Raw genomic sequence first — 112426 nt, 5'->3', positions numbered from 1 at the left:
TAAGCTTTTAATTCTGATCCAAATTTGTCTGCGAGAGGTTGTCTGTCTTCGTTGTCGGTATTGGCGTTTTTGTCGTTGTAGTAAACTTTTACAATTTCATCTTCTCCAGAACCCCTGGACCAATTTCAACCAAACTTGGCAAAGAGTATCCTTGTGTGATGGACATTTAGATTTGTTCAAATGAAGGGCCACGCCCTCTTCCAAGGGGAGATTATTAAGAAATTTTGAGAATTGGATGGATCATTTAAAAAAAAATTCTTCTCAAGAACCACATGAGCCAGAAAACATGAAACTTATGTGAAAGCTTTCTTTAAGTTTGTTCAGATCTTGGAGCGCGGGGATAGAGTGGGTCCACAATGGGCAATCAAATTTTTACTTAGGAATATGCAGGAAAAATCTTTAAAAATCCTTTCAAGAACAGCAAAGCCGTTATTGGTCATACTCACATGGAAGCATCCTCAGGTAGTATGTAGATTCAAGTTTGTTCAAATCATGACCCCCAGGGATAGGGCGGAGCCACTATGGGCAATCAAAGTTTTTCACAGGAATACAAAGAAAGAATCTTTAAAAATCTTCTTCTCAAGAACAGTAAAACCATGATTACTCATATTTAAATGGAAGCATCCTCAGGTACATGTAGTGTAGATTCAAATTTTTTCAACTCATGACACATAGGGGTAGGATGGGGCTACCATGGGCAATCAATTTTTACAAATGATTATAATAGACAAAGCTTCTCTAGAACAGCAAATCCATGATTACTCATATTAATATTAGAAGCATCCTCAGGTAATGTAGATTCAAGTTTGTTCAAATTATGACCCCGGGGTACGGTGGGACCACAACAGAGGATCAAAGTTATACATCAGAATATAAAGGAAATGGCTTTAAAAATCTTCTTCTCAAGAACAGTAAAGCCATGATTAGTCATATTTATGTAGAAGCATCCTCAAGAAATGTAGATTCAAGTTAGTTCAAATCATGTACTCCGGAGATAGGACGGGGCCACGATAGAAGATGAAACATTTACATAGAAATATATTTGTGAAAATCTTCTAAAGACATAATTAGTCAAAGAAATATGGAAGCATCCCCAGTAAGTGCAAATTTAAGTGTGTTCAAATCACCCCCTCCCCCTCCCCTTTGGGTGGTAGGTTGAGGCCAGTTTCATATTTAAATTTCAATTTTCTAGCCAAAGTGCTTAGGTGAGCGATGTGGTTCATGGGTCACTTGTTATGAAACGGGATTCATTTTCATATATAAAAGGTTTTCTTAAAAGGTGCATAGGTGATCGTTTGAGTAAGTCTTGAATAAAAAAAAGTTGGTTATCAAAGTTCAAGGAGCAATAATGATGATGTCACTTTTAAGGTGTGGTACAATTTGTATTGTCTAATTCAATTATGTTATTAAAACTGCATTGTAATTGAAAGCGGCTCCAACCTAATGTTTTCTGAAAAGCCGACGAGTGACAAGATACTAAGGAATTAAAGCATGTAGGGCATAGCAAGGATCTTAAATGGTTTTTATGCCAATTCAATTTCGTAAAATTATCGCACAAAAAGATTGGAAGCCACTCGTTTTACACAGTTGTGTTACTGGTGTGTTACTATGTCTTTTATAAATATAGGTAATATCAAAGTGGAATTCAAACTCCCGATTCGTGTTCAGTGCCCAATTATGAATAGGTTTATTGTTTGCCAAATTCACCCATGTTCTTTGCCACCGAAATAAAATTGGCAATTCTTCAATATATTGAAGAATTATTTTTTCCATTTCACAGGCATGTAAGCAATATAACGAAAACAATGAAATTCTTTTATTTATTTATTTATTTATTTTTTTATAAATGGATGGTTGACTTGCTATTCGTGAATCAATTAGATTAATAAGATGACAAGATGACTGAAGTATTAAAAAAAAAAATGAAAATTAAGATTTTTATTGTTCGTATTTTTTCTCTCTCAAAAGACTGAATTTATAAAAATGAATGATCACATTGAACAGGCCCATATAGGGAGCAATATAGGGTCAAAGCTTGATGGAAAGTTTGACAAACAAGAAATAAAAGAATAAATCAATTAATAAATATATATTTATTTTTTAAAAAGTAATAAAAAAGTTCACCAGACGATATCTTTGAAGGACACAATCGTATATTACCATTTTTCTTTATTGTACAGTACATAGTTACAAAATTACTGAAAAAGCACCACTGTAAATTAACTTTGTTTTCTAATGTAAGTATATATACTGGCAAAAATTTGGGGCACAGCCCCCCCCCCCCCCCGCCTCCCCAATCTCCCGGGTCCTATGGGCCTAATTGAATTATTCTTTAACGTTTTTGGAATTTCTTAGAAGAGTTGGAGGGTATTCCTGGATTATTTTCCAGATTTTTAAGTTTTTAACTTTCAATAGCCATCATTGAAAGAAGTAGCCACACTCCACACCCATATGTATAGGGCTATGATAATGGAAATCAGCACGGTCCCCAACACTATGGAAGTAATGGTTAGACCTCTTGCCCAGGCGTTGCTGGTTCTCCCTCCCTCTAGGTCACCAGCTAAAAACTGGCTTCTGGCCTGTTGTATGAAAAAATAAGAAATAAAGACTTTTTTCAATTTTTTCACAGTGGTTTGATTGTGGTTTAAAAGTTATGCAAAAGCAAGGCTCAAAATGATAGTGATCGAAAATGCTATACACATGCATAATCTCTTTAAGTTCTTTTTAATATCTTGGGGCCCGTTTTACAAAAGAACTTACAACTAAGACCAAAATTTAATTCTGCTTTTAACTTTTTAATTTACATTATATTAAAATGGTTTTAATCTTTTAACAAGGAATGTAGTAAGATATTTTTACGCTAGCAATTTTAAAGAGAATCATCAATTTTGCAAAATTTTACAATCAACTTAAGTTTTTGGTCTTTGACGTAAGTTCTTTGTAAAACGGGCCCTTGGATTTCAGAAGTTTCAGCAAGGGCTTTTTAACAAAGTTAAAATGCATTCTACAAGTTTCGTAGAAAACAAAGTACATGTATCATACAGACTTACATTAACAGCAGCTATAATGGCGCAGATCCCGGTAGGTAGGAAGCAGAAAAGTGTAGCAAGAATGGCGGGAACTGTCCAGTCCCTTTCCGTGTTAACAGGAATGACAACTGTTGGTTGTATTCCAGCTGTCTGTAATTTATACGAATTATATGATTTAACAGAAAGGCCACAGTAAATTAATTCTTTGTTTTGCGTCACCGGGAGGGTAGGTTTTTAGAAAAATCTGGTAAAAACAACAACAACAACACAAGTTCGTCAAATTTTCAACAATTTTCTCGTTTGTTTGTTTGTTTGTTTGTTTTTTTTTTTTTTTTTTTAATTGGAATCCATACAATTTTAAGGCTTCAGTGGCCCTTTTCACAAAAATTCTTACAATAAAGATAAAAATTTGACACCTCTGTAATTTTTTGAGTAAGAAAGATATTATTTTTTTCTAAAATATTATTTAATCTATAGTCTAATGCAATAGAAATATTAGATTTTTGGTGACCTACTACAGCTGAGATACTTGTTATAGACTGGGAAAATTTTTGTCTTAGTCGTAAGATTTTTTGTGAAAAGGGTCGCAGTTGTCTTAGTCTTTATGAGAAAAATAACAATTATTAAAAAAAAATTTCAAGTGAGAAAGCAAAATTCAAAAGAAATTCAAGCGTGTTGAATCCCATTTATATTATTGTTTGACACAATGTAAGTACTTGAAAATAAAAGAATATAACTTATAACAGCTTTCGTATCCATTTATCTTGCTTGTTACTTAATATGTCTTTTTTAATTTTTTATTTTAATTTTTTTTTTTTGGGGGGGGGGGGTCGTATCGGAGGGTCATTTTTAAAGAATTAAGGGAAGTAAAACAAAGATACTAAATACAATGGTCTGAATCCTAAAGTCACTTTCTCTCTCTTTTTAGGGCTTTAGAGCCATTTGTGGGTGCCCTTTAGTAATCTACATGTACTTGTCTTTCCGTTTACTTTTTTTTTTCATATCCCCTGCCAGCAGTTTATGGGGGTATGCATACCTGAATATATTCAGGAATCTATTCACCTTGTTTGTCTGTCAAGTTATTCAGTAAAATGAAAGAGCTCGCTCACAGTACCTCTACTTTTTAACAACTTTTTTCTTTGTCCTAAATATTAATGGGCGACCAAGGCGAGCAAAATGCTTATTGTTCGACAATTAAGAAAGTGAACAATTAAAGAATTCCTCACAGAAAAGTGTTATTTGTCGTAATTTCCTTCCTTTCAATTATAAGAACTTAACTTTAAATAATGAATTCAAAAAATGAACATGACTTTTATACACTTGAAACTATAGGCATTTTGCATGCATTGTTTGCCCATTTCCTTTAAATTATTTTTTTTTTTCAACAGGTGGTCAGACATGTTTTGATTTCAAGGTTGATTGTGTTTGTCATACATGGCTGGGGTTTTGGAGTAAAATCTTAACTTTAAGAATAAAACCGCAAAGAGAAATTCCCAGTACAATTTTGTAGAAAAGGATGATATATACCTTGTGTGCTACAGAAGATCCTGAGACTAATATGTTACATTCAGATTGAATAACTGAGCCTAATGTGTAACATTCAGATTGAATAACTGAGCCTAATGTGTTACATTCAGATTGAATAACTGAGCCTAATGTGTTACATTCAGATTGAATAACTGAGCCTAATGTGTTACATTTAGATTGAATAACACTTCTGTCTGCAAGTGCTTTTTTTAAATATATAGTTCAGGACAGTAGACTCTGCATTCCTTTAAGGCTGTCAAGGCTGACATTTATCAAAATTCATTTTGGTTGAAATACTTTTAAATTTCACATCTTTCTTCCTTTATTTTATTTTTTTGATAATCAAATGATCACATTTTTTATTCCTTTAACCCCACTCTTTATCCCTCTGCGGGGCCCTTGCGGACTGGTCAGTTTTTCTAATTCCTCTGGCATAGTCATTGCTTCCCCAAGGCCAATTAGATGTAAATTGTTGCCAAGTGATAGATTCCTGTGTCCACAAAACTTGACAAATATCTGCCTCTTGCGAAGAAAAAGAGTGGAGAGAATGCAAGCAATATTGGATCATCGGGGCGGATCTAGATTTTTTTCAAAAGGGGGGGGGGTGTTGCAGAGGGAATGAGAGTTGTTATAATGTACGTTTACACAGTTAAACGACAACTTAATATGAATGCTATCAATAAATAAGAACATTGTTATCATTAAGAAACTGATTAGATAATGTAAATCTCAACTTTTATTTCAGATCTGAATTAGTTTATGGTGTTTACTTAAAACTGGAAAAGCATTGATTCACGAAAAAGTATTTGGTAAAACACTTTTTCCGGAACAATAAAACACAGTTCAAATATTTTGGACTCTCTTCTCTCTCTCTTATTTTATTTTTTAGCGAATCCAAAGCGGGGTTGCAACCCCCGTAACCCCCTTTAGATCCGCCACTGGATCATGTGGATTCCTCATAATACTATGAATATTAATATAATACCGGTATTTATCCATATCTGTTACATTTTATAAGTAAACATACCACTACGGTGACATTCGATGAACTATGATGCATTGGTTGAGAATATTGGGGTGCGTACTGCTGACCATACTGAGATGGGGGGACCTGGCCATACTGAGACGGGGGGACCTGGCCGTACTGAGGTGGATACTGCTGCTGTTTAACTGAAAAGAAAAAAATTATCTGTTCTATCTTGCAGGTTGACGTTAGCAAGAACATGATCTATAAACAACTGTTTTAATTGAAAATTGTGCTTTAGTGTCCAAAATGATGCAATTTTTTGACATTGTATTTTAGTGTTCTTCAAAACCTTTTGATTTAAAGGTTATAATCTCCGGCTTAAAAGGCATTAGGCATAGAATAGAGAGAGAGAGAGAGAGAGATAAATCCAAGACAAACCACAGTGGTCGGTGATAAATATGAAAAATATTCAAACATATAAAAATACAGAGAACTATTAAGGCAAGTATTTTGTGTGCTTTATATTCATGTTATCATATTCTCGTGACGCACCTGGTCCTGATGTCGTACACTGATGCAATATTACGTACGTGTACACTGTATTTTAAGACCTACATATTTGGTTATCTGCAGATGACATCATCATGTGATGGGTAAACAAGATACTTTGAATAATGAATGCATGTTTTCAGATGGAGTAGTTCTTTAAGGTTCCGCTATAGGTATTTTTTTGGTTTATAGAGACCCTGTTAACAGTGGCCAAATTTTGGTAATGTTCCTATATGTTGTGGCCTGAGAGTTACATCCCAGCAAACTATTCAGTGTTATGAAGTTGACAAAAAATATTTGATTTAACAGTTTTCTATGTTATAGATATTTTAAGTACAAAATAACAAATTAATATGTACATGTACTTTGCAATAACGAATTTCTTTCGAAAAAAATCTATCTTTATTATCCACGAATATATATTCAGAGGCTAAATGATATTCATATTCTCTCATACCTGTATATGTTTATGAACTGCATGCAAACTATCAATCAAACTTCTTGTAATTCGGCTGTTTTGATAAAACAGACAATAATCTCTATATCCCTGAGTTAGTCAAGATAGTGCCTTTTATATGAAGTTTGAATGTTACACACAAAAATACCTTTAGTGGAACCTTAATCAAACATTTACACAGTTCATAGATTAAGGCTCTCCACCCCCTTCGTGCTGTTTTTTTTTTTTTACTGATAAATCCGAGACTATCATTTCAACCTGAAAAGCTTGATAGTTCACTTACTAGTTTCAACCACTTTCGGTTTATTGGATTTATCAGATTTATCACATTTCTAAAATATACTAATATACATTTTGTTTATACTCAAATTTTAATTGACAAAGGGTGAAAGATTACAAAAATACATAAATAATTCAATCAATTGTAGAATTATTTCGTAGAAAAGTGGATTTGGTTAAAAGTTCACACTTTTCGAACGAAGTTAATCGATTAATTTAAGCATCTTTGATCTGTGTTATTTTCAATTTTAATATACATTGTACAGTTTTCATATATTAAAGTAAAATGCATGGACATTATATGGAATGGAACTCCTCTTCTATTTTGTTATGTGCACATAGCAAACAGATTCCCTGGAATCTTAAAAGCATTCCTGTGACGACCCATTACTATACTCAACCTATGACTAGAAACTCTAAACTTATTTGTTTCTTTAGGCCTATTTGAAATTAGTTCATTTTGTCGATTATGACTACAAATTATATGTATATACAACGTTTTGAAAGAGCCATCCTTTCGAAGACAGTGCTTTCAGAAAAAAATGTTTTACATTTTTGCACATAAAACATATGATCCTTTTTTATGATCGTGTTATTATTAATTTCATTTAAAAGAAAGAGACAGTCTTCCTAAGCCACAATACATTAAATTAAATGCTGACTTTTATCTCAGATCTTATCTTTTCAACAAAAATTAATATGAACCTTTTCTATGTTTCCAGCTTTAAATCATCCCCAAATTTCTTAAGCATGTAATGTGAAGATAACCAACAGCGATCATGCTCAAAAGTCCAATTCAACAGTAAAAATTGTGAGCGGAACAAGCACGGTCCTCTGAAAACAAATGAACTGAGATCTGGTGTTATGAAGGTGTGAGCATCACCTGTCGACCGGTCACATCCGGCATGTGCTTAATTCTTGTCGTGATCGTGTAATCGGAAAAAACCCTAGACAATTCAGTGTGAAAATAAGGGCCTAACAATTTTTTTAAAAAGTGTGAGTCACTGTTCGGCCTAACGATGGATTGTATTTGCAAACAAGGTCATTGTATCGACCATAGAATTTACGAAATGTTGGCTTTAAACGAGATTGTTGATATCCTTGTACTATCAACTTATTTCTCAGTAACCTGTCTCCGTTTAGAAATTGATCGAATGTAGAACATACTCTTGTGTATCAGCTCAACTGGGAAACATAAACCCCATATACAGGTGATAATGGTGTTTTTTGTCAATTCTTCCTCTGAATGAGTTTTTTCCGTTTGATTTTCAACTGATTAAACTTAAACATATAGCAGAACGATCGTTTCTCAGCAAAATGACGATCAACTTTTTTCATATACACAACATATTTACAATATGGGAAGATAATATCAAAACATATGCTAAATGCTTAAACATAGTTCGAATTGTGTCCCTGAAAATCAGAGGTGAACTACATAAATAAGGGGAGTTGACGATAGAAAAGTTGAAACCATCACGTTTAATAATCAAAAAGTTAAGTTGTTAGTCTGCCATCAATATCTTTTTTCTAGTAAAACCGAAAATAAATGATATGACACAAATATGAAACAGATGTGTCATATAAAAGTACACTAGTTACATAGGTAACTGTATTTCTACTTTAAAGGAATGAGATTTTTTTTTTAGACTAGAACATATTAAAATTAAACTTTTCTATGCTGACTTTATAACAGTATCCAGTTGTGCGTTTGGGGGATTGAATGCCCCGTATGCAATTTACATTAAATAAATCCAGCTGACTTCCTCTTTCATTTAAAATACAGTGACACAAGGGCATGGAAACAGAAAACACCAGTTTCATCACAGATTAATAAAGAAGAAGATTTTACAAACATGAAAAATATCAAGCTACAAAAATACAGAAGAAAACAATATACGTACAAGCTGAATTGTCCATATCGTGTTTGTAATAACTGGAGATAACACGTCACGTGAAGACTTTGATATGAAAATATTTGTATTGGCTAAGGTTTTATCTTTCCAACCATATTTTATCGATGTATCATTTAGAAAAAAAAAAAATGTTGCAAAATATGGGTATATGATTAAATTAAGATAACCTAAATACCTTAAATGAGCCATAATTTGGAATAAATATTTAAAACCAGTTGAAAGTTAGTCATGAAAAAAATTTGTCGATGTTGATTTTTTTCCTCTTCATAATTAGGATGAAGATATTCCAGTTTAATGCTTGCCTGCTTGGTAACGACTGTATGGTCCAAGTAGGATCATGCAGTGTTAACCGACCCAAAATGATTAATAAGTCAATCTTCAAAAGGAAAGAGCAGATAGTATTTGTATATGTAATTTGTTTTTTTTTTAAATAATGTCAACAATATTGGGTCACACAGCAATCCCTTCATAATGGATCCAACCAAATATGATGTCAATCTTTTGATTTTGCTTAAATGAAATGTTAAGTTTTTTTTCCCTGATTTTTATTACTGTAACTCCGGACCGAAAGTGATTTTTTTTCTCAGTATACTGAACTTTGTAATGAAGGATCAGTGCATGGAAGCTCATACTTAGTACAAAGATTGTTTATGTCTTGACGGTGTGTCATGACTTTGATGCAAGGTCATTCTGGTAATTTCAAGGTCACTATCAGAAACTGTCCCTGTTTTAATATGTAGAAACATGAAGTTCATACTTCATACACAGATTGCTTATGACCTGAAGGTAGTTGTGTCTGGACCTTGAATCAGGGTCATTTGATCAAGTTCAAGGTCATTTTTAGAAAAAATGTCGAATTCCTGTCCAGACAATATCTTGTAATCGAGAACATTAGAGGTTTATACCTTTAAAAACTTTACTAAATTTGTTAGCATTGTTGGTTAGTGGAGTAAAACTATTTTCTATCTATGGAGAATTTTTTCAGGAAAAATCAATTATTCACAAAATCTGCCAGCCCCTCCCCTCAGAATCAAATGGTTGTCCCCATAGAGTCTGGAGCTAAGAAGAGACAACTCACTCTGTTTAGCAGATATCGGCATTATAGAATTGATAGGAAGCGACCCCTTTAACATGTGGTGATGTAAAAGTTTTTCGGCCATATTGGGAAAGCCGAAGACGTAACAGCTACCAAACAGTACCACGCTCATTGATTCTGCCAATCTCTTAAAATTATTGCATTTTTCAAATCAATATTGAAATTGCAGCGAACGACAAATTGTTTTAAGCACATTCCTTATGCGCTAGCTCTCCTATCTTTAAATTTTGAAAGGTTGAAAGCTGTTCCGTTCGAATGGCGGACGTCGCCTTTTGGAGTTTTCAGACACAAAATTTTCATTCGGTTGAAGTTCACACATTTGTCTTGGTGGATCAAATTTTAAGAAATGCTTATTTCCAGACAGCTCATATATATATTGCCCACACTCCCCCCAAAAAGGGCATTTAATAGCGAATATTATATAAAAAAGGAATTTGTATGTGGATACACTAAGATAATTTATTACATTTTGCGTTATTTACATTCTGCGTCCAGATCCCAAAATGTTATAACGCAATGTGTAAAAACTATTGCATCGGGATCAACGAAAAACATAACGTCACAATACATTATCTTGGGGATCGAATTTTAGGAAATGTTCATTGATTGAAAGCGCATTTATTTCCCAAACTCAGTTAAAGAAAAAAGCAATCCCTATGTGGACTTAAATAGCTTTTATTACATTATACGGTAGATCATGATATAGGTATACTATTTTCTGCTTCCTTTACTTTTTACAGTATGTAAATTTAATAAAACAAAATGTAATAATACCAGTCTATTACATTTTGCGTCGTTATTTTGTGTTGATGAAGAAGCAGAATTTTATAACGCAAAATAATATAAATCGTGTGTATTGTCACATAGTAATGACTGTGATTTGTTATTTTGACGGGAAGTATAATTTACGCAATATTTATGATGAATCTAGGTCTATGACCAAAAGTGATTATACCATTTTGCGCTGATACGTTCTACGTTTATCACGACGCAAAATGTAATAATTCCAGATTTTTTTTCACTTTGCATTATCACATTTTGCGTTGTTTGGATGCCAGAGGTCTCCGTTTCAACTGCAAGCGGAGGTACAAACCTAGCTAGGAAAACATCTAAAAGTCATCCTTAATCCGAATCTCTCAAACATATCATACAGGTCTCATGCAGCATCCGGATTACTCATTAATCTGAACACCCACAGATTCATCATATACAAAATGGTTAAACTAAGGTAAGACTGAAGTGTACTGCATATAATTCGCAAAGAATTGACTTTGATTCCTTCCTCGTTACTTCTTACATGCATCCTCATCCTGCACGCAATTTGTTGTTGCATGATTTAAATAATGAAAAAAAAAAGGCTTAATTTATAAGTTAAATATTTGTTTTATTGGCAAAGTTAAAGCGTTCAAATGAATAATTAATCAAAAAACAGTGTAGTTAAATCCTCTATGTGAATAATAAAATAGATGTTAAAATATTTTATTGCACTAATAATCAAAGAAATGAATGCCATGCACCGGTAGTTACCTCTGATTGTTTTAATAACCAAAACTTCCAAGACAAAATAAATATCATCAAACACAGGATTTAATAATAAATAAACTAGTTTATAGCAATGCCATAAAATTTTTTGATAAATTGCATTGGTGCTCATTCATTTCTGGCCTTGACACCATAAACTGAGAACAAACTTATGTCAAAATTTTGATTTTGAATATCTTGAGTTTTATTTAACATATGTGCTTTAAAATTGGCAGTTTTGTAAAGTATTCTAATTTAAACATATGATGAAAATTTTGTTTCGTTATGAAAATTATTTCAAAAGTTATATTGATTCGAAATTTTGACTTAAGTCTGTTCTCAGTTTATGGTCTTGGGGCCTGATCATAGTATCAGCTTATACTTCCCTATGAACCACAAATTAAATTTTCTAATTCTTCAACACGTTCATGCGTAGTTCTCACCTCATAACAACATTTCACATCATACATTTACACAGAGGTGTTTTTTACAGAGATTCTTCCATGAAGTAATATACCTACTATGTGAGGCTCACATACTACTAAATAAAACAAATTACCATTATCTTTAAGCACAGGAAATAACAGAGGCAAATAATTCATAAATTCTAAAAAAAAAATAAAAAAATAAAAAGAAAGAAAAAAACTAACAATGGATAAGAAGATGTCTCATGCCAGTAGATATGCGAGATTTTCTAACTACGGAATGACAAAGGGTAAAGTCTTAAATAAATAATAACAAAAAATAAAGCTAGTAATCATTTAACTGAGATGCTATTTAGAGCTCTGTAATATAAACTCTGAATGTAAAACATCTTTTTAAAAAAATATAAGCAAGTTATTATGGCAAATTCTTTCAACAGTTACATTTAATACATGTATATACCCGCAGAAACTATCAGTCACACTGCTCCTACATATGATATAGGATTCTAGTGTAGTCTACAACAGCATATATATCTATTTTGATCATATCCTGCAAAAGTAACTAGAATACTGCCCACATGTACATTTTATCCCAATAACTACTTATCATGTGGAGAACTACATATGGTTAATACATATTTAAAGTAGCAATGTAAGCAATACATTTACACATACTAGCTAGTTTGAAGCAGATTTCAAACAACTGAGTACCTGTATTTGGTTATCCACTACCCTATCTTATTGATACATTGTTTAGTTAGACACATATTAATAAGTTTATTGTAAGAGATTACTGGGCATGGTGTAGTGGATCTTTCCGAATAGCCGCAGAACTGTAGCTCTCTGGGACAGAAAATTCAAACAGACAACCATATGGTTTCATATGATCTGATATGTCTGTCCAATTTTCTATCCCAGAGCTACAGTTCTGCAGCTATGTTTCGAGAACAGTGTCATGTGATGCAGTATTGTATACAGACAGTCTGAGGAAGGGAGGGTCATTCTACCATTCATTAAAAACAAAACATGAGTAGTGCAAATACTGCACAGTTCGACAGGAGACAATTATTTTCTAGAAGTTTACAGTCAATAAAAGGTTAACAATGTAAAAACATTTTTGGATAATGTGTGTATGGTGCATTTGATGCATGAGTATAAATAAAATGCTTTAACAATATATACTCTCCATTGTTCTAATACAATTTTTGTTGTATTTGAAAAAAAAAAAGTGGTAGGGAAAATATAAATTTATATTTTTCATACTACACAGATGTCCATTTAATAAAGTTGAGTAAAAATAGACTTATGTCTCAGGTACATAGCAGCTGAAATATAATCAGCAGAATTTAAGTTACTACAAATGCAGTGATACATTTTAGACAGATGTTTCTACCTACATCAGATCAGTCTTGCTTATGTTAAACATATCACAGTTACTCATCAACAGATAACAAAAACACAGACCCAATGACAAACAAGCTAAAAGCAGCAGATATAAGTAATGGCTTAAACAACGTTTATGGTCTGTACAAAAAAATAAATAAAGGTTCAACAAGCATGTGTACCAATACGGTAACTTTCATTAATTACTTGCAAAATTTATTTAAGCAGACGAGCTGAGGTTTTGTTATATGCAACTGAGGTAGACATTATTTTGTTCATACTGGAGTAACCGACTTCTACTGTTTAAATAATAATAAACTGTGGTATAAATATATTTAAGTAACCAGCAGATGCACAGGTAGGGATTTACAATAAAAAGGCTTCAGATCATAAAGAAAAAAAGAATGCCTTAGAAAAATCAAAATGCTGCAAAAATATCTTCATGCTAAAAAAAAAAGTTCAAAATACTAAAAGCAATGTCATGTGTCGTGACCTATGACCTCTGACTTCTACTTGGAACCTGATGATTCTGTCTCCGTATTTTCAGGACTATCATCCTCTGTTAACTGTGTGAACTGATGAGGTGTTGGTGCAAACAAATTAGGGACAATGCTGTGTGTCCGTTCCAGGCGCTTTCTCCGTTCCTCTTGAGAATTCTCTCTGATATCACGAGTGCGTAAAGCCAAACCGCTGGTTTCCATCTGCAATATGTCTTCATGGTCCACTGTTGACTCATGGGCCATCTTTCAAAAGAATTTCATTATAATGTAGGCAATTTCAATAAAATTCAACAATTTAGCTAGTACATTTAAAAGTTAACAAGAATGGAATGAAGTATACCGTAAGCTACTTTCAGTCATGGTCCTTAGCCAAGGGGTTTTGGTCTAATCTGCTTTCCATTTCTGCTTTGTGGGGCACAGAGCAGACCAAAAACTCTTTGATGTTTGAAGCCTATGTTTCATTATCTTCACCTTTTTCATTGAAACTTGAAAACATAGGTAATCAGATATTACAGAGCTCACCTCAACGAATGTTGTCTTTAAGTAAGGCAAAGTCCCACACTAAACTAATAATCTAGAAGTGTGCATCCCTAGATGTAACATTTATGCAATTTTGGTCCGATAGGGCTTGCAGTTACTTGGGAATAGACTTATCTGAAAACTTAAAACTAGTCACTCATCCAGAAAATGCAAGTCAAATCCAGCATCCGAAGCAAGTTTTGAGATTGTTCGTCCCTTGATGCATCATCCATGCAAGTTTGGTTCAGATAGGCCTTATAGTTACTTGGAAATGAGATCTGCTCCAAAAACTTTAACCTGGTTACTCATCCAGAAAATGTAGGTCAGATCCAGCATCTGAAGCAAGTCCAGTAGTGTGAATCCTTAGATGTATCATCCATGCAAGTTTGGTAAATATAGGGTTTATAGTTACTTGGAAATGACATCTGCTCGAGAAACTATAACCTGGTCACTATCCGGAAAATGTAAGTCAAATCCAGCATCCGAAGCAAGTCCAGAAGTGTGCATCCTTAGATGTATCATCCATGCAAGTTTAGTCAATATAGGGCTTATAGTTACTTGGAAATGACATCTGCTCCAAAAACTTTAACCTGGTTACTCATCCGGAAAATATAGGTCAGATCCAGCATCTGAAGCAAGTCCAGTAGTGTACATCCTTAGATGTATCATCCATGCAAGTTTGGTCAATATAGGGTTTAAAGATACTTGGAAATGACATCTGTTCCAGAAACTTTAACCTGGTGACTCATCCATAAAATATAGGTCAGATTCAGCATCCGAAGCAAGTCCAGTAGTGTGCATCCTTAGATGTATCATCCATGCAAGTTTAGTCAATATAGGGCTTATAGTTACTTGGAAATGAGATCTACTCCAAAAACTTTAACCTAGTCACTCATCCGGAAAATGTAAGTCAGATCCAGCATCCGAAGCAAGTCCAGTAGTGTGCATCCTTAGATGTATCATCCATGCAAGTTTGGTCAATATAGGGCTTATAGTTACTTGGAAATGAGACCTGCTCCAAAAACTTTAACCTGCTCCAAAAACATTAACCTGGTCATTCTTTAGCTGAAATTGCAGCATCTGAAACCTTGACTGGTACAATAAAACACACTAGAAGCATCCTCCATGCATCTCTGACTAATATAGGCCATAGAAGTACTTGAAAAGAAAACTGCTCCAAAAACCTTAACCTGGGACGCGGACATCGAGGGTATTACATAAGCTCCCCCAACTTCGTTGAGGTGAGCTAAAAACTGAAAAAACTTAAGTCATAGACTATATACAAGAAAAGTATTTTAAAATGAAAATGAATCTTATTTCAATGTAATATACAAATTTCATACCAGCATATTTGGAGCCCTAAAGACATAGCAGAAAGGATAATGGAGGAGATTGTCCACAGAGGCCGCATATAGGTCAGCAAATCTCATCAGCTGGCTGGCAAAGAATGTGTGTCTGGAGCCTTTCAACAAAAGAAAAGACAGAACAAATGTAGTTGAAGAAATCATCAAAAAAATTATAGACAATGTACATGACAATAACTTCATCCTTTTTCTAAAACTTACAAAGTTTGGTCAAATCTAAAGAAGGATGGCATACAAAAAGCAGTTTCTGTTGAGAAACATAAGCCTACAAGTGATTTTTTTCAAAAATGTCCTCACCACTTCTGAAGACACTTCCCAGGATTCCATATGCCATGTCCATCTGGTGTGTTGTCTCCTGTTAGGAATGAATCAAACAGAAATCCATCAATAGAAAAAAATATGGATGAACATTCATTTAAGATTTGCCATTTATTTTAGGTTCATTTTGGGTCACTATTTCAAGCATTGTACATGTATATGTTTGTATCTTCAGTTCAGAACATAATTGGATTGTCATGTCACTTTACATGAGTTACAAGATTACAAAATTTCTTTGTAAAATTGTATGGCTGTTGCTTTAAAGTGTTTTAATAGAGATTCCTGACCACCAGTTACCTAGAAATATGAATTCTGCCTTTATAAATTTGAGTAAAAGGATTAATCAGATTGTATGTTCTAAAGCTGTAAAGGGAAATTTCTAAAGCTGTTAACCAACCCTTATTAATCTGTTGATGTTGCTAATGTCTGGTTTGGTTTCACTTTCACTGTCAAGATGTCTGAAAGAAAAAAATCTCTCTTAAAAACCATTCCACTCTTTATTACAAAATTTCCTTCCAATGGTACAAAACATTAAGTACGAGGTTCCATGTACATGTATCTCATCATATTTTGAACGTGGATTTTTTTTTTACATGAAGTAGTGAATCTTCCTATAATATCAATAAAATTAAGGAAATTATATATTGACCTTGTATCCAACTTTCTGCCAAAAAAGGATGAGATAAACTAAATACATGTATACTGACCCTTTCTCTTATCACTTTGCTCTTTTACAGCAAAATGGTGAGTAGATAGTCAAATTATTTTTAACATAATAATTAATTAATTTTTTTTTTTGGGGGGGGGGGGGAACTACTCCCTTACCTGTACATTTCACCAATTTGCATGTCCAAGTCCTCTAGTTGCTCAAATAGGGACTTTTTCTTGGTCCAAACAAGAAGTTCCTGGGCCAGCTCTGGCACTACAAGGAATGTCCGCCAACCTCTTACTTTTTTGGACTTCAAAATGTCACCAAAAATATGGTCGCCAACATACAACACTTCCTGGTCATAAATCTTCATCAGCTCATGAAAGACGCTAATGGAACCTAAAATAACATTTCTCTTTCGAATCTTATTGGATTAACAGGGAAATTTCACACACCTCATTTTATGAACTAGATCGAGATACATATATGTGCAAAGAACATGAATGCCCCACCTTAAAGTATATTTGTATCGGAAGATAAATGAGAAATGCAGTTTGTTTCCTCTGTCTGAGCTGATAATAAACCACGATGAATGAAAGAATATATATTTTTTATTTAAGAAATAAAGTTCTTTTTTTGTGTGGATGTTGCAAGATGACCTCCAAGATCGAGAAATGTACTTTTGAAACAACATTTCGAGGCCAAGGAGGTTATCCTGTATCATTCACAAGAACTTTATTTCTATTCTACTAATAACTTGAAAATATGGCTGATAGTTTCCTCTATAAGAAACGAATTAGGTCACCATGTTGTGATTATAGGCTGTTCAATTTAACACCAGAGGGTTTGCTTTCTTGTGTATCGATCAATTGCATTGGAATGCAAATAATTTGAGCTTTCACTGGATAAAAAATATTTTCTGACCATTTATGAATTTGTAACATATATTTATAAAATTTTATGGTTAAAAAATAGCAAAATCAGATTTCGATTTTATTGCTTTATCAGGAAATTCACAGAGTGTAAATGTGGGAAGGCCCGTGAAACATCCCCCTTAGCTATAGACATTTATCAACTGTTTTAGGCAATACACGATGTTTAGATTGCTGAAGATGACAAAATGATATGGTCTAAATAAGTTTTTTATTTCAGTTTTATATTTATCTCATCTGTACAAGTTTGATATATGTTTCAAATCTGATAATCTTTTGATGACGTTCATGATTTAAATTATTGGAGAATAATGTTGGCAGATTTTCTTTGATCTTGGCAATAACTGTAGAAGAATTTTTCATAAACAGGAAACTGATATATTTTATACAATTGTTACTTTTTATAGTAGTATGGATGGTTTACCCTTTATCTAAAATTAATTTAACTTCTAGTTGTTCCAGTTACCTCCTGAGTAAATCTGTCCTGACTGTATAGGTCCTGTGTGAGCTCCTAGCTTTAAGGCACCAGTCTCCTACAAAAAAAAAAAGCCTGTTAATTAATCTGATTCTGCTGTATCTTACAGGCATGAAGAAACTAAAAGTAATATTTTCTTTTTCTCACAACATAAAAATACTTTACAAACCTTATCAACTTGACGTAGAATTGTTCCCTCCTCAAAAAATAAAGGTTTTTTGGCATCCACAACAATGTAGTCAAAATATGTTGTCCAGTCTCTCTAGAAAACAGGTAAACTTTCAATACATGACTTTTTCATACAATTTTTATGCAGAGGTTGAAATTTTCCTGGAAATTCCACTAGCCCATGGGCAACCAATCAGTAAAAATTTACTAGCCCAAACCTCAAACTAACTAGCCCAAATTTTTTTTCATGCAAAATGAAAACATAACAAGTTAAAGTTTCAAACGCTTTGGTGAAAGAAACAAATTAAAATAATTCTCGGTCAAAAGAAACCAGTCTATAAAGAAAAGAGACAGTGAACTGACGAGAATTTTTTCTGTTCTGCTAGTCCAACTGACTATCGTTACATTTGAATTAGCTAGCCCGAGTCTTAAAATGACTAGCCCTGGGCATTGGGCTACCGTATATTTCAACCCCTGTTATGACATGAACATATCATATATATTCTAAAATTTTGTGCTGTTTAATTTTGTGTACATATACACAATTCCATTTTCCCCTCTCTTTAATAGAGAGGCACACACACACACACTTCAAATCTTACGAGAAAATGTAAATACCTTGTCATCATTCAACATGTATGACATCACTTTCTACAAGAAAAAAAAACCCATATGAAAATCAAATCAAAGTAAAACATTCATTACACTGTAAATCACAGTGAAGAAGAATAGATATTAAAACGATTTCTCAATGAAATATACAACTACATGTATTGATGTCTACAGTTTTTGTGTATTCTTTGACTTTCCAAGTTGTCACTTTTGATGATTAATTACCGGTAAACCTTTAAGTAGATGACACATTAACTTACATTTGTGTACTGATAACCACTATTTGTTGCTAGAAAGACTTTGGATCCATGTGCTCTCATTCTAACACAGAAAAACAAAAACATTTACATCAGATTAGAACTCTGTTTTTACATATATGCACCTTTGGTATGAAAAAAAAAAGTTTGAAAAAATAAAATATGGCCTATAGAAGAGACATACCTATGAGAATTCATTACATATCTGGTACTTATACCATATATGAGAACTCTAGTATATATACATGAGAACTGGTCACATTAGCTGATAGTCAAAGCATACCTGTCCAAAAGCACTGGAAGCCTTTCATCTTTTATAACATACTTCTCTAAATTCTTCACAGTTTCACCTTTTAATGGCCCCTGCATGTACATTGTATATACCGGTAATTAATATTGCTGGAATACACCAACATAAAAATATACTGACATAAATGAATATCAAGTTCTTTTGTTAAAACCATGTTTTAAGAATCATTTAAAAAATGTGCAATTTAAATTCTGAAACAGAGTGAGTTATCTTTCTTTTCCTTGTCCATACGTACATTTTTATCATGAACAATGCCAACGGCAGACATTACGTCTTGGTAAATTGAGTGCCATGTCATTGTTATATCCCCTGTCCTGACTCCGTTGTCCATACTACAAAAAAAATTGTCAAATTGACAACTAATGATCTTTTCCTTTCTATTTTTGTAAATAAATTAAGTACTACATGTACCTTTGTCGAGAATAAGATATTTTGTGAAATACATACTTGCATGAAATTCAAATCAAATATTATTTTCACTTTTCCATACATTGACAAGGCTTAGAGACAACCTGATGGTATTATAAAAAGCAACTTGTTTTCTTTTCTCTCTGTTTCATATAGTTCTGCATCATTTTTACTGCATGGCAAATAACGGCATAGCAAACAAGCTATTAGTAATAGCTCAGAAAATTGTATTCATATTTTTCATTTTATTACTGCATGTTCACTTCACACTACATTGCAGGAACAAATTTTAATCCACAGCATTTTGTCTCTCAAAGATTAATGACATACAGGTATTTTTTCAAATTCAAATTTCAAATTTGATGCACTTTAAAAAAAGTAATTGAGTTGTTGAAACATTCTTATCTGCAAGACTCTTCAAAATTTCAAATTATTTGGTTTTAACTTCATTTTTGACATTTAAATCCTCCTAGCATCTCTGTTTATGTAAACCACGAACAATTAATCAAACTGACATCATGGAGGAAAGGTGACTTTCAGAGCAAATGACTGCACACACACTTGACCTCCAGTCTCTAATGTAGCAAAATGTTCAGTATGATGCAATTCATGAGGAATGAATTTATATACAATTTATATAAGCATAAGGTAGGCTAGCATTAGGAGATTACTAATTAACCTGAAAATTCAAACACCTGCACTCACTGTTATATAAACAAATTAATTTCACATTTTCTCTCATTTTTTTTTTTTTTGGTTTTAATTACCCACTGACCTTGAATTTTCATTGAAAACCCTGAAAATCAAGAATTATTTTTTACAGTTGTGCATTAATTGATACAAATTTCTTCCTGAGCATCAATCTCTAACAAGTATTAAGCATTATTAAATCAAATCAGATGAAAGATATCAAAGAATTTGCTGCAAATAAGAAAATGACCTTGATTACTAAATAGTATTTTGTTTCAAATGCAGTGTCTGATAATTTTTTTATTAACTTTGGTACATGTATTGTGAAAGAACATGCAATAGAAATATTATAATGCTGCATGCATTTAGAAGTGCTATAGCAGTCCCTTTTTTTCTTAAATCTAAGGTGAATATATCAGTGCATGGTAATAAACTTCTCTGAAATACAGTGTGTGACTTTTAATTGTTCAATTTGTGTAAATGGATGCATAAAATTTCTCAGTGTATCCCCACTTGCCTGCTTCTTAACTCATAAGTTCATGGTCATTTTTCAAGGTCATCACCCTGTTGTGAATGCTAAAGGTTACTAGATTCATAAGAGTTATAATATATATCACTCAAAACTTTGTCACTGCATCAAAACTTGTCCTGAATCTAAAGGTCAAAGGTCCCTTGAGGTCATTATTCAGGTCCATCCCAGCTAGTACCTAAGTTCTGTCCTGCCTGACAAGTTTCATTTGTATCTGTTCTATCACAGAAATCTTAGGCAATCTACTTCAAAAACATCAGATTTTAATGGAAAATGACAATCATTACACACAGATCCAAAAACATCACACGCTGAAAATGTCACAAATTCCTGGCATTTACTCTATCAATGGAGCACAAAAGCAGGACCATAAGATTTCTGCCACCTTTACATAAAACCCTCCCAATCTATCCATCAACTTGGCTTCTAAGGTGTGATTCCCAAAACTTAGCGTCATCAATGATAGCCCTTTTATCAGCAATAAGTAGCACTATCATTCCTATATCTCGAGACTGCTATCATAAAAGGTGAGCTGCTCTACAGGTTATAATGAATGCCAAGTTTCAGTGTTTCTATCAATCATTACCAACAAGGCTATCTTCATTTATTGTGAACTCTGCTGGAGTTATCTTATTGAAAGCTTAGATATGTCATCTGAGTTAAGCATCATGTACAGAAAGAATTCTCAGAGACCTGCAAGTTCGGATTCTTTAAAACAGAGGAAATTCTGGGTGGTTTAGAGAAAACTGCACATGGGGGTTTTCTAATGTAATTTGCAAAGTGAGATTGTTATTTTAAATCTAGCTTATTTTTGGAAAGCATTTATAACTTTAATTTGTTCATTATCATTCCACTAAGATTTTTTTTTTTTCAAATGAACCATTAGAACATTTATTACATTATTACATAATATAATGCATAACTGTGGGAATTACATAAACTGAAACCTGAATAATTAATGTGTAAATTAAAGCTAAATACTATCTTGAGAGACAAGAATTTGCCAATCTCTGTTTTTCTAACGCATTTAATCATTGTCAGCAACAATAATCTACGCTAATCTGCTGAGAAACAGGAATTCATGTCAATTTAATTAGCCAAGAACCATAAAACTTCTGAATTCAAAGTTAAACAATTTTAATTAAAATTTCCAATCCAATATAAGCTTTCAAACAAATTCTGTTCAACTTAATTTAAGTTAATCTAACTCACAGACCAAAACAAACCGGTGATCTAGAATTTCAATCTCAGAGTTTTTTTTTATCTGCTATTTTGGCAAAATAAACAACCAAAAACATAACCCAAATCCAATTACTAACTCTGAATAAATAAGTTACTTAGAAAGGCTAGAAAAGCAACAATCAAAGACAAACTGTGCATGATCTGTTTTAATCAGTTCTGCTTGACTGCTTCACGAGACACAGGGTGATGATTTTTTAATCATAAAGCCACCTCTTATAACCTGAACATAATCCTCCATGCACAAGGCACAGATTGCAGGAAAGCTTAAGAATCTAATATAAAACTCATCATTTGATGGGCAAACAAAATCCTTGCTGCTGTCAAGTCAAGGAGGGCAACGACTCGAGGGAGCTCCATGTACCAAAAAATAAATTGCTAAATTGACCACAGTCTTCCTGAGGGTTTCTATCCCTCTCTCTTGCACACATTATAAATTTATAATCTCTGGATTCTACATCATTGGAATGGAGGCAGAAGGTCTGAAACTGAGCTTCTAGCAAATGTGTTTTGGAGAAGATTGTAATAATTGCTATGTAGTCTAAGTAGAAAGCAGACACCCCCACTAATCAAACAATAGCCCCCTTTTAAAAGATTTAATGAACTTTTGATATTTTTGAACCTGATCAACTCCATTGAGTTATAATGGATGTTATTAAACTGAATTCAAATGTTGGCCAAAAAAATTTTAATTAAAAACTTTACAATGATGGTTGTTGGTATTTAAACCTTTTTGAGATTCTGTTTCCTGCCATTATGGATGAAAAAAATGATCAAATGTAATAAAAAAAAGAGTCTCTGGGTGCATGAAATTGGTGTGCAATTGCAGTCTTAATAGCAAAGTGTCAAGCCTTCATGTTATTGTTTGCTTATATGAATACCAAAACATGAATGAACAAAGAATATTCCACAAAAAAATTGAGTCTTACTCAAAATTCTGGATACAAAATAACAGAATTTAATTGTTTGAGTTACGTGTATTTGTTCCATCTTTTATTTCTTTTTCATAAAGGTAGCTGTTTTTAAACAGTTTATGTCTTTTCAATCTCAAGAATCTTATTTTCCTTTTGACTCATGATTTTGAGTACAGTAAAACCTGCTTATACAGAACTTTGTTAAAAAGAATCCTCACTTATATGGAATGATTATAATTTTCCCCATCACTTTTCTGTATAATATACTGAAAAGAAAATTGTTTATCAAGTACATGATAATAAAAAATTCTTGGTTAGACAAATGTTAATTATTCACTGCATCTAATTTTATTGCATGCATAAAGTCTTTGTTTATAAAAATGTACATTAAGAAAATGTGATTCATTATAATTACACTCCATATTTCCTACATTTTATAACTTATAATTGAACTTTATGTTAAACTCATTTTCAAATATCTAAGGTGTGTCAAAAAAAAACATAAAAGGGGCACTTTTAAAAAGTTATATCACTACATCATGGTCACAAATTAGGAAGTGCAGCAAACTTTGGTTGGAGGAAAAATCAGACCCTGGCAGTGGCGCTACCACTTCCTCATTTTACCCTTACCCCAAACACTGTAGGCTCAAACCATTAGCTGTGCTTCAATAACACCAAAGGAATTAAATGATAAACATCTGATTTAAGTTTATAGCCTTAAAAATTGAATTTACTCAATCAAGAGGATTTGTAACTTGAGGGTTTGGGGTCACAACTGTGTTAGACATGCTGTTCTCCATGCAATTAACCTGCCGTGTTCTTCATCCACGCTATTAAAGACAATTTTTCTTACCATGAAACGTTGTAAAAAATATGTATCTACAGATTTCATTTAAGTTCATTAAAACCACTGAATTTCAAAGAAAATTACAAAATGCCTTAACAATTTGTTGAATGAATTGTAGTTAAATATTAAAAGTCTATACATTTATTTTTAAGCTAACTTGTATTAGTCTACACTGATTGTAATAAAATGTAATAAAAATGAAAAAGGTAAATGCAAATATTCAGGGTTCGACACTAACTTTTTAAGGCTTTAGTCCGGCTGGACTAGTGCTTCTTTACTTTTACTGGTCCACACGTGATTTTATGAGTCCGTCAAAAAAAAATTGTTTTTAGACATTAATTTAACGTGACAATTAATATACGTTTTATACTTTTTTTTGAAAGAGACAAAGCATTTACGTGAAATTTATTATTCCACAGATTCATTCAAATCTCGCAATCAGCAAGTACGATCGTATTACCGATCTCGTTCTTTACATTACATTCAAAACGTCCAACATCTTTCTTTAAAGTGTCATACTAAATCATGATCATGAAAACCTTTTACTTCATATCGATCAATCGAAAAATAAAGCTCTGAATTGACTCGGAATTGCGTAACTACCCACCAAAAGCTAGAAATCTAAAAATAAATGCGGGATTTTCTAGTAAAAGTTGTCGAGAATCGGACATCAGTAATTTATTCATATAGTTTTCCAGAAATTTTTATTGGTCCGCTTGGACTAATTAGTCACAGGTTTTATTAGTCCGAATGAAAATGTATCAGTCTGAGACTAACGGACTAATGTTAGTGTCGAACCCTGATATTATAAATGCTATAGTGAACTCACAATGATTACATTAAATGTAATAAATATTACATTAAATAAAAAAACCCTGAAATATAATAACCTTACTTCTGAATGCCAAGTGACAGTCACATCATTAAAATATATCTATAATAATAATCCAATGCATGTATTAACAAGATTGTCTGTTTCCACTTTGTCAGTTTTTGTTACGAGTGCTTACATCGTGTAATAAAGTAATATGTAATCAGACTGTCTATCTTTTGTAATGAGCTTTCTTTTTAAACAAATGCTGTCCCTGTGTAGTCAGTCTGATTAGAATGTCTAAATCACTTGCTAAGAGTATCCACCTTGTGTAATCATGTCAGCATATATGTAATAAGTGAAAACCATATGTAATCAATGTACCTTATGTATATTTTGAGAGTTTCATCATCATGTATATTTTGAGAGTTTCATCATCAGGGTATATTGTGAACAGCTTTTGCAAATGATAATTACAATCAGAATGACTACCTTAAATTGTAATATCAGAGAAATCAGTGTGTGCATGTCTACCATTGTCACACTACTTGTTACTGTAATAATGTAATAATAAGCAAGATGCCTTAGTATAGCATTTTACCTGATACTGAATAGATGTAGTAGGAAAGTTTACCTGGTGTAATCAGAATGATTCGTGAAGAAATCTACCAGACAGGCTAGGATATAGATGACTGCAAATAAAAAATCAAATATCAATTAACGTCATATACAGATGCTATGTTTTAATTAGTAAGCAATCATGTAGATTATAACTTATAAGCATATTTTACGTAATAAGCATAATTTACATGCATAATCTTTATACATCAAATTTAAAAGAAAAAGAAAAAGATGTGTTTGTGAAACACCAATGCCCCAGTATGGCTACTCATCGCCAAGGTTAAAATCTTTCAAAAGTAGATTAAACTCCAAGGTCAAGGTCATGAGATCAAAAATGTTGGTATCCAAAGAAAGGTCTTGTCATAAGAAATACACAGGTGAAATATGAATGCCTTAGCTGACATTTAGAAATTGTTGTAGAAAAGTAAGTGAACAAAGTTGTTGCAGAAAAATAGACAAAATAAATAAACAGACAAACATATTATGTGAAATATGACAGCCCTAACACCAACCACTCAGAAGTTATGGCCAAGGTTAGTTTTTTAAAAAGTAGTCTAACTCCCAGGTAAAGGTCAAGAAGTAAAAAAAAAAATGTTGGTAGGCAAATAAAGGTCTTGTCACAAAGAATACATATGTGAAATGTGAGAGCATTACCGGCAACCTTCAAAAGTTATGGCCAAAGTTAAAGTTTTTCAAAAGTAGCTTAAACACCAAGGTCAAGGACATGAGGTCAAAAATGTTGGTACCCAAAGAAAGGTCTTCTCATAAGAAATACACAGGTGAAATATTAGTGCTAACTGTTTAGAAGTTATGGCCAAAGTTGTTGCTGACAAATAGACATTCAAACAGCTAAACAGACAAACATAAAGCCAGACAGACCAAAAACTATATGCACCTGAATCTTCAATTATAGGGGCATAAAAACATGATGTAGATCTAAATCATACAGCTTGGTTATCTTAAATGTCTATGTTGGAACTTAAATATACAGTATCTTTTATTGACTCACAGAAAAATGAATACACCTGATAACACTAAAAAGTGAAAACTTTAAAAAAAATGCCTCAATTAAGCATTGACTCAGGTGAGCCAAAACATAACCAGGAAGACTCATGACTTTGATTTCCTAGAATGGAAAGGGGTCAGGAAAAAAAAATATCTGAAAACAGATGCCATCTGGAAAGAAAAATGTAAGAGACCTGCCAATATGCCAGTGATTCAATGTGAATGTATGGTGTGGGGGAAAAATCTGTTAAATATAATTTCCTGTATGATCACTTAGTGTTGGATGTATATCTTTTCATCATACACTGATGATGTTATGGATATCCGGTGGCCAGGGTAGATGTTCTACTCTTGTTTATATCAAGGTGGTTTTTCATTAACAATCCTGCTTCCTGTCTGGGAGAAAACTTTTTGGAAATTTTTCAAGGAAAAGTGAAAAATTGAACCCATCCCTTACATAATTATAAATATTCTTGATAAATTTGGCACAAATGTGGATCTGATTTTTTTTTCTTTATTTTGTTTTACTAAAGATATTATTTCTGAAATTTTCACATTTTATTATTGTATGCAGAGTACTGATAAAAAAATCTTTTTTTTCCGAAAATTGTTTCTGCTTAAAGATGTTACATATCCATAGCTGAAATTTCAACAAATGACTGCATGCAGAAGCAAAAACAATATGAAATGTTTGGTGTTCATTACATAGTGAATAGTCCATTAGATTTGGTTTCTCAAAAACTCTTCTGCATAATTTTTATTGTAGACTAATGCCTAATGGACACTATTACAGCACACACAAAAATTCATGCCTAATGGACAATATTACAGCACACACAAAAATTCCCTTTTCTTCACACAATTTCAAAAACCCAAAACACCATTTTAAAAGGTTTTAATGAACTGATGACAGACACTGACATGAAACATTAAAAGACTGTTCCTAAATTCATGGTATTTTCTCCCTTGACGCTGCACCAAGCTCCTCTCCAAAACAAATCCTGGCTCTGGCCTTAGTAAGCCATTGCCAAGTCTCAGATTTTCATCAATAAAATTTTTTTCTATATGTTTGAGTTGAACAATGACTAGGCATCACTTTTAGCAAACAAAAACAATGCAGTGTACTGGTGCAACTTTTCATTTCTCCTCTGCAAAATGAAGATACATGAAGATGCAATTGCAAGAAACAGTTTTTTTTTGGGTGTAATTGGCTTGTTAAGAAAGTTAAGTAATGCAGGTGTTGTTTGGTGCACTCACACCTCAAAGCGAGTACCTGTCATGCAAAACTGTGATTCTTTTTTTAGTGGTACTCCAAATCCTGGTGTACTCCAAAAGTACATAGATTTCTCTACATTACTTCCACCCTTTCCTTCTTTATACCTTTAATTCCTATAAAACTCTTTCTTATTGAGTATTTGTCAGTGTAATAAGAAATCTTCTTTGCACTGTAGTGCAAAAAAGAAAAAAAAAACATTTTAGAAGACAAGTTCTGCCAATGTTGACTGAAGCTGATTTCAGAGGAAGTAACAAATTGGGATGATTACTCAATAGAGATGACAGATTTATTGGTACACTCCAGACAGATGTCTTTACTCTCCACACAATCTGGGATTGGAAGGGAGGTTTTATTAATTCAGGAATCCAAATATCTGTGAACAATCACTGGTAGTTTTGTTTCAGAAATCAGATACATGTATGATGTATATTTTTTCATCAAAGATAAAAAGAATCTACAAGATAAGATATTTCAAAGTGATATTCCAATGACAGGGAAATTATAACTTTGATTTGTTTTGCATAATGTTTAATCCCAAAAATAAATTTATTTTGAAAAATTAGGCTTCTTTCAATTTTAACAGTCTGTATATATATACACTAGAGATTTAATGTGACTTTAAGAAATACGTCATTTTTAAATTACCTATAAATTACTGCACAAAATAATGACAAACAGTCAAAATGAAAAATGGTCTAAAAATATTTGGAAAACTTTGGTTATTACCACAAGAAAACACGGAAAGGTAAAATTTGTGATAAATGAAGAAAATATTAAATGTAAGCATATAAATATATTTTTTTGAAATATTTTCTGGTGTAATTAAACCTTATAATAAAAATACATTAAACTGTAATAGCCAAAGAAATTTATACTTCTGACAATAATTTCATTAAATTAAAGAAAAAAAATTGAAGTGTAACATATTTTTCAGCAAGTTTCACCAATTAACACGCATTCTCTGTAAGCACCAAAAAAAAATGGAAACGACATGTCTCGGATTTTGATGAAATTTGCAGCACAGATGTGTCTTGGTACAAAACTAGCAAATATGGTGTCGGAAGTTCCACACGTGCACTTGGTTGCCATGGAGACGGATCCATTGAATTTGGCCATTTTTGGCCCTTTTTGACCAAATGAAAACATGAAAATTAAGGAAATGTAAACGGATATTTATCGGTATCAACTACACACAAACTAAAATCATTGGATCACATGATAACTTGAACTTTTAAGGTACACAAGGCATATAATCATTTATTCTAGAAATATTCCCAATCTAATAAAAAGGTCATGCAAATTGACATGGTTTCTGAAAATTTGAAAAATGGGGAATTTAGCATTTTTTGAGATCTTTAAGGCTAAATATGAAAAATTGTCAGCAAAAAATTTCCAAATCTTATGTGTGTTTTTATACTTGAGAATTAGTAGTGTCATCTCATGAAAAAATATCGGTGGGCATTTACTCCTATTTTTAGTAACATGTATCTATAAATAAATATATTTTAGAAAAATGTAAAAAATCAAATTTTGGCAAAGTTTTAGATGTCAATGCTGGATAATTAGGAAGTATATTGTAAATATTAAGATGTTAATGACAGTAGCTAGACACCACTAGCTGGAGTGGACAATGGTTGAGGGGGATTCCCATTTCTATTTATAGTATCAAGCACCTAAATATAGATATGTCTCTGAATATTAAGAAAAATGACAGTTTTATGTTAATTGGAAGCTTCATAGAAAAAGTCTTAACAAATATTAAGCTTTTTACAATATGCCTTCAAAAAAACATGTGTTTGTACAATAATTGATACAATATTAAGGATCGACTCTTGTTTCTTTTTATAGCAACAATGGTCTAAAAATAGATTCCTCGAATTATCTAGAAAATGTAGATTCTTGCACTTTTTTAGGCAATGGTGGATGGAAAGAATGCAGACTAACTGTTATAAACCTCGTGTGATTGACAAGTACTAGAAACCATTTACAGAAATATACACTATCTGAAGGGGGTTCCCTTTTCTATTTATAGCACAAACACCCATAAATAGAAACATAGAAACATTTGAGGAAAAGTGACAATTTTCCACCAGTTGTAAGCTTCATTGAAAAAAATATTTTCAAATTATACTGCTGTCTACAATATGTCATGAATAAAAACTTGGGCAATTAATAATTGACACAATATTGAAGATGGATTCTATTTTCTTTTTATAGCAACCGTAGTCTAAAAATAGATGCAGTGAGTTATTTAGAAAATAGAGATTCTTGCACTATTTTAGACATTATGGATTGAAATTTTGAATACTCCCTAATATATACATTATGTGACTGACAAGTACTAGAAACCAATGACTGAAATGCAAAATGTTTCAAGGGGATTCCCATTTCTATTTTTAGCACAAAAAAAATAAAAAACCTAGATACTTCTTAGTATGTAAAATGAGGTTAAATAAAAATTTTCCACATACTGGAAGCTTCATTAAATTTTTTACAAACATATTGCTATCTACAATATTTCAACAACAGGAACAGTTGTTTAGACAGCACTTTACATATTAATGAACGTAGGCTCACAATTTTTTTTAGCAACAGTTTCTAAAAATAGATGCTGTATTATGTAAATTCGCACTATTTGAGATATCATGGATGGAAAATTTCCAGACTAACTGAATAGTGAAAACGAAATGAAATATGGAGATAATGAACAGCATTCAAGCTCAAAGTCCATTTAGACAATACAGATTGAGAGCTGAGCAAACATGGACCTCCAAAATCATCAGAAGTGGGATCAGGAGCCATGGAGGAGTGAGCATCTCCTGCTGATCGAAAAAAAAACAAAAAGGAAATATCCGTAGACAATTCAGTGTGTAAATAATGGCCTAACAATTAGTATGAAAAACGTCAGTCAGCATTTGACTTAATGATAGGTTGTATTTGCTGACAAGGTCATTGTATCGACCATAAAACTTGCGAAATGATGACTTCAAATGAGACTGTTGATATGTTTGTTTCATCAATTTGTTTGTCAATAGCTTGCCTCGTTTTAGAAATTGTTCATACGTAGAGCATGTTCTTGCATATCGAAGCAAATGGGAGACATAAACCCCATATGCAGGTGATAAGGGTATATTGCTACATAAGTAAGGGAAGTTGATGATTGAAAAATTGAAGTCATCACGTTTATCATAAAGCTTTGTTGTTATGTCACCATTAAAGTCTTTTTCTAGTAAATTATCCATAATGTGACTGACAAGTACATGTGCTAGTTACCATTAAGTGACAAGCACAAAAAACAATGAGGACTTCCAGTTCTATTTATAACTGAAATACACAAAATCAGTGAGGATTTCCATTTCTATTTATAGCAACAAAGTTATACAAGAGACCAGAGGGTTTCAACAGTCATCTGAGAATAACCCTGTAACGGATCAATGAAATGACAATTAAACAAGAGAATCGAGGGCCTAGGATCGCTCTTCTGAATCTTATATATTTAGATTAAGCCTTGAAATCCCAAACGTAGCTCTGTGACCTACTTTTTTGATAAACTCTGTAATTGCAATGATTGTAAGCCTCCTATAATTTAAAATATTCAGATATTGCCTGAAAAATCCTATTTTTTGTTCACACATTTCGAGGACCCAAGATGCTTTATCTGACAACGTTTGATGACTCTAAGCCTCTTAGTATCAGAAATATTTAGATATAGCTGTGAAATTCCAAAATTAAGTCACTTTAACATACCTTTAGGTTAACATAGCCCGTGATCCCAAGATGCATCAAATGAGAACGTTTGATGATTATTAGCCTCTTACTCTCTCAAATATTTAGATATTCCCTTAAAAATCCAAATGACCTAGTTTGGTTTGATACATCCAGAGGACCCAAGATGCATCACGTGACGAAGTTTAATGAATCTAAGCCAATTACTATCTGAAATATTTAAATATCATCATGAAATTCAAAAGGTAGATCACGGTGATCTACCTTTTAGTTGATACATTCCGAGGGCTCAAGATACATCAACTGACAATGTTTGATGATTCTAGGTTTCACAGTGTCCAAAATATGCCTCCAAAATGATTTGAAATTAAATACTGGCAAAATTCAAATGCATCAACTTACAAGGTTTTATGAGTCTAAACCTCTCAGTAGCTAAAATAATGACAATAATTTTTGTGAAAAAAAAGGTCATCGTGTCCTACTTTTGAGTCAACTTGACATGAGGTCCTATGATGCATCAATTGAAAAAAAATCTTAATTCCAGTCATTATATAGGGCAATATAATAATGCCCCAGGATGATGCCTTGAACAATTTTTAATCTACATCATATTTGCATCCATGTAAGCATATAATTAAAGCTTGGTGATAAACTGCCCAGTGGTTCTTAAGAAGAGGATTTGTTTTAGCAACCATTACTTTTACCTAAGCTGATTACCTGATGTCTGTCATCCGTCCATTTGTCCGTCCGTCTGTAAACTTTTCACATTTTCAACTTCTTCTCAAGAACCACTGGGTGAATTTTAAACACCTTAGTACAAAGCATTCTTGTGTGAAGGGGAGTTTAGATTGTTAAGATTAAAGGCCAAGCCCCATTACAAGGGTAGAAAATCAAGAAGAAACAAAAATAGTTTGGAGTCATTAAAACATACAAAGTATTCTCAAGAACCAGTAGGCCAGAAAAGCTGAAACTTAAGTGGAAGCTTCCGGAGGTACTGTATATTCTGAATTGTTCAAATCCTGACCCCAGGGTGTAGGATGGGCCCACAATAGGGAATCAAAGTTTTACATTGAAATATATATGAAAATTTTTAAAACTCGTAAGAACCACTGGGCCAGAAAAGCTGAAACTTATGTGAAAGCTTCTATAGGTAGTGTAGATTCTAAATTGTTCAAATCATGTCATGACCCCCAAGGGTAAGGTGGGCCACAATAAGTATGACAAGGGGGAAATCTGGTGAGGAACAGGAGGGACAAAGTAATTAAGCTGAGCGTTGTGGCCCATGGGCCTCTTGTTTCCCTAATTATCTCCCCTTGTTTAAGGGGCACATCCCTATGTTTGGTATTAATGAGAACTCTTAAGCCAAGGACACTCTGTGACAAATTTGACAAAAATTGGCCAAAAGTTATTAAGATATGGTCCATATTCCAAAAGATTGACGCAGACCACAGACACAGCCTCAGAATAAACTCTTTGAGTCTTTGGCTAAAAGAATTAAAAACTATAGACAAATTAAACTTGTAGATTAATATATTGCTTAAAGACAAGAATTAGGGCAATCAGGAATCAGAAAAATAATTAGTTTTGTAATCAGCAACAACACAGAAAGTAGATGCATGTGGTCCATATTGTCTAAAAGAAAATTCCAATCATGATAATTGATGTCTTCTGCAATATTTAATTAAAATACATAATAATGCACAGGTTCATGATGTCACAATTGGTAATTAGGAGTTCATCTATAAACTAGAAGTCTCTGATGAGACTGTAGCTCTATCGGTTTGTACTTATAAAAGAGGAAGAGGAAAGAAGCATCTTGATCGACTTGAAACATTGGAACAGCATTAGGTAGAATAATGATCCTTGGTCTAGTCTCTTTTTGTGGCAAGATTAATAGCAATCAGACTAAATTTGCAGGAGGAGTAGCCTTTAAAGAAAATTACAGAATTTTTTATTTTTAGTAAGCATATCAACATCATTCATCAATTTCAAAAAAGGATGAACAATTTGTATTTATGTGTAGTCTACTTGCATGTTATATGAAAATGAGACCAAAACTGTAGCATTATGAAAGTATTTCACAGACATTTTTATTTTTAGTAAATATGGCATCACTGTTCATCAAAATCAAAAACCAATTTATAGAATTATATATCTTAGTGTATTTTTTGTATGCCAGGTTATATTGAAATCAAACTAAACAGTAGGAGAAGTAGCGTTTTGAAAGTGTTTTAAAGAAATTTTTTATTTTTAGTACCCATGGCAACACCGTTCATTGAAATCAAAAACTGATAAATAAAATTAGGCATCTTAAAGTAGTCTACCTGTTTGCTAAGTTATATTGAAATCAGTCCAAAACTGTAAGTGGAGTAGCATTTAGAAACATTGTTCACAAATAGACGGACAGAGAGATGGACAGACGATGGACACCTTACTATCGCATAAGGTTTTCTGATCTCTGACCAGTTGAGCTAAAAACTATATGATCTTTCTGCATGTGAATTTAAACGGTTGGCAAAGCATTTATTTAGTTTCTGACCACAATTTCATATTTGAAAAAAAAAATATAAGAATAATTGTATTTAAGCTGACTACCTTCTTCTTCACTCTTTACAATATCTGAAATAGTGCAATTTCTCTATAATTCACAGCATCTCTTTTCAGACAATTATATATATAAAAGAATTGAGTATCTACCTTTAATAATATACAACTTGTTGTCTAACCACGTTCTTGATGTTAACAAATTGTAGAGGGCAGTTTATTTAAAAATACGTTTTCTATGAGTTTCTGATTGGTGGAAAATTATCTTTACTGTCTGAAATAGTGCAAGAATCTACATCTTTGTGATAATTCAGGGTTTCTATTTTTATAAAATTGTTTCCATAAAAACAAATGAAAGTAAAGGTCCTCTTGATGACATATTGTAGACAATTGTATTATTTTGTAAATATCTTTTTAGAAGAAGGTAATTATTGGTGGAACTTTGTTATTTTTCTCATATGCTAAGACAGAAACTTTTTTACGTGTTTGTTGCTATAAATAGAAAAAGAAACCTCATTCAAATAGTGTGCATTTCAGTAAATGGTCACTATTGCTTGTCATTCACATAATGGTTATAACAGTAACTGTTAGGATGCAAAGTTTTCATTCGTTATGTGTGAGATAATGTTAGAATTTACATATTCTGGATAACTCTAAGCATTTTGATATTTTTTGACAATTTTACTATTATAAAAAATGAGAGTTCACCCCTTAAATAGTGTCAAATATTAATTGATTAACTGTTCTTGTTAATGACATATTGTAGAGAGCAGTTTATTTTGTAATTTTTTTCTGTATAGCTTATTTACAAAAGAATTGTTATTTATTTTCATATATTGAGACATGTAAATTTTAAGGTGTTTGATTCTATAAATAGAAATGGGAACCCCCTTCAAATACGGGGCCTTACAGTAAATGGTTACTAGAACTTGTCAGTTCCTGTTGTTAAAATATTGAAGATAGCAAATTATTTGTGAATTTTTTTATGAAGCTTTCAGTATGTGGAAAATTTTTATTTAACCTCATTTTACATACTAAGACATATCTAAGTTTTTTTTTTATTTTTGTGCTAAAAATAGAAATGGGAATCCCCTTGAAACATTTTGCATTTCAGTCATTGGTTTTTAGTACTTGTCAGTCACATAATGTTTATAACAGAGAGTATTCAAATTTTCAATCCATAATGTCTAAAATAGTGCAAGAATCTCTATTTTCTAAATAACTCACTACGTCTATTTTTAGACAGCGGTTTCTATAAAAAGAAAAAAGAGTCCATCTTCAATATTGTGTCAATTATTAATTGCCCAAATGTTTTTGTTCATGACATACTGTAGACAGAAGTATATTTTGTACATATTTTTTTTCAATGAAGCTTACAAACTGGCGGAAAATTGTCATTTTTCTTCATATGCTGAGATGTTTCTATTTATGGGTGTTTGTGCTATAAATAGAAAAGGGAACCCCCTTCAGATAGTGTATATTTCTGTAAATGGTTTCTAGTACTTGTCAATCACACGAGGTTTATAACAGTTAGTCTGCATTCTTTCCATCCACCATTGCCTAAAAAAGTGTAAGAATCTACATTTTCTAGATAATTCGAGGAATCTATTTTTAGACCATTGTTGCTATAAAAAGAAACAAGAGTCGATCCTCAATATAATATCAATTATTGTACAAACACATGTTCTTTTTGAAGGCATATTGTAAAAAGCTTAATATTTGTTAAGACTTTTTCTATGAAGCTTCCAATTAACATAAAACTGTCATTTTTCTTAATATTCAGAGACATATCTATATTTAGGTGCTTGATACTATAAATAGAAATGGGAATCCCCCTCAACCATTGTCCACTCCAGCTAGTGGTGTCTAGCTACTGTCATTAACATCTTAATATTTACAATATACTTCCTAATTATCCAGCATTGACATCTAAAACTTTGCCAAAATTTGATTTTTTACATTTTTCTAAAATATATCTATTTATAGATACATGTTACTGAAAATAGGAGTAAATGCCCACCGATATTTTTTCATGAGATGACACTACTAATTCTCAAGTATAAAAACACACATAAGATTTGGAAATTTTTTGCTGACAATTTTTCATATTTAGCCTTAAAGATCTCAAAAAATGCTAAATTCCCCATTTTTCAAATTTTCAGAAAACATGTCAATTTGCATGACCTTTTTATTAGATTGGGAATATTTCTAGAATAAATGATCATATGCCTTGTGTACCTTAAAAATTCAAGTTATCATGTGATCCAATGATTTTAGTTTGAGTGTAGTAGATACCGATAAATATCCGTTTACATTTCCTTAATTTTCATGTTTTCATTTGGTCAAAAAGGGCCAAAAATGGCCAAATTCAATGGATCCGTCTCCATGGCAACCAAGTGCACGTGTGGAACTTCCGACACCATATTTGCTAGTTTTGTACCAAGACACATCTGTGGTGCAAATTTCATCAAAATCCGAGACAAGTCGTTTCCAAGCCCTATAGTAAATTTTTTGGTGCTTACAGAGAATGCGTGTTAATACACATAGTTTCAATTCACACTATACAAAAAGTGTACTTATAGTTGTGTCCTTTTGCAGGGTAATTTATGTCCTTTTGCTGGGTAATTTAAAGAAACAGCATTTCTCTTCTTTATCGTATGAAATTGTGATAATTTCCCTGTGTTTCAAAAAAATTTCTTTCAATGTATATTATGGGTTACCCCATCCTGAGGCAATTAAAACACAATATGCAAATATTTAAATGTTTTTGAATGCCAATTTTAAGTGACAAAATTAAGGTATAAACCACAAATTTTAATGCAAAGGCTACTAGGAGAATTCTATGGGTTTTTCATTAAAAATGTCTGCCAAGTGACTTCACTTTTAAAAATGCAGATCCAACTATTTGTCCAATGAAAAAGATGAGGAAAGCAAACAGTTATCGATCCCCCCCCAAATAAATACTGAAACATGTCCATAGGACATGAACATGTCCATAGGACATGAATGCCCCGCCCAGGGTTCATTAGTAATGCAACACGAAAATTTGTATTAGTTTAGGAAGTTTGATGAATTTACCGTTAAAACTGAGTTAAATACACAATTAATAGGAAAGTAAAAGGTCATTTGGGAAGTTCACCGTGAAAAAATGGACACAGTTGATAAATTCTCACCAAATAATGTATCAGTGCATATGCTTGCATAAAAAATATCTGGAATAGTTTCTTTGAGCAAAAAAAAAAAATTTGAGAAAGGTGAGGTCAATGTCAAAGAAAAGGTTGAGGTCAAAAATGTTGATGAAGTTGAACAGCTCATATCAATATGTATCAGCATATGAAGTTTGATAGAGTATCTTGATCTGTTTCTTTGAAAATATATTGAACACAAATTTGAAGTCAAGGTAAAAAAAAAAAGGTTAAGGTAAAAAATGCTGATGCAATTGAATAGCTCTCATCAATATGTATAAGCATATGAATTTGATGAAAAATATCTTAAATACTTTCTTTGAAATTTAGCTAAACACAAATTTAAATTTAAGGTCAAAAGAAAGATCAAGCTCAAAATAAAAAATGTTGATGCAGTTGAATAGCTCTCATCATTATGTATCCGCATATTAGGTTTGATTAAAATATCTTGAATAGTTTCTTTGAAACTGAGCTTAATACCATTTCATTAGTATGTATCAGGATCCGGTTGCATGAACGTTAGTTAAATTTAACTGGCCGTTAACTTTGCTTTAACCCGATGTTAAATTTAACGGTGAGTTAAACCGGTTGCACAAAAGTTAACTACAAGTTAAAGCTTAATTAATTTTCTGACAGATTTAACTGAGGTTACCTAGTTACATTAAATATTTAATTATTAATAAACATTAAAATCAAAATCGCGGACTTGTTATCATTTCAAAACTTATTAAAGTGGAAGGAAGAACTTATACAAAGATAATAGAAATGTCTGATTTGAGCAACATGCAAATTTAATCCCGATTTCGATTTAGGCAAGACTGTATTATACATGTATATATTGCGGATATATGTTGCGATATTATCTGCAAAGAACAACAAGACGAAAGCATTCCATAAGAGTATAGATATGGGTACTTTTTTTTAACTGATTATGCATACAATAAATGCCATTATATTTTATCGAAATGATCATCATTTTAAAAATATTTTAAATATTCAGACAATTAACCGAAAAGAAGGTTAATCGTTCAATTCAAACTTAAGGCACGTAAAACGGGGGGGGGGGGGGGGGGATTCCTCTCCCACTTTTGAGAGATTTAATTTTAATATTTTCAATTTCCCCTCCCAAAAATCAATGCCTCGTGTTAGAACTTTTAATACAGAATACTTACTTTGTAATTGCATTGTTTATACTGCTTGTAAAATGACTATCTTTCAATGTAAAAATTCATATTTTAAGTAACTATCTTTAATAATACATTTAATATATTTTACTAATTGATGTAAAATTAATATTTATAGTAAATAACCTTAGCAAATTTAAAACATTTATGAATTGACGTCATTTTGATTATGACGTCAGAAATATTCCACCATAGGTAAGGGAAATGCGCGTGTAGAACGATTTTAACAGAGAGTTAACTATAAGACATCAATTAAATGTGAGTTAGCTAATTTATTTTTAATAGACTTTCGAGCAACACTTTTTTAACTGACAGTTATGTAACTCGTCGTTAAAATTTTAACAGCTAGTTACAACACTAACTGGAAGTTAATTTAACTTACGTTCGTGCAACCGGATCCTGGATATTAGGTTTGATAAAAATATCTTGAATAGTTTTTTGGAAATTGAGCTAATCACAAATTTAGAAAAGGTCAAGGTCAATGGAAAGGTAAAGGTCAGAAAATTTTGATGCACTTGAATATCTCTCATCAATATGTATCAGCATATGAAGTTTGATAAAAATATCTTGTAATGAATAGTTTCTTTGAAATTGAGCTAAATGCAGTGTGATGGAAGGACAGAAGGATGGAAGACGGACATGACAAACACTATATGCCCCGGCTATATTCATGAAGGGGTATAAAAACAAAAGAAGACAAATCTGTAGACGGGGCATAAAACATGGACCCCTGGAAATTCCAGAGATGGAATCAGGTGCCTAGGAGGAGTAAGCATCCCCTATCGACCGAAATGGTGCTAAGTGTGCATGGTCATCTGAGGCCTATATTCATGAAATCTTTGTTTATGTGCTCTGGAAATGCATGAAAGATATTTGTAATTGTCATATTAAATGAAAATTTCTTGTGACAGCCTGAGAGAGTAACTTTTTCTTATTAATTATTTCAACAATATTTTCAACTTAATTCACAGTCAAAAATATACAAAATTATGGATCATATCAATAACAAAAATTTATTATTCACCTGGCATTTTTCTATAACACTGTACTAATTAGCTAAGTTCTGATTCATAAAATTACCGGTAATAATCAGAAGTTAATTTATTTAACAACAGTTGAGCTATTTGCATGTAATTTAAAAGACAACTTAAAAATAATTAAGGCCAAAATCAGAGTTGCCTTTCTTAGTTTTTAAGCAATACTTGTTGCCCCTCTTTTATTTCAAAAATTCAAATTGGAAGAAAAAAAAATTGAAAGAATATAAACAAGTTGTACTTTGGTATCTTGAACACTGATATCCCGCGTACCAAGGATATGTTGAAGTGATTTGGAAGTCACAACCACTTATTCTTTAAGTATTTTACCCCCGATATCTTGAATCCTTGGATATCTTGAAGTTTCTTCTTGGTCTCATTGAGTTCAAAATAATGAGAACTGACTGTATCTTTAAGTAAAGATCTTTAAAACATTAAAAATGTGCCATAAGAATCTTGAATAGATAGCAATGTACCATTTGAAAAATGGCAAAAAGGTAAATTCATGCAATACTGAATTTATCAAACACACATGTACAAATCCTTTCATTGTAGAACCTTTTCTTCGGTCAGTGGAATTTATTACAGCTTCTATATAAACTTCAAAGCAATAACAAAAGTCAGTGTCTCTGGTTTGCATTTCTTCAGCACTGAAGGAAGGATTTATGAATGTAACAAAGCGAGAATGACATCTCAAATAAATGATAAACCAAAGAGAGAAAAAAAAACAACAATCTAAACTGTTATTAACAGTGTGTATAGGGGTAGCAAAATGATACTGTTGGCTTCTTTAGTTTGGCAGTCATCAGCAGAGGGTGAATGATACCAGTGCCAGAAATAACAATGACAGTTAAACTCGGTAGGTGCCAGTACAAGTGCTGCCTGTCTGAGGAGAGAGGAGATGGGATCTAGAACTGTTAATTCCAGAGCCATCAATCCCCTGCTTGGCACTGAGCAGGAACATTGTAATGAACATGACTTTCTGTCGGAACTGACCACTCAGATTTGTTCACAATCAATCCAATTAAGACAAGGAGTAAAACATACAAGCAAAACATTTTCCTTTAGATTTTCATCTTTTAAAATTTAGCCAAATTAAAGAAAAAAAGGAACAGGTATTTGCCTCCAAGACGTGGTTTGATTCAAATTATAGATCTAAAGCTCAGACAAAATGAAGTTCTATGGGTTGTCCATCGTCGGAAACCCACGGTGGGTCTCGCTTCTCTTACCTAAGGTAAGAGAAGCGAGACCGACCGTGGGTTTCCGACGATGTGGGTTGTCCCCAAGAATTGAAATAGAAGGGGACATTAAAAAAGTAGAAAGGAGGCTGGGGTTCCTCCCCTAGCAGAGGGTTGAGGGGGAATGCAAGAATAAGTGGGGGATAATGTCATTACAGGCAGGGAAATTCCACAGACCCGGGGTCTTAAGGACAACCCTTAGTTCTTCCAATCACAGAAGTATAGTCCAAGCACCCCAATTTTCATTGGGAGCTTGACAATACAATTTAGAGTGTTGGATAATATTTTCTAGGCTTTTCATATCATAAAAGCATTATAATTGAAACATAAAGTTAAAATCCCCCCCCCACCCCCCCGGCAAATCAAAATTGCTTTAGAGCTAAAATGTTTACTATGTACTGCTCCATTGGATAAATTTTTATGGCAAAATTCTCAATTTCTGTCATATTTTGGGGCAGAAAAATTACAACTGTCTTAATTACCTAACCATATCCATGGGTAGGTAAAAATGGCGGATTATAGGGATTAATTTATAATTAGGCATGACTATGGTTTTTTCCCCATCATAAAGGTGCAATAAAAGTCAGACCAAGAAATCACATACTTGGAAGATCATAGAGAGTGTTGAAGATTCGGAAACGCTGCTCATCCCTCTGGACAAATCGATTTGGATAAATCTGGTGTAGGTCATGCCTGCAAATATGAAAATAAATATGTCAACAAAAATACTGATGAGAGAGAACAATATAGCTCCCTAGAATCAGCTCTGGAACGAGTCAACATGACAGAATTTGCTATAATAAAATAATAAAATGTATTATTGGCAAAATTGGGTTTTGCTGTTTAACAATATCAATACCATTATGTCTATTTGTATTTCAGGAGTTTATAATTTTTGGCACAGAACCCAACAGTTGTATGAAACAAGATTAACTCTCAGCATGAAAACAGGTGAAGTTCATGCGACAAAAGAGTGAAGAAAGCGCAAGAAAACAACATGTACTTAATTTCACTCACGATTCCTAATTACTTCTTTTAAAAAACTCTCCTGCCATTTTTGTTCTTCTAGAAGCTAAAAGCAGCTACACCCAGAGTTAATCCACTCCCTGGAATGCAGCCCAATGTGTCAAAAATTTTCAAAGTTCCTACAGGTTTATAAGCAGACTTACTGTGTAACCATCAGGTTTTAATGGCCTAAAATTTATTGAATTTTGAAACTGTTACATATGTGCTTTCAATTTTCCTATTCCTAGCTTTGAATCTGGAGCAGAAGCCGAGGATATGCCAAAAGTTCAGGAGTACCACTTTCTTAGTTTTGAAAAAAAAAAAAAAATAATATTGTCAGTGCCATCAGCTGAATCATTAGTAGATTTTATTCATGGTGAAGACATTCAGTTTTGTTTCTGAACAAAAATTTTATTTTGTTTAAGCAACATTAGGATTATACTAAAAATCTGTATCAAATTCTTCTGAAGACACATCATAGCACTTTAATCTTGTCAGGCTTTCACATTATAAATATTTACAAATATTTACAGTGAATGTTTCATCAACTCGAGCTGCATGTCATACAAGATGAACCCCTAAAAATAGCTTTACAGATGATATACTCCAGTGAACGTCCATAAAACTGCACACAGAATATGAAAAATGAAATAATTAATTGCCCGAAAAATGTCTGACTGACACATGCAGGGTATGGCAGTTGAAGCTTGAAAGTGCAAGTTACTTCAGTGCAGTCCAGAAGTTGATTTGTGTGTAAAATATCAAGTCATATCAAATCGTATCAGTAAATTATTAAAACAAAGAAGACGTAACACGCACTCCACATCACTATTGATTACAAATCTCTCCATGTTGCAAAATTTAGAAAAACATGTTCAATTCTTTATCAATTAAGGGGATGGGATATATCTTACTACAGGAACATAGATAAATGATGTAATACAAAATTTTGAACTAAATATTCCACTTAATATATCATCTAATATTTTACTCAACCTATTATCTTGTAATTTTTTTAACAGGTTAAGTGAGCAACAATGTATTATATACGTAATTTTTTTTTTTTTTTCTAAATATGCACGACTCTGATCTTTATATTTTGGACACAAAAGGAAGTGCACAAAAGATCAATCTCAGAGAGCTTCCTTTAATTTGTCAAACCTTTCACACCTTCTAGACTTAAATGGCACTATATGTTACATATATAGTTGGAGTGCAGGAAAGTTATGTCTTGAGAATTTTTAATTACAAACAATCCTACAGAGAAACCTTACTAATATCCAGTCTAATATCAAAAGCTGGAATTGTTAACCATTAATCAAAATACAAAAGAATTTACAGCTCAAGCATCATTTGCAAAAAATACTACCAGACATGAGAAGTTTAAATTCTTAAGAAATAAAAAAAAAGTTTTAAAAAATTCGGAGGATTTTAATTAAAGAGTAACTCCACTTTACAAATAGTTCAATTGTAAGGAAATGCTTCACAGGTGCATTACAAAAAGAAGAATGAGAAAAGCAATTCATAATTTTTCTCACCTTCACCAAAAGCATACTTTTTTAAGACTTTATCTATATCCGACAAGAACAAAGGGACCAGTCGAAACAAAAGCAGCCTGTGAAACATCAATTCCCCAACCCCTGGGAAGCATTAGCCAATCTATTGCATACAGGCTTCCATTTCTTTAATGAGATCATTTAGTAGATTTATGCCCGTGGTGTCATATTTGACAAATTGTGATGGAATACATGCATGTGCTACGGCTTGTATCTTCCCCCATAGTAAAAATGCAGAACTTGCATAAGTAAAACTTATTCTGTTTCTATAGCAACTCAGTTTTTTTTTAAATATCCCATAAGCCATCTTGAGATCATTTGATTTTTCAAGGGGGCACCTGTCTTTTGTTTTCTAAGCTTTTTATGTATCTTAAGTGTATAGGATGGGTGAAAGTAAATAATACGACCCTCACACTTTTTTTTTTTTTTTTTTTTAAATTTTTACGTTTTCAAGAAAAGGTTATTAACTCGAGTGCATAATTATAGAAATGATAAAATTTCATGAAGAAAACCCTCAGATAATTCAGCTTTTTCCCCTTCTTTTTTTCAAAAATACAAATTTAAAAATTCATTCTCTTCCACTTTAACATCACTCCGCTTCATGGTGGAAGTGTACACAATGACCTTTTGGGAATGATACTGCACAGTGATGTCCCTAACTGCAGGTTCATCATTTCCAATGAAATAATATTTTGTTACTCACTTACATACTGGCAAACATAGAAGAGAGGCTGATTTCAGAAGTCATTTGCTATGGTAGTATGCAGGTAATACCCCTGTGATGTAAGCAATGGCTGTTTCCACATGTCCAAACATCTATATAGTTGGCAGTAATGCAACCAATGACGTTCTATGGTACACATATTTCTTAAGACTCATGGCATTTTCACCAACTGTTGTTTTTCATCAAACGAGATTGTGATGCATTAGTAATGGCAAATTTTCTACGCATCATTTTGAATTGAGGAATAAAAGAGAACGAACGGAATTTTCTGCCCCTGCAGCCAAGGAAATAAAAACAAGTAATGGTAAAGGCATCAGGCAATGAGAAGTGCAAACAAACAAAAAAATAAATGTTAGTTTTTCAATTATCACTAAAACCAACACACTTCATACTGAACTTCCTATTGAAAGTGTCTTTTGCATTATGTTTGTTACCATAACCTATTTTTCCTTTTCAAAACTTCTTTAAAGTAAAACTAGACAGCCAGCAAACAGGCACACTTAAATATGATATATTATAGTGCTATTGTGAAACATGCAATGTCAAACAAAGAAGTTCTTAACTGTCAAACAGACACTATAAAAACACAGACAATTGGGTAATTAGGGGCCTCTAAATAAAGATGAAATATCTCCTGCATTCACATTGACTTCACAGTTAAGTGCATCACAGTTTAATATTTTTTTTAGTTTTTTTTTCTTTACACAAGATGGTTTTTAAAATTTTTATTCTTAATTTCTTTAACCTGTTTTAGTGCGTCACATACTATACATGTATCAGTAGCATGTCGGAAATGCGACCCTGCCAACACTTAGGTATATAACTCAATAGACCAAACTAAATGGTAAAGAACTGAGAGTTTTTTTTTTTCTTTTCCGACCATCTGCCTGCCTTTTGGAAACACATGTTTTATGAAATACAAATGCACAAAAACTATGCAAAGGCGCATGACATACCGCTGATCTTATAAATAGGCCCACGATGAAGAAACCAAAAATTCTGATACTTTTCACCTGCTCTCGTATAATTAATGTCAATTTTTATGTATACTTCAGCTCTTTTTTTTTTTTAATGAGAAGTGCTGAAAATTAACTTGTGATACTCTCTAATGAATATAAAGTTTCACGCTAATTAATTTCCATTCTGATCTTTAAACGAGAGATACTCTCTTTTAGATTTTTATAAACTCTAAGTGTTTTAGTAGTGTTTGAAAGAGTGCAGACCTAAATTTTTGGTATTCCCAAAAACTGTAATACACACTTTATAACTTTATGGATAAAAGTATGCATAAAATCAGATATTTCAGATTCATAAAATTGATTTTGCTCTGCTCATGCAGATAGCTAGTGTAAACTCAAAAGAAAATGAGGGAGTGGGGAAATTTATATTGTTCCAACTACTTCTCCCCCCATTGACAAGGTTATCTGTGTTTTCATTAATTTTACAAGTCAATTAAGATAGGTAGTTTTCTCTCTTTCTGATGGCTAAGAATTCTCACACACATTACAGCAATAGCTTGTGAAGTTTTTGGCATCATTTAACATCATATGGGAACTAACGGCAGGAGAGGAAGCACCAGCTGATGATCTTATTGAGAAATTCAATAAACCTTCTAACACCAGAGTCAAACTCTGACATTATTGTGTGGTAAATAAAGTTTAAATAATAACATTTCCTCATTCAAGTTAATCAGCAGAGAAAAGAATGTGTTAAAATTCTATGATTTATTTGTAAATGTTCATGCAAAATGGAATGCTTAAGATAGAAATCATCCATGAATCATCATATACTATACAAAATTCTAAAAGCTATTTTCCATCTCTTCATCTTTCAAAGGCAAAATCATAATTTTTGTACACTTTTGTATTCAAATAGTAAACTTTTCATTTTTCTCTGACAAATTTCTTTGAAACAGTATCCAAACATACATAAATAAAAAAAAAATTAGCAATTATCTTTGAAACAGTATCCAAACACACTTCAATAAAAAAAAAAATTAGCAATGATAATGAACACCAAAAGTATACAAGAGTCAGTCAACCTGCTTTGTTGATTGTACAAAAGAACCTCATTACGAGTGACAGCTCATGACAAGGCCAGGTCATATCGCACACAGAAGCTGAGAGGCTCGGGAGCAGATCATCAGGTGATACTGCCAATCATAGTCCTGACTCTGGTGCCTCCTGACCTGGTGACCAATAAGGGTGACATCCCTCGCACAATGCAGCCTCATTATGAGCTGGCTATCCTGTATCAGACGTACGTACATTATCTGTCTCAAAAAAGTAATCTTAGTCTCAGAAACCCCTTTTCTGATTCGTCACGTAATGAATTTTAACTCAGTTCGTTGCAATAAATATTTATTTGGTTTCTTTTAAGCTTGTGTTCAGTCATGCATGACCAAAGGACCAACAGAAGATTTCTGTTTCTATAGAAACCCATTGAACCTGAGTAGGTCATAATGTTAGCTTTCAACTCGTATTTGAAAACAAACCAAATAAGCCACAAAAAAGATATTATTTATGGTCCTGAATTCAATACAGGGTGGTTCTTGAGAGATTTTCCGCTTTTGTTCTCTCTGACACCTGCTTGCCAATCGCAGTATCAATGTCCTCTCTTCTACAGAAACTGTTGCAAACAAACTGAAACAATCCGTGTATCAAGTTTTTTCAACTCAAACTCATAAGTACAAATCCTTGATAAGATCAACTTTTAACTTTCATTCTGTTACCGATCTGTAAATATGCCCTGTTATGAACAAACACAGCAGCTGGGATTAATTACCTCATGACATAGCATTTAATTTCTTCCCACCCTTCTAGATCAGGAAAACACCCACAGAATACTGAAATCAAACCATAACAGCAACTTAAAACAAGATTTTCTCCTAAACATGGTATCTGTTTGACTGAGTTTATATTTAACAATGGAACAGACGGGTCCATTGAACACCTCTGCGCACCTGTCCAGTTTTCTTTAAGAATTCCCACACTTTTAAATCATGAATGCAGCTGCTGAATGAAAAAATAATACAACTCAATTCATATTAATCACTATTTCCCAAGAGGATCTATTTTTTTCATATTGATTTATGGAACAAAAGACCAGTGATTCGTCAAAATTGAAATTTGATACAATGAGTGTATGCAGTTTTGCCACCCCAAAATAACTACGATTTACTGTTTTGGAGTATTTCAAGTTCTGCCATTTGTCATTGTTTTAAATACATTCCAACATCATTACTTCTGCAAAAAAAGTCATTTTCTTAAAATAGGGGTTATTTTAAAAAAGCATGAAAGAAACTCATTAGAACCCTGTTGGGCAATCAATTTAACAATCATTTTGCAAGAAAAGGTCTTCCCTAACCATCATAAATGTAGGGATGAGATAAGATAAAGAGAAGATTCAGTGCTTTACAACATGACTGAGAATGCAGAGAGAGCCCGGAGAACATGATTTGGCTCTTACCAAAAGATATCATAGGACACCCTGTAGATTCAATCACTTCGTTTATCTACAGAACAATAATTCGCAACATTTAGCAGCATATAACACAGTCAATTCTTACATGATGAAGAGGGAGATGAATAGAATGATTGACATTGAAACTTCGTGTAAAGAAAGCCAAAACATATAATGATAAACCTAACTCTCACTCATCATCCCATCATATAAAAATTAATATTTAAAAACATATCTAAACAGCTGTGCTAGTTATTAAAAAAAAAAATTGTAATTTTTTTTAATGAAAAATTTGATAAATGTTTAACACACTGTGTATAAAATTTTGCAAAGAAAATTAACATTCATAGAAAATAACTGGATTAATTTAAACACCTGATCTTGGATATACCATGTACTGCTTGATTATCAAAAGGGAGGGTTTAGGGGCAAGTTAAAATACAAGTGTGTGGGTTGGTATTATTTCAGTTGTTTTAAACAGATCACTTTCTTCAGAAATCAATTATCAACAAGAATATAATTTGTGGTTTGGAAACTTTTTAAGAATTTATAGTTTCTTCTGCACCTAAGATACTCTTGAAAAGGTCCAAGTTTTTTGGCCTGCCGATCCAATGTCTGCCACAAGCCCGCACTGAAGAAGCTCACTTCAGCTTACATTTCCTAAACAATCCACATCTTTCTGTTTTTTTGACATGATAATGGCTGGTGTCTGATGCCACTTTGTTTAAATAATTCACTTCTGCAGAGTGTAAATCGCTTAGTAGAGGATTAACAAGTTTACAATAGAATTAGCCCAGAATCATTAAGTTTGAATTAAGACTTAAAATTCAGTGTACTGCTCTGAGCATTTTCCACTTATAAAACCACTGCTCTGACATAATCAGACAATCACTGTGTGCTGCTTCTAAAATGTCTTCTTACATTCAAAATCACATGCCAGGAGGAAAATTTATTGATCTCTCCTTATAATGGTCGGCTCCTCAGTGAAAGTTTTCGGTAAGAATCAGCAATTTAATAACAGGACATGAAGAAAGATATTTATGTGAAACAACAAGCATCTTACATTAAGGATCTTTAAAAGATTGCCATTGTAATTTTAAGAATTTCCTAAACTTTGTACTTTTTGAACCTTCAAACAGAAAAGAGTTACATCACAAAAAACTTTTCGGTGTACTGAAAAAAATTGATTTTATGTATCCATAAATATTCAGAAAATGCATGATGTTTACAAAATTTGCATCACAATAAAAATTTTCAGAAATCTGCAAACCTGAAACTTTGTAAGTGGAACTCTTTCTGAATTTGAAACAGATATCTGATGAATTAAAGCTTAATTTCAAAAAATGATACTTATGAACCAAATCTTGAAAAAAGGTAGTTGAGCCCATCAACCCATCCTATACACAATGCAGCTCTCTATCACCTTTCCTAAGAGAGTTCAATCACAATGTCCTTGACTGAACCCATTTACCTAAAGACCCACAATTGTTTTTAAACCAATCAACTTAAGAAACAAATTTAAAATTCAATTTTCACTTTGATGCCAGAGGTTGTCTGTCCCAATAAATCTCGATTGGCAAGGGTTAGTCTGAGCATGTCTATAAATATGCTCACAGGAGCAGGAGAGCTTATTTATTCTATAGCACTGCTTAACATTATAAATTAAATTGTTTCATCCCAATTGACTGTCATAAAATAAGGTCACTGTCATCATTTCAGTACCTTGATTTCCTGTTTTCCTTTTCTATAATAACATATACATATGTTACCTGTGTATATCATTATCTTCAGAAAATTTGAAATTTTATTATGGTATTTCCCCTCATTAAAGTGCAGTTCTTAATACCCATAGTTTTGAATAGGACAGTAATGAAACATAACTTTCACATTTCTTAAAGCTAATCTGCAGGGTTGAAAATACTTCAAACAAATGAAAAACATTTAGGTTTCACTGAAATTGTAAAGACTAAATTGTCTTTCCTTTAATGGTGCCGTTGCATTTTGCTATGCAAACACTGCTTACAATGCAAGAAGCTTTAAATCCTGGAGTTTGATTTATCCTTAAAAACTTTCCTGTTTGTAAAGAAAACAAAACTGTTATGAAGTGGGATTAAATATGATGAAAATCTGAAGAACATCTCTAAAAATACTAGCTCTGAGCAGTGTGAGTAAGAAAAGAAATCTTTATAACATTCTCTTTCTCTCAAGCCAAATAATGTGTTCACAAAAATAATTCAATTGGACTAAGTTGATATATCTTTAGTGTAAAAATTGTAATATTCATGCATGATGAAGACATTTGTTTTTTACAACTATAGTAGCCATCAATCTTCCTAGAGTACAGGCAATAGTAGAGCGGAACAGATTGTAAATCTTTCCAGATATGACAATGAACAGAACCCTGGAATAATGACCAAGATGGATGATGAACCGGAGCAACTAGGCTTCTTGAAACAAGATCACACTGACCTTCCCACCTGTTCATAAAAAATAATAATAATCTCCCATCAATGTGTACTCCAGTGTAAAACCTGACCCAGCGTACAGCAGACAGCCATCAAACCATTGGGTCGCCAGTTCTCATTACCAGGGTACTTGGGTCAGTCACTTGGTCAGGTTTTATAGAACTTTGATACTCACTCACTCAAGCAGCTCTATATGATATACCCTTGACCTGAAAAGAACTTGATTTTTAAGTGATTCCATGTTTGCAGATTTGTAGACTTTCATATGGTATCCATGCACCCTCTTCAATCAGACACAGCTTTTCTACAGAGTTAATGGTTATTTCAGTTGTGTGGCATCTGACCAGCATATATCATCTTCCCTTGATGGCTCTAGAAAAAAATTAATTGTGCTTCGTGGCATACTAAATTTGTTCAACAATGACCAAAATGAAAAGGCATAAAAAAGGAAGTTTTTTTTTCATACAGAAAATACAAGGTCCTTTGGAGCTATATTAATTTCAGGCCTTAAAGAATAATGATCCAAATCATAGGGTAAATATTACTGGGACAATATGTCTTAAGAAGATTTAAAACAGGTTTATATCTGTACAAATGCAATGATCATGTGACAAAAGACAAGGGGAAATAACTCTATCCCCAACAAACAAATTCACTTGTGTTATAAACATGAACAGACGTCAGTCTTCCATCTGTGAAACATTCAAATCAGCCATGAATTTACTTTAAATCTTCCATGTGATGCAGATGAAAGTAATACAACAAAGTTTGATCTAACGACCACAAGGTTTCAGATCTAATCCCTGCTATAATAAATATCATTTGGACTGAATGTACTTTGGCAGTTGTTGAAATGTTCAATACCAGACCTCATTAATTCAATTACTGCAGGTTCGTTCTTTGGTCAGAGGTACCTATGGATAACTGCAGAAAATACATTTGTTTGCTATTACAATAATATATCCCAATAGATGCATTCCATTAAGTGGCCAATGTACACAAGTTTCATGCTTGCACATATATCTTGTCATAGAGGTATACCAAATATCTGATACGAAAGCAATAGGCTTCCAGTACAAATTTATTGTGCAACAATATCATTAAATGGGATTGGTGATCATTCGTTTCTAATATATTGAGCTATACATACTTACTCTCGGATCTGGCACTATGTACCCTAGCTATGTTATATCTGTGAAAATCCAAACAATCAACATTTACAGATAAGTTCAGGAACACCGGGCTAATGTATCAAAATATTATTTCACCTTTTTTTGCCAAGATGATACAGAATAAGTAACACATTTAATATATATGTATACTAAGTATTTGTAAAATGTCAACTCTATAAATCATTTTTTTTTGAAATAGTATATATGGTAATGCTTTTTAATGTATGCAGAAGTTAGAAGATTATGGGAATTATAAATAACTTAAGATCTAGAAAAAATACATCCGATACTGTACACTCATATCTATACACGTATTTAAATACAGGTGTAGGGAGACACAATGGCAGGTCAACAGCTGGAGAAGTATACCATACAACATCAAATAAATTCACAGCTATGCAAAAATCAGCAATTTAGAATGTCATAGCTCGAATTTTACACCACCAAGTAATATTTCTTCATACTGTTATGTCTAAATATCCATCTTAATATACACAGCGGCTTCGCAAATACTTGGTACAAATTTTGGGACATGACCTCGCAGCGCATCAATTTTTTTTTCTGAATGGGACGATCTTAAACTTGCGGACTTTAACTGTGCATGCATCATATTTTTTAATTTACTTCTCATTCATATGTGCATAAACAGGAAGTGTGGCTTTCATACCTAAATATCTTTTTTTTTATTCTCTATATCCTGGGTGTCAAATGCACCCTGAAAGATAAAGCAGCTGTATACACCTGCCACATTCATTCAGGAAATCTGACAAGATTTGACCTAATTTGGAGAGAAAAATCAGGGCATAAACAAACCCCCAAAAAAGTTTTTATCACTCCAAAGGCTTAAAAACATTTCTATCATCATAAAAGTAAAGCAATTTAATTGCCTCTATAAAAAAAAAATATAGCACACTTCTATTAACTATCTCATTTTTCTATATAAAAACTTTTTACTTATCTCATTTTACTGCACATTAGGGCCTTTAAAATTATATTAAAAGAGGGTTTACTAGGCTCTTTACAGAATTAACTTTATCAATGTTGGCATGATTTATGCTTAAATGTATATTACTGAAGAAAATCAAGTGTGTCTTTTTAATGTTCCGATCAAGATACAAGTTGCTAATGCACTTACAGACCAAGAAAGTTTTTGGGGTACAATGTATGGTACAATTAATGTCAACTGTCAAATGAAATATTTAATTCAAAATTATTTTACATATAAATGTACTGCCAAAATTTATGATTTTCTTCCTAACTTTAATGGACTTGTTTTTGGAGCACAAACTAAGTACTAGTAAATGTATATTTCAACTTTTACAAACCCCGAGGAAAAATACCCTAGTCTGTGAAACACATTTATACAAAAGTTCCGAGGAAGACATACAGTCTTGTATTCAATGTTGATTTTGAAAACTAAAACTCTTTAATATTATCAGGACACACCATCTCCAACCACCTGCTATGCATGCAAATACAGAGTTAGCACCCTTGGTCCAAATGAAAGAGGGCTCTGTACTCGAGAAACCCAGAACAAATGTTACAAAAGACTGGAACCCTGTCTAGTCTGCACAGAACACAGAAAAGAGTCGCTGATCAACATCACGATCAATCTCACTGGAGCCTGTTATATCCTTCCAACACCCTAACTTCCAACTTGCTAAAAAAAGTGATGAAATCGGCTGTGGTTAAAAGCAATTGTTAATAGATTTTAAAAGAACAGCAAAAAGATGTTCAGCTCTTGTTTGATGTTCAGAAGGAATTTTGTTGATACAAATCAAAGGTTCCTGAAGAAAAAAGGTGGAAGAGATGCAATATAACAGAAGGAAGAAAACAATGATAGCAGCAGAAGAAAATATTATATGTTGTGGTGTCTTTTAAAAAAAAACTTCTAAAAGAACTTTGAAGTAGAACCACATGGACAACATTAAAGAGAAAATGGCCTTTAAAGTGCAGCAATCGTAATGTCAGCTGCTCTCCATACTTCTTAAAGGATCCATCACACAATAACACATCCTGGTCTCTGTGATCATGGTGTGTAATCATCTCCCACAAAGACAGTTCTCTACCCTTACACACGTCCCCAGACTTCAAACGCACAGGTGATGCCTGAATAGACTATATACATCAGCATCTTTTTCACAATTATTTTCATGAAATTTTCTGGTCTATTATCTTTCAGGAGCTTAAAACTTACATGTACCATGTTATTGCAACAGAATGATAATTGTTAAAATTATCAAAGAATTTTTTCATCATGATCTTAATTGCAATATGGTAAAGGTGAACAAAATTTAATCCTGCCTTCCAGCATCCCTTTTTTTTCTTCATAGACTATGTCAATCTTTCTTTTTTATATTTTTAAATATTCAGAGGAACATCCTTTTAATGAACCAGTTGGCAATGCCTGTTTCCATCCTTTTTTTTCTTTGTTTTTTTTTTAAATAAAAGAACAAAGTTTGAAGATGCAGTGATGCATTGATAAAAACATCTGCAGTGGAATAAATGCAAAAACTACAAATCCTTTATTTACCATTTTTTAAAACTATAAAATCCTATGCATCTGTGCCATGCGTCATTCGAATATCCTCTCACATAAACATAATTTGCAAAAAGATTTTCAAGTCATGTACTCCACTGTACTCTCTCTCTCCGTACAGAAAACATATAACCTACATTTGTGACTGGGCCATCACAGATTTTTTTTCTCTAAGATTTAGAATTTCGTATTTTGATAAACCTTTAATTCACTTTGGTTTGAGTTGTCAAGCAGTCTGCCTATTTAAAGTTTTTTTTTAAGGAAATTTGGTGACTCCATCAAAAGGTTTAGGATACAAGTTTCGTAAATTAAGGCATAAATTTTGAAATCAATATTTTTAGCAACCACAACTGTCTTGTCTAAGAATATCAATGATTTATTTAGGCATCATCTGTATGTAGTCAGTATTTTTTTAATACTGTCTTGTTAATTACTTTACTTCTGTTAAAAAGATTTATAACTCAGCAGAGGACTTAAGCATTTTTTTTATATCCCAACTTTGTATACACAACAACATCCTGTTGTTTTCTATCAAGATACGATATTTCTATGACACCGTAGACAGAAATATATGTTACCTCATTTATAAAAGTCAAGCCTCCAGTAACGGGAAAAAATCATCTTACCAATGCACCACTTAAGTTTTTTTTTATACTGACCTACCAAAATTTATCATTTTTGCAACTTTTACACAAGTCAAACAACTGTTCTGAATCTATCAAAAAAAGAATTCTAACAACATTTTAAAAAAACAAGTAGAAATGAAAAATGAGCTTTAGAGTTCTAAAAAGTTTGTTCATTTAATTGCCTGTATAGATGATTATTTAATTGTCTTTGTTCCGCATCAGGAATAAGAATTCTTAAAACAATTTTGATTTAATACAATCACATGTCCATTGTCCACTATAGAAGAGAAAGCATGGATTCTCAAAGCACCTCAAAAGATCAGCACCTGGCACCTCAAAGCATCTCAACAGAACCTCAAAGCACCTCAAAAGATCAGCATCTGGCACCTCAACAGAACCTCAAAGAACCTCAAAAGATCAGCACCTGGCACCTCAAAGCACCTCAACAGAACCTCAAAGCACCTTTTTTTTTAAAATAAACCTCTAGTTTACTGACATTCCCAGGTAAGTGATGAAAACTGAACCTTTTCTAAAATTTCATTTGAGACTAAGCTCAGTGACATATAATATTATACTGTACCTTTGAGACTTACATTTTTAGGAACTTGAAGCCGTGAACACAAACTAAGATGTTTCCATAGGGATCGGCTTTTATTATATTCCCATACTCCATGTCAAACCACAGCCCTCTGAAATAAAATACAGGTCTTCATACAGAGAAAAATATTTTAATTTTTTAATATTAAGGCTTTGAGTTTCCATGATGAATGACAGAATCTTAAGTTCTATCAAATTCCTTTTATTATATTGATCATTCTTTCTTTTAAAAACTTGAATTTTTGTTTTTCAAGGTGTAAGATATCATGAAGCATGGTCACATCACAATGAACATTCTATTCATTTGGATTTAAAATGAAATATTACACTTTCTTTGTCTTCAGTAGCTTTAATTTTTTTAAAAGGAAATTACATCATAATGTTGAATAAGCATTTCTTAATAAAATATTTCAATCTCTTTCACTTTAAAAAAAAGAAACGAGACATAGTTGATCAACTTCTGTGTCAACCCTTATCGCAATGTAAAACAGGAAGTCAATCTTCTGCAAGCGAAGGTGATTGGGGGAAACCCTCAGTGGGATGCTGCAGATAAACGGTATCCCCGCAATGCACATCAAGTGTTACTGAAAAAACTCAACACCCGATAACATCGCGTATTGATGAGTGGACTCTCACCGGAAGCGTGGTAACAAAAAAGAAAATATATTGAAATCTTATGTATTTTCAAGACGTGACGCCACTGGGTTAAATTAAATGCAGGTTTTGGAGAAATTCTGATGTCAAACTTAATTGAAAATAAGCAAAAAAGCAGCATTTCAAGGATGCGGGCGTATTCCACTAAGATTTTAAGAGTCATTATACACTCGGGTTATTATCAATATTGATCTAAATGAAATATATCACAATTTCTGATCAGTTCACATGATTTAAATAATTTAAATGATCTTTTTTAAATCAGCTGAGCTTTAATTAAGAATAATGTAACCTAAGAGTGGCTACAAAGTCAGACACACATGTGGAAATTCAATTTTGTTCCTATATTATGCCTTCCCCCACGGAATAAGAGTTATGAAATCATAGCATGAAATTAATATGTGATTCCTATCTCTATGCATTAAGTAGGAGCCCTTCATTTTATTTTTATTTCCAGAACCTTAAAAAAATATACAGAAGTATCTAGCATCTGTGATGAATAAAACACACAGCAAATATGTCATAATGAATGAATTATTTGGGGTTCCAGAGCTTGAATGCTGTCTAGAAGATTAACCATATGCCAATCCCTGAAAAAAAAATCTTCCCTATCATGAATTAATTGTTTTTAATTTCTATTACTACCATTAACTAGGAAAAGATCTGCAAAGAATTAACATGGCATCTCAAAAGGTTGTAGATGCATAAATCAAATGAAAACCGGAATCAAAGGGATTTGGTATACACCAGTTCCCACTTCTGTTTTACTGACTGTTGTGTACAAATTATCAAATTATGCAGAATTACAGAAACACAGGCCATTGTTATGGAGTGTGAAGTGTCTTTAATGTTCTTCTTTGGACAATGATTGAATTAAAGACATTACAGATCTCACACACCCTAACTGTTCTCAGAACATTTTCTTTCCAATTTCTAACACTGCATGGAAATAGTGTTTAATAAGGTAAAATATCAGTGGTTGAAATTTTTCATCTAAATGAACCATTATAAAGTTGTTTGACTTATATATTCATCATATATGAAACTAAAAACCTGTAATGACTTCTTTTTTTCAGCTTTTAACGTTAATTGTAAATTGATGAGCAGTTTTCTTTACAAAACTGACATTCTAAAACAATATCTACGTGAACGACATTCATATTTTACAACTGAATCATATTTCATGTCTTCATTCCGTTATTTTTATACCTATACCTGATATGTTTTGTAGACTGCCAAACTTAAAACAAGAAACATCAATAATTTAAAAAAGAGTTAATTTACAAATCACAAGGATCACTAAATACTGTAAATGCAACTTAAGATTTTGTTTTTAGATCAAGATTAATACATTTGGGTAAAATCTTGTTCAATTGATAGTCTGAAGAGGTTTAATAGCTTTTAATATGTTTGGTGCAGACATGACCTTTTGTACTTAAGGGATTCCTCCAGTAGGGTAGCAAAGATATCAAATTTGGATTCTGGAAATGTTACCATGTCGTACATTTAATGCTCACATAATATCCTACAAGTAATATATCTTTGTTCTGAATTCTAAGAAAACTCTCTATTCAATTTTCAATATCTAAGTTACTTATATCAATATTTTAATCCTTATAATTATACAGAAAAACTTGTCTGATCTGCATGCTGTGTATTCTGAAATCTTGCCTATTGCAATAAAAACTTTAAGTCCCTTTCAGTGGTGTCTCATCCAAAATGTTATATCTTATCCGAAATAGTGTACACACTATATATAGCATACACAGAGATCTCTGAGATTCTGTACGTCCCAGCTGTTTTGCTGTTATTAATAAAACTTATAAATAAAAATTCTTTGTTACATTTAAAAAGATTTTTATGAGGATATTTTCTGTAACATGATAGTGTCCATACGCTACACAATTATACAAAACAAGAGGCCCAGGGGCCACATCGCTCACCTGAGCACTCTGGCTAGGAAAAAGCAGAAATCAGTTCAGTCTTGAAAACTTTTGATATAAAAGTGGTTCGAGGGGGGGGGGGGGGGGAGGGGGGGTTAATTTGAACTTGAATCTATACTTCAAAGGGATGCTTTTGAATTAATATGACAAATAATGGCTATGCTGTTCTTAGGAAGACAATTTTTATTGATATATCATTTGTATTCCTTTGTATAACTATGATCCCCTGTTATGGCCCCTTTATTCTCCTGGGGGGTCATGATTTGAATAAATTTGAATCTACATTACCTGAGGTTGCTTGCATTTAAATATGACTAATTATTGCTTTGCTGTTCTTCAGAAGAAGATTTTAAAAGGCTTGCTTTTTCCCATGTATTCCTATGTAAAACTTTGATCGCCCATTGTGGACCCACCTACCCCTGGGGGGTCATGATTTAAACAAACTTGAATCTACACTACCTGAGGATGCACCCATAAAAAAAAAAAAACCAATCATGGCTTTGCTGTTCTTGAGAAAAAGATTTTTACAAATTTTTCCTATGTATTTCATGTAAAACTTTGATCACCCATTGTGGCCCCACCTTACCCCCAGGGGTCATGATTGGAACAAACTTGAACCTGCACTACTTGAGGATGCTTCCATGTAAATATGACCAATCATGGCTTTGTTGTTCTTGTGAAGAAGATTTTTACAGATTTTCCCTATGTATTCTTATTTAAAACTTGGATTGCCCATTGTGGCTCCACCCTACCCCCGGGGATCATGATTGGAACAAACTTGAATCTACACTACCTGAGGATGCTACTATATAAATATATCCAATCATGGGTTTGCTGTTCTTGAGAAGAAGATTTTTAAAGAGTTTTCCTATATATTCCTATTTAAAACTTTGATCATTCATTGTGGCACCACCCTACCTCTGGGGGTCATGATTGGAACAAACTTGAATCTTCACTATCTGAGGATGCTTCCATATAAATATGACCAATCATGGCTTTGCTGTTCTTGAGAAGAAGATTTTTAAAGAGTTTTCCTATATATTCCTGAGTAAAACTTTGATCGCCCATTGTGGCCCCACCCTAGCCCCAGGGATCATGATTGGAACAAACTTGAATCAACACTACCTGAGGATGTTACTATATAAATATAACCAATCATGGCTTTGCTGTTCTTAAGAAGAAGATTTTTAAAGAGTTTTCCTATATATTCCTATTTAAAACTTGGATCATTCATTGTGGCCCCACCCTACCCCTGGGGGTCATGATTTGGACAAACTTGAATCTACACTACCTGAGGATGCTTCCATATAAATATGACTCATCATGGCTTTGCTGTTCTTGAGAAGAAGATTTTTAAAGTTTTCCTTTATATTCCTAAGTAAAACTTTGATCGCTCATTGTGGCCCCACCCTACCCCCGGGGGTTATGATTTGAACAAATTTGAATCTACACTACCTGAGGATGCTTCCATATAAGTTTCATATTTTCAAGCACAGTGGTTCTTGAGAAGAAGATTTTTAAATGATGCCATTCATTTTTCATGAATTCATGATTATCTCCCCTTGGAAGAAGGCATGGCCCTTCATTTGAACAAACTTGAATCCCCTTCACCCAAGGATACTCTGTGCCAAGTTTGGTTGAAATTGGCCCAGTCGTTCTGGAGAAGAAGATGAAATTGTGAAAAGTTTACAACAATAACAACGCTGACGATGATGACGGACGAATTTTGATCAGAAAAGCTCACTTGAGCCTTCGGCTCAGGTGAGCTAAAAAGCATGAAATGTAAAAAGTTTTCTGACCTGATTGGAAAGGTTGGATCATACTTGAACTCTTTAATGGCATCAGGATATCCAATGGTGACGATGGCATCTCGGATGAGATCAAAACCCAGTGTTTCATACTCAGGAGATTTGTACACTACAAACATTATATATTTACTATAAAGGACGATGTGTCAGTCTTGATTGTCACAAAAAAGGCATAAAGTTTCACTCTCTAAAAAGTTCATAAGTTATAATTGTATTTTTCAGTTATGATTTTGTGGAAAGCATGAAATATCTTAAGGTAAAAAAAAACAACATGAAATATCTTCAGGTAAAAAGAAGAAAAAAAATTATTGATTACAATTATATAATATATTGTTGACTATTACAAATTCCCTTTTATAGCAAAATGCTTCGTACACATCATTGATTAGGACTGTTCTAAAGTTTCATAATACTTGTACTAGCTTCTACCGGTACATGAAATCAATTTTTGACATTATACTACTAACAAAAGACGTCAAAATTAAATTTTTAAAAAGTCAAAAGATAATTTTGTAGAATCTTACGAGGATGTCTTGATGTTAAAATTACTGCTTGCAAGTCAGCACAATGCTAAATATCCAGTAAGGTCATATGATAAGTACATACATGTAATTTATATTAAAAAAATATTTTTCGAGAAGAAGAGGAAATTTTAAAAATTCCTAAGTTATAGAAATTCTCTAAATTTTATTGCTTGGGGATGGCACCTGTGCAGAAATACTCCGAGACTCATATAGTTTCTTTTCAAATGGTTATAAAAATTCACACATATACTATTTCCCTACCAATTTACTAAAGAACACGAATTATTATAAAAAACTTGAGAAACATGTTTCCTAATTTCTTAACAATGCAAAGTATGAAATGCACATCTTTAATGTCATTCCTGAACTTAAATTGAGTGGGCAGATAAGATGTTAATTTTTATTCTACACTGAACTGAAAAAAATACTTAAAAAAGAAAACAATAAATAAGACAGGAGAGCTTGTTTAATTGTGGAATACATCATTTAGAAATATTTCAGGGAGTGTTGCTACAGAAGTTGGAATTTTCATCTCAAGAGTCGACAGTTGCCCAAAATTGTGTTAATCGTCTTTCTTTCAAACAGAAATCAAAAGCAGGCATACTTTGTATTTAGTACAGTACGCATTGTAATCTAGGGACAAACGTGCCGTAATCATAACTGTAAAAATATTTCCAATGAGTACCGTTATCATTCTCAATTTCTCTGACAATTCATTCACAAACACAAGTGTCAATCACCGTTATGATTGGCATTCAGATGAAAATTTATAAAATTATGTATGCATCATCAAGTTGATACAATCCCATATAATGGGTGCAGTACCAGGATGTATGGAGTATATTTTGCATTTTTATCTAAGATTGACATTAAAAAAGGATGGATTTTACAAAATTTAAGATCAAAACTGATGATTTTGCTTAAATAGTTGTAATATTTGTAAAATCAATACGGGCTAGAATACCAATCTCCATGTCAAAATCAAGATTTCTCTAATTGTGTACTTGAGCATCCGTGCTTTTGAGATAGGGGGAAAAAAAAGTTTTTTCCCAAAAGGCAACAAATTGATTTTCTGTAGTTTAATGCATTAAAAGTGTCATTTTTATGCTTTGTAACACACCCAACATAAAATTACCTAGAATGTCAAATACCTTATTTTGATACATGACTACAGTATAAATCTGTGTAGGATCATACACCTCACATCAGATTGTACCTGACTTTACGACTTAAGCCAGTACCTCTTTTCTGACCACGTTAAGGGAAGGCAACTTATCCTGACCTGTGAGCACCTTGACCTTATATACTTAACACATAAAGGTACAGTACTGGCCAAACATCTGGTACTCGGCATTCATAAGGTCAACATCACATGCCCCACATTACCCCATCATGTGCATGCATGTTAACATGTCTCATAGTGTTGCATAGTTTGTCCGTCTTGCTATTTCTTTATCATCAATATTTTTTTTAGACTTACTTTTTTTTTTTTTAATAAAAATGTTATTTGTAGGTAATGCACAAATATTAAAACACCAAAATTTGTGCATTTCAGTCTAATTAATTTCCTAGTGTACACGATTACTCAAATATTTCATAGTCAGAGTAGAAAGACAGTTTATCAATGTCAAAAAGACACCAAAGTTATAGGCACTTGTTGACAACTATGTAAACCCAATATAAATGACTTCTTTTTGCATGAAAACACATGTCCTTTTGACAAAAAGTCAGAATTTAGATTGTAATTTCTTCCACATGGGTAAGACTACTAGGTCAAAATACAAAACAAAAAGAAAACCACTTTATTTGCATTTTTACATAGTCTATTGCAGTAACTGATTATAGATCACAGCAAGTCTGCATCCAAATGTAGCTAATCCTTCCACTGGGTTTAGAATGAAATGATTGGCTTCTACATTTCATGTGTGCATCTGAATTAAAAGATTCTTTGATAGTCGGCACTAAATCACAGTTATGTCATCAGGAACTCACGGCCATTTCCTGTTGATTCTCATTACAATCTTTTTACCATCCTTCTTTACTCAAGACCACCAGTAAGAACAAAGTATCAAGGTGATCGTAAAGTCAACACCCTGTCAATCGGGATAGGCCGTAGAAAATGGTCACTTCCTGACCGTTTTTATCTCCGCCTGATTTATACCTCATCAGGACCATCCGAGACATTGACAGAATTGCCCTGTGTCCACTTCAAATGTATCTTTATAGGTCATGCCCACCTAGATAAGCAACATTTGTCATTATATTATGGTTTTTCCCCAGATATTTCAATGAAATTAAAGATGGCTATTACTTTTTATGACTTTTATAGGCAAGCTGATGGACCATCTTTCTACACATTGGAATTGCAATCATTATAATGTTTTTCATTGTTGGGATACTGGTCAAGTTGAGTGCTTTAATTTTTCTTTGAGAACCTCCACTCTGAAATCCACAAAAATGCCACTCCTGTTTGAGAGCAAATATTTGCTCTTAAATTTCGGTTTAGTATAATTTATTTCTTTTGAATTTATTGCTATGGAAATTGGCTATGCATAAGGAGAAAAATTAAATTACCTGTCACATTATATCCAATGATTTTCGGCAAGGAGACACAAAACTTTTGAAACCAAAAATATCTTCAAATTGTGTTCAAGGTTCATGTCATAAATCATAAACCACAATAATAGATTTTAAAAAGCAGCAAAGTTTAATGTACAGATAATTTCTGCAATGAAGGATATATTTCTTCAGATGCTTAAACACATTTATTATTTTAAAAGTTTTGAAATGTAATGTATGCAGAAAATTTACACCCCTCATATCCCTGGCAACTTTTAAAAAAAACCCACAAATATCATACTATACTGGAAAGTGCAACCATTCAACTGAATAGTTAACTTAGAAAGATACTCTATCTTGATGGGGGCAGTAAAAAATCAATCTTTAAGATATTTTTTTATGAATCTTTCTTAAATTACATTTATTTAAGACTTAATGCATTGAAATACAACACAGCGGATGTTGTTTTGACCGACGATAAAAATGAAGCATCTCTTATTTATAATTCTCGACTTTCAATTTATGGCCGTTTTTCCTGATCTGAATGCATTATCATTTTGAAACTGTATAATTAATGTGTAGTAAAATCTATATTCATAAAGTTGTAAGATGGGTCAGTATACATCTCATAAATCTTTATTATTGGTTTTTCCGTATTCATTTAAAAAACTTATTACTATAAACCACAAAAAAGCATTATAATACTTGTGTGACACTCACTCTATGAAACTGGATTTTTTTCTTTCCAAGCAGGAATTAAACCCAACTGCTTTTCAACAAGCCTTTTTTTTAATACAAGCAGAGAAAGAAATCCTTTACAGATACATACAAATACATAATAAAAATATTAACAGGAGATTTTTATATTTCTACAGTGAATTTCATTTGTACTTCTCTTACAACTGACACTAAAAAGGGGGAAAATTCTAATGCTCCTTCCTAAGAAAGGAGAACACCTGGGACTATACAATTCACCGACTAATTCATAGGTACTCCTTTTCTACCCTCGTTTGCCCACTTGACCTACTTAAGTCCCTCCCATTTAGACACTAACCTGACTTTTTGTTGAGAAATCAACACAATTTACTGACAAATAAAGAGGACTGGACATTATGGGGATTTTAACGCTACCTTGATAAATAGAGATCTGGCAGATTATATAGTGAATTTAAAGTAATCAAGGCATTAGAGTAGCCCTATCTCATCTTTGAAGCTCAAGAAGATCACAAAGCAGGGCCAACAAAAGGTCCACAAATTACGAAACGTTTCCCAGCTCCAGGTAGTCATTTGTTCCTCTTTGTGACAAAATGTAATAATGTATTGAACATATTTACACGACAGATATGCCTAATCATTTTTCTGACCAAGATGAAAAAAGAGCCCATAAACAAGCTTGTCAGTAGTATCAAATAAATTTGAAAAGTAGGTCTGAACAGTTCTAGAGATGACTGGTTGACTTGACTACAAAAACAACTTTTACTCAACAAAATTAGTGTAAGTTAGATTTTCTGACCTATATTGAAAATGAACCACAAAATAGCTGAAGAAAAAGTGGACAACAACAGAAAGTATGTATTACGTACATTGTACATGTAGCTGGAATATAGTTAGTGAACACCAAACTCGGATGAAGCTACAAATTAACCCAAAGACCATAGAAAGCACTAAAATGAATTTAAAAAGTAAAGGAAACACCCCACCTCACCCTCATCAAAGATTCCTAATGACTTGATGCAGTAATCAATATAAAGTTGATTTTAATGCGAAATAAGCAATGTACAAGTGGTCATTCAGTCCAATTTTCACCCAACAAAACAATTTTCCCAGGAAGTGAAAGAATAATTACATGCCTAAGGAAAAGTTACACAGTATTAATGCTTTCTCCAAAATCTAAAACTAATAATGTGCACTCCGTCTAATGCATAAATAAAAGTAATTACTCCAAGTCTGCAAAGCACAGGCTAACACAATTATCATGAAATGATGTGAAGCACATTTTTAAAATCAAATGGATCTTGAGGAACCTGTCCTCCTTCATGCAAAGAAACCAAGTAATTGCATGGATTATTTAATAATGGAAAATGATTACAAAAACGTGAAATTCCTTAAATATCTATGGATTTTCTTTCCCCCAAGAACTTAAATATTTTGTTTCTTCTTTCAAGAAATTAATTCTTCTTGTCCCTCTTCTTGTTTTAAGAAATCAATTTTCCAAAAAGCTCTTTACGACAAAATTAATTTTTCGATACATGACAGAACATAAACAAATATATTTTTTACGTGGAAATCTTGATTCATAATTGCCCAGACAATGAAGTCTGCCAAAGTTTTCAGAATAATTGACACCAATGACAAATACTCTGCTGCTAATGCACAGAGAAGTGTAGGAGATAGGGCCAGACTTCAATGTAGGTAAATAACCTTTGTAGTTTCACATCCCTGCACTAAAGGAAGAAAAAAAAATCCTGCCACATGCTACTATTGTAAGGAAGACAAATAGATAATGTCAACTTTAATTCAGAGAAAGCAACAAAGGTGACCTGTTACAACATCAGAATTTTACCAGTTCGTGATATCTACAGCTTATTTTTTTACATTGATCGAGCTATATCTTTGAATGCAACAAGAATCTGAAATTTTTTACTACACAAATTTTTTTCCCAAGGAATATCATGCAATATTGAGTTAATACTCCCTTAAAAAAAATTTTTTCCAAGTGTCTGAAATTGCCAAGAAAATTTATACCATCATACACACACCTGTATAAAAATTTTGCCAATATCTTGTAAATTGATCAAGCAAAAAAGATCTGTTCTATAAGGAAATATATTGTGTATATGGAAAACACACTATAGATGTAGATATTGAATTGTGTGGGCAATACATCTCTAAGGATAGGATGAATGTGGATTTAAAATTTTACAGGAGAAAAATTTGGCAATACATATACTGCTCCCCCCCCCCACCTCTGTCCCCCGCTAAAAATAAAAATTAAAAAAATTTATTCTTCATATTTTGATGAATCATTACCCCTACATTCACCAAGAAATATCAGTAACACAATACTCTTAACACCACCTTTCATGTAAAGAAGACATTTTTTCAAAGGTGTTGGTTCCAAAACTACTGTATTATCAAAAACGATCAGGAACTGACACATATACCACTTCTTTCCCTCTGTAAAATGTTTGCCATTGTTTTCTCTTGTTTTACTGACAAAATAGATCAAAAAACAGTAACATTTGCTCAAAGTGGCACCCATTAGACAATCACAAAAAAAACCAAAAAACTGTCTAGTCAAGAAGAAAAACCGTAAAATATGATAAGATTCTTTAGAAAAATTCATATCTGATAAATCAGAATGATTTTTGACACAGAAAAAAAAACTATGACAACAAAAAAAACCACATAGTTTTATCTTTCATCCCCCACCTCATATTGTAACAAACAAAATATTTCAAAAGAGGAATACAGGCGAACATGGTAGGTGATATCTATTCGCGTGTCTGTTCAATCGTCCTTTTGATTTAAGCAACTGGTGCGTGATCATTGTCATCTCAAATGAACATGATGACTTCATTCCTTGTTTCTGCTTTCTTTTGATACCAATCCTTATTTTTTTCTTTTTTTTTTCAGTCATTTTGAAAAATTACCTGAACACTGTCAACATAACACAAGTCTGTCCTTTTTAAACAGATGTTGGTAACAGTATAGAAAAATAACAGTTTTGCACGAGGATGGAGTACGTTGGTACCATGATCATCAGATGGCAGCTAAGGTCTTGTTATACAAGATGTAACATAAATATATCCCTCTTAGAAACACTATTTTTAACACAGATCTTGTTTTATCTTATGTCAGTCTAAAGGTTTGATCAAGTGATTGTAGCTCAATACATGTACATAAATAACAGGGACAGATTATTTTTTTACTACAGCAAAGTCTGCAAAGATATTTATAGACTTATAATTCAATCAAATTAGTTCACTTTATCTAAAGAAAAATTTGAAAAATACTGGCATGACCAGTTAATTTCTGTTTAAATAAAAGGAAAACCAGTACAGTAGATCGCATGCTTGATTAATTCATTATCTGAAAAATTACTGTATACAAATTCATACTGAAAAATTATACAAATCCATTTTTACAGTAACAGTCACTTTTGAAAGTTTGACAATATATTAGCATAAAAACTCTTACAAGACAATTTTTAAATAATATACAGTCTCAGTTGACAACAAATAACAGAATATGGTCTGTGTCCATAGACTAACATATTCAAATGTTGCACATAAAAATCTGCAGCTCATATCACATACCAACTTCTTTCTAAAGTGCAAATATGAAAAATAGGCTTATTTATGCAAAGTATACTTTAAGACAAGGGACTTTCTATGTTAATGACTGCTTGAGTACAAGCTCCTTGTACTGTTTTATCTTTGTGAATCCTGTCAACCACAGGTTTTTTTTTTGTTTGTTTTTTTTTTTGGAAGTAAAACAAAACATAAAAGCATAAATGTTTACATATAAGTTTTCAATTCCAATGTCATCAACAAAAAATTAATCTGCATGTTAGCATGAACCAAGATACTTATGTGTATAAGTACTCCATAAAACAATGTGATGAGTATCCCTATAAGTCACAGGAAATTGATATATCACACTGGATGAAAGCATTTATAAAGAAAAAAGTGTGAGAAAAGTGGGAAATTCCAATGGCAAAATATATCCTTATTTGGCCTATGATCATTAAGCATACCTTTGAAATGAAAAGAAGACTCTGCTTGTCTACATTCTTTATATTTCAGTAGATATGCAAGGTTAAAGCTGTCAAAACAAACAATCACACAGACAGACCAAATACAATACAACATGTATATGCCCTACTCCCAGGATAAATCAATCTACTAAATTTAAAATGGCTTGAAGATAAATGTAGCCAGCATGGCATTTTCTCCCTACATCCATGTCACTTACTTGCTAGTGTGTAGTCCATGTCAAAACCATAGAACCGGACTTTCTCCAACATCAGACTTCTATTGACAAAGACCCTGCAATTACACAGCAACACATGGGGGCATGATTTTCTTCTCATCTGAGCAGCTTTAAAATCTAAGCAATTTTTCTTTCTCAAATCCATCTTTATACTTGTAAGGACTATGGCAAATAGGATTTGAAAAATATGTCACCAAATGAGAGATGGTACTGTTAATATGTCCAAACCATCTCAAGACAAGAGTTGACATTGCTGATATACTGTATAATAAAATAGATGATCAATAGAGATTGCCTATTAATTAAGTATTAAGTGTTGATACAATGTATGGCAACCATTACCTCGATTATTATGTTCTGAATATTTACGACAAGAGAAGAATATCGGTGAACCCATTACAGGAATCTTTATAGTCATTACTTCCATGCCCTTTTTAAGAGTTCTGAGGGTCCTGATTTTTGATTATACGGCACTAGTGGTAGGTGATTGTCAAAATACCACACAATTTATAACAATGTTTCATGATAACATAACAAAAAGAAATTTAAAATTATTTACAGACACTTACCAATTATATAAATGTAATTTGAAGCATGAAATACTCCTTTTGGGTAAAGTATGTACCGGTACTAAAACAATATTTGACTTGGCTTTAATTGCAATAATTACTGACAATCCTATTAAGCAAAAATTGATCAAAAATCAGAATATAAGCAAAAGTTGATCAGAAATCAGAATAAATTATATTAATTTAATTGTCTACTTAACTTGGTTACATACTAAGTCTACCCTTTGTAGATCTATATTTAATATGCACATTTCAAATAAACTGGCATAATTTTGACACAAATAACTTCATATAAAAAAGCTAGTTTCCAACTGATCAACTGTTTTCAAGGGAATTATTTATGTCAAAAAATATTATTTGTATTGTTAGTTAAAACATATGAAATTTTACAACCAAAGTACATGTACATCAGCTCAAAAAAAGTTGTGCCAGGAAACAATATATATGACTCAATGTCAGTAATACATTCCGCTACATGTGCTTAACCTTTCACTTCTAAGTATGACCTTGATCACACATGAAGCCTTGACCTTCAGAAAGATTCTATCTGGAGTCTCTATCTCATAGAGCTGAGCAATAAACCTTAAGCAGATTTATACAAATAATATGCCACAATATATATGACTTTGTGGGCAGAAAAAATAACTAATGTACATATTGTATGCCTGCTTATTTTAGCTGCAGGGGAGTTTAGCAGTTTACACAATGTCCCTTGGGCAAAAAGTCAGAAAAACGACCAAAGTATGATTTCACATAGGTGTAATAAACAAGAGACCCTAGGCCACATTGCTCAACCAACAATTAGGCCCTGCTGTTCTCCAGCAGCAGATTGTTTCCCCTATATATTCTTATGTTACAGTAGAACTTTGATCGCCCATTGTGGCCCCACCTTTCCCCTGGCCAGTGGGGGTCATAATTTGAACAAACTTGAATCTATAAAAAAAATCTATTGAAAATGCATCCATAAAAATATAAATGATAAAAACTTAGCTGTTCTTGAGAAGAACATTTTTAAAGATTCGTCCTATGTATTTCTATGTGTAAAACTTTGATTGCCCATCGTGGCCCCACCCTACCCCTGGGGGATACAATTTTAATAAATTTGAATGTACACTACCTGAGGATGCTTTCATATAAATATGACTTATCATAACTTTGCTGCTCTTGAGGAGATAGTTTCTAGTTTTTTGCCCCCCCCCCCCCCCCCCCCCCCCCCCCGGATGATTTTTTGAACAAACTTGAATCTATACTATCTGAGGATGCTTCTATATAAATATGATTAATCTTGACTTTGCTGTTCGTGAGAAGAAGAATTTTCCTATATATTCCTATGTAAAAAATTTAATCCCCTGCTGTGGCTTGCCCTAGCACCAGGGGTTAAGATTTGAACAAACTTAAATCTGCACTACATATATGTACATGATGTAATGAAGCTTTCACATAAGTTTTATCTTTTTCTGGCCCAGTGTTATAGAGAAGAAGATTTTTAAAAGATGCCTTGAAAGAGTGTGTGGCCCTTCATTTGAAGAAACTTAAATATGTTCACCCAAGGATTTGTGGTGACAAGTTTGGTTGAAATTCGCCCAGTGGTTCTTGAGAAAAAGTTAAAACTGTGAAAAGTTTACAAAAGACACCCCAGAGACGATACACAACAGATGGATGTCCAACACCCTGCGATGGGAAAAGCTCACTTGAACCTTCAGCTCAGGTGAGCTAATAGAAGGACAAGCAACACTAACTCATGGCTGTTTTAATCTATCTATGACATATAGATTTGATTCTTTTTTATCTGCTGGGCTAAAAAAGTACACATATACAGTACTTCCAGAATTTGTTTTTTCTCTTTAATTTGTACTTACCATAGACTGATAAACTGAATATGTCAAAAGAAATGTTAGAAAATATGCTATTTAGGAGAGAAAAAAATCAAATATTTTAAGTATACATATAAATTGAAGTTTTTAGCCCGAGTTAGGGAGTGCCCCTATTCTATTTCATTGGTCTATTTAATGTATACTTTATATTCAATTCCATTAAATATAATCAGTCATACAAAGTGAATAAATATATATAAAGAATTTCAGATCAATAGAATACTTACCAGATATAAATTAAAAGAAATTACAGTAAACAGCAAAGGAATTTTGATGATTCACCTATTTTAACAAAGTGACTGTTTGTATAACATATTTCCTTAACATATATGCCATTTTTGAAAAATGTATTGGTTACATATAGGATACTTATCCATTTAAAAGTATACATCAAAACATGTAATAAATAATCTTTATAATCATGATTCCGCGTCAGTCTACTAATTACCTTTTACTTGGCTCTCTCTTGTATCCACGATACGCAATGGTTGACATCCTCTTCAGAGGCCTGCGTTCTACTTCAACTTCTTCGTCTCTCTCTGCCATGGTTAGATCTGCAAAATGTTTAAAAATCAAACCAATGTATAGTATATAATTCTACAAAATTTCAGATTCCCGTCAATTTGGTTTTGTTTACGTAATTTTACAAAATTTCGTATGCCTTTTAAATGGGTATGTTTCTGATATGACACCTATTCCATTAACTTCTGTGAAAAAAAAAATCAATACTAAATGGCTACAAATGAAGAACTCTTTGGAGACCAAGCAGTTTTGGAGTCTCACAGGAAAGTTCCTGTCATGAAAATGGGCTGCAAATCCAATCAAAAGAGAAACATTATATAGTTTCCTCATCTACTGGCTACCGGCTAAAACTGTCTGTGTCAACAAGTATTAACAATTAATCAATTCAAAAAACAAAAACAAAACTATAAATTACCTAACAAGTCATAATTCTGTGTCTATAGAGCTGGAGAAGCCCTACTTCTTATCCTTACCACACGATAATTGAAAACTGAAACTGCACCACAAGAAAGTCAGATTTTTCTGGTTATAAATCTAGTACCAGATTACCCCTGGTAAAATCAGATTTTCTTTCCAATACAAGGTGATCTTTAATATACAGTACATGTTAGAGAAGAAAAGATCTAATTTACTAAATTAGGCTAAGTACTATAGGAGATGATATTAATTGCTTCCTTATGAGAGTAATAACATTCACGCAAAGCTTCTCTACAAGAGAAAGTGAATGACATCGGAGATACTCATCAATAAACTCAAACCAAAGCAGACTACCTTCAAAATGATACAAGCTGTGCAAAGGTAGCAAGGCTATATACATAATCTACCTCTTGACTTGTCAGTTGATTTGCTTTAAAAATGTTGCGCCAAACACAGAAACCATAATGAATGCGAAAGGGCCCGGGAGAATCTTACATTGGTACTAACAAGAAAGTCAAGTCCATTTTATGAATTATAACTACTATAATTTACACAACTTCCTAACTACCCCACTTTTTTCAGGAGGTAAACTGGAACCACACATATTTTTTTATATTGTCTTACCATGATTTAGTCTCTTAGAGTATTTGCTTTGAGAAAAAAAAAGACCAAAGTCAAGGCCTATGATTTAAAAGTAACCAGAAGTCTCTGATGAGACTGTAGCTCTACTGGTCTGTTTGTATAACAAAAGAAAAGTAGCACTTGGATTTGAAACATTGCAACATGCAACAATAAATAGAATTATGTATCTTAATGTAGTCTACTTTTGTGACAAGTTATATTGAAATCAAATGAAAACTAGGAGTAGTAGCGTTTTGAAAGTATTTCACGGAAATTTCTATTTTTAGTACCGGTAACCATGACAACACCATTCACCCAAATAAAAAAAACAGAAATACATATTATGTATCGTAGTGTATTCTAACTGTGTGCCAAATTAGATTGAAATCAGACCAAAATTGTAGGAGGAGTAACGTTTTAAAGGAATTTCACAGAAATTTCTATTTTAAGTAACCATGGCAACACTGTTCATTGAATTCAAAAACCAATGCAGTAAATTATGTATCTTAGTATAGTCTTCTTGTATGCCTAATTATATTAGAAGCAGACTAAAACTGTAGCAGGAGTAGTGTTTTAAAGGAATTTCACAGAAATTTCTATTTTTAGTAACCATGGCAACACCGTCCATTGAATTCAAAAACCGATGCACTAAATTATGCATCTTAGTGTAGTGTACTTGTGTGCCAAGTAATATTGAAATCGGACCAAAACTGTAGGAGGAGTAGCGTTTTAAAGGAATTTCACAGAAATTTCTATTTTTAGTAACCATGGCAACACCGTCCATCGAAATCAAAAACCGATGCACTAAATTATGTATCTTAGTGTAGTGTACTTGTGTGCCAAGTTATATTGAAATCGGACCAAAACTGTAGGAGGAGTAGCGTTTTAAAGGAATTTCACTGAAATTTCTATTTTTAGTAACCATGGCAACACCGTCCATCGAAATCAAAAACCGATGCACTAAATTATGTATCTTAGTGTAGTGTACTTGTGTGCCAAGTTATATTGAAATCGGACCAAAACTGTAGGAGGAGTAGCGTTTTAAAGGAATTTCACAGAAATTTCTATTTTTAGTAACCATGGCAACACCGTCCATCGAAATCAAAAACCGATGCACTAAATTATGTATCTTAGTGTAGTCTACTTGTGTGCCAAGTTATATTGAAATCGGACCAAAACTGTAGGAGGAGTAGCGTTTTGAAAAATTGTTTACAGACAGACGGACAGACAGACAGACAGACAGACAGACGGACGGACGACGGACACCTTACTATCGCATAAGCTCTTCTGGTCTCTGACCAGTAGAGCTAAAAATAAACATCAAATAAAAGGTTTTCCTTACTTGGACATGCAGTTATTAACATCAGAAACTTTATAAGTTTTAGTAATGTACAACTGCATGATGAGCATTCCCTGCAAATGCTGTGTTTCCAGCTTCATGCAAAAGTGCAAGTGAAAACTAACTAAATTGCTCACTTGATCATTAAAAAGGAAACTATCAATTAGAAAGTAAGTGACATGCAGAATCTGAAACATGATTAATAAGATGCATCCTTATTGTCATCATCCATGTAAGTTTGATCAACACCAACTACCTGGTAAAAAAAACCTGCAAAAAGATTATCTATTATTATGTAATAGGAAAGGAGGAATGAATAAAGAAAATATATGGCTTGACCTGAAATTGAACCCAGGACCAAGGTGCATCACTTAGTCAGGTGGCCTGCTATAACCACTAAGCTACCAATGCCAATATCTGCAGTCCATGAAGCCCTAACTACTACTTTCGTCCCTCCTTACATAGTTTTTGACCTCAAAGACATACAACAACAGAAGAGACCCAAGGGCCACAGGGCTCACCTGAGTTTCCTTTGCACAAACTGGAATCTACACTACCTGTTAATGTATGCATATTACTAATCATGGATTATCATCATGTTCTTGAAAAGATTTGAAAACATTTTCCTACATATTCCCTAGAAGAGAAACACTTCACTGTGGTATCGATTCAACGTGGCATTTTTTGTCGGTTTTATACATGATACAGTATCTCCATTTTCAGTTCAGTTCATTTTTTGGTCAGGATTGTTTTTCAATCATGTTTGGCATTCATAAAAATATACTACACAGCATGATTAAATTTTAAAAACATGATTTTGAGGACTAATAGTTAGCTGAATAATCATTAACAGACAATTAATTCTAATCAATTTCTTCTAGTCAATTTACACTTAGATTAAGTTACTGGTTTTAGTGAAACAAAAATATTAAAACAATGTTGAACATGTTGCATTTGTTTCCTTATTTAAAAATGTTATGTATCATATAAAAAATAACTGTACATGACAAAATTACATTACATGTATTGTATTATGAAGGAGGCATATCCTTTCACCCCTAATATTCCCATGTAAAAACTTTGATCCCTTATCCCGGCCCCATCCTATGCCAGTGGGCTAGAATTTAAGCAAACTTGAATCTGCACTACCTGAGGATGACTGCATTAACTTATATCATTAATCATGGTTCTGTTGTTCTTGAGAAGAAGATTTCAAAACATTTTCCCTTGTATATATTCCAATGTAAAACTTTGATCCCCTATTGTGGCCCCACCCTATCCCCAGGGGCCATGATTTAAACAAACTTGAATTTATACTCTATATGAGGAACTTCCACATATATTTTATCTTTTTTGGCCCATTGGTTCTTGAAAAAAAGATTTTTAAATGACACCATCCAATTTTTGCTATTCATTAATTATCACTCCTTAGCAGAAAATCCTTTCTGCAGTCTGTACCAATAAGGTATGTGTATCTGGTCTGACAAAACTTCATCTGGTCCAAAAGAATCTATAAATATGTCAGACCAAATGTCTGACAGCTAGTGATTTAAAAATGTCGACATCTCTGCAGCTGACAAATTTTGATAAAAAATAACTCACATTAGCCTTTAGCTCAGGTGAGCTTATAAGTTCACCTTGCCAGGAATTATAATTAACATATAACCTAAACAAGGCCTCCAACACTGGCCATCAAATGTAATAGAAAAGGAGGAATGAATAAAGAAAATATATACAGATTGACTGGGATTGAGTCCGGGAACCCTGTATCACAAGTCAGGTGATTAAACCTCTATGCAGGCCAAAATCCACGGTCCATATAGCCAAAACTACTACATTATCTTGATCACTTATCCTGAAAATGCAGAACATTTGCAGCATCAATAACCTTGCATGACCAATATAATCATATTCAAAAAATTTCCTAGAGGTCTTAGGTCTAGATACAAAATGAATGATCAAAAAAAGTGTATAAAAGGATAGACCGGAATCATGCGCAGGTCTGTCATGCGCAGGTCTGGGGGGGGGGGAGGGGTCCGGAACCCCCCCCCCCCCCTGAATTTGCATAGTTATAGTTGAAAGTATATACTGAAGCAAATAAAAAAAATGACTTTGGACCCCCTAGAAAATGTGGACCCCACCATCACAACCACGTTTTTCACGTTGGGAAATGGATTTTACGTTTTTTTTTTGTTTTTTTTTATTTTGCTTGTCAAGGAATTTTGGGTTGGAATGGGATGGACCCCCCCCCCCCCTGGAAAAAATTCCTTGATCCGCACCTGAGAATAGAAGCAATGTACTAAAACTTTACTTAGAAATGTCTGTATATAAAAATAGGCCCGTAGAGAGGTGACAAAAACTTTTTAAAAACTTATTGTAAGTATGTTTATTGTCTTTTTAAAGTGACCAACACACAAATAAAGAATAGGTGCACAACAATTTTACAGAGTTCTCTCAAAGTAACAGGAAACTAATAAGGAAAATCGAGTTATGTCACTGTTTATGAAGTTTTTGCATCTCTTTGCCATAGACTTTTGATGTAAATCCTTATTATTGCTTTTGTTCAGAATTCTTGTCATAAACTTTATGATCAATGCAAAATTTGTTTGAGGTAAAATGCAAACATACAAGTACAAATAATGTTTTATGAACATTTTACATGAATAGAGAAAAACAGTTATATCTAGGACGTACGCTGCACATTCTGTTTATTGCATTATCGCTACTTTTTAGATCTTTATGACCTCAAACAAATTTTGCATTTATGTGTGCATTTTACAGTCTTATGTGATAATGTCGAATTTCCTCCGAGTGCTATCACCTGCTATCTATCAATTAAAAAACGTTACTGATCCAAAAAGCATCCAAAACAAACAATTCTTTAAGATATAATGATCAATCAGTTTGATCAAGCGTAATACTAATGAAGCAAGAGAGCAAAGGCAACAGAAAAGAACATTAAAAATCCAACTTACAAAATCTCCGAAGTTAAACGAGGAAACAAAACAGATGGCAACCAATTACGCCTCCTCGACCTAGAGAGCTCGTCACATACTTATTTGGCGCCATATTTTGATTGGCACGTGCACGACGAAACCCTCTACTAAAAAAAAGGTTTTATTTTTGTAAGATTTGTATGGTCCTAAGAAGAAAACGTTGACCTTAGGTTAGTTCAGATATTTTAAGGGCAAACATACGTGCATACTGTAGTTGACGCGGTTCTTACTCAGAAAGGTTTGGGTGTTTCGGGCTGGATATTTGCGATGTGGTCCCAGGGCAAGTTTGATTCAGCAGGGAAAGGAAATTTTTATAGGGTGTTGTCATGGAATTTGGACATTCCTAGGGTTTTCAGTAACTACTGAATTTACGTACTAGTCTAAAACATACCTTACTAGTTAGATCCCCATATATCAGGCTACATGTGTCAACTTTGTCCCTCAACGTTTCCATACAAGTACATGAACAAACTACTTTTGGGGTTAGCTCGGAGAATCTGCAATTTGCTTTCAGTATTGGCATGGAGAAGAAATGTATTGAAGAACCAAGTACCGTAAAATCAAGAAGAAAAAAAAATGAAAATCAAATCTGGAAAACTATTTTAAAGAGTAGTCTAAGCCTTTTAAAAAGATTAGGAACAGGTGGTCCTTCTACAAAAATAGGAGGTACCTGGCAGAATCAATTTAATTAAAATGATATTGAATTTTTTCTTCACTGAATATATTTTGGTTGGTACAATTTTGATTCCAGCCAGGTAAAAGTACAGGGTACAAACAGATTTTGAAAGTCCTGAGTCCTGGCTTCACCAATGTCAAGGCTGAACAAACATGGATGACAATTATTGAGAAACAGCATTTAATGATTTTTTTCTTCCTATTAGAAAAGGGTAAATTAAAGGCAACATATTTTTTTCTGGCAACTAATTAAAGCAAATTATTACTGAAGTTAGTTGCAAATTATTACTTTAATAACCATAAAAAAATATATTCTGTGCCATAAATAATATTCCTTTACATTGTTTGGAATAAAAATAATTTTGGCATATTGTATGTACATGTATTTAACAAAAGACATCTGTTCAATAATGAATATTAATTTAGTATTCATTATTTATGTCTTTTATTCTTCCATTTTGAATTAGTAGGTCCTTGGATAATGCACTTTATTTGATAAAAGTAAAAAGAATGAAACTTCCCCATTGTACCCCCACTCCTTGTGGAATTGACTTTGAAAGTTGATGACAGAATAGCATGTAAATCTCTGAAGTTTCTTATTTTGAGGTAAGTGACACTTCATATGCTGGACTACATATATAAAGTTAACATAACCAAAAAAAAAAAACAAAAAAAAACACTTGCTTTTCCAGATAAGTGAATGGCAGCTAGGACATGTTTTGTGTCACTTAATATGATCAAATTTACCTGTCTCTATTTAACCTATTATAATTCTATCCAACTGAATATGCTGAAAACTACATGTATAGACATGATATAGATAAAACTTTAAAAGTATATACACATCTTTGGGCTGATCACTTTACTGAAGTGTTGGAATGGTACATTAAGCTATGGGTGCCAGAAAACTAAATTTTTCATCAATGTCTGATGAAATTTGTGATTTTGATCATCAACCTTTCAGCTGGAAGAGAAACAAATTGACTCTAGGAATAACATAGTGGTATACTGATGTTAAAATCTGAAGGTTGTGGTCTTTCCTTTAATGGTACACCTAAACCAGGTAAGTGCATCAAAAGACCAGAGCAGGTAAAATTGACAGGCGATTTAAACTATTCTGGAGCACCTGTGATAGCTGTGTACTTAAGTTGGAATCAATCGTTTCGCCTGTCATGTTGCCTCATCTAATGACATAGTGTTTGATGTTATTAATTAATTGATAATTTATTAAGAAATTTCTTTTCAAAAAATTATGACTGTTAAAAAATTGTTGTCTATCACAAATTCACTATATATGAATTTAAAAAAATTGCATGTACTAGAGTGTAATTGTATAAAACGAGTAAAATTAATGAATAATTTTAAACAGTAGTAATGAAAAAATCATTCTTTCAATAGGATTTACTGTAAAAAAAAAAATAGTTATAAGTATTGCAGCAAACTGAACTAATGCATTGAAAGATTCTATTAGTATTCAATTAACTTGAATTGATTCCTTGTGAATTGGGTCTGTTTGATAAAAATGATTCATTGCAATTGATTTTATAGGCAGTGAAATATTTGCTGACAAATGAAGAAGGTACCATGACAAGGTAATCTTTGGACCAGCATCATCAACATGAAGGAAGGGAATTCACTACATTTTGTGGTCTAGCTTTTTCAAATGCTTTCTCAAAGTACATGTGCGGCAAGTTCAGTGCACTGGGTATTAAGACAATGGGTTCAAATATTTCAAATGAATCACTTCTTTAATTCAGGACATGAGTTTGCTTCTAGAATTAACATAAAAAAGGCACCAGTATGTATGATAAAATCAACATTCCTGTAGTTTGAAACAGTTGTTCCTGGAAATTTTTGGAGCACCTCTTTTTTCCTCCCATGATTAAGATGCTGAAGTGGGGATTCCAACTTTTTTTTTTATAAACTAAAGTGTGTACAAGATCCTCTTTTTCACAGAAAAAAAACTCTATCCTAAACAAGTGTATTTTCTTTTCCTGTGTTATTGCAGACTTGCCTCTCTTTCTTTTTGGTCATTATTTCTGACATATTCCATTCGTATGATCAAAAGTAACTCTTCATTCAGTAAACAAAAACTAATAACTCTCATTTGGATAACAAAATCTCAATCATTTGAGGTTGTGACTTCCTAATGCATTTCCTTTCTTCCCATTTCTATTCATTTTACTGTAGCATTCTTATCAGCCTAAATTTTTCCTCAGACATTTTTTGTCTATTTTGTGATAAACTTTTATACCTAGTGATTTCTCAAGTGACAGATTTTTTTCTAGTATTTCTATCTGTTTTCTTTAAACACAAGTGTTTTCAGCTGGGGCAATTTTGCTGACTTTAATGCACTATTTGTATTCTCTACTGGTTCTTGTAATGTTTTGGGAAAAGGGGATCACAAAATTCTTTTTATTATGATCTGATAGCACATGTTTGTAATGGTAATGATATGACTGATCCTGGATAGAATTTTTATTGTTTATTTTGCCCCTTTCCTGTTCTATATTAAATCAAATTTGAGATTTTCATTATCCATGTTACCACATGATATGATATATCATTTCAAATATTTATGCTAGGAAAAATACTTTCACACTCAATTTACCCTATAGACGTAGTATAATTTTTCTTTCAATTTTTGAAATGTCTGGGTCTGCAGAATGGATAAACTGATCTTCTAACAATAAAGCAACCAGTTGCATTACATCCTAGGGTGTAATACTAGGGACAATCCCTTGGGCATAATAGTTGGGACATTTCTTGCAATTTGGAAAATGATTCAGAGCCATCAATCTTGTACAAATTCATGAAGAGTTAGTGCAAATTGGGATCTTTTTGATTGAAAGAGTATATGAAAATGTCATGCTTTATTTTAGAAGTTCAAATATTTTGTATTTGGAGATACAGGTGGGTGCATTGAAATTATGTCTTGAACATAGAGAACTGCTAATTACTGAAATAATCTGTGCGAGGGGACAGGTGATGTTAGAACTAGGAGTGTTTGTGTTAACAATTCCTGGCAGCAATCGCTAGCAAGACCCAGGCATTGCTGCAGCCGACTGCCAAAACCTTGGCCATACTATAAACCATACAATCCCTAAGTAAACTGTTTACTTTTTCATTTTCTTGGTTTTAAACTTTTGCTGTAGAAAATGTTCTTTGAACTCTCTTAGAGTTGAGGATAGTTTACCTTATGGTGTTCTTAGTGTAAGCCATTCATTTCCTTCTACCCTACCCCCTGGCACTGCCTCAAATTCTTCTAACAAGTCATCAACATAAAATCCTTAGCAAGAGATTTGAAACCACAGCAGAATCATGTGACATTAGACATTTTACATCACTTTTATGGTAAACCATTGTAAAACAGTATCTTGTACATGTACTTTATTATTAAAAAAATAATAAACTCTACTATACATATACATGTATATATATAAAAATTGTTGTCTGTTCTTCTGTCTGTTTCTAAACTGGAAATACTGAAATACATGATACATATTTATTAAAAAACTGTTTATATTTCAGCTTGGTGGTTTGACAGCAGATCATGGTGCCAGCATTTCTTCGATTCAAAGAATTACAGTAGTGGTCTGTCTCTGTCACAATGGTAATTTATTCCAACAGCTACATGTGTAGTGTTTTTAAAAGTCTTCATGTCCTACTTATATTTTCTAAATATTTCTAGATATTCTTGAACTTTAAGCCAAATCTCACAATTATTCAATCTGACAGCACCTTTTTTTATGCCTTTAGAAAATGACATCTGACTTTTAGCCATACATGGATTTTACATTTCTTTTTAAATGTATACACATTCCAGAATCATGATGTCGACGTAATGAGATAAGAAAGAAAAACAGAATGAAAAGAGAGAAGATTTTGAATCTATTGGCTAATTTTTAAGCACCTGTTCAGGTAACAAGTTGTAATGGAATTCTTCATGACGTAAGGTATAAAGGGGGGTCCCTTCCCTTTACTGAATATGCAGATTTCTTTAAAAATGATTGGTCACAATCTAACTTGTATTTTTTTTTTTTTTTTGCACTCTGTGCAGGCCATCTTATCTTAATATGTTAAGCTCAAAGTTGAAATTTATCAAGGACAGCTATGTTATTCCATGATTAATTTTCCTAAAATATTCAAAAGAAAATGTGAAATCTTTGGATTCTTTTCATTTAGCTTATAGTTTATTAAGCCTGTCATTATATGAGGAATGCGTAAAAAAAAAAAAAAAAAAAAAAAAAAAAAAAAAAAAAAAAAAATACATGGAAAACTCATTTTATTTGCAGTTTATAAGAAAAATCATATAGAACGTTTCAGTCTGTTGAGCCTGTAAATATACAGTAGAAAGAAAATAGCTTTTCCACATGGTCAAATATGAGCCTATTAAATTGAGCAATAAAGCGGAGTCAAAAATGACTGTGGTTGAAGAGGTATGCAGGTACAATTTGGGTATTGATTCTCTGAAGTAAGACCCGTGGATTTGGGGGACAATCCTACTTTTCGGTTATCTGAATACCCATGTAAACAGAGTGGGCAAACAAAGAATAAAACCTCAGTAGTGATTGTAGGTCAGATGACTTGTGTAACTGATTTCCTCTCTTTTCTTACAAAGGCCACCGGTTTCCCCCACTCCGTACCTGTGCTTGAATGATTAAACACCCATTAAATTCTACATGGTAAAATGATTCTGTTGTCAAATTTAAAACCTAGGATGGTAATTATGGCAACGTAATATTCCCTTTTTCTAGAACTTATCGTTTGAGACTCAATTAGATAATGCATTTTTCGCTATTTGCAATATATTGGGTAAATCCTGAATTTGCTCACATTATGATTGTATGCTACTTTCTTTTCAAAACTAAATACTTTTTAATGGAAATTTATAATAGAATTCAAAATTTGCTTTCAGTTAATTTATACATCACAGTGACTGTTTTCTTTGAACCATATAGATCTAGTAACTGTATATATACTTTGACCACATTTCCCCATAAGGAGCCCTTATTTAAATTTTCGGGGTTTTAAAGCAGTTGCCAGGTACTCTATTCAAAATGAAAATATCTTGAAGGTAGTGGAATGAATCTGATATTTCATTCTGTGCCGTTAGAGGTGACGCGGGTCACATGAAGGCATTTGTTTGTCTGTCAGTACTTCAGGACAAGCACACTCTCAGGTGCAGATAAACAAGTAGGCTGCTTTTGTGATGCCATCGGGCTATTTATATTGAAAATTACCAAACTGTTTGAAAGATTAATAGAACAAGTGTCAATATTGTTTTATCAACAAGAGATGTCAAAGATTTTTTTAAAAATACATTATCACTGCTATAGAATCTTAACTCTGAAAGATGCAAACACAGGATATAGGTATTGTTGTTGAACAATAGTTCTGATGAAAGTTACAAATAAATTTCTTTCACTGTGCACTGTATTTAATAATAGAAATGTTTGTTTAATTCTTCAAAGGAATGAGATCCTGCTATATTTTGAATAAACACGCACAGGAATGACTCACAGACCCTACTCTGAAATCCCATCACTTGTACAGTGTCAACTAATTACATTATATAATTCACACAATTACAAAATTTGACATATTAGTTGCATTATTGTGGGTGGTTATCTGGCACATCAAGATCAAGTTAACTTGGAGTGACCCCTGCATTGCATCTTCTTTACAATTGGTTTGTACAGTTAATCAGATATGTTCTTTATCCTGTAGAGTTCTCTTTAATGTCTACTTACCATATACACTGGACTCCAGGGACCCCCCTCTGATCTACCTTTGCCTGCACTCTGATCTAATTATCCTCCCCAGCACTGCGGGTTTTTTTGAGAGATTTGAATTCTTTAGTTTTTCTGGCATTTACTATGTACGTTTAAGTCATAAAGTGTTCATGTACTTGTTCCTTTGCCTTTTTTTTCATTTTTTAAAAATATGCCAAAATTAATTATCACATATGTTTTTTCCCCCTCAGTTAGATAATAGTGTAAGAGAATGCCGGAGGATGGGGGAACATTTATGTATACCAGAACCCTTCTGCTCAAGGCCCACCACCTTTTTTTCACTTGTCCTCCATTTCAGTTAATTTTTGGTACTTTTATTCCATTTAATATTTTTGTTGCACAAATTCACATTTGTTGGAAAACCATGTTTAAATTAATAAACTTTGAACTTCATAGGTGTCAGAAGCAAATTGAGAGGGGTGGGGGGGTGGGGGGCTAAACCAACAAAAAAAGGTAAGCCGCAATTTTCAATGCCTATATTATGTGTATCTTTGCAAAAAAAAGTGCCCCCCTCCCCCCCCCCCCCCCCCCCCCCCCCCCCCCCCCGGTTCTGACTCCTATGAACTTTCAAACTTTAGCTTTGAGTAGATAAAACCTAAATAGATGTAATATTTCTATAGATACAATATCCAGTGGCCAATACATTCCTACCTGGCTGGAATTCATTATTTCTTACTCAAGATAAATTAGGGATTACTACCATAGTTAATCCTAACTGAACACCCCTATCCATTACTGTTTGTTTTGATACAGGGCAGGAGAGATGTCTGCTCCTGATTATATTCTTACTGTTTGGCTTTATACATGTATGATCACATAATAAATGGAGGAATACATATTATGTATAAAGCTTCGCTTTGATTTTCTTCTGTTCTCTCTAACTCATCTCTTATTTTGAAATTCTTCAAAGGAGAGGGGAAGGATAACTAATTATGTTTTTTAGCTATGTGTCATCCTCAAACTGATATATTTAATTAAATATTCTTGCTTCATTTCCATCAAAATATTGACAATCTCAATGCTATGTTAGACTGTAATCACTAGATGACCAGTTATATCATTACATCAACATTGGACATTCATTTGACCCCTCCGAGCTGACAATAGAAAACAATACTGTCCATAACATGAGTAGGGGAATCATTTCAAAATATCCAGAAAATTGGATTTTTCTCTCCCTATTTGAAAATTTCAAATTAAAGTTGGGGATTTAAAATCTTTAGTCCTGCTCCAATAGGTATCTTAATAATATGGCAAAGTCTGCATTGTGTTGGGCATTTGTTGAAATAACCACAGGCTAAAAATCAAGTCTTTTAAGTATTTTCACTGATGCATTTCCAAATCTATTTTCCATAATACACGAACATCTCTCATTTTTTTTTGTACAACAAACCAAATAATACACAGCAGTTTGTGGCTGATACTAGAGGTAGTTGGTATCTTGGGAGTTCAAAAAAAAAAATGTTGTCAAATTCTGAGTTTGTTGGGAGTGTTGTGTGGTTAGTGTCAAGATTTTATTGTAGTTTTGACCACAGTATGGTTACTTTGTCTCACCTGACCAGGTGTGATGAGGTAAAGCAGCCAGCATGACCCAGGGACGGGCTGCCACTGGGGGAGATTGACATTATAGTTTGGCATGCTTAATTCATGTGCAGGTCTACTGGAAAATGGGGGGAAATTAACGCCACATATAGCAGCATAGCAACAACCATTTTTCATGTCAATTAAGAGAAAGTTGTAGCATCTTTTGGTAATGAAAGTCTTATTTTATCTATATGCAAGTCAACACAATAAATGTGGTGGTTGAACAATGATTTTTTTGTGGATGTCAATTTAGACCTCAGTATATATGAAAATAACCTCATTTCATATTTCAGCTTGGAATGCATGTTTTTATTTGTGAAAAAAATTTTTTTGTAGAGAACAAATTCTGACAAGGTGTGTATTTTTCTACATCTGTTTCCTCTCCAGCTTTTGTCGGAACCCCATCACCTTTTTCCATGGAAGGGAAGACATGGCATGCCCTTTAGGAAAAAAGGATGTTTGCTGAGGGTTGAAGATCCAGGGACTCTATACTTTTAAGTTCCTGTTTTTATTTCTTTATTTTCTTAAAGAAGGCGAGGAACACCTTGCTTCTATTTGCAAACAGGAAAAAGTTCCAGTGCCAGAGGGTTCTGAAGTCCTTGTATTTACATAAAGTATTGAGGGAGATGAGGAAAAGTACACAGCGAAGCCTGGAGAGGAGTCCTGATCCCCTGTAATTATTGTCAGAACCTTTCAAACAGATAAAGAGAAGGATTAATGACACGATATGCAAGCTGAGTTGTAGAATATAACTTCAGTTGGAGGGGCCTATAGTTAAATTTTCTTTAAAGTAGGTGAAGGGAAAATGCTACAGCCAGATACTTTTCTCTTTTTGTCTATGTTTTTGCTTACACAGATGTGTTGTGTCTGTTTTCATATTTTTAATTTGCAGATGTTTACAAGTGTTCAATGCCCACCCAACAATCATTTGTTTTTCCCCAAACTCCGTATCCTGACAGATGAATTTCAGATCCTCTTTCAAAAAAAAAAAGGTTCCCATTTAATTGAATACCGATTTTAAATTTTGTGTCTTCAAACTAGGAATGAAAAATAAGGCATATTAAGCATTTAATGTTTGTTTTTAACCTTTTGACTGAAAAATAACTTTGACATTTCAGTATAATTGGTTAAGGGACTGACTGTTTAGAAAATGACAACATTTTGTGGTCAAGGCAATTTTACAAGTGTGCACTACATCCAAATGAGGCTCTCTACGCTGTGATGGGATAAATTAGTACACACTTGCTGCCAAATGCGCAGAATTTGATATGAGCATGATAGAAGTTAGTTAAGTTTATCAGGCAAATTAGTGACCTATTAAGAACAGCTGATAATAAAAATATCAGATGTTACTACAGTACTCAAGACAGAAAAATTTCACAAGTGACAACAAAACAAATCAATACAGGGCTTGACATCAACAGAAGCTGAACCTATTTCTAATTCCTAGAGTAAGTACAGGAGGAGAATAATCCTACACATATACAAGAAAACATGTAACATGTGGTGATGGTGAGTGTGATTGTGTAATGAAGCAGGAGAATGTAAGGAGGTCACAGGGAGTGTACAGTACTGGACACAGGAGTAATGGAGAATGGTATGGATCAGCTGTTATAGGAGCATGTACAGCAGGCTTGTTAGGATGGGTCTCTGTATTGCAAAACAAACTGAACAATTATCGGAGAACTGCATGTAAACACCCAAGAGCTCAGCTGGTACTGGACAAGGATATATGAAATAAAATATGAAGCAAAAGTTTTGTAGCAGGAAGACCATCTGCAGAGCTTTGATTAATTTGATGTTTATTAAAAAAAATGAATATTATTAAATATGTTTATTGCATATACATTATTTCTTTTTAATGAATCTTTGTAAGTGCAGTTCATGTCCAGATTTTTATGAATTTGTCACATTTGCATAAAGTTCTGACGAAATATTAATAATATGACATGTTTTGAGTCGGCAAAGATAATAATTACAATGTCTTGACATTGAATTCATGATTTGCATGTGAAAGGTCGCTTATCATTAAAAAGGTTTACTATACTGTACCTGTCTTCAGGTAAAAGATGCAAGTACGAAGTGTGAAAAGTTTGAAACCGTTTTACAGAAGTATTTGAAAGAAAAATAAAAATATCCATGGGAAATTGCTTGACAGAGTTATTATAATAAGTTGAGATGTGAAAAAGATTTATATTGCACACGCGACTTGGCCAGATCTCCCAAATTTTTTGAATGGGGTCACGTGACACGCTGAACAGCCACACTAAGATCAGCGTGCTAAACAATCTCACTAGTAGTAGAGTCAGTGTTGATGTGAGGTAAGGACCCACAAACAATTTTCAGATAGATGTGTGGATTTTATTAATTTTAAATACTGCAAAGGAATGCTGTTTTAACATCTTGCGCTCTGTATATTCACGTGGATTTTTAAAAGTGATGATTTCAATTTGGATTTAATTTTTTATGAAAACTTAACTGTCTACCGGAATCAGATTTAAACCAAAAAAAAAATCTTACGCTGAAGTTTAGAAGGTAAGCGTTTAAGAGGAAACTGAATTGAGGTATTGTTTTTATCCATATATATATTTTGTCACTTGAAAATTTTATTTTAAAAAAGTTTGAAATCAAAGGCAAATTACTGAATATTGCATCCTGCTTCAGATGTTGAAAAGTTTTAATCAGGGATTTTTTTCCCCCTTCTAAATAAGTTATTTTCCCTTCAAAATAAGTTATTTTGAAAAAAAAAATTAATAAAGTTAGTTGGCGGTTTTTCAGAGGTAAAGATAAAATTCTGACAGGAAGTACATGTCACAAGAATATCATGATTGATGTCCACTTATCACTGCGGACAATGTTGATAATTACATAACGGTTACAGGCAAAACTATTCTACGCGTGTGAAATCCTGTATAATTGTTTTTGCGATAGCCACTGGGTATATCGTCACCTGCAATTAAGGGTGAAGATGAAATCACTCGGATAACAGGATAAGGGGGGACTGGAAACTATTTTCGAAATTTAATAAGTTACTCTGACTATTGCACATACAGAGTGGTTTCATTAATTATAGGCATTCATTTGTATAAAGTAGAGACAGGCTGTCTGTGAAGAAAAAAAGAAGAGATTAGATGATCAAGTATTTTAATCGTCTAATCAGGCGTTAATCTTCAAAAGAAACCTGTTGATCTCCGGTGCGCTTTTATTTTATTTCACACATTTCTAGAATGGTGTATGTGTTGAGAAAATTTTTATCATAAGCTGTTGTATTTCATTTCTTAACAATATACGAGTATGATTAACTGGAGCTTGTAGCGAATTCTTTCTTCGTATCACCCGCTGCTAACCCGAAAACTAAAGTTCAGGAGGTCAATTTGAAAAGATTTGTGACTTGAGGACGCAGTTCCCGTGTGTTCAGCAAGTAAGGGGTCTGCAATATATCAAAATAATTATGTCACAGTTTTCAAAAAATTCAAATTAATTGTGAAATAAGCGTGTTGAAATAATTACAGAGATTTCGTTGCGCCGCCTTTGAAAGTTTTTGCCATGCGGGATATAAATCAATGCCATGAAAACTAATTAGCCAAATTATTAGGGGGTTATAATCTACAAGTACTCTTTAGATGTTGATATACTAGCAGGATGTCAAATTTCACACTTAGGTGAAAACTTTAATAAACGTATAGGAACAGACCAAAGGTAGATAACCTATGGAACTACTGTATCGAATATACATGTATAATGTACAGTCTATATAGGAAAATATCATTTAAGGTTAAATGTTTAATCCATTGTGGCCAATGCCCTCAGTAATGTGAGGTCACTGTTTGGAACACAAAAGTACTAATGGAAGTTTGATGTCATAAAATTGATCACCTTTTCTACAAAATGTTGCTTTTTTAATTTTCAGAAACAACTCGGAAACATCGGATTATAGGTATTGGATTTCAGTGTGCAACATAATGTAGAAGAACATCACATGGGACAATATCCCTTCAAGAAATGGGCTACATTCAGACTGTAACCATTCTATCTATCATCGCTCTGAATTTTGTGTTCAAGCCTGTTTTGTCTGCAACAACAACAACAGCACCTGCAACAGGAAGTAAGTTTTTAATATATCTTTAATTTTTTTGTTAATGAAGAAAATGGTAGTCTTATAAGAAACATATTAAAAGAGCATCAATACATATTAATTTATCAGAAGGTGTTGCGTCTAATTGTGCTGTTAAAAAATGTGCCCCGTTTCTCACAGAATAGTATAATAAAGAAAGCAGATTAGATAATTAATGAAATATGTGGCAAATTATTGACAGTAGTGAATTTCTACAGCCCTTGAATCTAATAGGCTTGATATACATCAGATCTTGAGGCCGATAATTTCTGGTGCAACTCACAAAGGAAGATAGCTATCAAGCACAGAATGTTAGCAAGTTCTCTTTCATAGCTGGTAAATGATCACTTCCCTATAATTTCCTATAAGTGTAGCGTAGACTTTGTTCTTGGATATTAGTTGCTGAAAAGTAATGCCAAAATGAATAGGACTTTGTATTTGGTGTAAATAATCCCAAAGCCACCCGTGCACAGACTTAAAACGAATATAATCCTAGATTTTATAACAATTTTAGACTTTAGTCAATAATTTATTATTAATGTTTTTGGATTAACTGAGCCCAAAAATGTTTTCCAGATTCTGAATTTCTAATTCTAATTATAAGGTTTTAATGAAAGGTTTGGCTACAATTTTCCCAGCCTATGGTCAACTTTTTCATGCCTGTTTGTTATTCTAAATGGCATGGTACCGTGGGATACTCTCAAAATTAAAACGTCCCTCTTATCTGAGAAAACTAACTTCTTTGTAAATGAGCCTTTTTCACGTTGCCAACCGTATCCTTATTGCATTCATTCTTCTTCATTAGAGATTGCAAACCTTTTTTTGTTGTGTGGATAAAATTTGCCTCTTCTTTTTTTTTTTTAAGAATCTGTTCTTTTCAAATCAACTTTTTCAATTCAAGTACCCTTATTTTAAAAACCTGTATCCTGTCATTCCATTACAAATACAGAGGAAATTTGCTTTCATTAACTACACAACAGTGGAAATAATTTGAGAATGATAGCCATTTTATTTTGGACTGTCCGGTAGGCTTGCGGGTGCTTTACCTGAGAATTGACACAGGTTTCAGGTAACCTTTGGAATGCATATGTGTCTCAGTGCATTCTATCTTGACATTGATGGAATGTGCTTTTTTCCATTGAGTGATAAGAATTGATCAGGATGACAAAGAGCTTTGAGGTTGATTGCTCTATAATGGCTCAATCCTCCCATGGCGAGGGGAACTGTGGATAGAGTGTGGTACAGGGCCTTGGGGGAGGAAGCATGCCCGATATGTCTTCTTTATTAGTCTGGAATGCTTGGTATGGAAACACAGTTTAAAACCTCATCAACTTCATCTGTTGTACTTCTTTAGAACTAAAGACCACATTTTTGAGGTTTCTTGCAAAGAAAGAACATATCTGCATGCCCAACCATAAAAAACTAAAGCTCGATCTACAGCGTGCACAGAAACAGGTGCATGTTCATTTTGCACATTTAATTAAAAGTGGCTCAAATTAAAGTTAGTTTTTTGAAAGTGTGTTATCCTTTAAACTTGAAATTATTGTAATACTGTGATATATATATCTAAGTTGATTGTGCTGTGTATACTTGTATGCTATATCCATAACATTAGCAGCGTGCTAATGTGTGCCATGAATAATTAATGTAATTATCGGAAAGACCAGAAACATTAAAACTTGCAAGGTCTCACTTCTCTGTTTTTTGGCAGAACTCATTGGGATTTTTTTTTTTGGTCACGATTTAAGTGTTTTCACTGTTGAATACTCGAACATAATATTATATCATTTTGAAAAATATATAGCTTAATTAATTATTATTTCAAAATTATAATATAAATATATATATATATATATATATATATATATATATATATATATATATATATATATATATATATATATATATATATATATTATAAATTAAGGAGGTTTTAAGATATCTTAAGATATTTTTTGAGGATGGGAGATTGGAAATTATTAGGAGGAAAAAAAAGATTTAAAATTTGTTGATGATCTTATATATATATATATATATATATATATATATATATATATATATATATATATATATATATATATATATAAAGAAAGAAATCTATGTTTGTTTCAGAGGCCCCATCCTTGAAAGCGGATGACGAACCAGTAGAGAAAATTAAAGTAAATGAAGGCTCGAAATTGAGACTACGATGTAAAGGCCCTGGATATCCAAAACCATTTATAACCTGGTACAAGGATGGAGAAAAGATAAAAAGAAAGGATATTAAAAGGTTTGTCTCAAATCTTAAAAAAAAACAACTAGGAAATGTAAATTTCAAATATTATTAAGATAGATGCTAATCTCTCTCTCTCTCTTTCTCGGTCTTTCTCTCTCTTTGGAACATTTATTAGTGTAATAATCTTGTTACGCTTACACTAATAAACGTGTATACAATATTGTGTCATATTTGAATAAATTAAGGAAGCAACAGATATACATGTATATATATATTTATCTGAAGTTCAGATATATAATTTAAATATATTTTTTGTCTTGTAGACTAAGAGTGAAACCAAATTACCTGCTCATAGTAAAACCCAGAGAAGAGGACAGTGGGGAGTACGCCTGCCACCGACAAAACCAGCACGGGGAGGTGTGGAAAAATTACACGCTTACCGTCAAAACTGGTATGTACTCTACTCGTAAGAAAATACATCAGTCTTTAGGTCAGGTGAACTTAAATGTTCTTTGCATTACCTGAGGTATACGGGGAATGTTACAATTAATCTAATGACCACTGAGCAGGAAAGAGAAATGCAGGAACTCTTAACTGATTGTCTAGTCATCCATTTTCAGCTTCATTAGTTCTCTCAACAGAATACATATGATTCATGTGGAGATCAAACATTTGTGGTCAGTGTTATATTTGGACGCTCAAACACAATTTCCATAATTTTTGAAGATATCCTTATTAAAATGACAAATTGTATTAATTTATTATAAGATAGTGTTTGAGGGGTTATTGAGGACACTGTTCACAGTTTCTAAGATGCATTTAATCCCCTTATATCTTTCTGTTTAGATGTTGCTCTGTTGTTTACAAAACAAAAGACAGTGCTGAAGTTATAAAGTGCATTTTCATTATGTTTTGCAGAAACAAAACATGAGGAACCAAATGTTGTTGACTGCAAGACTCCTGGTAAGATAACCTTCCTAAATTAACAAAAAATAATTTAATTTATCAAAAACTTGTTATCATGTCTGGCTCAGGATACTAAGCAGACTGTTTTAATAACAATGAAGATTTCTATTTTGACAGTAGGTAAGCTTGGCATAGTGGTAAGATTTCATTGCTAAAAATAATTTGGGGTGCAAGGGGGAAGATTTTGTTCTTGTTGTTTAGACTTGCTGGGAAATGACATATTTCCCCAATATTTCTTTTTCTTTTTTTTCTAATGAATTAAATTGATATTTTTGAATGCACATCTTGGAATATGGTGACATTTTGGTACAAGAGACTGATTTAGGTATACCTGTATCAATTGTCAAACCCAGTGAATAGTGTCTCTTGGGATCTGAATAGATTGTATTCTCAAAGGTTGAAGAAAAGTTCAAGTGTTGACACTAGAAAGCAGTAAAACTTGACAACAATAGTCCCAGTAGTAGGTGAGATTCTGATTGGGTGCGTGGACTGATTTTTCAGGAGACGATATTGTTCTCCTTAGCTGGAGACGCCTCCCGTCCTCCTAAATTTGAAAGTAAGACGTAAATTCAGTAAATATTTATTTTTTGACCAAATACAAATCCAATAATGAATTTTTCTTAAAACCTTTCAAAACCAAAGAAACATTTGATCTATTCAAGATGTTGCACATACTTCACTGCAGAATGAAATCATAAAATGTCAGAATGGTATAAATTGGAATCAGTTGGACAGTTATGTAAAGTTTTTGTGTTGTTAAGTTAAATGATGAGGCTTGGTTTGTGAGCCTAGCTTCCTGTGTCTGACACTTTATAGCCGAGGATTGGTGTTTGAGTATCCTGGATTTCCAATTTCAAATTGAATTCAGAGTCTTGAAGAAAGAAATCCTGACATATGGTTTTCATTTTTGTCAAATCTCAAAAACTTGTAAGTTTTTAGAAGCCTCACCAAGATTTGTTACATACTTACAATATTTCTTTCTCTCTGAGTGATTGTTTAGAGTGGGGAATGCTTTTGTGTTTCTGACCTTATTTTTGTTCTTACTGTATGAATATATAACTAGTGTGTGGCAGGAATATTTATTTGTTATTCCGGACAACTCTTAGTTTACTCATTCCTCCAGCTTTAAAACCCCCATAGTTTGGTATGGTAGCCTGCTGTGTCCTGTGGCAAAAGAAAAACTTACTTTTATAATGCTTTGTTTGTTCACATGTCATAAGCTACAAGAAAATTGCATCTTTTAAAGAAAAAAACAAACCAGCAATTAAATCTTTAACAAAATTCATTATGCGATAATAGTTTTTTAAATGCTTTGTAAAGCTTTGGGCTTTTGAAAGATTTGAACACGAGTTAATATTTTCTTTTTAAAAATTCATATTCCTTTTCACCTTCCTGTTTATATATTTTTCTTTCTGAGAACTTTGGCTAATGACGCCCCATGTGTTGACACAAAGAATTGTGCCAAGGTGAAATGGCTGTTATCTGAACTGACACCCCAACAAAGCCCCCTCACTGGAGGATAATAAACAGATTTCAAAAAGGCGGGAAAAAGTGTAAGAGGCCCAATTCTCAACAGGTCAGTTTCAAGGGCTGGGATGTGCATTATAAAGGCAACGGCACAATCTTTACGAACACCAGTATCTTTGACAAGAGTTTACAAGAGTATTGCACTTGTGGAATTGTCATCTACCCTCCAGATATTGCCATAAGTAAGGCTGTAAAAGCTTTGAGGATTGCCCAATAACACAGAGGGAAAGAGTTCTTGAAAGCATGACCACCTGAAGAGGGGGGATTCATCAGAGAGAGATGTGTGAGGATGACTTCTATGGTCCAGTGCTAATGGTTCTACCACACTTAGTACAAAACAGTCAGGTTTATCCCCCATCAGCCTCATTACTAAGCCACCCTGTCCTAATAATGTCCAATCCAAAGTCAAACATAAGTGTAAACCTTGATCAGAAACATCTGTTAAGAATCACTTTTCTTTAACCCCAAGAAAAGGGTCATATATGATGAGTTTTAATTTAGTATTTGACCTGGAACAAAGTATGAAAATGAGCTCCATTTTCTTGAAGGTTTTTTTTTATTTTAAAAGGGGACTGTTTTCTGTATTAAGGCCTGTTAGCTGCCAAGCCATCAAATTTGAAATGACGGGTCATGAAGGAAAGGTTCTCGTTTATATAAAGCATATGCTTAAGAAGTTTTAAGAGGTTCTGTTGTAGACAATGGAAGAACAGGATTAAGCTTTTAAAATTTTATGTTTTCTTAGCTCTCACAAAATGGATAATCTTGTTTTTCTCAATTTCCATACATTTTTCTTCAAGTTTGAAAGCAAAAAAAAAAAAAAAAAGGTGATCTAATGTTTTTGTTTGCATTTGATTTTTTCCCCCTCTATAAAAATGAAAATATTTTTTTCCAATAGTATGTGCATTGCCACAGAATACATTGAAAATGAGATTTGTACATTAGTTATTGGTTTACAAAAAACATTTCTTTTGAATTGAATTGAATTGTATTAGAAGTATAATTTTGTTCGGATTTGTACTCTATTATCCATTTGCAGTACGTATAATGTTTTCCAACATTTTTTATTCTTTCGATCATTCTTTTTTTTTTTTTTTTAAAGAACTCACTATATATGTACACATCTAAATTTGCATCTCGTCAGCCATTTGCACTGCAATTATGGTGCACAATTATTGCAAAGGATAAAATAGAAATTATTCATGAGAGAAATTTGAATTTCCATGAATGTCGTAAATATATACATCTTGAGGGACATCTATTACAAACTACAGAATTTATGTGTTTGTCATTGTGAATCAAAGTGTATTCAGTTTGTGGCCTTTAATTAATTTTTTATTAGCATTAATTTCATAACATATCACCACTTCAAAGAAAGCATAAACAATTGGTCGTCATTAGCATGTAGAAAAACTTGTAACTTAAAAGGTAAAAATTAATTGTTTTGGGATGCCTATTTTGCTCTTCTATTCATTGAAACATCGTGAAATACTGTACCTCACAACATCAAAATAAAAATTGCATAAATAAATACAGTAATTTGAAAACATTTGTTTAAATGTCCATTAAAATCTGAGTGGTTCAGCTTTAATTTTACTTATTTTTAAATTATTCTGTATTAAAGATGAAAAATAAATTTAATAGTGCAACGTATAGCTTTTGAATTCTGAATACCTGTAAGTTTCCTGGAATTATTCTGTTTGTGTTACTGAAAAAAAGTCTTTTCATATTTTAGGCATTAATCTGTATTGTAATTCTCCATAGAAACCTAATTTTTGATTTTTTTTAATTACAAAATTTGAATTAACCTTTTATGTAATCAAATATTTTTGACTTGGTATTGAAAAAAAAAAAAATCATAATTTATTTGAGAACTCTAGACATCCTGCAGTATATTACATCCTTTCTTTAATGTCACTAGATTTTTAGGGATATTTTGTAAATATTTATACTTTTTTCTTTTAGGTCCACCACAATTTCGAGACAAAAGTCAACTAAATGAGTGGATAGCACGACCCTCACAGGCTTCAGCAGAATTTAAATGCATGGTGTGTGGCAATCCGGAGCCAAAAGTCACTTGGTTTGCTAAGGGACAAGGCATTAATGCCAGCATCAGTGGAAAGGTTTGTACAAAACTCTTTTCACCTGATAAGTAACAAAAGATAAAAAATAAAATATAAAAAAGATGATTCAATTCAATTCACATCCTCCCCCCCCCCCCCCCATATCAGTACATCCTTTAATTGTTACTGATACAGATAATATAAAATGTAGTCTGTAACATTTTGTATATTTTTTATTAGCCAATTAAAGTTTCCACAAATTAACATGTCAGGGATTAAAAAGAGAAACAGATGTAAGATCTGAAATTAGAGAATGCCCCTAATCAATTATAAATTTATAGTCCTTTATATTAGAGACCAACATGGCCTACTAAATAATTCTGTGATGCCCATTACGTCTGTCATTAGCAGTGAAAATAAAAGCTGGTAGCACCTGGTTAACATCAGTACCAGTAATCTCTCTCAGTCTGGGAGGATTATCCTCCTCACAGGGTGCACTTGTTACCTCATAATTAATCTATTTTGTTGCTTCTTAGCACTGCTGGGTCAAAAAACTTCCAAGAAAGAATCCCCCCAAAAAAGTTGTGAATGTTTCAGGGCTTTGTGAGCGTCTAACTGATTTATCCCTGGCTCGGGAAAACTCAGGAGGATGTTCAGTCGAGGATATAGAAATTAGCTAATTTTATGAAATTGAACAATGTCAGTGGTGTGAATCGAATCATGTCCAGAAAGGCTTGTTGATATGAAAAATCTGTCAAAATTAAGGCCTGTTACAGGAGTGCTCTTTATAATCTGAGGGGAAATCGAGAGCCAGCGGTACCAGATGTGAAATTTTATTATATTTTGATATCAGAGGAGAAAAAAAAAATGCTCAAAATTTCATATAAGTAAAGAGGTGTTATTATGCAAGTTCAAGTAAGAAAAAAAATCTAGAAACTTAAAAACTAAGAAAAGTTAGATAGAAAATCATAGATCTGGTGCTCAAATTAAAGCTCATTTAAGGAGTGTGCTACATGTATACTGATATTGGAGCGCAAAACCAGGAAATGATGCTTGAGGATGGGTCTTGTTTAAGTTTTTTTGTAACTGTATATTTACACTTTCCCAATGGGTTTAAGATGAAAGATATTCAAATCATGGTCACACATTTCCACTCCTTAAATCAAAGTCTGATTTTCATTAATGCTGAAAAACATCATAAACAATTCATGCTCCATGAAGAATTTCAGTTTGAAACCATTCCGACAACAAGATTGGCATAGATTACTTCAAAAGTACAAGAGTCATGCACTCTTAATTGTAATTTTTACCTGAAAAAGGAGTTATTTTGACATTTCCTAAATATTTAATTTTTGTTTTGTTATTTTTTCAGTACAAAGTAAGAAGGAAGACAACATTGGTAGTGGATGCTGTATCCAAAAAAGATGAGGGGTTATACATGTGTGTTGTGGAGAATGAACATGGCTCTGTCAATCATACATACGAACTTAAGGTCATAGGTATGTCCAGTTGTCCCCCCCCCCATCTTACACTATTCTGTTGTCATAATATGTTTCAGACATTTTGGAGGAATGTTGGCCATTGGCAGGTTGATTAGGCTTTGCCTCTAATTTCAAGCAATTATGACCATCTCAACATGGAATGATTCATCATAGTTTGCATCAGCTCTATATAAACACGATTTACTTAAAATCATACAAAAGATATTTATAGATGTAAGCCTTGCAGAAGCATATGTGAGATCAATGCTTGGACCCGAGTGCTTAACAATGATTAATGAAGCAGATTTTGAAAAAATACTGGTGTGTGGTACATAAGCCTAATAGCAATGTCAAAATATCTAATAAAACTAGGGGAAGAAATAAGATAAGAATTAAATAAACATGTATTCAATAGACAGGCGATATCTTCCGAGATAATTTCTGGTGAGGCATTACAGAGATGTGGTTAGGGGGTTGCTCCTTGCTGATACTTTGGGAGGCGTTAAATGCCCTGTCGACTGATTTTTTGGCAGATTCTGTAACATAATGTTACATTTATAACCAGCCTCAAACAAACGAGTCTGACAGCTTATAATTTCTTGTTTGCTAAGTGTCTCTTGTTCTTGTCCTCAACAAACAAAGGGAAAAGAAAAGATGTAGTAATTGTGAGGTGGCTGTGATAATTATGAATGACGCAGTCTTTATTTCGGAACAAAAGAAATTATTCCAAGACAAACGTGACATACAGAGCTTATTTTAAAGATCTTGGGGGGGAAAATTATGAATGATAAATTTTCCTCCGAAAAACATTGAATAAAGAAGTTCTCTGAAAATCATTGAATGGAAAAGCACTTTACAACCATTTTAAATGGGGCTTTTTGCCTTGATTTTTATTAGGTCACCTGAGTTTACTCAGGTGACCTATTGCTATCTGTTTTCATCCGTCGGCGTGCGTCGTCCGTCGTGCGTTAACATTTGAACATTTTCAGCTTCTTCTCTGGAACCACTGAACCAATTTCAACCAAATTTGGCACATAGCATCTAGATGTGAAGGGGAGTAAAAATTGTGAAATTCATGACCCCTACCCCCCTGGGGCCTGAGGGGTGGGGCTAAAACCATCAGAATTAATGCAATCTTTAAAAATCTTCTTCTTTACTCCTGGGCATCAAGCAGGCAAACTGTTGGCATGAATGTAATAAGCATTGAGCCCTCTACCTAAATTGTGAAATTTATGGCCCCAGGGTCAGGGGTTCTGGTGCTAGGGTTGGGCTCTGTTGAATATGTAGTGAAAAGCATTATTCTTAAAAAATCTTCTCCTCTGCTCTTTAGTATTTAGAAAACAAACAATATGCATAGTTATGATGAGGAAAGGTGTCTCTTCTATAATTGTGAATTTCATGGCCCCTGGGTCAGGGGTTCTGGTGTTAGGGCGGGTATCTAATGATTATATAGTGAAAATGCATTAATTATTCAAAAACCTTCTCCTCTGCTCCTGGGTATTAAGCCGATGAACTAAGTACATAGTTATGATGAGAAAGAGTGCCTCTTCCAAAATTGTGAATTTCATGGCCCAGGGGTCAGGGGTTCTGGTGTTAGGGTGGGGCTCTGTTGAATATATAGTGATAATGCATTATTTCTTTAAAAAGCTTCTTCTGTGCTCTTGGATATTATGAAAACAAAATAAATACATAGTTATGATGATGAAAGGTGCCTCTTCCAAAATTGTGAATTTCATGGCCCCAGGGTCAGAGGTTCTGGTGTTAGGGCAGCGTTCTGTTGAATATACATGTATAGTGAAAATGCATTATTTCTTTTAAAAATCTTCTCTGATCCAGGGCAAACAAACTGAAGGCATAGTTATGATGAATAAGGGTGCCTTTTCCTATCTTGTGAATTTCATGGCCCCCTGGTCAGGGGTTCTGGTTTTAGGGCGGGGCTCTAATGATTACATAGTAAAAATGCAATAATTCTTTGACAATCTTCTCCTTTTCTCCTGGGTAATAATCCGATGAACTACGAGTATAGTTATGATATGTAAGGGTGCCTGTTCCAAAATTGTGAAATTCATGGCCCCTAGGTCAGGGGTTCTGGTGTTAGGGTGGGGCTCTGTTGAATATATAGTGATAATGCATTATTTCTTTAAAAATCTTTTTCTTTGATCCTGGGTATTTAACAAACAAACTGATGCATAGTTATGATGAGTAAAGGTGCCTCTTCCAAAATTATGAATTTCATGGCCCCTGGATCAGGGGTTCTTGTGTTAGGGTGGGGCTCTAATGATTACATAGTAAAAATGCAATAATTCTTTGAAAATCTTCTTCTTTTCTCCTGGGTATTAAGCTGATGAACTAAGAGTATTGTTATGATATGTAAGGATGCCTCTTCCAAAATTGTGAATTTTATGCCCCATGCATCATGGTTCTGGTGTTAGGGCAGAGCTCTAATGATTACATAGTGAAAATGCATTAATTCTTTGATAATCCTCTGCTCTCTTTCTGGGTATTAAGTAAGCTTACTAAATGTAAAATTATGATGAGCAAGTGTGCCTCTTTCAAAATTGTGAATTTCATGGCCTCTGGTTTAAAACATGAATCCATTGTGGCGAAGTTATTGCATGATACTCAGGTGACCTATAAGGCCCGTGGGCCTCTTGTTTGAAATATTTTTGAATTAATAACTTCATTATTGTAGATCGAGTGCTGACAAAGCCTGTGATTCAAGGCCCTCTGAACCAGACTGTGACCTATCTGGACGATGTGAAATTTCAGTGTAAGGTGGTCATGAGTGACCTTCAACCTCACATCCAGTGGTTGAAACATTACCAGGTCAACGGATCATTCACCAATGAGGATGAAGAACCATACGTCCATGTAATACAGGTATAATCTCCAATAAAACTAAAAATTCAATTTTTAATTTTTTTTTGTAAATTTTATATTTTAAAGCACCAAACTGTTTTTCTTTCATGCACAAACCACGTCATGTCTTTTTATGGCAATAAATGTGACTCACTCCTTATCTATTTAGAGGTACAAAAGGTACAACTAAACTAAAATAAAAACAAAGATCAGAATTCTTCATGTCTCCTTGTATGACAAACTGTAAACTTTGTTGTTCATGTTTATCCTTCAAGAATTTACAACAGGGCAGGAAGGTAACGTATGAGATGTGTTGCATCTCTCTGATCATGCCCCCATTAGAATAACAGCAGTGCTATGTTGATGTGTTTATCAAAGTCCACTTTCAGTTTACAAATAACAGAAACTCCAGATGAATCCAGCATGGTTTAATGTGTCCTTTCCTCAGAAACTTATAAGCATGGAATCCACTCTGTAAATAAATAATTATTATAATTTTAGAAACTGGCACTGCAGTCAGCTTTTCTTGTACACGTATTAAGAGACTGATAGAGGAAAAGTTCCCATCTTAAAACAAAGAAATGAGGGGGGAAAAGATTTGTCTATAGAAGCATGAGATCAGATTTTAGATTGTGTAACTAAAATGGACAAAAAAGGGGGAGGGGGGAGGATTCACCAAATAACTGAAATGAGAGGCATGTCTCCTGAAGTGAAAACCAATTTGTTAACATTTGTGAAGACAGTGTGCATGGTCGTGTTGTCATTGTATGCCATATAAGTCATGTTCAGTGTTCTAGTAGATGTATATAATTAAGTAGATAGTTTATCAGACTTGTGTCTCCATCATTTGTAGTAATAGCAAGAACTTTCTATGTAAATTCCTCTTGATAACGATCATCTTCATGAGAACAAATCCAAAAATAAATGACCTTATTGACAAGGTTTAATTAGACACCAAAATCAAGACTTAATAATTTATACTCTGCCTTCTAATTTTAGCAATCCTCCTTCAACCTCACTCACCCAGAAATCCTGTACATCAGAAATGTAACGTACGAGGATGCTGGCTGGTACACATGCTTGGTGACCAACTCCATGGGGCGTGCTTACCAAAGTGCCTGGCTGACTGTTGAAGGTGATTATATATTCTTTTGTATAACTTAACAGAACAGGCAACATAGAAAAACAAGACACAAATATCTCGGAAAGAGCTCCATATATGTAAACTTATCAAAAGAAATGTTCATTTTTGGAGAGTTAAAAGTTCAATAAATAAATTTTTAAAAATGAAAAAAAAAATGTATGTTGTCTGTTCTTATTTACTAAGCTTTATTTCTCCTGCATGGTTGTTGTTTAATTAACAAATGATAACATCACCCATTTCTTCACCTAGATTTTTTTTTCTACCTGTTGGTGTCCTTTTTTTTCTCAGTTTTCTCTTAATAAATTTCTCTCCAGCCACGTGGACTGTAGGTTACTACATCTAATATATAAAAAAAATAAAATAAAAAAAAAAGAAGAAATTTCAGTAACCAATAGTTCAACCAGTTTTCCTGCATGTCTTATTTTGAAGATTCAAAATGTGATAACTGCACAAATTCCACAGATGTCTCACTTGCGGGTAAGTGTTTAGTGAAATCTCACCTAAGTAACCTGTAACACTAGTGATATGATGCATGAGTGACTACCAAGAACTTATTTAACCAAAGACAATCAAAATTAAAAAAAATAAATCATTCTCATTTTATCAGTGTGTATAGCAGCATAAATTTCACAATTGCCATAACCAGATACATGCTTTATAAAACCCCAGAGTAATAATATTTACAAAGAGATATGTATCTTGCATGAGGGAAGGCTTATATTTGGGACAAAATGCACTCTATAATTGGTCTTAATAATTTTTTTTCCTGCAAGAACAACTGTATCTATGTGAAATTTTTTGTTTTGTTGGATTACGTAAAAAGTAGACTTTTCTTAAACTAATTGAGTAGTATAATTGTTGTATAATATTCTGTTTTGGAATAAATTGAAGAATATATAAGAAAAGAAAAAGATGAAAGCAGAAGCCCCATTTGATTTAAAGTAATTAGAATTATTTGAGTAGTTAATTTTTTTAAAAATGTTTTGGTGATGGTAGACTTGCATGATGCATTTATAAGTAGCCATTTATGTTGATTTTTTGTTTCTTCCTCTCTTTTTATTTTCTGTTTTTACTAAAAAGTGGACAGATTGTTCAGAGTCAGTGTGCTATTTTCGAAATTAACATTCTCTGCATTTTTTCTACAATTTTTTTTTTAAAATGTAAAATCATTGATTAATCTAAAACAATAAGTGTTCTGCAGAAAAAAAGAAAAAAAACCCAATTTTTGGTGCAAGGCTGCCATACCAGTATATTTGTAAAGTTAACAATTATTTAAAGTCAATAATGTTGTTCCAGAACCTGTCCCTGAGACAGCCAAAGTCATCCAGAAGGTTCCCCCTCCCAGGAACAACATGACCCTGGTCATCATCATCACTACCGTCTGTGTGTCTGTCCTTCTTGTCGTCCTGGTCATCTTCGGCGTGTGCTGGAGGAGGTGGAGACTGAGGGGCAAAAAATTCACCAACGTCAAGAGGGTCATTGTCATGAGACCGGTAAGTAATGGGGCAACTCAGGCCTTTACAACAAGGAACTATAGGTCATATTGTAAAGATGGAAGTATGTATTTGCTTACAATTCTGTGTTATGAAATTTAATGAAATATGTTTACAACTAGCATAAGAATAATACTTATGCATAAAGTCTACACTGAACATTCACATATCAAATGCAGATATATCCAAAAAAAAAAAAATTATGAAGCATCCAAAGATTTTATTTTCAAAGTATAAAGAATGTGCAAAAAATAAATCTAAATTTTTTTTCTCAACAGAATGAGATTTACTACCCCAATAAGATAGGGCAGGAGGGCCAGGCTTTGATTGTTCCACAAGTTCGTATCGAACAGACGAGTCAACGGCGACGTCTGTCCTCAGATCTTACTGTTATGTCAGAGTATGACCTACCTCTGGACAAAAACTGGGAATTCTGTCGGGAAAGGTGAGTTCTTGCCTTCTAAAATGAAGCATTATCTCTAAGTATACCACCGTAATATGAGAATTGAATTTGAAGCTGAATTACATATACATTTCAGACTTGTCATGGGCAAAACGTTAGGTGAGGGAGCGTTTGGGGTCGTGATAAAAGGTGATGCGCATTGTATAAATGGCAAAAACGGAGTTACTACAGTGGCAGTAAAAATGTTGAAAGGTAAGGAATAATTGAATAGATCAAACAGACTTTACAATCAGTGAGTTAGGATCTTTTATAGTGATTTTTGGGTGCATTTGTAAGCTGGTTTATAACTTCTGGATTTCACTGACACTTTCTGTGATTTTTTTCAACAGAGGATGCCACAGATCGAGAGTTAACAGATTTGATTCAAGAGATGGAAGTCATGAAGCTTATTGGAAGTCACAAAAACATCATCAATTTGTTGGGCTGCTGTACTCAGAATGGTTTGTATTATTGTCAGTGTAAAACTGTTGTGCAATTTTTTAAAGAAAAGGAAAATAGATGACTTAAAGACTTGCAAGATATTAAATACTGATTTGTTGCTATACATGTACCCAGACTAGTTGGATTGATCATAAAGCAGTTTTGATGCATTTTTTATAGCAATTATAGGGGGTAAGGCCAGTTCATTCATAATTGAAAGATGTTCTCATTTTAGTATACTGTTGAATAATTGTGCAAAAATTACAGTGTTCTTTTCTTTTCTTTAGGTCCTTTATATGTGATTGTGGAATATGCTCCCAATGGAAATCTACGCGATTTCCTTCGTAGCAGGAGACCCCCAAACAGTGGATACGAAAAACCTGTGGGTGAAGACAACACAGCAAAAGAGACTCTTTCTGAGAAAGATTTAATTTCATTTTCATATCAGATAGCTAGAGGAATGGACTACTTATCTTCACGCCAGTGCATACATAGAGATTTAGCTGCCAGAAATGTGCTAGTTGCCGAGGACTATGTGCTAAAAATAGCTGATTTCGGCTTAACAAGAAATGTGACAAACATTGATTACTACAGGAAAACAGGAGACGTAAGAAGAAATTTCGTTAATTTATTCACACTGACAATCAAATATTGCAAATACTGAGAGTAATTGTGTTACACATCCTAAATTCAATTACGTTCAAGTATGCATTTCCTGGAACTTGAAAAATGGTTAGGGAAAGCATCTTTCAAGTGGCCAAGAATTTAAGGCAGCTTTCATCTTTAACTGATGCCTATTCTTACCAACATTGTACTAATGTCAATCTGGATTGCAATAATTATTTACATGTGGCATCAAGTACTCTTGTATACAAAGTCTGTTATGTTCTCATGCGATTGGAATGTTTTTTTTCTTCTGCTCCAGGAGTCAATGTTTTATAGGTTTTTGATGAAGTACTTCTGAAACATCCTCTTTTGTTTTTTGACAGGGTCGTCTTCCAGTGAAATGGATGGCTCCGGAAGCTTTGTTTGATAGAAAATATACCTCAAAAAGTGATGTGTAAGTTTACAAACTAACCACTTGATTATTTTTCTTGTTAAGAGGGAAGTATATTGTTTATAATGAAATATTAAGTATTCATTGCATCAAAGAATTTTGGAGTACAAAAAATTCCTTTAAAGTATTTGAAAACAAAGTGTTCAGCATATTTGGTATTTTTACAGATGGTCATATGGAGTGCTTCTGTGGGAAATCTTCACACTGGGTGGAAACCCTTACCCGTCGGTTCCTGTGGAGAGACTGTTTGAATTACTGAGGAGTGGTCATCGGATGGAGCGACCGCCCTACGCCTCTAAAGAGATCTACAATTTGATGGGTAACTGCTGGGCGGACATGCCCGCTCGACGTCCTACATTCCTCTCCTTAGTCAAAGACCTAGATAAGATGTTGACATGTCGAGGGGAGGTGAGTGAGGACAGAATGAAGGACACCGGAAAGTGCTTGGCTCGGATTATACATGTATGTAGTGTGTTCCCTACACCAACCTGCATGCTCCACCAAAATTATATAGAAAATTATATAAAAAATGATTTTTTTTTCAAAACTTAAATTCCCCTCCTTCCCCTCCTAAATATCCAAGTATCCTATTATGCATACATGTAGCACTGAAGGGCCAAGTAAATTTCGAAATTGAGTTTTCACTTTGAGTTATAATACATAAATACTTAAGACTGCTTATTATGTACTCGTGTATTTTCTGAAGTGAACACAATGCAAATATCTGCTCTTTTCTCAGGAGTATCTTGATTTGGAGCCAGGAGTGACATCCCCTCTTGAAACGCACATCAGTACATCAGATAGCCAGTATTCCTCAATGTCTCGGAGTTGTAGCAGTGTGTCCGATGAAGTGATCAGCCACACAAACATTAGCAGTAGTAGTGACTCCGACAAGGATGACGTGTCATAGGGGAGAAACCTGTCTCAATTTTATAGGATCGGCAGCTTTATTTCACTGTTAACTTTACACAATGCTGACGACATCACAAAGTTGATGTTCGTAGTTCTGGAGACCAGTGTGGGTCATTAGTGAATGCCATAACAGACACCCTTAGTGACTTGAACCTTATCGTTGCAATCAGAGAATATCTATGCAAACTGAAACTAGCAAGCATCAGTGCCTGCTTAAAGACCTCTAAACTGACGATGGAGGCACACAGTTATAATGAATGTTGTGATGTGTTCCGTCAACATAGGGCATATAATTGCTTTTAATTTACACTCAGTATGTATTGTGACATCATAATCATCTGATAGTCCCATAATGCATCATTGTGCAGAATGTCAGTCAGTCCTTGGTTTAAATGTTCCATAACTGTGTTCTTGGGTAAACAGAGGCCAGTGTTCATACACGTGTTCACTTTTTAAAAGATCTGAAGATCATATTGTGACACAGTACACACAGCATAATCACACAACGTAACCAAGGAAAAGTAAGCCAGACTTGGAAAGTAATCTCTCAATCAGTATTCTGAACATTCATCAATGATCAAACGACTTGTACAAGTGCTTTATATACTACTTACCAAATTTCACATGAACAAACGTTCTGGTGATTTTATAAACTGATGTATGTCTATATTAAGAATTCCACATTCATTGTATATAACAAAGTAGCAGTTTATTTTGAATGCATTAAATGACAGGATTAGAAATAGGTACAACGAATATTGTCAGTTTATTTGTTGAAATGCATTGTAAAGAAATCCATCCATAATTTTATTCTGTTATATTTTCTCTGTTGTAATTAGGTATGTTGACTTCTGATGCTAAATTTGATGCCATTAATGGTATTTGAAACACATTTAAAAAATTGTAACATTCATTTTATATTGGTAGTTTAAATATTGATGTTGAACATATTTAGCAAAATTGGGGAGAAAAAAAATCAGCAATCTTAAAAATGAATATCTGTTAAACAAAATTGGATTTAAAAAAACAATTGAAATGTATGCAAATAACGTGTAGCAGTTCTTAATGAGCTTGTTTATTTAATGTGGACATGGGAGAAAAATCTATTGTTTGTTGATTATTTGAATTATTGTTATGGTTTATTTTTTTGTGTGTGTGTTCAATGCATATATATGCCTTTTTAATAATTGTGTAATTAAAATACTTTTTTTGTGCCTGAGGCAGACAGACAAAATTGACAAACCATTTTTTAACTACAGGACTTTGTAATTCACTGACTGGCATTATTTTAATATTTCTCAAATGGTTCCCTTGTGTTATTGACAAACATTTGGGAAACTGTCTCTCCAAATGTGAGCAGTATTTTTTGAACCAGATCTGTTCAGTACCTTTATTATTATTAAATTTTGCCTTACTTTTGTTTTTTTACAGGTGAGGTTGACAGTCCTTTTATTTTATTCACTGCCAAGAAATTGAGCAATTTTTATTTTTAACCCCAGCATATTATTAACCAAATTTGTGTTCATTTTACAACAGATATTTTAGTAGTATGTAAGCTTGTTTTTGTAATTTTACGTAAGTAACAGTATATTATTAATTGTATTGGCTGGTCCAGATAAGACCTGCATTGTCTTACCTTTGACTTTTAGGTTGTATGTTTGCAGAGGCAAACTTGTTTTTTTTTTTTAAAATTTGCAATGGTTGTTGAACAGTATACATGCTCCTGTTTATAAATGTGATGTTACATTTCATTTGTATAAGTAAATAGGTTGTGTCATTTTTTTTCTTTCTCTACAGGCAATTTTATTCTTAAAACTTTATTACTGAAAGGGATTACTAGCAAAAAAAAAAAAGTAAGAAAGAAAACATTGAATAAATGAACAATTTTACCTATTGTAAGTTTCTGTAAAATTCTGACACTAATCCACCACCTGTGGGGGTATACCCACATGATTCATTTCATATTGCAATTTTCTTTTTCGAGATGTAAGTTTACAGTTCCAGTGTATTAATTTTTGTGTATGTAGTATTTTTTTTTTTGGTCTTTGTGTCTTTGATTTGTCATGCTGTTGATCAAGATGCCATGAAAAGAATTGTTAAAATGTTGAAAAGAAACTTATAATGTTTATATTTGTAATGATTTGTTGAAACTTTTCTTGAGTATACAATGTGACCTATAAAGAAATAGGAGAATAAAGTTACCTTACAGCTTCAATTGTTTGTTTTTCTGTTAAGTTTTGTTTTCCACTTGAGGTGATATGGAATGCTAAGAATGTGTGTGATGGCTTTAACATTAGAATCTTGACACTGGCCGTGTGATAAAATGTAATTGATATACCTTTAGTTGCTAGGTGCACCTCGGAATTTTAATGTTTTGGGAAGCAGTTTCTGGGGACTAGTTACTGTGAACAGGAATAGAATTAAAATAATCTTAGCAATTATTCAAGTTCTGAAGTGATAGCAGTAAAAATTCGATAACAATTTTTTAAAGGAAACTATTATTGAGCTTGCTGGCCATTGGTTCAGTATTTGGAAACTTCTGAGCAACATAAAACTTGCAATGGATGGAATGTTTTAAATCTATTCTCAGTATACTGCACTAGTGTCCCCATGAAAATATCCAGCACATTGATTGTATATATCCAATGGGTTATTAAAAATTCCTGAATCTATAAGGGCAGTCTGAATCCATTTATTAAATATTTGGTATACCTATGACTGACTATTCAATACCGGTACATATTTTTTTTACATCCTATGAATAACTTCACTAAATACTGGTACATATTTGTCATTCTATTAGTAACTTCACTATATACCGGTACATATTATCACTTCACTATCTGTCGCCCGCGTGGCGCAGTAGTTAGAGCGTTCGCTCTAGAGTCTCGGAGTAAGCGGGTTCGAATCCCACTGTGGGACGTGGAGACCGGTCCTTCGGATGAAACCGTATAAACTGAGGTCGCAGTAGGTGCTGTCACGAAAAAGATCCCTCACTGTTCAATGGCCCTGAGCGCCGAATATAGGTCAAAATTTGTAGCTTTTCACCGGCAAGTGGTGACGTCTCAATATGAGTGAAACATTCTCGAGAAGGACGTTAAACAATAAAAAAAAAAACAAAACAAACAAAACAAACTTCACTATCTACCGGTACATATTTGTATCCTATATCACTTCAGCACACATTTGTATCTTTATACCAGTAAATATTTGATATCACTGTACTATATTTCGATAGCTTATATCACTTCATAATGTACGGATGTCATAAAGCGAGATTTCTCCCATAGTGAGATTTTCCTCCCCTAGGGAAGAATATATAGCCAGTTTTTCCCTTCAACAAACCATAGTGAGGGTTTACCTATCGTGTTTGGTTTGGATTTCATTCATATCGTCGATATATTATTATACCCCCGCTTGAAAAGTGGGAGGGCATATAGTAATCGGGATGTCCGTTCGTCTGTCTGTACGTCTGTCCATCCGTCTGTTACGCTTTGGGGTACCTATATCTCTTATTCTCAACTCCTCTTATACCACTGAATGAAATTTAATGAGACTTTCACAAAATCTTTATTTCATAGTCCCATTGTGCACCTCCTATTTTACTTTTTGATCTGACACATATTTCGGGTCTCCCATAGCAAAACGTGGACTTTGCCATTATAATCATGTGGGAGGCGGGGTATCATTTTGTGAGCTCAGTGCTCAGAGTACCTCTGGTATGCATCAGGAACCTTATTATATTAGTAATGTAAAAGAATGAGTGCGCACTTGAAAAGTGAATTTCGTTGATCCGTCTCATGATATTTTAGCGAGCTATTGATATAGGGTTCCTGTGATATATAAGAAAGGGAAATAATTTCCTAGTATTGTGTTCTGATTTGTTACATTGTAAAAGATGCCATGAAATGTGGCTAGATGAGTCATTTGGTATAAATGTTGCATTTTCTAAAAATTTAGTATCTCCGGGTCATAGCTCAACGGTTTTAAACAAATGTGAGTCATCCCAAGGCAGCCTGGCTACAGTGAGACCTCCCCACCCCCACCCCCGCAAGACTGACTATACAATGAGAACCCCTCCCCCTTCCCGAAAGACTGGCTATATGGTGAGACAAGACCGAAAAGAACTATTCGAGGGAAGTCTTATTATATAGCTAATCTCCTCCACCCCCCGGGGGGGGGGGCTACTATTAGGGAAGTGTCACTTTACAACATCGGTACATTTTTGTTACATCCTATTAATCCCTTTACTATATACGATACATATTTGTTATATCCTATTAATCCCTTCGCTTTATGCGGTACATTTTTGTAAAATCCTATTTATCCCTTTACTATATATGTTACATATTTGTTATATCCTTTAAATCCCTTTACTTTTTACGGTAAACATTCGTTACAGCCTATTAATCCCTTCACTACTAGGATATACGGTACATATTTGTCACATCCTTTTAATCCTTTCACTATATACGGTATATTTGTCACATCCCATTAATCTCTTCACTATATACGGTACATATTTGTTATATCCTATTAATCCCTTCACTATATACGGTACATATTTGCCACATCCTATTAATTCCTTCACTATATACGGTATATTTGTTACATCCTATTAATCTCTTCACTATATACGGTACATATTTGTTATATCCTATTAATCCCTTCACTATATACGGTACATATTTGCCACATCCTATTAATTCCTTCACTATATACGGTATATTTGTTACATCCTATTAATCCCTTCACTACTCAGTATACATGTATACGGTACCTATTTGTTATATCCTATTAATCCTTTCACTATATACGGTACCTATTTGTTATATCCTATTAATCCCTTTACTATATACGGTACATATTTGTTATATCCTACTAACCACTTCACTGCACCTTTATCACTTCATTATACACCGGTTCATTTCTGTTATTACTACAGCATGCAAAAGGTTCACGACGATATATTTTTATAACGTATATAAGGAGCCTAGGGACCTTAACCGAGGTTCTCACCGGTAAAAGTATTCTTATAAATTAATCACTTCACTATATATTAATATACCGGTACCATATATCACTTCACTATATACCGGTATCGTATATCACTTCACTTTATACCGGTACGTATTTGTTATATCCTATTAATCCCATCACTATACACCGGTACGCACTTGCTTACAGCTGTACCCCATTACATCAGATCTGTTATATCCCATTAAACACTTCACTATATACCGGTACACTGTACATATTTATTATATCCTATCAAACATTTCACTTTATACCGGTATATATTCATTATCTATATCCTATTTTACTTTACTCGTATTTATCCTAAAAACAGTGCACACCAAATATTGTTATGAACTCCCACTTTGCAATATACCGATATCAGCTAGTATTGAAAATATTGCACACCACTTATTAATTGATAATTTTACTGAATTTAACTGTACGTACCTTGATATTGACAGACGATATATCAAAATATTGTTAACTTTGCATTCCTTACATTTGAGGAGTGTCAGTGAGCAAAGAGGAATGACTCTTTTCTTAGATTTGGTGGGGTGAACTGTATTCACATAAAGTTTATTTACTTTTAAAAAAAAAAATCTTTACACATCATTAAACAGCTGTTAAAAGTATCATTGTTTTATTATTATTATTATTATTATTATTTATCTTTTTTTTTTAGTAAAGCCACAATTTCTCGTTCCATTTTCTGGCACGCAACTTTTTCTTTATTTTTTTTTAGCAGCCGTTTTTCTAAACCTAGCTGTATGTTGAAATTATGCATGGTTCATAAGGGTGAGCACAGTTTAAAATTGCAACAGAATATTTTCCTTTATAATAATTAGTAAATTGCATATTAATCAACATAGCAAAAGAGGCTTTTCGTAGAAATAAATGTTTCTCAGTCTAATAGATATGTGCTATACACACCAAGGGAGACAATTTGAACCCCCCCCCCCCGTAAACAAACCAATTTTCTTCTTAACAACAATTTAAAAAATTATATATACATGCTTAGGTTCATATTTCCCCAATGCACTGAAAATATTAGATCTGAGAATGTTTTATAAATTAAAGAAATATTAATTGTTGAAATCAGTAAATCATCTGCATCAATTTTATTTTGTACATGACATGTATAATACAAGGCGAGGAATCATGAAAAAATTATATTTAAATCATGTCGTACTGTAATAATTTAATAAACTTTAAAGTAATAATAACTCATGCACAATTATAAAGACATTTTAGTGGTCTCCTGTAAGATGGGAAAATAATGTATGGAGAGCCCTTAATTGTTCCAACAACAAAGATTTATTTTTTAACTTTAATGGACTACTTTTATTGTTTGATATTCTAGAGATTTTTTCTACAGAAGTTTAAATTAGTTATATTCCTTTTCGCTAACCTATGTAATTCCATATACGACTGCTCACTGCTTACTGCCAACTGCCAGCTGCTTACTGCCAACTGCCACTGCTCATAGATAATACTGCCTGTTTTGTTGTCTTTAATATCTTAAATACAATGGTTGAATAAATCCTATGATAGCAAGAATATTACAATAATGACAAAAATTGTACGGTGAAGACTAGGAAGAAATAAAAAGGAGGAAGGGGTATTTCTTCTTAAATATGAAACATTTAATTCCCATGCCACATTTCTTTGCAGGAAAATAATTCAAATATTTTTTTTTTGACGGGGGAGAGATTAAGGCTTATATAACGTCAAAAAGGGGGCATTTTTGTAGGATCCTTGATTTGGTATAAGCATTTATACCAGAAATACTGATGAAAATTCATAGTACAAGGCATTGATTTTACTCTATGTAAAAAAGTTGACCTTAGGTAAAGAGGGTGGGTGGGGGGGGGGGCACAATCCAACAGAAATCCCTTGACAAGTAATAATAAAGGTCACAGGCGTCTTTTTTTTTTATTGAGGAAGCGCTACTGTATAGTTTATTGCCCCCCCCCCCAGTGTTTTTACAAATCTAACATTACCCATTTAAAAGATTTAAATAAGACACCTATAAAAACTTCACAAATACAGGTGCCCATTCATAGGATAAAAGAAGCACTAAAAGATATTACTAGCTATTTTACCTTAGGCCAAAGATATGTTGTTATAATTTTCATTAATATTTCTCGTATAAATACATGTACATATACCAACAAATGTTAGCCCCAAGACCCTACTAAAAGTTTGTTGTTTTGTCGTAAGTAACCCACCCCCTCTCTTTAACTAAAGAAGCCCCCCCCCCCCCCTCGTCAAAACAAGAGTAAGTAATTCTTTCGATTTATTACTCTTTCCTCGCCTTCACAGTTCCTAAACCTGCTATTTTTATCATTGTAAAAACTACGCATGCTAAATATATCGATTTAATTCAATGGTAATGGGAATTTGGCCATTAAAACTTGTTTGAAAGCAAAGAAAAGTTCATTAGAAATGAATAAATAATTCTAAAACCAGTGTCAAAAAGTTAATTGCTCTTATTTACAACTCATTTTATAAAGGGGAAGGGGGGGGGGTATCAAATGAAATCAGGCTTTAAATAAGAACCCTCTCTACACTGCACAGCAAAGAGTTCTGATTGTATGATATTTTTCTGTAGTTAGAGTGACCTGCCCTTAGATCTTAATTCCAATAAATTTACAGTATATTATTCAGTTTGTAATCAGTTCAAGCATTCATAACATTTTATGATAAATTAATTGAACACTTTATTCGCATGTATTTTTTCCACGGAAGTAAACAATAATGATTTCTGTTCATTGATACTTTATTGTCTCTGAACATTTTTCCTGTAGGTAAATGCCACGTACCATATATTGAAAATTAAATTGATAAGCTCAATATTTACAACTTAATTCAATATCATTTTCTCAATGTCCAAAAAACATTTTGCACTGGTGTATAGAGGGTCCCTAAAACATGACCAGATTTTCAAATATTCATGGAAATAGATAAATAATCCTTAAATCATTTCATAAGGGGGAGGGGGTTAGAAAATTTTATCAGCTTAAATCAGGCTTTAAAACATGACCAGATTTTCAAATACCCATGGAAATGGATGGATAACCCTCAAATCTCTCCATTTGTTTAACTTATGTAGAATTCAACATGCACTGTATCAGATTGACCAAGAAATTTTTTTTTTTTAATTTTTCTCAT

General features: G+C 33.1%; 3 protein-coding genes across 8 annotated transcripts; 1 reads left to right on the top strand and 2 right to left on the bottom strand.

The window, feature by feature from the left end:
* Window positions 1–2309: 2309 nt before the first annotated feature.
* Window positions 2310–9824, bottom strand: LOC133202525 (uncharacterized). Its single transcript, XM_061338363.1, has 4 exons — window positions 9803–9824; window positions 5584–5726; window positions 3051–3179; window positions 2310–2579 (listed from the first exon to the last, which is right to left on the bottom strand). Exons 1-4 carry the CDS (start codon window positions 9822–9824, stop codon window positions 2409–2411), a joined length of 465 nt encoding a protein of 154 aa, XP_061194347.1. The 3' UTR covers window positions 2310–2408.
* A 1359-nt stretch (window positions 9825–11183) lies between these two features.
* LOC133202701 (cytosolic purine 5'-nucleotidase-like) lies at window positions 11184–75469 on the bottom strand. Its single transcript, XM_061338559.1, has 19 exons — window positions 75451–75469; window positions 70025–70130; window positions 67116–67189; window positions 59047–59164; window positions 54647–54742; window positions 41109–41197; window positions 25326–25383; window positions 23843–23863; window positions 19489–19585; window positions 19227–19306; window positions 18947–19007; window positions 18693–18725; window positions 18076–18168; window positions 17898–17964; window positions 16676–16898; window positions 16248–16308; window positions 15830–15887; window positions 15512–15630; window positions 11184–13892 (listed from the first exon to the last, which is right to left on the bottom strand). Exons 2-19 carry the CDS (start codon window positions 70120–70122, stop codon window positions 13659–13661), a joined length of 1680 nt encoding a protein of 559 aa, XP_061194543.1. The 5' UTR covers window positions 70123–70130; window positions 75451–75469; the 3' UTR covers window positions 11184–13658.
* A 4503-nt stretch (window positions 75470–79972) lies between these two features.
* On the top strand, window positions 79973–106451 carry LOC133202795 (fibroblast growth factor receptor 4-like). Of its 6 annotated transcripts, none has more exons than XM_061338670.1 (19): window positions 79973–80067; window positions 87436–87630; window positions 89752–89908; window positions 90178–90305; window positions 90773–90817; window positions 94310–94467; window positions 95780–95906; window positions 98581–98768; window positions 99023–99043; window positions 99747–99882; window positions 100321–100368; window positions 101188–101384; window positions 101663–101829; window positions 101924–102039; window positions 102177–102287; window positions 102555–102874; window positions 103257–103327; window positions 103492–103786; window positions 104064–106451. In XM_061338670.1, exons 2-19 carry the CDS (start codon window positions 87528–87530, stop codon window positions 104232–104234), a joined length of 2559 nt encoding a protein of 852 aa, XP_061194654.1. In that variant the 5' UTR covers window positions 79973–80067; window positions 87436–87527; the 3' UTR covers window positions 104235–106451. The 6 variants fall into 6 exon arrangements, with proteins under 6 accessions (XP_061194654.1, XP_061194653.1, XP_061194656.1 ...); XM_061338669.1 differs by lacking the exon at window positions 79973–80067 and adding an exon at window positions 85854–86060; XM_061338673.1 differs by lacking the exon at window positions 79973–80067 and adding an exon at window positions 85855–86060 and having other exon boundaries at window positions 103492–103732.
* Window positions 106452–112426: the final 5975 nt, after the last annotated feature.

This window comes from Saccostrea echinata, unplaced genomic scaffold, assembly GCF_033153115.1.
Source record: "Saccostrea echinata isolate AGI-Se365-2 ecotype Australia unplaced genomic scaffold, CSIRO_AGI_Sech_v1 ptg000047l, whole genome shotgun sequence".
Lineage (NCBI taxonomy): Eukaryota > Metazoa > Mollusca > Bivalvia > Ostreida > Ostreidae > Saccostrea > Saccostrea echinata.
The sequence above is the reverse complement of the archived record's forward strand: the minus strand, read 5'-3'. Positions and strand labels throughout refer to the sequence as shown.

What these genes read in the sequence shown, in the direction of transcription:
- LOC133202525 (XM_061338363.1), bottom strand. Translation starts at nt 9,824, where the DNA reads ATGCCGATATCTGCTAAACAGA. An exon ending in GCCGATATCTGCTAAACAGA is followed by an intron (nt 5,727 to 9,802) that starts GTGAGTTGTCTC and finishes TTTTCTTTTCAG; the next exon opens with TTAAACAGCAGCAGTATCCA. An exon ending in CATCGAATGTCACCGTAGTG is followed by an intron (nt 3,180 to 5,583) that starts GTATGTTTACTT and finishes TATAAATTACAG; the next exon opens with ACAGCTGGAATACAACCAAC.
- LOC133202795 (XM_061338670.1), top strand. Translation starts at nt 87,528, where the DNA reads ATGGGCTACATTCAGACTGTAACCATTCTATCTATCATCGCTCTGAAT. An exon ending in ATGCCAGCATCAGTGGAAAG is followed by an intron (nt 94,468 to 95,779) that starts GTTTGTACAAAA and finishes TTATTTTTTCAG; the next exon opens with TACAAAGTAAGAAGGAAGAC. An exon ending in GGGTCATTGTCATGAGACCG is followed by an intron (nt 101,385 to 101,662) that starts GTAAGTAATGGG and finishes TTTTCTCAACAG; the next exon opens with AATGAGATTTACTACCCCAA.
- LOC133202701 (XM_061338559.1), bottom strand. Translation starts at nt 70,122, where the DNA reads ATGGCAGAGAGAGACGAAGAAGTTGAAGTAGAACGCAGGCCTCTGAAG. An exon ending in GATCCAACCTTTCCAATCAG is followed by an intron (nt 54,743 to 59,046) that starts GTCAGAAAACTT and finishes ATTTTATTTCAG; the next exon opens with AGGGCTGTGGTTTGACATGG. An exon ending in CTTCCAGTGCTTTTGGACAG is followed by an intron (nt 19,008 to 19,226) that starts GTATGCTTTGAC and finishes TTTCTGTGTTAG; the next exon opens with AATGAGAGCACATGGATCCA.